A 132,700-nucleotide genomic window follows, 5' to 3' on the forward strand; every position below is an offset into this window, starting at 1 on the left:
AATATGGATAAATTATGGAAAAGGAATGAAAACAAAGTTGCTGGAAAAGACCAGCAAACCCATTCTGAGGAAGTGTCACCAGACCCGAAACAATAACTCTGTTTTCTCCTCCACAAACGCTGCCGGACCTTATGAGCTTTTCCAGCAACTTGGTTTTTGTTCCAGATTTACAGCATCTGCAGTTCTTTCGGTTTTTATCCTAAAACATTGCGGGAAGCTAGGGAAGAGATTGTGGGGTCCCTAGCAGAGATATTTGTATCATCAATAACCACTGGTAAGGTACTGGAAGACAGGCAGGTGGACAATGTTGTGCCATCGTTTAAGAAAGGCTGTAAGGAAAAGCCAGGGAACTATAGGCCGGTGAGCCTGACGTCAGTGCTGGGAAAAGTGTGGGAGGGGATTCTGAGGGACAAGATCTACAGGCATTTGGAAACGCAAGGACTGATTAGGGATAGTCAGCACGGCTTTGTGCGTGGGCAATTGTATCTCTCAAACTTGGTTGTGTTTTTTGAAGAAATGACCAAGAAGGCAGATAAAGACCAATCATTAGATGTTGTCCACATGAACTTTAGCAAGGCCTTTGACAAGGTGCTGCATGGTCGACTGGTTAGTAAGATTAGATCATGTGAGACCCAGGGAGGGATAGCCAACTGGATACAAAATTGGCCTAACGGTAGGTGACAGAGGGCGGTGTTGAAGGGTTGTTGTTCAGACTGGAGGCACATGACCAGCGGTGTGCCACAGGATCAGCACTGGGTCCACTGCTTTTCATCAGTTATAAAAATGACTTGGATGTGAACATAGAAGGCATGGTTACTAAGTTTGCAGACGACATCAAAATTGGTGATATAGTGGGCACTGAAGAAACCTGTCTAAGAGTACAACTGAGTCTTGATCAACTGGGTCAGTGGGCCAAGGACTAGCAGATGGAGTTTAATTTAGATCAGTGCAAGGTATTGCATTTTGGTAAGACTAATCAGAGCAGGACTTACATAGTTAATGGTTAGCCCTGGGGAGTATTGTCAAATAGAGGGACCCGGGCTGCAGGTACATAGTTCCTTGAAAGTGGCACCACAAGAAGACAGGATGGTGAAGAAGGCATTTGGCACTTTCCTTCATTGGTCAGCGTATCGAGTACAAGAGTTGGGATATCATGTTACAGCTGTACATGACACTGGTGAGGCCACATTTGGAGTACGGTATACAGTTCTGGTCACCCTGCTGTAGGATGGATGCTATTCAACTGGAAAGGGTGCAGAAAAGGTTTGCAGGGATGTTATTGGGGCTGGAGGGTTTGAGTTATGGGGAGGGGCTGGATAGGCTGGGATTTTCTTCACTGGAGCGTAGGAAGCTGAGAGGCGACTTTATAGAGGTTTATAAAACCATGAGGGGCATGGATAGGGTGAATAGCCAAAGACTTTTCCCCAGGGTGGGGGAGTCCAAAACTAGAGGGGCATTGGTTTAAAGTGAGAGGGGAAAGATTTGAACGGGACCTAAGGGGCAACTTTTTCACACAGAGGGTGGTGCGTGTATGGTATGAGCTGCCAGAGGAAGTGGTGGAGGCTGGTACAATTACAGCATTTGTAGACATTTAGACAGGGACGTAAACAGTAAATGTTTAGTGAGATATCAACCAAACGCAGGCAAATGGGACTAGTCATTTTCGGAAGCCTGGTTGGCACGGACAGGTTTCTGCTGAAGAGTCTATTTCTGTACTGTATGACTCTATGACTGTAGACTGCAGCAGTTCAAGAAGGCAACTGTCCGCTATCTTCTCCAGGACAACTAGGGACGGGCAATAAAAAGCTGGTCCAGCCATTCAATAAATAAATTTAAAAGCAACAACAATTTTGTTTTAATTAGTTCAACAATTCTACTCACTGGAATTGCCTGACAATTAATTTTCAATTCCCGGGAGACTCCAGGACATTCCTGGAGGAATGGCGATCTCTATGACAAGTCGCCAGATCAGTCGTTCACTCTGCATCGTACTTTAATGAAGGAGTGCAGTAAAAATGGCTGGTGTTTAGCTAAGGCACTAATAAAGTGAGCCGAGATCTCGCAGCGTCAATCACCTGTCAGAGAGTGACAATGAGGGACTGTGTGAGAAATGCGCCATTCATTCTGGCTGGAAATTCCCGGTGGGTCCACAGGATCACTTCAAACTCACCTGAAGCGGGCAAATTGTAATAGATTAGTGTTTGTAACACTCCGAGCAGGGTAATTAATCTGCAGTTTAGTTGCGTACTACCTATGTATTTCATGGCACATTTTACCCCATTTGCGTCAAACATCCCATTTTCTGTGGTTTTAACTGGTTACAATTTCAATTCTGAATCGAATGGCATGGGTCCAAATGTGCACTCCGCTGAACAGAGGCCTCGACCAAGGCTGGCTCTCACTGTGCTGAGGGACTGTGATGAAGCAGGGGGCATATTTAAGACAGAGATAAAGAGAATTTACTTCTCACAGAAGATCCTGATTCCTTGGAACTCTCTTCCCTAAAAGGCGGTGGAAACAAAGTTTTGTAGATTGTCAAGGCCCTGGTGGAAGGATGGTTGATAAACAAGGAGATGAAAGGTTATTGGTGAGTGGGGTGATGTTCTGTGCTATCCCTCTTGCAGAGAGGCATTACCACAGTGGTACCATTATTGGTTGCTTCATAAGCTTTAGGTAAACAGCTTTGAGCTTCCTCAGACTTATTTCAAATGAGACAAAAGAAGCATGAGTGTGTGGAGTCAGGCTCACACAGACCCAGGATTTTGGCTTTACTTTCAGTTGAGGTTTGGAGTTGGCTGTTGCAGCTGAGAGATACAGCTTTCTCTGTGCTACAGAAAATAGTCTAAGTCTCTCTCTATTGCTAGATTGTTTCTTTCAATGTTGCTTTTTCCTGAAGTGGAAAGGAGATGAAGGGTCTAGACCTGAAACGTCAGCTTTCCTGCTCCTATGATGCCGCTTGGCCTGCTGTGTTCATCCAGCTCCACACCTTGTTATCTCAGATTCTCCAGCATCTGCAGTTCCTACTTTCTCTAACTGCCTAAGTTAACTGCTTGGACTTACTGGATGTCACATGTGTAAGTTTCTGGCCATCAGGAGTGTGGCTATTTAACATTCCTTTAGAGCTCTGTTAGGGTGTGGCCTGTGAAGCTGGGAAATATCCTAATTAACTTTTTGATACTTTTCTGAGAAACCCTGTCAAGGATCCCATATGGGAACAGAGAACCCAAAGCAACTATTATTCCCGAAAGGTTTCCAGAACAGTTCCTCTTGACATTCTGAAGGAATTGCATCTGAAGAGGTCCCAAAGAATCAAACACAGCTGTCCAGCAACAATGATCTGTGTTTAGTGACCCATCTAAACATACATACATATGGATGTGTCAGTGCGAGGATGGGTGCGATTGTCTGGATGCATATCGGGGTTTTGTATGTGTGCAGGTGCGTGTGGTATGTGAGAATGTGTGTGGGTGTGTCAGTGTGTGGGTGTGTGTGATTGTCTGGATGTGTGTGGCGTATGTGTATGTGTATGAGTGTGTGTGTGCGTGTGGGTGTACGTGTATGCATGTGTGCGTGTGAGTGTGTGTGTGTGGGTGTGAGTGTGTGTGAGCGTGAGGATGAGTTGGTGTATGTGTATATGTGTGTGTGTGACTGTATGTTTATGCTGTTATCTGGAAGGGTAAATAAATTGTGTGTTAATCAGCTTTGCTTGTTTCTTGAATGAGTCTAGCTTCCAGATATTTTTAATCAACCCATTTAGAGATGCTAAGACACACCTCTGGAATTGTGGTTTTTGAACCTGAGCCTTCCAACTCTGAGAGAAGGACAGTACCACTGCACCACAAGAGCCCCTAAGTCTCTTCCCTATAATAAATCAATTAATTTGTTGTTTATTGAAGAAACTTAGTTGATGGGGCTTTTTATTCTGAATCTAAAAAGATGAAGTGCATTATTGGCCACATCAGTAACTGTACCAAACATGGAAATGCATCCCCATGACCAGCGAAGTGGTGAGATTAGAGAAGGAACCACTCCAGCCTCAGTAATGATAACGTTCAAAAGTAAGTTGATAAATACTTTAAAATCATGAATTTGCAGAAGAGGGACAAATAGGATCTCTCTTTCACTGGGTAATAGGAAAGGCAACTATAATGTTGGCCTGAAACAAAAACAGAAGTTGCTGGAAAAGTTCAGCAGGTCTGGCAGCATTTATGAAGAGAAAATCAGAGCTAAGATTTTAAATCCAGTGGTCCTTCCTCAGAATAGATTCTATTGTGAAAAAGATTGGCATTTTGTTTTAATGATGAATGGGATGAGGGTCTCACTGGCCAGGCCTGTATTTTTAACCATCCCTAATTGCCCAGGGGGTAGTTGCTGTGGGTCTGGAGTCACATGTAGGCCAGACCAGGTAAGAATGGCAGTTTCCTTCCCTAAAGGACATTCATGAGCCAGATGGGCTTCCCCAACAATGGATTCATGGTCATGATTAGAATCTTAATTCTAGATTTTTACTGAATACAAATTCCACCAACTGCCATGACAGGATTAGGTTCCCAGAGTCTCTGAATTAACAACCTAGTGATGATACTACTTGGCCACTGCCTCTCCTTGAAAGATGGGCTGAAGACAGTGAGGTGGGTGGAGATAGAACCCCAAGAGAGAAAACAACAGCGTTGTGGATAAATGAATGAATGATGGTGAGCAGGAGCAAAGAAACACTGCTCGTGGGAATCATTAGGTGAAAATCGATAGGCTGAGACAAAAACAGTCCATACGATGGATAAGGGTATAAGGTAAGGACGTGGAAGAAGGTATTCAGGCCCTAAAATTATGGAATTGACATTGAGTCCAGAGGGCTGTAGGGTCTCCGAGTGGAAAATGAGGTGCTGTTCTTCCAGCTTGCCCTGAGCTTCACTGGACGACTGTGGCAAGCCAGAGGCAGAGATGTTGGCCAGGGAACAGGGCAGCGCATTACAGTGACAGGCGATTGCAAGCTTGGGATCATTTTTGCGGACAGAACATAGGTGTTCTGCAAAGTGGTCATCCAATCTGTGTTTCGCCTCACCAGAGTAGGAGAGATGGTCGCTCAGCTGCGATACTGTGGATGGTTTTGGTTCACTTATCCAAAGAAAGATTTACTGGAATTGGTGGCAGTCCAGAGAAGCTTCACTAGGCTGACACCAGGTATGGACAGATTGTCTTATGAAGAGAGAGTAGGTTTGACGTGTATTGTTTGGAGTTTAGAAGAATGAGAGGCGACATTATTGAAACATAGCAAATTATTATTAGGCAGTTCGCAGGAGAGCCTAGAACGAGAGGGCATCACCTAAGAGGAAGGGGTCACACAGTGAGGACAGAATTGAGGAGAAATTTCTTCTCTGAGAGAGAAGGGAATCTTTAGAATTCTTTACTGCAGAGGGGTGTCAAGGCTGGGTTATCAAGGCTGAGATAGACAGATTTTTCATCAGGAAGGGAATCATGGGTATGGGGAAAAGGGCTGGAAAGTGGGAGTTGAGGATTATGGATCAGCCATGATCTCAGTGAATGGCAGTGCTGGCTTGATGGGCTGAATGGCTAATTTATGCTACTACATTTTATGGTCTTAACTTATTTCAAAGACCCAGAATAGATATGATGGTGTGAATGGCCTCCTTCTGTGCTGTGTGATTCCATTATTCATTTTTTCGCTGTAACCTTGTGGTCAGTTCTGAGCTCACAGCTACAGAAGAAGCCACTAGGAGTGGCTCACCTCACAATGCCAGGGACCTGGGTTCAATTCCACCTGTGGGTGGCAGCCTGTGTGGAGATATTGCATTCTCCCTGTGTCTGCGTGGGCTTTCTCTGGGAGCTATGCTTTCCTCTCTCAGTCAAGAAATGTGCAGGTCAGGGTGGATTGGCCATGCTAAATTTCCCCATGGTGTCCAGGGACATGCTAAGCTGGGTGGGTTAGCCATGGGAAATGCAGGGATAGGGTAGGGGGGTGGATCTGGGTGGGATGCTATTCGGTGGCGGGGGGGAGGTCAGTGTGGTTGCAATGGCCCAAATAGCCCTGCTTCCACACTGTAGGGATTCTACAGGAAGACCCAACAGGCGAACCCAAGATCCTATGAGATCATTGAAGCAATGAAGTCCCTGGGGCAACAGCAGTTTTGCAAGGAGTGAGAGGAAGGTGGGGGTGCCCCTGATTAGAAGAAGGAGGAAGTGTGTTTTGCATTGAGGGTAAGGAAATGAATAAATCTACTTGACTGTGAATGATCTTTATTCTGTTATATTTTATATAAAAGGAATTGCAAGTCAAATTAGCCCTGTTATTCAGGACAAGGCTTTGTTGACTGTGATGCCCCAACCAGTCAAACAGTTGCCAAAACGGGAATGATACTTGTTTGGTTGGGGGACGGTTACAAGATAGCATCCTGAACTTGCCCAGCTGGACATTAGTGACTGGATCAGGATGAAATAATCCAACTCTTACACTGAAGTGAAGGGTACGAGATTATTAAGATTGGATTCAGGTACAAAAGCAAGGCCTGCCAATTCTCCGCATTGCTTTAACAGGGAATACAGCAGAGGCTTATCAGGGATAAGGGACTTTAGTTATCTGGAGAAACAGCTCAAGCTGGTATTGTTGCTCAGGGGAAATGTCCAAATTCAGGAAAGTTATTGATCAGTAAATACCAAGAAACTCTGTCCAGTAGTATCAGGGTCAGTTACCAGAGGATTGAAGGGAATGGCATGGACCAGAATGGGAAAAATGATCCTGCTATAAACCAGGGAAACGGTGGAAGGAGATGTTGCAGTTTCTAAAGCAAATTACTGGAACTCATTGTGAGTTATGTTGGCACTGTTGCTTTGGTCAAGCAGAGGGGCAAGAGTCGAAGATGCAATGGCATCATGGGTCTGTATTAAAACAAACCAGAGACAGCCTGCTGATTGGTTGGTGCAGTTGTGGAGACCAGAAGACACCAGCATGACAACAACTTTCTGATTGGTTCCTTGGCAGGCAGGCAGGCAGAGAGAGTGTGAACAGTACAGAGGCCGAAATCTCCAGAGAATGGGTTTGACTCTCTCTCTCTCTCTCTCTCTGCAATGAAGTAACTAAACCTGGAAAATAGCTGAATATTCTATCCCAATGTTTGGTATAAGTTATTGCCTCTAACCAGCAATCGAAAGCCTGAACAGTTAACGAATCAAACATTCCTGTGTCTTCACAAAGAGCTGAAAGAATCTACAAATAAGGAGATCGCTGATCAGACGGGAAGGAAAGGGAACCTCTAATCAATTCCTATGAACTGGTGCTATTGAACTGTGATTCCCCAGCATAGTCATCCCTCCACCCATTATATCCTTGTTTGTTTGTTTGTTTGTCAGTTGCTGTTTACAGGTATGGGGTGGGTTTTAAGGAGGGGTTAGAGTTTCAGCAAGTACAGTTGTGTGTTGATAATTTATAGTATTGTTTTCCCCTGGTTAGAATTAATTCGCTGTAAGAATTATCAGGTTTCAGTTAAGCACAGAAACGTGGTCAATGTTTACCATAAGTTCATCAAACAGGCAAATTGGTAACATTGTGCAATTGGATTCAATCATTCATGCTTGTGAAGGACTGGGACTAGTGAGGCTCGAACCATTTTCCCAAGTGGTTTTATGATGGACCAAAGAACCAAATGGGAGATGAGGTAATTTTATTAACTCGGTGAGTCATTGTGAACTGGAATGTGCTGGCTAAAAGAGCAGGGGAAGCAGATTCCATCGTAACTTCTGAAAAGGAATTGGAGAAAAACTTGGAGGAAAAAACCCAAAGGCCTAAGGAATAAGAAGAGGAATGGGGCTGGGGATGGGGTAGATCAAAGAGCTAGGGAACCGATGGTGGACTGAACGGCTTCCATTCCATCAGCCTAGAAGTTGGCATCATCTGCGATTTGCAGAGTAGCTCAGAAGTCAGATTTACAGGGATGTTGCTGGGGTTGGAGGGTTTAATCTACAGGGAGAGGCTGGATAGTCTGGGGCTATTTTCCGTGGAGCGTGAAGGGTGACCTTATAGAGGGTTATAAAATCACGAGGGGCATGGATAGGGTGAACAGCCAAGGTCTTTTCCGCAGGGTAGGGGAGTCCAAAACTAGAGGAGCACAGTTTCAAGGTGAGAGGACAAAGATTTAAAAGTGATTTAAGGGCCAAAGTTTTCACACAAAGGGTGGTGCGTGTATGGAATGAGCTGCCAGAGGAAGTGGTGGAGCCTGGTACAATTACAGCATTTGAAAGGCATCTGGGTATATATGAATAGGAAGGGTTTAGAGGGATATGGGCCAAATGCTGGCAAATGGGATTGGATTGATTTTGGATATCTGGTCAGCATGGACAGGTTGGACCGAAGGGTCTGTTTCCACGCTGTACAGCTCTATGACTCCATGACTCTAAGCCAGTGAGGGCCTTTACGATGTGGGTGAGTGGGTCACTTGCCCTCCCCTGAGTGAGTAGGGTTTGGATTCAAGTGCCATCCACAAATCTGAGCCTAGTATCCAGGAGATACACTGATGCAGAACTGAGAGAGAAATATGTATGAACTATTGTTGTATTTGCGGAATAACACCAAGAAAGGTAGTTTCCATGGCGACAAGGCTTCAGGAGTTGCTGCGATCCTTTGTTTTTACATGATCTGAGTCTAGTAATGTTTAAGGAAGGCAAACTGGAGAATACTAAAAGGAGTGGTTCTCATTGCTGTCCCCCTTAGGGTGAATTCTCCCTGCCCCTGGGAGGCAGGGCACTGAAGAGAACAAGGAAAACATGTTGAGTCTGTGCCTGCTCCCATGGCATCTGAACGTAGCTCCTGGGAACTGGTGAGGAATGACCTAGCTGCATCGGGAGGCTGTTAATAAAGTGAATGGGAACTGGCGAGGAATGACCTAGCTGCATCGGGAGGCTGTTAATGAAGTAAATGGGCAGGTTGTTTCCCAAGCGATAGAATTGTATCCCCAGGAGGGGAGTCAGAATGAAAATTATGTGCGATCCACACATTACAGCATCGATTAGAGAGCCGGGGGCTATCATCAGGTGGTGGCCGAATGGTAATATCACCTGGACTAGTAATCCCAAAAGCCCAGGCGAATGTTCTAGGGCCATAGGTTCATATCCCCTCACTGTAGCTAGTGGAATTTCAACTCAATAAATATGTCTGGAATTGAAAACCAGCCAGCAGTAATGGTGTTCCTGATAACTGTTGTCCTAAAAATCCCTTTGATCCAACAGGGAAGGAAATCTGCCATCCTTATCTGGTCTGGCCTACATGTGACTCCAGACTCACAGCAATGTGGCTGTCTAGTAACTGCCCTCTGGCCCTGCTGGCCCCATACTCAAGGGCTGATATGGATGGGGAATAAACAATAGGCTTGCCTTTAAAGAATAACCAAAAAGAATCCACGCACAGAGATCATCTCGTGGACGCTGGTGCCATAGACAGTGGGGTATGATTGGCAGCCAACGTCTCTACCTGGGCCATTGCCCCTCCAATCACCATGGCACATGCACTCACTGGTGACACAATGAGGCTGTCAGCCAACATAAACTGAAGCACCCTCCAGTACAGCTCACCCTGCTCTATCTGCACAGTACGAGGAACGTCCTTCATTGGGCAGCTCTCGCTCTACCTGTTGCTATGGCAATGAGGTTCATGTGCCGAAATTGGTCCCACAGTGTGGGGATGCAAAAAGGAGTGAGACCCAGCCCCAGGTTTCGGGCTCTGGGGCCGGGACAGAATGTCTTGGGCAAGTTGTTGACCAACTTCCTCCCACCGCCGGGAACCCACCTGCCCCAGAACTTGATCTCATAAACCCCAAGCACATCAATTCCCAAACCAATCTCAACTCCCAACACCATCACCTTAACCCCCAATCTCAATATGACCAATTTTGAGCTTCACAAATGAATGATGTGCATCTGGACAAGCGAGAGCAGTCAGCATCTAATGCACCAGGGAGGGGAAAGGTCAGAGAAAGTTGGCAGCAAGCCATGTCGCTTGTTAAGAGAGAGAAAAAAAAATCTGAGAGCACTTTGCATGCTACACATGTATTTAATTTAAAAACAGTTGTTGGAATTCGAGCTCAGCGGCACTGCTAAAGGAATTATCTCATTTATAATGCATAGAACACTCTGCTTGTCAGGATTGTCAGGTTGTTCTGTATTCCCCCATTCCCCACACATCACCCCCACCCCCGGAACCTCTGCAACTCCCCACCACCCGAGTTGCAAGCTACAGATTTGGATATTCTTCACACACAGAAAGACAGGTTCTTCTTGAGAGCTGTTCCTGTTTGACTCATATATCCTCCCAGCCAGGGCTGTGCTCCCTCAGTGGCATGCATAACACAAAACTCATTACTGATAACAACCTGCACTGACATGGCACCTCTTACGCAGCGAAACAGACAAAGCTTTGGACGAATATCAGGAAAGTGGGACCAATCTGAAACAAGGAATTAAGAGGGCCAAAAGGGGTCATGAAATATCTTTAGCAAACAGGGTTAAGAAAAATCCCAAAGCCTTTTATTCATACATAAGGAGCAAGAGGGTAACTAGAGAAAAGGTTGGCCCACTCAAGGACAAAGGAGGGAAGTTATGCAAGGAGTCTGAGAAATGAGTGAGATTCTTAACGAGTACTTTGCATCAGTATTCACTGAGGAGAGGGACATGACAGATATTGAAGTTAGGGATTGATGTTTGATTACTCTAGGTCAAGTCAGCATAAGGAGTGAGGAGTTGTTGGGTATTCTAAAAGGCATTAGGGTGGACAAGTCCCCAGGTTACTGAGGGAAGCGAGAGAGGAAAAAGCTGGGGCCTTAACAGATATCTTTGCAGCATCCTTGAGCACGGGTGAGGTCCCAGAGGACTGGAGACTTGCTAGTGTTGTCCCCTTGTTTAAGAAGGGTAGCAAGGATAATCCAGGTAATCATCGAACGGTGAGCCTGACGTCAGTGGTGGGGAAGCTGCTGGAGAAGATACTGAGGGATAGGATCGATTCCCATTTGGAAGAAAATGGGCTTATTAGTGATAGGCAGCATGGTTTTGTGCGGGGAAGGTCATGTCTTACCAATTTGATAGAATTATTTGAGGAAGTGACAAAATTGAGAGATGAGGGAAGGGCTGTAGGTGTCATATACATGGACTTCAATAAGGCATTTGATAAAGTGCCCCATTGTAGGCTGATGGAGAAAGTGAAGTCGCATGGGGTCCAGGGTGTACTAGCTAGCTGGATAGAGAACTGGCTGGGCTACAGGAGACAGGGAGTTGTAGTGGAAGGGAGTTTCTCAAAATGGAGAACTGTTACCAATGGTGTCCCACAGGGATCCGTGTTGGGACCACTGTTGTTTGTTATATACATAAATGATATGGAGGAAGGTATAGATGATATGATTAGCAAGTTTTCAGAAGACACGAAGATTGGTGGAGTAGCAGATAGTAAAGGGGACAGTCAGTGAATGCAGCAGAATATAGGTAGATTGGAGAGTTGGGCAGATAAATGGCAGATGGAGTTCAATCCAGGCAAATGCGAGGTGATGCATTTGGAAGATCCAATTCAAGAGCGAACTATATGGTAAATGGAAAAGCCCTGGGGAAAATTGATGCAGAGGGATCTGGGTGTTCAGGTCCATTGTTCCCTGAAAGTGGCAACGCATGTGGATAGAGTGATCAAGAAGGCATATGGCATGCTTTCCTTCATCAGAAGGGGTATTGAGTACAAGAGTTGGCAGGTCATGTTGCAGTTGTATAGGACTTTGGTTTGACCACATTTGGAGTACTGCATACAGTTCTGGTCACCACATTGCCAAAAGGATGTGGATGCTTTGGAGACGGTGCAGAGGAAGTTCACCAGGATGTTGCCTGTTATGAAGGGCACTAGCTATGAAAAAAGGTTGCGTAGACCAGGATTATTTACATTAGAAAGATGGAGGTTGAGGGGGGACCTTATTGAGGTCTACAAAATCATGAGGTATAGACAGGGTGGTTAGCAAGAAGCTTTTTCCCAGAGTGGGGGACTCAATTACTAGGGGTCACGATTTCAAAGTGAGAGGAGGAAAGTTTAAGGGAGATGTGCATGGAAAGTTCTTTACACAGAGGGTGGTGGGTGCCTGGAACGCGTTGCCAGTGGAGGTGGTAAAGGCAGGCATGATAGCATTATTTAAGATGTATCAAGACAGATACATGAATGGGCAGGGAGCAGAGGGATGCAGATCCTTGGAAAATAGATGACAGGTTTAGACAGAGGATCTCAATTGGTACAGGCTTGGATGGCCGAAGGGCCTGTTCCTGTGCGTAATTTTCTTTGTTCTTTGAAACATCATGAGGTACTTCACATGGGCAATAAGCAGACAAAAAGAATTAACACTGAGTCTCAGGGGGAGATACTCAGACAAGTGAGAAGTATCTTGGTCATAGAGAAGGGTTCAGAGCCTCAAGTGGGGAGAAGTAGGCTTTCAGTGGGGCATTCCAGAACACCAGAAAGGTTGGTCACCATTGGTGGGCCAATAGAAATCAAGGACATTCAAGAGGCTAGAGTTGGAAAAACATGACTCAGGCGAGAATCATAGAATAACTTCATAAAATCTCTATAGTGTGGAAACAGGCCCGTCGGCCCAACAAATTCGTACCCACCCACACAGCATCCCACCCAGACTCACCCCCACTGACCCATCCAATCTACTCATCCCTAGACACTATGGGCAATTTCCCATGGCCAATCCACCTTAACCTGCACATCTTTGGACTGGTTTTATCCAGTCAGAAAAGACTGGCAATCAGCCCTTCTCGTGAACCTTACTTGCAATAATTACCATGAGCTGCTTGTTGAAGAACTGGTTGTATTCACTAAGCATCTTTCCGTCACAAATCATTGTCTTCCTAAACCTGGTGTTGTGTCGTTTGTGGTGAGTTAACAGGAGGTGGGACACAAAAATAACCCTTCCTTTTCCAATGCTGAGGTGTTATGTCTCATGGCCAGTATGTCGGTGTGCCTTTAAGAGATGGGCTCATGGGACCATAGCTCAGGATCCAAGGGCCTCCGTCTCCATCTCAATTGCAATCACTTGAAACATGTCACTTTACAGAAAATATTGTGCTTTGTTGTAATCGAATAGTCCAACATTAGCCCAGACACTTATGTACCTAAGGATTGCTTTTTCTTAATAGTTACCAGTCACTGTCTGTTGGATTCTTCAATCCCTTAGGATATGGGAGATAATGAAAGCGTTGCTGCATTAGACAAAACACATGGCAGGAGGCAAACTCACACCAAGTGACCATTCATTTCTGGGTTAGAAGATCATTAGTTCAAGACCCACTCCACGGACTCTGAGCCCACAGTCCAGGCTGACCCTCCCAGTGCAGTACTGGAGTAATACTGCTCTGCCAGAGAGGGCTGTTCTCAGCCCTTTCGGAAAACTTTAATTAGATCCCCAGGTATTACTAGGAGAAGTAAAGGAAAGTCTTCCCTAAGGGAGCTTTACAGTCTATCTAACCCTGTCCTGTCCCAGTCCTGACAGTGCTTGATGGGGGGCAGTGTAGAGGAAGCTTTTCTCTGGTGTCCTGGCTATATATATCTCTAACCTAACACCACCAAGATTATAAAATGTGAGGCTGGATGAACACAGCAGGCCCAGCAGCATCTCAGGAGGACAAAAGCTGACATTTCGGGACTAGACCCTTCGTCAGCTTTTGTGCTCCTGAGATGCTGCTGGGCCTGCTGTGTTCATCCAGCCTCACATTTTATTATCTTGGATTCTCCAGCATCTGCAGTTCCCATTATCACTGAAACAATTTTAACCTCACTGCGAAGCCTCTTCCAGGGATGCCTAACCTGAAGAAGTTACCCTCCTCCCTCTGGACCAACCTCAGGGAATCTCTCTCCCAATGCAACTTTCTTGTAATCTCTTCGGCCTTGAAACTGCTCGCCTCTCCACCCATCTTCTTTTCTCTCCATCTTCGGTCCGCCTCCCCCTCTCTCCCTATTTATTCCAGAATCCTCTCCCCATCCCCCTTTCTGATGAAGGGTCTAGGCCCGAAACGTCAGCTTTTGTGCTCTTGAGATGCTGCTGGGCCTGCTGTGTTCATCCAGCTCCACACTTTGTTATCTTTACCACCAAGATTATCTGGTCTTTGTCACACTGCTGTTGGTGGGATCTTACTGTTGCTAAGTTTCTTAGATTAGAAAAGTGACAATCCTTTAAAAGTACTTCACAAAAGGCACTTTGTACAAAACATCTGGATCCCCAATGAGCCACATGTGGTTTGAGCCAGTCTGTGGTGAATAAGAACAATGAAAGGCACAGGGAGGGAAACACGGATTCACAAGCTGCTCTGAGGTGTTCCAATGGTCACATTGAAACAATATCAACCATTCAATGTTTTCATTTATTCCCCTGGAGTTCCACTTGTTTTATAAAGGGAGTTCTTTCCAATCTTCATTCAGCCTGATCACTTCATCATTCCACCCCAAATGCATGGCACCTTAATCATAGAATCCCTGCAGTGTGGCTATTTGGCCCATTGAGTCCACACTAGCCCTTCAACAAGCATCACACCCAGAACCACCCCCTACCCTATCCCTGTAATCCTGCAGCTCCAGTGGCTAACCCAACAAGCTTGCAGATCCCTCGACTCAATGGGTAAGTTAGCACGGCCAGTCCACCCTAACCTGCACATCTTTGGACTGTGGAAGGAAACCCACACAGATATGGGGAGAATGTGCAAACTCCACACAGACAGTCGCCCACAGCTGGAATCGAACCCGGGTCCCTGGCACTGTGAGGCAGGGGTCCTAACCACTGAGCTACTGTGCCAATCCCTGCCTATACAAATGGGGCCCTCAGTCATACCCAGCAACAATCCAACAAGTCAAGGGCAGGGGAAGAGGACAGCCATTCTCCCATGTTGCTTTCTTTTTTGGGTGGCTGGGAGTGGCAAACTCATCGGCATTGTTACCCTTTGCCACGACAGAATGAGATCTTCCATTCACTCACAGGATGAGGGTGTTGCTTGCGAGGCCAGCATTTATTGTCCATGCATACAGGAACACACACCCTGGGGACCAGGGAGTGGATACAATCAGGCAGATACTGAGCACAGTTGGTCAGAGTTCAAACTCAGTCTGTGATGTGACCTCTTGTTTGGGAGTGCAACAAGTATTTCAACAGTCTCGGGGGTAAGCGTGGAACAAAAACGCACAGACACATCTCAAACTTACCACTTTACAATCAATTCAGTCATTGACTAGGTATCATGGAGCTCAGAGAATAAGCCTTTGTCTCTGTTCTAATTTTTCCAATTAGTTTGATTCCTCTGCACTTTGTCCATTACTCCACAAATTAATTTTCTTTTTAGAGCTTTTTAGCGGGAGGTATATTGGTCATATCACTGGACTGGTGTCCAAAACCTCAAACTAATGTTCTGGGGTTGTGGGTTGGAATTTGTAGCAAATAGTGACATTTAAATTCAATAAAAATCTAGAATTTTTGTTAAAAAAGTTAGCCTAGCGGTGGCCATGTACCCACTGTCAGTTGTCATAAAAACCCATCTGGTTCACTAACATCCTTTAGAGAATTTATAAGACCATAAAACATAGGACTGAAAGTAAGGCCATTCAGCCCACCAAGTCCACTCCGCCATTTAAAACATGGCTGATGTGCATTCCAACTCCACTTCCCTGCACTCTCCCCATAGCCCTTGATTCCTTGTGAGATCAAGAATTTATAAGACATAGAAGGAAATCTGCCATCCTTACCCGGTCTGGTCTACATGTGACTCCAGGCCCACAGCAATTGATTGGTTCTTACCTGCCCTATGGGTAATTAGGGATGAGCAATAAATGTTGGTCCAGCCAGCAACATCCATGAACAGAGGTTTTTAAAAATGCACTCATCTTTTGACAGTTCCTGCTGAAACTGCCTCCACTGCTCCCCTTTTTCAGGCATTGTGTTCCAGATCACTGTGGGAACTAAAAGATTTTCACACGTCCTCCAACCCCCTTTGTTTTGGGCAAATAATTTTAATTTTCTGTCCCTGTGCTTATCTAACCATCTTGCCACTAGCAACAGATTCTCCAAGGTAACCGTACCAAATCAATTCATCATGTTGAACATCCCAATTAAATCTCTTTGGAATTCTCCCTACTCAGAGAAGAACAACCTTGACTTAGATCCACAGGGTCTTAGAGGTGTACAGCACGGAAACAGGCCCTTCAGTCCAACATATCCATGCCCCATTCACCAGCATTTGGCCCATTTCCCTCTAAACCCTTCCTATTCATGTACCCATCCAGAGTAATTAAGTGTTGTAATTGTACCAGCCTCCACCACTTCCTTTTGTCCAATGTCATCCCAGGACTAAAGTCCTTTATCCGTGGCACCTTCTCCAAGGCCTTGACCTCCTTCCTAAAGAGTGGGGCTCAGAATTGGTCACAATTCTCCAGCTGAGGCCTATAGCCAGTGCTCGATAGAAGCTTGGTTAGGCTGTTTGTTCCTTTTTATTTTAAAATCACCTCATTCAGAGATGTTATTACACACCTCTGGAGCAGGTGGGACATCACTCCAAGCCTCCTGGCTCAGAGGTAGGGACATTACCTGAAATAACTCAGTACCCCACCATGAAGGAACCCTTTACATAGAACATAGAACAGTACAGGCCTTCAGACAACAATGCTGTGCCAACCTATTATCCCACTAGAACCAATCTACCCCGCATACCCTACATTCTACTATGCCCCATGCACCTATCCAAGAGTCATTTAAAAGTCTCTAAAGCATCTGACTTTAGTTCCTCTTGACCACAGTCCCGCCTCATGCAGAGTAAAATCCCAAAGTGTCAGTATCCCACACACACAACCTTTCTATTTCAGCCAGGGCTCCCTGATTGGCCCAGGTTAACAGCCTCGATATGAGGTCCAGCTGGCTGAACTTGTTACAACCTGTGCACTACCACTGGACCAAAATAGTCCCTTCGGTCTGCTTTTTAAAAATTTTTTATATCCAGAAATACCATCACACACAAATGAACATTTTTCCTGCCACTACATCTCCATTTTTGTTTGTTTTTTTTATCACTAACCATTACCAGAACTACCTGCATAGCCAATCAAATATTTACAAGCAGGGCCCCTTACGGGGAACATGACCCATCAAAAGAGAAAGCAGAGGGGATAAGGGAGAGTGTGAAGGGATTATATCAAAATGGAGTTGGAGAGGAAGAAGCTTGGTTCATTTTTCTCTTTTATCCTATTTTTCTAATCGACCTGTTTTGGAGGTATTATTACACATCTCTGCAGAAGATGGGACTTGAACCCTGGCCTCCTAGCCCAAATTAGGGACACCATCACTGCATCTCATGAAAGCAGAAGCTTGGCTGGTGAGGTAACTGATCAATTGGAAACACAGTTGATTTCCTGGTGGTGGTTACTAGCCAAAGGTGTTTTGGTGATGGAGAAAGTTGTTTGCTTTGTGTGTGAGAGAGCAATGGAATAGGAGAGATAAGGAAGCCTGTTTCATAATGGAGAGAAATCGCTTAGAGCTTCTCAGAAATGCAGTGAGGAGAAAAAGGGGCGTTAGATAACAATTATCTCAACAGTGAAGCACAGCAGCATCAGTGGGTCAGCCGAAAGGCTCCTCATATCTCGCACAGTCACATTTAAAAATAACTTTTGCAAAAAAATTATTCTTGTGAAAAACCAGGACACAACAGGGTGAAATCAAGGTGAGTTCGCAATGGCAAGAAACAGTACAAAAACCAGGATTCTGTTCTTCACATCTGTACCGAATATTTATCAGTTGTCCTATTGATTTTCCGGGTTAATTGCAGACCCATATCCTTGAGCAAACCCCCTCCACTTCCCTGTCTCCCTCAGGCTAATATCCACTGTTACTCCACAGACAGCACATTCAGGCATCTGGCCCACACAGAGAGCGGGTGTTCTTGTAGCTTTGTGTAACCCTGCATGAGTTTACTTAAGCAGTGTCAGTCTACATGGGAAAAAAATAAAATGTGTGTCAGTCTCACTCAGAAAGCCACAGTGCGACCCTTGTGCTAAGTACAACAATGTCAGACAGGTGGGGAAGGTGAACACATATTGGGACAGTGTAGAGGAAGCTTTACTCTGTATCTAACCCTGCGCTGTCCCTGTCCTGGGAGTGTTTGATGGGGACAGTGTAGAGAGAGCTTTACTCTGTATCTAACCCCATGCTGTCCCTGTCTCTGGGAGTGTTTCACGGGGGATAGTGTAGAGGAATGTTTACTCTGTATCTAACCCCCGTGCTGTCCCTGTCTCTGGGAGTGTTTCATGGAGGATAGTGTAGAGGAATGTTTACTCTGTATCTAACCCTGTGCTGTCCCAGTCCCTGGGAGTGATGGATGGGGACAGTGTAGAGAGAGCTTTACTCTGTATCTAACCCCGTGCTGCCCCTGTTCTAGGAGTGTTTGATGGAGACAGTGTAGAGTGAGCTTTACTCTGTATCTAACCCTGTGCTGCCCCTGTTCTAGGAGTGTTTGATGGAGACAGTGTAGAGTGAGCTTTACTCTGTACCTAACCCTGTGCTGCCCCTGTTCTAGGAGTGTTTGATGGAGACAGTGTAGAGTGAGCTTTACCCTGTACCTTACCCTGTGCTGCCCCTGTTCTAGGAGTGTTTGATGGAGACAGTGTAGAGTGAGCTTTACCCTGTATCTAACCCTGTGCTGCCCCTGTTCTAGGAGTGTTTGATGGGGACAGTGTAGAGTGAGCTTTACCCTGTATCTAACCCTGTGCTGCCCCTGTTCTAGGAGTGTTTGATGGGTTGAGCATTTCCATTTAAAGTAAGGAACAAGGGATGTGTGCACCTTCATGCTCCGTGACTGTGCCCTGCTGCCCACGCACGGTAGTTTGGAGGCCCGTGTTTTTACTGAAGCTCCTGTGTGTGTTTGGGTGCCGCTGCGTTCAATTTTGCCTCCGCGTTGCCCTTGCGCTCACCCAGAGAGTAAAGCATGCTCTTTGCTGCCATCTGGAGGCCAGCCTCAAAAGTCCGTGTCTATCAGCGATTGAGAGCCAGAACAGTTTGCTGGTCTCCCCGCTGGCACGAGTGAAGGTGCTGCCCCAGTACAGGGGCACTGTCCCGCATACATGGCAAAGGCCGGCCACTTACCTGAGTTAGCTGCCATCTGCATGGCAACCCATCAGCAGGTAATAACCACCTGGGAGGAACACAAGGAAAATTAACAATGGAGTTATCACCCAACATTCCCCAATCCTGCCAGTTACCTTGGCAGCTCGGTGTCTTCCCATTCCTGCTGCAGACTATGGAAGCTCACTGAACCTGGGGTTACAGGGAAAAGGCAGGATAGCTGAGCTGAGGATTATCGGATCAGCTACGATCTCATTGAGCAGCCGAGCAAGCTCAATGCACTGAATGGCCCGTTTCTGCTCCTATGCTTTATGGATCGTGGTCTAATTCAGGTCAGGGATTGCATCTTATTATCTCTGTGCCTCCGAGGGTAGTGTGGATGTCGGGAAATCTGTACATCCCAGGTTCCCCCAGCCTTTACTGTTATTTTCCGGGAGAACAGGGTTTCCTTCAGCTTCCAACAAAAATGTCACTTTTGTATGTTCACTTCCTACATACGACAGTCCTGCAGGTTTATCCTTTTTTTCGTATTTATTTCACGATCCTCCATGGTGTTAACTGAATTCTCCAACTTACTATCAGCCTCAAATTATATTCCTGATTCCTGTTCAAAAGCAATGAACAACAGTGATCCCGAGGACTGACACCTCCACTTGCCACCACTTGATAAAGAATAATTGCACAGTATTTGTTCCATTTGCCTCATATTAAGCTGTCAGCATCTTTCTTTTCCCTTTTCTCACCCTGCATTTACCTACCTTTGTTTCATAAACATCCAAGGTTTTTGCCCCACCTATTTTGACTAGGAGGCATATTTTTAAAGGGAGGGGAGAGAAATTTAAAGAAGACATGAGGGGAAGTTTCTTTACACAGAGGGTGGCTCGTGTGTGGAATGAACTTCCGGAGGAAGTGGTGGATGTGGGGACATTTACAACATTTGAAAGACATTTGGGTAAGTACGTGAAGAGGAAAGGTTTGGAGGGCTATGGGCCAGGAGCAGGCAGGTGGGACTAGTTTTGTTTGGGACTATGTTCAGCATCAAATTCTTGGACAAAAGGGTCTATTTCCTTGCTGTATGATTCTAACAAATGCCTGATGAATTTTTTTTATTACTTTCCTCTTGGGTTTGTTAGTAATGCCTGTTTACGGCTCCTTGATTTGGATTCTCAATCTACCCAGTTCAACATATTCATCATTTTAAGGATTTCAATCGGGTGTTTGAATCTCCAAGTTTCTCATTTACTAAAGTCAAAAGTCCCACTTATTCATGCTTTCTGACAGTTGTAAGCTCTCACTTTAAACCTGATCCTGGTGGTGTCCTTATGTTTTCAGGAGTGTTTCTATATTCATTCTCCAGTCTGACTACAACTGTTCAGGACACCCCAGGAACACCTGACCAGGGACTTAACACAAGTGCATGGTTTTTTAATGTTATACGGAGGGGAGCTAGTGGCTTGGAAGGCTATGCTAATGTTGAGAACATGGATTCAAATCCTAACATGGCAGATGATGAAATTTGAATTCAATAAAGAGCTAGCCTAATGACAACCATGTAACCATTGTCGATTGTTGTAAAAACCCATCTCGTTCACCATTATCCTTTAAAGAAGGAAATCTGCCATCCATTTCTGGTCTGGCCTACATGTGACTCCAGACCCACAGCTATGGGAATGACTCTTAACTGCCCTCTGGAATAGACTGAGGAAGCTATTCTGATCAAAGGGCAACAACGGGCAATAAAAACTGGGCCATTGATTTCCACGTCTTGTGAATGAACAAAATATAAATGTACATGTTTATATAAGTCCCAGTGCTTTATATGCATTTTTAATTGTTTTGCAAAGTTGGAAAGAATTTTTTTGTTTTGAAAGGTTGAATCTGCCAGCTTTCATCAACCGTTTACCCACGAACAGTGATTACCACGCAGCAAATTACAGAGTGCTCAGAGTACAGTCTATTCAAAACTTCAAATCCAATACGCTGCACACGTGTTCCCATCCCTCAAGGCTGAGCCGACTTAGAAGTAGGTTACCAACATGCCCCCACCCCCCAGCTAAATTTCTGAAGGAGGGTTACCAGGCCCAGAAATTTGACTCTGCTTTCATTCCACAGATACTGCTAGATTCTGCCAAGTTTCATTCTTTTGGTTCCCCCCCCCACCGCCAATAGTTGCTTTACTGTACCTAGTTTGCATGTCCCAATGTACCAAATCATTCTTTTTGCACAGTATCCACACATCGTACATTACAGGAAAAGATTTCAATGCACTGCAGGTTGTGTCCAATTGACTGTGCAGTCCCTCATGAGCCCAGGTTAGCACAGCCATTGCTGGTTAATCTTCCACACACTCAAAGGGAGGAACCAAACACAGTCAGCAGCACCAAAGAGAGAGAGAGAGAGAGAGAGAAGGGGAAGGCCATAAGTTGAGATAGTAAATCATCCAAACTGACCATTCTGAGAAAAATCAAAGTGTGGAGTAGCAGAAAAAAATCGGTAATCGATCAGTACAAAGTGTTTTTGTCACTCATTTCACACTGGCATAATTTGTAAGGTTTCTTGATGGCAAAGCTTAGTAGAACGCTGGGTGAGTATTTGCTGTTTATTTTAATTATATTTTATTCTATTTATTTTCGTCCTTGCTAATGAGTCACTGAAAGTTAACATCTTGTTATATAAACATAGCATAATGTTGGGGAGGCAACGGCCCAGTGGTATTATTGCTGGATTATTAATCCATAAATTTACAACATAGTGGGGACCAGGTGAAGGTGGAATTTGAATTCAATAAAAATCTAACATCTCATGACCATGAATCCATTGTTGATTGTTAGAAAAAACCCATCTGGTTCACTAATGCCCTTCAGGGAAGGAAACTGCCATCCTTACCTGGTCTGGCCTACACGTGACTCCAGACCCACAGCAATGTGGCTGACTCTGAATTGTCCTCTGGGCAATTTCAGATGGGCTAGCCAGCCACACCCACATCCCAGGAGTACTTTTTTTTAAATGCAGGTACAACAGATAATTGGAAAGGCTCATATTGTATGTTGATCTTTATTGCAAGAGAATTCAAGTACAGGAATAAAGCATCTGGCTGCAATTGTATAGCATCTTGGTGAGATCATAGCCCACATCATGTGTACAGTTTTAAATTTCCTTTCTTTTTTCCTCATTCACTTGTGAGATGCAGGCAGGTCCAGTATTTATTACCTTGTCCCTAGTTGCCCTTTGAGAAGGTGGTGGGGAGCTTCATGACTCACTGAGGGTCCACCTGCTGTAGGGCGACTCACAGTGCCCTTAGGGAGGGAATTCCAAGACTTTGACCCAGCGACAGAAAGGGAATACTGATATATTTCCAAGTCAGGATTGTGAGTGGCTTGGCAGAGAATTTGCAGGAGGTGGTGTTCCCATGTATCTGCTGCCCTTGTGCTCCTCGATGGAAGTGGGGTCATGGGTTTGGCAGGTGCTGCATGAAGATCTTGTAGGTAGTACACAGCGCTGCTACTGAGCTTTGGTGATGGACGGAGTGGATGTGGTGCCAATCTCATGGCTGTTTTGTCCTGGATGATGTCAAGCTTCTGACTATTGTTATGAGGAGGGATATACCTGACATAGAGGAAGCGCAATGGAGGTCCACCTCTCTGATTCCTAGAACAGCTGACTTCCCCATGAAGAGAAATTGGGGAGACTCACCCCAAATTCTCTAGGATGTAGAAGAATGTGAGCTGATCTCTTCAAAACACTTTTTTAAGATGGGGCTTGTTGGGATTGATATGGGATGTTTACCCCAGGTGTTGGAATTGAGAACCAAGAAACAAAGTCTCAGAATAATGAGGAGAAATTTCTTCATGTATTCACATAGAGGGGAGTGCACTGTTGGAATTCCCTACTTCAGAGGACTGTGCTGACTTAGCCCTTGAGAACGTTCAATATTGAGGTCAACAGATTTCTAAATATTAAAGAAAGCAAGGGAAATGGGATCATGCAGGAAAACAGCACTGAGGTCAATGAGCCATGATCTAATTAAATATTGAAGAGTGAAAGGGTCCAAATAGCCTACTGCTGCTCATATTTCCTATTCGTCACGGGAGAGTCTAAACAGCACAGTAAGTCATTCATTTCTGATAGCTTTCACAGCTGAACCTGATCCTGTTACTCCCATATGGACCACTCAGCAGGGATCACTGGACAGTGATCAGGAACAGGAACCCTAACTAAAAATCTGTCTCAGCCTTGAATATACTTAATGACTCAGCCTCAAAAGCCCTCTGTGGTAAAGAATTCCACAAGTTTCCTACCGTCTCAGAGAAGAAATTCCTCATATTTGTCTTAAATCTGTAGTCCTTTTCTCTGAAAGCTCTCCAGCCTTAGACTCTCCCTCAAAGGCAAACAACCTCCCCACATCTACCCTGTTAAATCTTCTTTGAATCTTAAATATTTCCATGAAATCATCTCTCACTCTCCTAAACTGCGTACAGGCCCAACCTCTTCAACCTTTCCTCATAAGAAGAGCCCTCCTTACCTGGGATCAACATTTCTCTGGACTGTGTCCAATGCTAGTATATGGGAATTGATTTTTTTTTAAACCCAGCTGCCTCATCACTTACAAGAGATGAAATTTTGGTGTAATCTCAAAACTAGATAATAAAACAGAACAGCGGGTTGTACAGGAATGAGCTTCTTTACTTTGACATGAGTGACAGGTCTGATTCCCAGTGCGCAGTCCTATGTTTAGACTGGCAAGATTTCCACTCAACACTATTGATTTTAAATATCTTAATCTGCACATCAACATGATCGATAAAGTATCCTGACAGAAAGGGGTCCAGCTATGTTTTAATTTCCCTAAAGTTGTAATTATTTAGCTTGCTGGAAGAGCAGTGTGCTCCAACTGGCTGCTACTCTCTTTACTGCTTTCACCAGTCATTGCAGCTTTAGCCAGACTCTAGTTGGACAGAATGTGCATTCCGCACTCTAAGAACCAAAGCCCAGAGTCTTACATTCCACACAATCTAAACTAACCTCTCCGAGCATGGCTGCAGTCATTAAATACAACAATGTCCAGCAGCTTACTGCGGGGATGTTTTAACCCTCACTTTGTCAGTGCAGCATTCCCCATTAGCTTCAGAGAACACTGAATCTGGTCAACAGCAGAATGTACAAGATCCCCACAGCACCATTTCAAAGAGGAGTTGGGGAGATCTTCCCAGCATCTTGTCCAATATATATCCCTGAGCAAATGTCAAAGCAGTTTATTGGCTTAAAAACATACCTTGATGTTGTGAGGTGGTTATCAAAATGCTTTTCTAAAACAGAAATTGTGTTGTTTACAAAAAATAAAGAAATCTTACAGTGCAGCAAGTGTCGTGCAGTGGATTTTTTTTTAATAAAAACTGTTCTGTAAAAGTAAAAATACTCCATAAAACCAAGTCGGGAGCTTGAAAACTAATAACAAAGGAACATCTAATGGAAATGGGCCTCTCCCTCCACTCTGAGTCAGAATCTCAGGAATCAGAAGCTTGTTGCCTGCCAACCTAAACATATGTATTGACCAAGGTATGCAGGTGGAATAGCAGTCACATCAGCTCAGTTACTTTACAGGAAACCATTCCCCAGTGGTAACAAGAACCCCACACACCTCTTCACAAACTCCACCCCAACAGTTCCTATCTGAAGTGAAGCTTGAAGCTTTTACAGGTCCCTAACTGCTGCTTAAAATGCAGCACCTTGTATCCAGTGCTGCAGTGAATCACACAGCACCTCTTCCAGAGGGATCGTCTGTTTGACATACAGCGTGTGTACAGAGAGAGAGGGCATGAGAGAGAGTGTGAGGGGCAGAGACAGAGATATTATGAAGCCAGGCTAATTTCACCTCTCTCTTACCCAGGGGGGAGTTACTGTGCAGAGATTAGAAGCAAAACAGACAGACAAACACATGGAAAGAGACAGTTTTAAAGAGGCAGAGGCTCAGGCCAGGATGCGTCATGGGAGAAACAGAAAACACAGAATGCTGCACTCTGGGGTGGGCAACAAATGCTATGCCTTCACATATGAAACTGTTGGGCGGGGGGGGGGGGGGGGGGGGGGGGGGGGGGAGAAGAGGAGGGATTTTTTAGGTATAATGTCAAGCCTCTGCAAGGCCTGCCTGTGGGGGGGGAAAAAGGGTCAGATGATGGATTGGATATGTTCTAGTTTCTCTTCGTACATGCAGTGAAACGCTTTGGCAAGACTCTGAAAGGGAGCATCACAGTTCTCCATCTCTTTCTGTAAAAGACAGAACAAAAACTGATGCAGCCAAATTGCAACAAGAAGCCGAATCAAATCACCCACTGTCACCAAATACCTATAATCCAATCATCAATTTCCCCATTAACAATTTCTCTCATTCTGTTTCAAATCCCTGTCTCAGGGACTCGCAATTCAGGTAATTGAGCACAAAGTGTAAACTGACCCTCCAAGGTCAATGCCCAGGGAATACCACACACATTTTGTCGGCTGTAAAATGTTTCCTAGATGGAGAAAGGTGCTCCACAGTCTTGTTGATAGTGAGCACTGACCGCCCTTGTTTGGCTACAAAGGCCTGAGCACATCGTCCACATGACCGACGCAAGTCTCCCCAAGCCGGTGCTCTACTCCCTGCTTCAAAATAGCAGGGGAGCCCCAGTGGACAAAGGGAGTGCTTCAGTGATACCCTCAAGGTCTCACAAGCGAAGTACAGCATTCCCACACACACCTGGGAATTGCTGGCCCAAGACTATCCAAAATGGAAGATGACACTCTGGGAAGGCATCAGGCACCACAAGGCTAGTGTTCAGGGAAAAAAAAAGGAAGCCAGGTAAAAACAGTGACAGGAGTACACTGTCACACCAATGCCCCACCTACTCCTTCCCGTGACCAGCATCTGCCCCAAGAGTAACAGAGCCAGCAGTAGCCATATCAGTCTGTACAGCCACCTATGGACTCACCCCGGGAGTGGAAGAGAGTCATAGGAGGGACTGCTGATGATGATAGTCAGACTGGCAAAGGGTGAGCTGCTAGCTGTTTCTCAGGGTGCAGAACAACAGTTTGCTGCAATGGTGAGAAGGTGAGGAGAAACAGAAGGTCAGGATTGTCTCCTTCACTTACCGCAGAGGTCTCAAAGTACTCCATGCCCTGGCCCGCTGCCCATTCCAGAGCCTGGCTGTACTCTACAGCACGCCTACCTGCTAAGTCAGTCTTATTGCCCACAAGAACTCCTACAAAACAATCAAAGGCATTGACAGTTTGAGGTACCAGGTTCACTGTGCAACTTTCCTACATTATATAGTGGCATTCTCAGAGACAGGGAGACACCGACCTGCCAGCTGGCCACTGGGAGCCTGTGCTCGGGCCCTTTCCAGCCACTTTGTGCAACTGTTGAAGGACGCCTCACTGGTGATGTCGTACACAAGACAAACAGCAGCCACAAGCTCCCACTGTTTAAAAGAAGGAAACACAAAGTTTAAAAGGACAGGGGAGCGCACTGCAGAGATTCACAAAGACAGGCCTGACTGACTAAAAGATACAGTCTTCATTTCGATACTCCAATTTAGAGAGGTTGACAGCAAATTCCAACTTCACCACAAGCACACTGACATATTGAGCAATAAAACCTGAAGCACAGCTTTCGTCTTTCTGAACTAATAATCCGCACACAATGAGTGAGTTAATTGCTGACTCTTCAAAAAATCTGTAAAAGTCACAAAAAACTTTTAATATTGTAAAAAGGAAGATAAGCTGCCTACAGCAATATAACTTACACACTTAACTTCTGCAGCTAGGTAAACCCAGCGATATCGGATCAGAGGTCCATTTAGCTTCTCAGCTGAAGGCAGGTTGGTAGCCGTCTGGAGTCAGATATGGGCCCACCAGGACATATTAGCAGATTTCCTTTCTTGAAGTGATTCCACTGAATGGTTAACAACTTAGAGATAACTCTTACTTATTGCTGTATACTCGCATTTAACAAGTCACACTGCCACAGTAGGATCTGAACTCACTTTCTCCGTGTTACTAGTTCAGTAATGTCCTTTTGGGCAGCCCCTCGGGATTTGAGGATAACTTGTTTCCACAGGGGGTTAGTGGGTCTCAAGGTGCTGATAAGTCTGTGTACAATGTACAAGGGTTGACTAGATGAGATGTCTGTGCTCTCTCTGAGGCCTCAACCTCCCCTCCATGTGTTCCCGTTCAGTATTTTAGCATTTTTTTTTACAAAGGCTAGCCATCAGTTTTAGAGTGGCATTAGCAGAGACCTGATAATGAATGGTCTACCTGCCCATGTAGGCACAGGCAGTGGGCATGTCCTGCCAGGAAGGGGACTAAAGGATCAAATACTTTCAAGAAACCCACTAACTGAACTCAGTACCTGGCTTTCCACCATATCGTAGAAGATTTCTTTTCCTGAAGAATCAAATAAGAAGAGTTCCTGGACACAGGCAGGGCAAACAAAAACAAAAAAGATCAACATCCGTTCACTGAAAACATCTCAGAATCCTCATTCAGCAGAATAGCTACGTTTTAAATACTCACCACACAGTCAGAAGTGTCTGGGATGGGAACCGAATTAACAAAGACCTCCACTCCAGTTGTCTAGACAAGATAAGAGCATTGTTATCATTCTTAGACCAAGGCGCACCGTTTGGTAACCTCAGCAAGGAGGCATCCATAACTAAACCTCACACTCGTAAGATTCAAACTGGGCCAAATTATCAAAATATAGAGGTAACAAGGTGTAGAGCTGGGTGAACACAGCGGGCCAAGCAGCAGAGGAGCAGGAAGGCTTCAAAAGAAGGGTCTAGGCCAAAACGTCAGCCTTCCTGCACCTCTGACACCGCTTGGCCTGCTGTGTTCATCCAGCTCTACACCTCCAAAATCTGCAGTTCCTGCTATTACCAAAATATGGAGTTCTGTATAGGGCAATCAAACAGTGAAATGTAAAAACATCAGAGCTGATCATGTTACTGTGCTGGGAAATTTGTGGCCTGTCCCCTGACTGGTGGCAGAACACATTTTCAAACATACCTAACACAAATAAAAATCTATACATCTTCATCCTGTAAGCCTCAACTGACCTTCAGCATCCACACCCACTTTGGGAATGGGGTTTAGGGAAGGGGAAATTCTTCCAAATTTCCACCACCCTTTGTGTGAAACTGAACTCCTTCATTTCAATCTTAAATATTCTGCTTCTGTAAGATTATGGTCATTTAGTATCCTTCCATCTGGAGAGAGATGATTGACACAGCCACTGATCGGCATTCCTATTTCCCCTTGTTGCCAGCCAGTACCTCCCACATGGGGATTGGTGATGTTTAGGGCCTGCCTTCCAGACTGGCAAGTATCCTTGAAGCCCACTGGTCATCTGATTTGGACAACCTCATGACGAGGTTTCAAGATTTAAGAATTTTAAGACTGTACCTCCTTGTTCTGAGATCCCCCTAAGAAATAATTACTCCCTGTCTAGCAAATCTCTTTGTCACTTTAAAGTCCTTGAAGAGAACACACCTTAAAACTTTTAAACACAAGGGGAACACAAGCCAAGTTCATACAGGTTGTCTTCTAAATGTAACCCTTAAACATTGGTAACAAATTTATTAGAGCTCTTAAATTAAAATTGCTTGCAAGACAGGTCAGTCCTAGATTTTTCGTCATAATTCTCATACTAAACAGTACATAGTAACTTGCAGGCAGTTTTTGAAAATCAGAATTAGGGAAATGTTTGGAAAATCAGATAAATAAATGAGCCAGATTAACAACATGCTTGGGACCTCGCAACTAAAACACAGGGCACAGTCCCAATTATATCTTGATGGTTCTGGCTTCAACACTGACGAAAAGAAAGATGAACCTCCTGGATTCTCAGTCATTCCCCTTGAAGGGGTTGTGACAATATGCAGAATGGTGAAAGCATTTCTGCTCCTCCACTACTCCATTCCATGCCCTGATCATTTCACATGAAAAACACTTGGCTGTGTTCACCCATCAGCGCCAGTACTTTCTGGTTATTAGCTGCCTGTCCTCCCATGACTCAATTCTAAATTTATCATCCTTGCTTTCAAACCTCACCAAGCGTCATCCTCTCCCCATCTATGTATCCTCCTCCAGCTTCTGAATTCATTACAGTCGTCCAATTCTGAACTTCTTGCGCATCTCTGATTTCAATCCGTCTGCTGTCAGTCTTTAACTGCCTGGACATTAACGTTCCTCTAACATTCCACTTCTCACTGCTCCTTTAAAGCTCCCTCTTCGATCTAGCATTTTCTTGTATTTCCTGCCTACCTGATATAGCATTGTGGCAAACACTGCTTTGACACACCTTGGGGAAATTTTACTATGTTAAAGGCACTACATAAATGCAAGTTGTTGCTGTAAAGTTGCATTCCTTTAATCCATCGCCAGAATGTCGACATTTTTAATCAACGTTGACATTCACTGTCCATTTACTTTGATTTTTACTGCTTTATGTATCTCTGTGAGAATTATAAACCTGTACATTGCCTGCTTTCAAAACTAGATCATTGCTGAATAGACTGACATACCAGGGTATAATTTTTCAGAAAGTGAGCACTTTCACTGCGAAACGCATGCACCAGTGCACTCTTCCCAACAGTGGAGTCACCTGGAAAACAAGAACACATTCAAACAGTAACACCAAGAAGCACAAAGACACCACAGCACACTGTGTACATATGCTGGTGATACGGTGTGACTAGACTGATCTACAGGATTTCCTTTAACAACCTAGTTATGAACGAGAATTCAAATTTTATCCTATTTGAGCTTTTGAATTTTCCTTTATATGTCAGGGAATACAAATTTGCTTTCATGAAAGTATCACCGTGCTGTAAAATTTTATGCGATTCTGCACAGCACAAGGTAACATTTTTGTTTCTACTTCCGTTCCTTAAGTTGACGCACAGTTTGGATCCATAGGTAGGTTCAAGCAGCCAATCTCACTGTGTTGGCATCCTACTCTTCACAAACTGTTGGCAGAAAAGGCCAGCAGGAACCTTCCAGGGGGATGCAAGTTAACGAGTAAAAAATGTCCCTCAGAAAGTTCTTAGAAAGCAGAACTCAATGTGCCAATTCAGGTCTATCCAGAGTGTTAGCCAATGGCAAAACGTGTGGAATGGTGAGGTAAAAACAAAAGACATTCTAGGATCAAAAAGACACTTGCACACTCAGCGTCTTCTCTTAACCATTTTATGCACAAAAAGAAACAAGGTTTTATTTGACACAGGTCAGCATGCAAACTCAACTACGAAGATCATATAACCAAGAGTGTCTGTTACTCATTTATTATTTACAGATTAGAAACACAATTAGCCAAATCTGAATTCTAATTAGCTACCAGGTTTGAAGATTAACATTGAAGGTTTGAGGGTACAGCTGGAGAAACCATGTATTGTATTTGATACTGGGGCTCAGGAGGGCTGAAGTTACAAGTGAGGATGAAGAAATCTAAAGGACTTTTACTAACTTTCCATCTGTTCAGAGGGTTTAGTAATCACCATTTCTGTTCGTCAGAAAAAAACCATTTTCCAAAGGAGAGAATGTAGATATTCAGCCATTGATCAGTGGGAAACATTCCCACCTCGGAGTCAATCTCATCGACATTTATTGGTCAATCAGCATAAATGAAAAGCTAATTGATTATCCAGTTATTATCCTATTTCTGGCTGGTTCCTGCACTACTCTACAATGAAAAGTCAAACGAATGTCACGGCGGAAAGGTATCCCAGGCAATCCTGAAGACCTGAGAGGTACTGTAGGAACACAGATCTTTCCGTCAGATGGTCATAGGTTCAAGACAAACAAAGACTTGAAAAGTGAATTCAAACACTGCCAGTATGAACAGTGAAGAAGAACCAATCTGTTGTTGGAAGGGCAGGGTTAGAGCCAAGGAAGGGAGCGCCGCACTGACGGAGGGTCGGCGCCGAGGGAGCGCCGCACTGACGGAGGGTCGGCGCCGAGGGAGCGCCGCACTGACGGAGGGTCGGCGCCGAGGGAGCGCCGCACTGACGGAGGGTCGGCGCCGAGGGAGCGCCGCACTGACGGAGGGTCGGCGCCGAGGGAGCGCCGCACTGACGGAGGGTCGGCGCCGAGGGAGCGCCGCACTGACGGAGGGTCGGCGCCGAGGGAGCGCCGCACTGACGGAGGGTCGGCGCCGAGGGAGCGCCGCACTGACGGAGGGTCGGCGCCGAGGGAGCGCCGCACTGACGGAGGGTCGGCGCCGAGGGAGCGCCGCACTGACGGAGGGTCGGCGCCGAGGGAGCGCCGCACTGACGGAGGGTCGGCGCCGAGGGAGCGCCGCACTGACGGAGGGTCAGTGCCGAGGGAGCGGGCGCTGCCGGAGGGTCAGTGCTCAGGGAGCGGGCGCTGTCGGAGGGTCAGTGCTGAGGGAGCAGGCGCTGTCGGAGGGTCAGTGCTGAGGGAGCGCCGCACTGTTGGAGGGTCAGTGCTGAGGGAGCGCCGCACTGTCGGAGGGTCAGTGCTGAGGGAGCGCCGCACTGTCGGAGGGTCAGTGCTGAGGGAGCGCCGCACTGTCGGAGGGTCAGTGCTGAGGGAGCGCCGCACTGTCGGAGGGTCAGTGCTGAGGGAGCGGGCCCTGTCGGAGGGTCAGTGCTGAGGGAGTGGGCACTGACAGAGGGTCAGTGCTGAGGGAGCGCCGCACTGTCGGAGGGTCAGTGCTGAGGGAGCGGGCCCTGTCGGAGGGTCAGTGCTGAGGGAGCGGGCCCTGTCGGAGGGTCAGTGCTGAGGGAGTGGGCACTGTCGGAGGGTCAGTTCTGAGGGAGTGGGCACTGTCGGAGGGTCAGTCCTGAGGGAGTGGGCACTGTCGGAGGGTAAGTGCTGAGGGAGTGGGCACTGTCGGAGGGTCAGTGCTGAGGGAGTGGGCACTGTCGGAGGGTCAGTTCTGAGGGAGTGGGCACTGTCGGAGGGTCAGTGCTGAGGGAGTGAGCACTGTCGGAGGGTCAGTGCTGAGGGAGTGGGCACTGTCGGAGGGTCAGTCCTGAGGGAGTGGGCACTGTCGGAGGGTCAGTGCTGAGGGAGTGAGCACTGTCGGAGGGTCAGTCCTGAGGGAGTGGGCACTGTCGGAGGGTCAGTGCTGAGGGAGTGGGCACTGTCGGAGGGTCAGTACTGAGGGAGTGGGCACTGTCGGAGGGTCAGTACTGAGGGAGTGGGCACTGTCGGAGGGTCAGTCCTGAGGGAGTGGGCACTGTCGGAGGGTCAGTGCTGAGGGCACGGTCACCGTCGGAGGGTCAGTGCTGAGGGAGCGCCGCACTGTCGGAGGGTCAGTCCTGAGGGAGTGGGCACTGTCGGAGGGTCAGTGCTGAGGGAGCGCCGCACTGTCGGAGGGTCAGTGCAGAGGGGGCGCCGCACTGTCGGAGGGTCAGTGCTGAGGGAGTGGGCACTGTCGGAGGGTCAGTGCTGAGGGAGCGCCGCACTGTCGGAGGGTCAGTGCTGAGGGAGCGCCGCACTGTCGGAGGGTCAGTGCTGAGGGAGCGGGCCCTGTCGGAGGGTCAGTGCTGAGGGAGTGGGCACTGACAGAGGGTCAGTGCTGAGGGAGCGCCGCACTGTCGGAGGGTCAGTGCTGAGGGAGCGGGCCCTGTCGGAGGGTCAGTGCTGAGGGAGCGCCGCACTGTCGGAGGGTCAGTGCTGAGGGAGCGGGCCCTGTCGGAGGGTCAGTGCTGAGGGAGCGGGCCCTGTCGGAGGGTCAGTGCTGAGGGAGTGGGCACTGTCGGAGGGTCAGTCCTGAGGGAGTGGGCACTGGCGGAGGGTCAGTGCTGAGGGAGTGGGCACTGTCGGAGGGTCAGTGCTGAGGGAGTGGGCACTGTCGGAGGGTCAGTCCTGAGGGAGTGGGCACTGTCGGAGGGTCAGTGCTGAGGGAGTGAGCACTGTCGGAGGGTCAGTGCTGAGGGAGTGGGCACTGTCGGAGGGTCAGTACTGAGGGAGCGGGCACTGTCGGAGGGTCAGTCCTGAGGGAGCGGGCACCGTCGGAGGGTCAGTGCTGAGGGAGCGCCGCACTGTCGGAGGGTCAGTCCTGAGGGAGTGGGCACTGTCGGAGGGTCAGTGCTGAGGGAGCGGGCACTGTCGGAGGGTCAGTGCTGAGGGAGCGCCGCACTGTCGGAGGGTCAGTGCTGAGGGGGCGCCGCACTGTCGGAGGGTCAGTGCTGAGGGAGTGGGCACTGTCGGAGGGTCAGTGCTGAGGGAGCGCCGCACTGTCGGAGGGTCAGTGCTGAGGGAGTGGGCACTGACAGAGGGTCAGTGCTGAGGGAGTGGGCCCAGTCGGAGGGTCAGTGCTGAGGGAGTGGGCACTGTCGGAGGGTCAGTCCTGAGGGAGTGGGCACTGTCGGAGGGTCAGTCCTGAGGGAGTGGGCACTGTCGGAGGGTCAGTGCTGAGGGAGTGGGCACTGTCGGAGGGTCAGTGCTGAGGGAGTGGGCACTGTCGGAGGGTCAGTCCTGAGGGAGTGGGCACTGTCGGAGGGTCAGTGCTGAGGGAGTGAGCACTGTCGGAGGGTCAGTCCTGAGGGAGTGGGCACTGTCGGAGGGTCAGTGCTGAGGGAGTGGGCACTGTCGGAGGGTCAGTACTGAGGGAGTGGGCACTGTCGGAGGGTCAGTCCTGAGGGAGTGGGCACTGTCGGAGGGTCAGTGCTGAGGGAGCGGTCACCGTCGGAGGGTCAGTGCTGAGGGAGCGCCGCACTGTCGGAGGGTCAGTCCTGAGGGAGTGGGCACTGTCGGAGGGTCAGTGCTGAGGGAGCGCCGCACTGTCGGAGGGTCAGTCCTGAGGGAGTGGGCACTGACAGAGGGTCAGTGCTGAGGGAGCGGGCACTGTCGGAGGGTCAGTGCTGAGGGAGCGCCGCACTGTCGGAGGGTCAGTGCTGAGGGGGCGCCGCACTGTCGGAGGGTCAGTGCTGAGGGAGTGGGCACTGTCGGAGGGTCAGTGCTGAGGGAGCGCCGCACTGTCGGAGGGTCAGTGCTGAGGGAGTGGGCACTGACAGAGGGTCAGTGCTGAGGGAGTGGGCCCAGTCGGAGGGTCAGTGCTGAGGGAGTGGGCACTGTCGGAGGGTCAGTCCTGAGGGAGTGGGCACTGTCGGAGGGTCAGTCCTGAGGGAGTGGGCACTGTCGGAGGGTCAGTGCTGAGGGAGTGGGCACTGTCGGAGGGTCAGTGCTGAGGGAGTGGGCACTGTCGGAGGGTCAGTGCTGAGGGAGTGGGCACTGTCGGAGGGTCAGTGCTGAGGGAGTGAGCACTGTCGGAGGGTCAGTCCTGAGGGAGTGGGCACTGTCGGAGGGTCAGTGCTGAGGGAGTGGGCACTGTCGGAGGGTCAGTGCTGAGGGAGTGGGCACTGTCGGAGGGTCAGTCCTGAGGGAGTGGGCACTGTCGGAGGGTCAGTGCTGAGGGAGCGGTCACCGTCGGAGGGTCAGTGCTGAGGGAGCGCCGCACTGTCGGAGGGTCAGTCCTGAGGGAGTGGGCACTGTCGGAGGGTCAGTGCTGAGGGAGCGCCGCACTGTCGGAGGGTCAGTGCTGAGGGGGCGCCGCACTGTCAGAGGGTCAGTGCTGAGCGAGTGGGCACATCCAGAGAGTCAGTGCTGAGGGAGTGGGCACTGTCGGAGGGTCAGTGCTGAGGGAGTGGGCACTGTCGGAGGGTCAGTGCTGAGGGAGCACCGCAGTGTCAGAGGGTCAGTGCTGAGCGAGTGGGCACATCCAGAGAGTCAGTGCTGAGGGAGTGGGCACTGTCGGAGGGTCAGTGCTGAGGGAGTGGGCACTGTCGGAGGATCAGTGCTGAGGGGGCGCCGCACTGTCGGAGGGTCAGTGCTGAGGGAGCGGGCACTGTCGGAGGGTCAGTGCTGAGGGAGTGGGCACTGTCGGAGGGTCAGTGCTGAGGGAGTGGGCTCTGTCGGAGGGTCAGTGCTGAGGGGGCGCCGCACTGTCGGAGGGTCAGTGCTGAGGGAGCGGGCACTGTCGGAGGGTCAGTGCTGAGGGAGCGGGCACTGACAGAGGGTCAGTGCTGAGGGAGTGGGCACTGACAGAGGGTCAGTGCTGAGGGAGTGGGCACTGACAGAGGGTCAGTGCTGAGGGAGTGGGCACTGTCGGAGGGTCAGTGCTGAGGGAGCGCCGCACTGTCGGAGGGTCAGTGCTGAGGGAGTGGGCACTGTCGGAGGGTCAGTGCTGAGGGAGTGGGCACTGACGGAGGGTCAGTGCTGAGGGAGCGCCGCACTGTCGGAGGGTCAGTGCTGAGGGAGCGGGCTCTGTCGGAGGGTCAGTGCTGAGGGAGCGGGCCTTGTCGGAGGGTCAGTGCTGAGGGAGCGGGCCCTGTCGGAGGGTCAGTGCTGAGGGAGCGGGCCCTGTCGGAGGGTCAGTGCTGAGGGAGCGGGCACTGTCGGAGGGTCAGTGCTGAGGGAGCGGGCACTGTCGGAGGGTCAGTGCTGAGGGAGTGGGCACTGACAGAGGGTCAGTGCTGAGGGAGTGGGCACTGACAGAGGGTCAGTGCTGAGGGAGTGGGCACTGTCGGAGGGTCAGTGCTGAGGGAGCGCCGCACTGTCGGAGGGTCAGTGCTGAGGGAGTGGGCACTGTCGGAGGGTCAGTGCTGAGGGAGTGGGCACTGACGGAGGGTCAGTGCTGAGGGAGCGCCGCACTGTCGGAGGGTCAGTGCTGAGGGAGTGGGCTCTGTCGGAGGGTCAGTGCTGAGGGAGCGGGCCTTGTCGGAGGGTCAGTGCTGAGGGAGCGGGCCCTGTCGGAGGGTCAGTGCTGAGGGAGCGGGCCCTGTCGGAGGGTCAGTGCTGAGGGAGCGGGCACTGTCGGAGGGTCAGTGCTGAGGGAGCGGGCACTGTCGGAGGGTCAGTGCTGAGGGAGTGGGCACTGTCGGAGGGTCAGTGCTGAGGGAGCGCCGCACTGTCGGAGGGTCAGTGCTGAGGGAGTGGGCACTGTCGGAGGGTCAGTGCTGAGGGAGTGGGCACTGTCGGAGGGTCAGTGCTGAGGGAGCGCCGCACTGTCGGAGGGTCAGTGCTGAGGGAGTGGGCTCTGTCGGAGGGTCAGTGCCGAGGGAGCCGGCCCTGTCGGAGGGTCAGTGCTGAGGGAGCGGGCACTGTCGGAGGGTCAGTGCTGAGGGAGTGGGCACTGTCGGAGGGTCAGTGCTGAGGGAGCGCCGCACTGTCGGAGGGTCAGTGCTGAGGGAGCGCCGCACTGTCGGAGGGTCAGTACTGAGGGAGTGGGCACTGTCGGAGGGTCAGCCCTGAGGGAGTGGGCACTGTCGGAGGGTCAGTGCTGAGGGAGAGGGCACTGTCGGAGGGTCAGTCCTGAGGGAGAGGGCACTGTCGGAGGGTCAGTCCTGAGGGAGAGGGCACTGTCGGAGGGTCAGTGCTGAGGGAGCGGGCCTTGTCGGAGGGTCAGTGCTGAGGGAGCGGGCCCTGTCGGAGGGTCAGTGCTGAGGGAGCGGGCACTGTCGGAGGGTCAGTGCTGAGGGAGTGGGCACTGTCGGAGGGTCAGTGCTGAGGGAGTGGGCACTGTCGGAGGGTCAGTGCTGAGGGAGTGGGCACTGTCGGAGGGTCAGTGCTGAGGGAGTGGGCACTGTCGGAGGGTCAGTGCTGAGGGAGCGCCGCACTGTCGGAGGGTCAGTGCTGAGGGAGTGGGCACTGTCGGAGGGTCAGTGCTGAGGGAGTGGGCACTGTCGGAGGGTCAGTGCTGAGGGAGCGCCGCACTGTCGGAGGGTCAGTGCTGAGGGAGTGGGCTCTGTCGGAGGGTCAGTGCCGAGGGAGCCGGCCCTGTCGGAGGGTCAGTGCTGAGGGAGCGGGCACTGTCGGAGGGTCAGTGCTGAGGGAGCGGGCACTGTCGGAGGGTCAGTGCTGAGGGAGTGGGCTCTGTCGGAGGGTCAGTGCTGAGGGGGCGCCGCACTGTCGGAGGGTCAGTGCTGAGGGAGCGGGCACTGTCGGAGGGTCAGTGCTGAGGGAGCGCCGCACTGTCGGAGGGTCAGTGCTGAGGGAGTGGGCACTGTCGGAGGGTCAGTGCTGAGGGAGTGGGCACTGTCGGAGGGTCAGTGCTGAGGGAGTGGGCACTGTCGGAGGGTCAGTGCTGAGGGAGCGCCGCACTGTCGGAGGGTCAGTGCTGAGGGAGTGGGCACTGTCGGAGGGTCAGTGCTGAGGGAGTGGGCACTGTCGGAGGGTCAGTGCTGAGGGAGCGCCGCACTGTCGGAGGGTAAGTGCTGAGGGAGTGGGCTCTGTCGGAGGGTCAGTGCCGAGGGAGCCGGCCCTGTCGGAGGGTCAGTGCCGAGGGAGCGGGCACTGTCGGAGGGTCAGTGCTGAGGGAGTGGGCACTGTCGGAGGGTCAGTGCTGAGGGAGTGGGCTCTGTCGGAGGGTCAGTGCTGAGGGGGCGCCGCACTGTCGGAGGGTCAGTCCTGAGGGAGTGGGCACTGTCCGAGGGTCATTGCTGAGGGAGCGGGCACTGTCGGAGGGTCAGTGCTGAGGGAGCGGGCACTGTCGGAGGGTCAGTGCTGAGGGAGTGGGCACTGTCGGAGGGTCAGTGCTGAGGGAGCGCCGCACTGTCGGAGGGTAAGTGCTGAGGGAGTGGGCTCTGTCGGAGGGTCAGTGCCGAGGGAGCCGGCCCTGTCGGAGGGTCAGTGCCGAGGGAGCGGGCACTGTCGGAGGGTCAGTGCTGAGGGAGTGGGCACTGTCGGAGGGTCAGTGCTGAGGGAGTGGGCTCTGTCGGAGGGTCAGTGCTGAGGGGGCGCCGCACTGTCGGAGGGTAAGTGCTGAGGGAGTGGGCTCTGTCGGAGGGTCAGTGCCGAGGGAGCCGGCCCTGTCGGAGGGTCAGTGCCGAGGGAGCGGGCACTGTCGGAGGGTCAGTGCTGAGGGAGTGGGCACTGTCGGAGGGTCAGTGCTGAGGGAGTGGGCTCTGTCGGAGGGTCAGTGCTGAGGGGGCGCCGCACTGTCGGAGGGTCAGTCCTGAGGGAGTGGGCACTGTCCGAGGGTCATTGCTGAGGGAGCGGGCACTGTCGGAGGGTCAGTGCTGAGGGAGCGGGCACTGTCGGAGGGTCAGTGCTGAGGGAGCGGGCACTGTCGGAGGGTCAGTGCTGAGGGAGCGGGCACTGTCGGAGGGTCAGTGCTGAGGGAGCGGGCACTGTCGGAGGGTCAGTGCTGAGGGAGCGGGCACTGTCGGAGGGTCAGTGCTGAGGGAGCGGGGCACTGTCGGAGGGTCAGTGCTGAGGGAGCGGGCACTGTCGGAGGGTCAGTGCTGAGGGAGCGCCGCACTGTCGGAGGGTCAGTGCTGAGGGAGCGGGCACTGTCGGAGGGTCAGTCCTGAGGGAGTGGGCACTGTCGGAGGGTCAGTCCTGAGGGAGTGGGCACTGTCGGGGGGTCAGTGCTGAGGGAGCGGTCACCGGAGGGTCAGTGCTGAGGGAGCGCCGCACTGTCGGAGGGTCAGTGCTGAGGGGGCGCCGCACTGTCGGAGGGTCAGTGCTGAGGGAGTGGGCACTGTCGGAGGGTCAGCCCTGAGGGAGTGGGCACTGTCGGAGGGTCAGTGCTGAGGGAGAGGGCACTGTCGGAGGGTCTGTCCTGAGGGAGTGGGCACTGTCGGAGGGTCAGTGCTGAGGGAGTGGGCACTGTCGGAGGGTCAGTGCTGAGGTTTTGGGCACTGTCGGAGGGTCAGTGCTGAGGGAGCGGGCACTGTCGGAGGGTCAGTGCTGAGGGAGCGGGCACTGTCGGAGGGTCAGTGCTGAGGGAGCGGGCACTGTCGGAGGGTCAGTCCTGAGGGAGTGGGCACTGTCGGAGGGTCAGTCCTGAGGGAGTGGGCACTGTCGGGGGGTCAGTGCTGAGGGAGCGGTCACCGGAGGGTCAGTGCTGAGGGAGCGCCGCACTGTCGGAGGGTCAGTGCTGAGGGGGCGCCGCACTGTCGGAGGGTCAGTGCTGAGGGGGCGCCGCACTGTCGGAGGGTCAGTGCTGAGGGGGGCGCCGCACTGTCGGAGGGTCAGTGCTGAGGGGGGCGCCGCACTGTCGGAGGGTCAGTGCTGAGGGGGCGCCGCACTGTCGGAGGGTCAGTGCTGAGGGGGCGCCGCACTGTCGGAGGGTCAGTGCTGAGGGAGCGGGCCCTGTCGGAGGGTCAGTGCTGAGGGAGCGGGCCCTGTCGGAGGGTCAGTGCTGAGGGAGCGCCGCACTGTCGGAGGGTCAGTGCTGAGGGAGTGGGCACTGTCGGAGGGTCAGCCCTGAGGGAGTGGGCACTGTCGGAGGGTCAGTGCTGAGGGAGAGGGCACTGTCGGAGGGTCTGTCCTGAGGGAGTGGGCACTGTCGGAGGGTCAGTGCTGAGGGAGTGGGCACTGTCGGAGGGTCAGTGCTGAGGTTTTGGGCACTGTCGGAGGGTCAGTGCTGAGGGAGCGGGCACTGTCGGAGGGTCAGTGCTGAGGGAGCGGGCACTGTCGGAGGGTCAGTGCTGAGGGAGCGGGCACTGTCGGAGGGTCAGTGCTGAGGGAGCGGGCACTGTCGGAGGGTCAGTGCTGAGGGAGCGGGCACTGTCGGAGGGTCAGTGCTGAGGGAGCGGGCACTGTCGGAGGGTCAGTGCTGAGGGAGCGGGCACTGACGGAGGGTCAGTGCTGAGGGAGGGCCGCACTGTCGGAGGGTCAGTGCTGAGGGAGCGCCGCACTGTCGGAGGGTCAGTCCTGAGGGAGTGGGCACTGTCGGAGGGTCAGTGCTGAGGGAGTGGGCTCTGTCGGAGGGTCAGTGCTGAGGGGGCGCCGCACTGTCGGAGGGTCAGTCCTGAGGGAGCGGGCACTGTCGGAGGGTCAGTGCTGAGGGAGCGGGCCCTGTCGGAGGGTCAGTGCTGAGGGAGTGGGCACTGTCGGAGGATCAGTGCTGAGGGAGTGCCGCACTGTCGGAGGGTCAGTGCTGAGGGGGCGCCGCACTGTCGGAGGGTCAGTGCTGAGGGGGCACCGCACTGTCGGAGGGTCAGTGCTGAGGGAGCGGGCCCTGTCGGAGGGTCAGTGCTGAGGGAGCGGGCTCTGTCGGAGGGTCAGTGCTGAGGGAGCGGGCCCTGTCGGAGGGTCAGTCCTGAGGGAGTGGGCACTGACAGAGGGTCAGTGCTGAGGGAGTGGGCACTGTCGGAGGGTCAGTGCTGAGGGAGTGGGCACTGTCGGAGGGTCAGTGCTGAGGGAGCGCCGCACTGTCGGAGGGTCAGTACTGAGGGAGTGGGCACTGTCGGAGGGTCAGCCCTGAGGGAGTGGGCACTGTCGGAGGGTCAGTGCTGAGGGAGAGGGCACTGTCGGAGGGTCAGTCCTGAGGGAGAGGGCACTGTCGGAGGGTCAGTGCTGAGGGAGTGGGCACTGTCGGAGGGTCAGTGCTGAGGGAGTGGGCACTGTCGGAGGGTCAGTGCTGAGGGAGTGGGCTCTGTCGGAGGGTCAGTGCTGAGGGGGCGCCGCACTGTCGGAGGGTCAGTCCTGAGGGAGTGGGCACTGTCCGAGGGTCAGGGCTGAGGGAGCGGGCACTGTCGGAGGGTCAGTGCTGAGGGAGCGGGCACTGTCGGAGGGTCAGTGCTGAGGGAGCGGGCACTGTCGGAGGGTCAGTGCTGAGGGAGCGCCGCACTGTCGGAGGGTCAGTGCTGAGGGAGTGGGCACTGTCGGAGGGTCAGTGCTGAGGGAGTGGGCACTGACGGAGGGTCAGTGCTGAGGGAGCGCCGCACTGTCGGAGGGTCAGTGCTGAGGGAGTGGGCTCTGTCGGAGGGTCAGTGCTGAGGGAGCGGGCCTTGTCGGAGGGTCAGTGCTGAGGGAGCGGGCCCTGTCGGAGGGTCAGTGCTGAGGGAGCGGGCCCTGTCGGAGGGTCAGTGCTGAGGGAGCGGGCACTGTCGGAGGGTCAGTGCTGAGGGAGTGGGCACTGTCGGAGGGTCAGTGCTGAGGGAGTGGGCACTGTCGGAGGGTCAGTGCTGAGGGAGTGGGCACTGTCGGAGGGTCAGTGCTGAGGGAGCGCCGCACTGTCGGAGGGTCAGTGCTGAGGGAGTGGGCACTGTCGGAGGGTCAGTGCTGAGGGAGTGGGCACTGTCGGAGGGTCAGTGCTGAGGGAGCGCCGCACTGTCGGAGGGTCAGTGCTGAGGGAGAGGGCACTGTCGGAGGGTCAGTGCTGAGGGAGCGCCGCACTGTCGGAGGGTCAGTACTGAGGGAGTGGGCACTGTCGGAGGGTCAGCCCTGAGGGAGTGGGCACTGTCGGAGGGTCAGTGCTGAGGGAGAGGGCACTGTCGGAGGGTCAGTCCTGAGGGAGAGGGCACTGTCGGAGGGTCAGTGCTGAGGGAGTGGGCACTGTCGGAGGGTCAGTGCTGAGGGAGTGGGCACTGTCGGAGGGTCAGTGCTGAGGGAGTGGGCTCTGTCGGAGGGTCAGTGCTGAGGGGGGCGCCGCACTGTCGGAGGGTCAGTCCTGAGGGAGTGGGCACTGTCCGAGGGTCAGGGCTGAGGGAGCGGGCACTGTCGGAGGGTCAGTGCTGAGGGAGCGGGCACTGTCGGAGGGTCAGTGCTGAGGGAGCGGGCACTGTCGGAGGGTCAGTGCTGAGGGAGCGCCGCACTGTCGGAGGGTCAGTGCTGAGGGAGTGGGCACTGTCGGAGGGTCAGTGCTGAGGGAGTGGGCACTGACGGAGGGTCAGTGCTGAGGGAGCGCCGCACTGTCGGAGGGTCAGTGCTGAGGGAGTGGGCTCTGTCGGAGGGTCAGTGCTGAGGGAGCGGGCCTTGTCGGAGGGTCAGTGCTGAGGGAGCGGGCCCTGTCGGAGGGTCAGTGCTGAGGGAGCGGGCCCTGTCGGAGGGTCAGTGCTGAGGGAGCGGGCACTGTCGGAGGGTCAGTGCTGAGGGAGTGGGCACTGTCGGAGGGTCAGTGCTGAGGGAGTGGGCTCTGTCGGAGGGTCAGTGCTGAGGGGGCGCCGCACTGTCGGAGGGTCAGTCCTGAGGGAGTGGGCACTGTCCGAGGGTCAGTGCTGAGGGAGCGGGCACTGTCCGAGGTTCAGTGCTGAGGGAGTGGGCACTGTCGGAGGGTCAGTGCTGAGGGAGCGCCGCACTGTCGGAGGGTCAGTGCTGAGGGAGTGGGCTCTGTCGGAGGGTCAGTGCCGAGGGAGCCGGCCCTGTCGGAGGGTCAGTGCTGAGGGAGCGGGCACTGTCGGAGGGTCAGTGCTGAGGGAGTGGGCACTGTCCGAGGGTCAGTGCTGAGGGAGCGGGCACTGTCCGAGGTTCAGTGCTGAGGGAGTGGGCACTGTCGGAGGGTCAGTGCTGAGGGAGCGCCGCACTGTCGGAGGGTCAGTGCTGAGGGAGTGGGCTCTGTCGGAGGGTCAGTGCCGAGGGAGCCGGCCCTGTCGGAGGGTCAGTGCTGAGGGAGCGGGCACTGTCGGAGGGTCAGTGCTGAGGGAGTGGGCACTGTCGGAGGGTCAGTGCTGAGGGAGTGGGCTCTGTCGGAGGGTCAGTGCTGAGGGGGCGCCGCACTGTCGGAGGGTCAGTCCTGAGGGAGTGGGCACTGTCCGAGGGTCAGTGCTGAGGGAGCGGGCACTGTCGGAGGGTCAGTGCTGAGGGAGCGGGCACTGTCGGAGGGTCAGTGCTGAGGGAGCGGGCACTGTCGGAGGGTCAGTGCTGAGGGGGCGCCGCACTGTCGGAGGGTCAGTCCTGAGGGAGTGGGCACTGTCCGAGGGTCAGTGCTGAGGGAGCGGGCACTGTCGGAGGGTCAGTGCTGAGGGAGCGGGCACTGTCGGAGGGTCAGTGCTGAGGGAGCGGGCACTGTCGGAGGGTCAGTGCTGAGGGAGCGGGCACTGTCGGAGGGTCAGTGCTGAGGGAGCGGGCACTGTCGGAGGGTCAGTGCTGAGGGAGCGGGCACTGTCGGAGGGTCAGTGCTGAGGGAGCGGGCACTGTCGGAGGGTCAGTGCTGAGGGAGCGGGCACTGTCGGAGGGTCAGTGCTGAGGGAGCGGGCACTGTCGGAGGGTCAGTGCTGAGGGAGCGGGCACTGTCGGAGGGTCAGTGCTGAGGGAGCGGGCACTGTCGGAGGGTCAGTGCTGAGGGAGCGGGCACTGTCGGAGGGTCAGTGCTGAGGGAGCGCCGCACTGTCGGAGGGTCAGTGCTGAGGGAGCGGGCACTGTCGGAGGGTCAGTCCTGAGGGAGTGGGCACTGTCGGAGGGTCAGTGCTGAGGGAGTGCCGCACTGTCGGAGGGTCAGTGCTGAGGGGGCGCCGCACTGTCGGAGGGTCAGTGCTGAGGGGGCGCCGCACTGTCGGAGGGTCAGTGCTGAGGGGGGCGCCGCACTGTCGGAGGGTCAGTGCTGAGGGGGCGCCGCACTGTCGGAGGGTCAGTGCTGAGGGGGCGCCGCACTGTCGGAGGGTCAGTGCTGAGGGAGCGCCGCACTGTCGGAGGGTCAGTGCTGAGGGAGCGCCGCACTGTCGGAGGGTCAGTGCTGATGGAGCGCCGCACTGTCGGAGGGTCAGTGCTGAGGGAGCGGGCCCTGTCGGAGGGTCAGTGCTGAGGGAGCGCCGCACTGTCGGAGGGTCAGTGCTGAGGGAGTGGGCACTGTCGGAGGGTCAGCCCTGAGGGAGTGGGCACTGTCGGAGGGTCAGTGCTGAGGGAGAGGGCACTGTCGGAGGGTCAGTCCTGAGGGAGTGGGCACTGTCGGAGGGTCAGTGCTGAGGGAGTGGGCACTGTCGGAGGGTCAGTACTGAGGTTTTGGGCACTGTCGGAGGGTCAGTGCTGAGGGAGCGGGCACTGTCGGAGGGTCAGTGCTGAGGGAGCGGGCACTGTCGGAGGGTCAGTGCTGAGGGAGCGGGCACTGTCGGAGGGTCAGTGCTGAGGGAGCGGGCACTGTCGGAGGGTCAGTGCTGAGGGAGCGGGCACTGTCGGAGGGTCAGTGCTGAGGGAGCGGGCACTGTCGGATGGTCAGTGCTGAGGGAGCGGGCACTGGCGGAGGGTCAGTGCTGAGGGAGGGCCGCACTGTCGGAGGGTCAGTGCTGAGGGAGCGCCGCACTGTCGGAGGGTCAGTCCTGAGGGAGTGGGCACTGTCGGAGGGTCAGTGCTGAGGGAGTGGGCTCTGTCGGAGGGTCAGTGCTGAGGGGGCGCCGCACTGTCGGAGGGTCAGTCCTGAGGGAGCGGGCACTGTCGGAGGGTCAGTGCTGAGGGAGCGGGCCCTGTCGGAGGGTCAGTGCTGAGGGAGCGGGCCCTGTCGGAGGGTCAGTGCTGAGGGAGCGGGCACTGTCGGAGGGTCAGTGCTGAGGGAGCGGGCACTGTCGGAGGGTCAGTGCTGAGGGAGTGGGCACTGACGGAGGGTCAGTGCTGAGGGAGCGCCGCACTGTCGGAGGGTCAGTGCTGAGGGAGTGGGCTCTGTCGGAGGGTAAGTGCTGAGGGAGCGGGCCCTTTCGGAGGGTCAGTGCTGAGGGAGCGGGCACTGTCGGAGGGTCAGAGCTGAGGGAGCGGGCACTGTCGGAGGGTCAGTGCTGACGGAGCGGGCTCTGTCGGAGGGTCAGTGCTGAGGGGGCGCCGCACTGTCGGAGGGTCAGTCCTGAGGGAGTGGGCACTGTCGGAGGGTCAGTGCTGAGCGAGTGGGCACATCCAGAGAGTCAGTGCTGAGGGAGTGGGCACTGTCGGAGGGTCAGTGCTGAGGGAGTGGGCACTGTCGGAGGGTCAGTGCTGAGGGAGCGGGCACTGTCGGAGGGTCAGTGCTGAGGGAGCGGGCACTGTCGGAGGGTCAGTGCTGAGGGAGCGGGCACTGTCGGAGGGTCAGTGCTGAGGGAGCGGGCACTGTCGGAGGGTCAGTGCTGAGGGAGCGCCGCACTGTCGGAGGGTCAGTGCTGAGGGAGCGCCGCACTGTCGGAGGGTCAGTGCTGAGGGAGCGCCGCACTGTCGGAGGGTCAGTGCTGAGGGAGTGGGCACTGTCGGAGGGTCAGTGCTGAGGGAGCGCCGCACTGTCGAAGGGTCAGTGCTGAGGGGGCGCCGCACTGTCGGAGGGTCAGTGCTGAGGGGGCGCCGCACTGTCGGAGGGTCAGTGCTGAGGGGGCGCCGCACTGTCGGAGGGTCAGTGCTGAGGGGGCGCCGCACTGTCGGAGGGTCAGTGCTGAGGGGGCGCCGCACTGTCGGAGGGTCAGTGCTGAGGGGCGCCGCACTGTCGGAGGGTCAGTGCTGAGGGAGCGCCGCACTGTCGGAGGGTCAGTGCTGAGGGGGCGCCGCACTGTCGGAGGGTCAGTGCTGAGGGAGCGGGCCCTGTCGGAGGGTCAGTGCTGATGGAGCGCCGCACTGTCGGAGGGTCAGTGCTGAGGGAGCGGGCCCTGTCGGAGGGTCAGTGCTGAGGGAGCGCCACACTGTTGGAGGGTCAGTGCTGAGGGAGCGGGCCCTGTCGGAGGGTCAGTGCTGAGGGAGCGGTCACCGTCGGAGGGTCAGTGCTGAGGGAGTGGGCACTGTCGGAGGGTCAGTGCTGAGGGAGTGGGCACTGTCGGAGGGTCAGTGCTGAGGGAGCGCCGCACTGTCGGAGGGTCAGTCCTGAGGGAGTGGGCACTGTCGGACGGTCAGTCCTGAAGGAGTGGGCACTGTCGGAGGGTCAGTCCTGAGGGAGTGGGCACTGTCGGAGGGTCAGTCCTGAGGGAGTGGGCACTGTCGGAGGGTCAGTGCTGAGGGAGCGGGCCCTGTGGGAGGGTCAGTGCTGAGGGAGCGGTCACCGTCGGAGGGTCAGTGCTGAGGGAGCGCCGCACTGTCGGAGGGTCAGTGCTGAGGGAGCGCCGCACTGTCGGAGGGTCAGTGCTGAGGGAGCGCCGCACTGTCGGAGGGTCAGTGCTGAGGGGGCGCCGCACTGTCGGAGGGTCAGTGCTGAGGGGGCGCCGCACTGTCGGAGGGTCAGTGCTGAGGGAGCGCCGCACTGTCGGAGGGTCAGTGCTGAGGGAGCGCCGCACTGTCGGAGGGTCAGTGCTGAGGGGGTGCCGCACTGTCGGAGGGTCAGTGCTGAGGGAGCGCCGCACTGTCGGAGGGTCAGTCCTGAGGGAGTGGGCACTGTCGGAGGGTCAGTGCTGAGGGAGTGGGCTCTGTCGGAGGGTCAGTGCTGAGGGGGCGCCGCACTGTCGGAGGGTCAGTCCTGAGGGAGCGGGCACTGTCGGAGGGTCAGTGCTGAGGGAGCGGGCCCTGTCGGAGGGTCAGTGCTGAGGGAGCGGGCCCTGTCGGAGGGTCAGTGCTGAGGGAGCGGGCACTGTCGGAGGGTCAGTGCTGAGGGAGCGGGCACTGTCGGAGGGTCAGTGCTGAGGGAGTGGGCACTGACGGAGGGTCAGTGCTGAGGGAGCGCCGCACTGTCGGAGGGTCAGTGCTGAGGGAGTGGGCTCTGTCGGAGGGTAAGTGCTGAGGGAGCGGGCCCTTTCGGAGGGTCAGTGCTGAGGGAGCGGGCACTGTCGGAGGGTCAGAGCTGAGGGAGCGGGCACTGTCGGAGGGTCAGTGCTGACGGAGCGGGCTCTGTCGGAGGGTCAGTGCTGAGGGGGCGCCGCACTGTCGGAGGGTCAGTCCTGAGGGAGTGGGCACTGTCGGAGGGTCAGTGCTGAGCGAGTGGGCACATCCAGAGAGTCAGTGCTGAGGGAGTGGGCACTGTCGGAGGGTCAGTGCTGAGGGAGTGGGCACTGTCGGAGGGTCAGTGCTGAGGGAGTGGGCACTGTCGGAGGATCAGTGCTGAGGGAGTGCCGCACTGTCGGAGGGTCAGTGCTGAGGGGGCGCCGCACTGTCGGAGGGTCAGTGCTGAGGGGGCGCCGCACTGTCGGAGGGTCAGTGCTGAGGGGGCGGGCCCTGTCGGAGGGTCAGTGCTGAGGGAGCGGGCTCTGTCGGAGGGTCAGTGCTGAGGGAGCGGGCACTGACGGAGGGTCAGTGCTGAGGGAGCGGGCACTGTCGGAGGGTCAGTCTGAGGGAGCGGGCACTGTCGGAGGGTCAGTGCTGAGGGAGCGGGCACTGTCGGAGGGTCAAGTGCTGAGGGAGCGGGCACTGTCGGAGGGTCAGTGCTGAGGGAGCGGGCACTGTCCGGAGGGTCAGTGCTGAGGGAGCGGGCCCTGTCGGAGGAGGTCAGTGCTGAGGAGCGCCGCACTGTCGGAGGGTCAGTGCTGAGGGGGCGCCGCACTGTCGGAGGGTCAGTGCTGAGGAGCGCCGCACTGTCGAGGGTCAGTGCTGAGGGAGCGCCGCACTGTCGAAGGTTCAGTGCTGAGGGGGCGCCGCACTGTCGGAGGGTCAGTGCTGAGGGAGCGGGCCCTGTCGGAGGGTCAGTGCTGATGGAGCGCCGCACTGTCGGAGGGTCAGTGCTGAGGAGCGGGCCCTGTCGGAGGGTCAGTGCTGAGGGAGCGCCGCACTGTTGGAGGGTCAGTGCTGAGGGAGTGGGCACTGTCGGAGGGTCAGTGCTGAGGGAGTGGGCACTGACGGAGGGTCAGTGCTGAGGGGAGCGCCGCACTGTCGGAGGGTCAGTGCTGAGGGAGCGGGCTCTGTCGGAGGGTCAGTGCTGAGGGAGCGGGCCCTGTCGGAGGGTCAGTGCTGAGGGAGCGGGCACTGTCGGAGGGTCAGTGCTGAGGGAGCGGGCTCTGTCGGAGGGTCAGTGCTGAGGGGGCGCCGCACTGTCGGAGGGTCAGTCCTGAGGGAGCGGGCACTGTCGGAGGGTCAGTGCTGAGGGAGCGGGCACTGTCGGAGGGTCAGTGCTGAAGGAGCGGGCACTGTCGGAGGGTCAGTGCTGAGGGAGCGGGCACTGTCGGAGGGTCAGTGCTGAGGGAGCGGGCACTGTCGGAGGGTCAGTGCTGAGGGAGCGGGCACTGTCGGAGGGTCAGTGCTGAGGGAGCGGGCACTGTCGGAGGGTCAGTGCTGAGGGAGCGGGCACTGTCGGAGGGTCAGTGCTGAGGGAGCGGGCACTGTCGGAGGGTCAGTGCTGAGGGAGCGGGCACTGTCGGAGGTCAGTGCTGAGGGAGCGGGCACGTCGGAGGGTCAGTGCTGAGGGAGCGGGCACTGTCGGAGGGTCAGTGCTGAGGGAGCGGGCACTGTCGGAGGGTCAGTGCTGAGGGAGGCGGCACTGTCGGAGGGTCAGTGCTGAGGGAGCGGGCACTGTCGGAGGGTCAGTGCTGAGGGAGCGGGCACTGTCGGAGGGTCAGTGCTGAGGGAGCGGGCACTGTCGGAGGGTCAGTGCTGAGGAGCGGGCACTGTCGGAGGGTCAGTGCTGAGGGAGCGCCGCACTGTCGGAGGGTCAGTGCTGAGGGAGCGCCGCACTGTCGGAGGGTCAGTGCTGAGGGAGCGCCGCACTGTCGGAGGGTCAGTGCTGAGGGAGTGGGGCACTGTCGAAGGGTCAGTGCTGAGGGGGCGCCGCACTGTCGAAGGGTCAGTGCTGAGGGGGCGCCGCACTGTCGGAGGGTCAGTGCTGAGGGGGCGCCGCACTGTCGGAGGGTCAGTGCTGAGGGGGCGCCGCACTGTCGGAGGGTCAGTGCTGAGGGGGCGCCGCACTGTCGGAGGGTCAGTGCTGAGGGGGGCGCCGCTACTGTCGGAGGGTCAGTGCTGAGGGAGCGCCGCACTGTCGGAGGGTCAGTGCTGAGGGGGCGCCGCACTGTCGGAGGGTCAGTGCTGAGGGAGCGGGGCCCTGTCGGAGGGTCAGTGCTGATGGAGCGCCGCACTGTCGGAGGGTCAGTGCTGAGGGAGCGGGCCCTGTCGGAGGGTCAGTGCTGAGGGAGCGCCACACTGTTGGAGGGTCAGTGCTGAGGGAGCGGGCCCTGTCGGAGGGTCAGTGCTGAGGGAGCGGTCACCGTCGGAGGGTCAGTGCTGAGGGAGTGGGCACTGTCGGAGGGTCAGTGCTGAGGGAGTGGGCACTGTCGGAGGGTCAGTGCTGAGGGAGCGCCGCACTGTCGGAGGGTCAGTCCTGAGGGAGTGGGCACTGTCGGACGGTCAGTCCTGAAGGAGTGGGCACTGTCGGAGGGTCAGTCCTGAGGGAGTGGCACTGTCGGAGGGTCAGTCCTGAGGGAGTGGGCACTGTCGGAGGGTCAGTGCTGAGGGAGCGGGCCCTGTGGGAGGGTCAGTGCTGAGGGAGCGGGTCACCGTCGGAGGGTCAGTGCTGAGGGAGCGCCGCACTGTCGGAGGGTCAGTGCTGAGGGAGCGCCGCACTGTCGGAGGGTCAGTGCTGAGGGAGCCGCCGCACTGTCGGAGGGTCAGTGCTGAGGGGGCGCCGCACTGTCGGAGGGTCAGTGCTGAGGGGGCGCCGCACTGTCGGAGGGTCAGTGCTGAGGGAGCGCCGCACTGTCGGAGGGTCAGTGCTGAGGGAGCGCCGCACTGTCGGAGGGTCAGTGCTGAGGGGGTGCCGCACTGTCGGAGGGTCAGTGCTGAGGGAGCGGGCCCTGTCGGAGGGTCAGTGCTGATGGAGCGCCGCACTGTCGGAGGGTCCATTGCTGAGGGAGCGGGCCCTGTCGGAGGGTCAGTGCTGAGGAGCGCCACACTGTTGGAGGGTCAGTGCTGAGGGAGCGGGCCCTGTCGGAGGGTCAGTGCTGAGGAGCGGTCACCGTCGGAGGTCAGTGCTGAGGGAGTGGGCAACCGTCGGAGGGTCAGTGCTGAGGGAGTGGGCACTGTCGGAGGGTCAGTGCTGAGGGAGCGCCGCACTGTCGGAGGGTCAGTCCTGAGGGAGTGGGCACTGTCGGAGGGTCAGTCCTGAAGGAGTGGGCACTGATCGGAGGGTCAGTCCTGAGGGAGTGGGCACTGTCGGAGGGTCAGTCCTGAGGGAGTGGGCACTGTCGGAGGGTCAGTCCTGAGGGAGCGGGGCCACTGTCGGAGGGTCAGTGCTGAGGGAGCGGGCACTGTCGGAGGGTCAGTGCTGAGGGAGCGGTCACCGTCGGAGGGTCAGTGCTGAGGGAGCGCCGCTCTGTCGGAGGTCAGTGCTGAGGGAGCGCCGCACTGTCGGAGGGTCAGTGCTGAGGGAGCGCCGCACTGTCGGAGGGTCAGTGCTGAGGGGGGCGCCGCACTGTCGGAGGGTCAGTGCTGAGGTGCGCCGCACTGTCGGAGGGTCAGTGCTGAGGGAGCGCCGCACTGTCGGAGGGTCAGTGCTGAGGGAGCGCCGCACTGTCGGAGGGTCAGTGCTGAGGGGGTGCCGCACTGTCGGAGGGTCAGTGCTGAGGGAGCGGGCCCTGTCGGAGGGTCAGTGCTGATGGAGCGCCGCACTGTCGGAGGGTCATTGCTGAGGGAGCGGGCCCTGTCGGAGGGTCAGTGCTGAGGGAGCGCCGGCACTGTCGGAGGGTCAGTGCTGAGGGAGCGGGCCCCGTCGGAGGGTCAGTGCTGAGGGAGCGGTCACCGTCGGAGGGTCAGTGCTGAGGGAGTGGGCACTGTCGGAGGGTCAGTCTGAAGGAGTGGGCACTGTCGGAGGGTCAGTCCTGAGGAGTGGGCACTGTCGGAGGGTCAGTGCTGAGGGAGTGGCACTGTCGGAGGGTCAGTGCTGAGGGAGTGGGCACTGTCGGAGGGTCAGTCCTGAGGGAGTGGGCACTGTCGGAGGGTCAGTGCTGAGGAGCGGGCCCTGTGGGAGGGTCAGTGCTGAGGGAGCGGGCCCTGTGGGAGGGTCAGTGCTGAGGGAGCGCCGCACTGTCGGAGGGTCAGTCCTGAGGGAGCGGGCACTGTCGGAGGGTCAGTCCTGAGGGAGTGGGCACTGTCGGAGGGTCAGTGCTGAGGGAGTGGACACTGTCGGAGGGTCAGTGCTGAGGGGAGTGGGCACTGTCGGAGGGTCAGTGCTGAGGGAGTGGCACTGTCGGAGGGTCAGTGCTGAGGGGGTGGGCACTGTCGGAGGGTCAGTGCTGAGGGGGCGCCGCACTGTCGGAGGGTCAGTGCTGAGGGAGTGGGCACTGTCGGAGGGTCAGTCCTGAGGGAGCGGGCACTGTCGGAGGGTCAGTCCTGAGGGAGTGGGCACTGTCGGAGGGTCAGTGCTGAGGGAGTGGACACTGTCGGAGGGTCAGTGCTGAGGGAGTGGGCACTGTCGGAGGGTCAGTGCTGAGGGAGTGGGCACTGTCGGAGGGTCAGTGCTGAGGGAGCGGGCACTGTCGGAGGGTCAGTGCTGAGGGAGCGCCGCACTGTCGGAGGGTCAGTGCTGAGGGGGCGCCGCACTGTCGGAGGGTCAGTGCTGAGGGGGCGCCGCACTGTCGGAGGGTCAGTGCTGAGGGAGCGCCGCACTGTCGGAGGGTCAGTGCTGAGGGAGCGGCGCACTGTCGGAGGGTCAGTGCTGAGGGGGTGCCGCACTGTCGGAGGGTCAGTGCTGAGGGAGCGGGCCCTGTCGGAGGGTCAGTGCTGATGGAGCGCCGCACTGTCGGAGGGTCATTGCTGAGGGAGCGGGCCCTGTCGGAGGGTCAGTGCTGAGGGAGCGCCGCACTGTCGGAGGGTCAGTGCTGAGGGAGCGGGCCCCGTCGGAGGGTCAGTGCTGAGGGAGCGGTCACCGTCGGAGGGTCAGTGCTGAGGGAGTGGGCACCGTCGGAGGGTCAGTCCTGAAGGAGTGGGCACTGTCGGAGGGTCAGTCCTGAGGGAGTGGGCACTGTCGGAGGGTCAGTGCTGAGGGAGTGGGCACTGTCGGAGGGTCAGTGCTGAGGGAGTGGGCACTGTCGGAGGGTCAGTCCTGAGGGAGTGGGCACTGTCGGAGGGTCAGTGCTGAGGGAGCGGGCCCTGTGGGAGGGTCAGTGCTGAGGGAGCGCCGCACTGTCGGAGGGTCAGTGCTGAGGGAGCGGGCACTGTCGGAGGGTCAGTCCTGAGGGAGCGGGCACTGTCGGAGGGTCAGTCCTGAGGGAGTGGGCACTGTCGGAGGGTCAGTGCTGAGGGAGTGGACACTGTCGGAGGGTCAGTGCTGAGGGAGTGGGCACTGTCGGAGGGTCAGTGCTGAGGGAGTGGGCACTGTCGGAGGGTCAGTGCTGAGGGGGCGCCGCACTGTCGGAGGGTCAGTGCTGAGGGAGAGGGCCCTGTCGGAGGGTCAGTGCTGAGGGAGCGCCGCACTGTCGGAGGGTCAGTGCTGAGGGGGCGCCGCACTGTCGGAGGGTCAGTGCTGAGGGAGCGCCGCACTGTCGGAGGGTCAGTGCTGAGGGAGTGGGCACTGTCGGAGGGTCAGTGCTGAGGGAGTGGGCACTGTCGGAGGGTCAGTCCTGAGGGAGTGGGCACTGTCGGAGGGTCAGTCCTGAGGGAGTGGGCACTGTCGGAGGGTCAGTGCTGAGGGAGTGGACACTGTCGGAGGGTCAGTGCTGAGGGAGTGGGCACTGTCGGAGGGTCAGTGCTGAGGGAGTGGGCACTGTCGGAGGGTCAGTGCTGAGGGAGTGGGCACTGTCGGAGGGTCAGTGCTGAGGGAGTGGGCACTGTCGGAGGGTCAGTGCTGAGGGGGCGCCGCACTGTCGGAGGGTCAGTGCTGAGGGAGAGGGCCCTGTCGGAGGGTCAGTGCTGAGGGAGCGCCGCACTGTCGGAGGGTCAGTCCTGAGGGAGTGGGCACTGTCGGAGGGTCAGTCCTGAGGGGGCGCCGCACTGTCGGAGGGTCAGTGCTGAGGGAGAGGGCCCTGTCGGAGGGTCAGTGCTGAGGGAGCGCCGCACTGTCGGAGGGTCAGTCCTGAGGGAGTGGGCACTGTCGGAGGGTCAGTCCTGAGGGAGTGGGCTCTGTCGGAGGGTCAGTCCTGAGGGAGTGGGCTCTGTCGGAGGGTCAGTCCTGAGGGAGTGGGCACTGTCGGAGGGTCAGTGCTGAGGGAGTGGGCACTGTCGGAGGGTCAGTCCTGAGGGAGTGGGCACTGTCGGAGGGTCAGTGCTGAGGGAGTGGGCACTGTCGGAGGGTCAGTGCTGAGGGAGTGGGCACTGTCGGAGGGTCAGTGCTGAGGGAGTGGGCACTGTCGGAGGGTCAGTGCTGAGGGAGTGGGCACTGTCGGAGGGTCAGTGCTGAGGGAGTGGGCACTGTCGGAGGGTCAGTGCTGAGGGAGTGGGCACTGTCGGAGGGTCAGTCCTGAGGGAGTGGGCACTGTCGGAGGGTCAGTCCTGAGGGAGTGGGCACTGTCGGAGGGTCAGTGCTGAGGGAGTGGGCACTGTCGGAGGGTCAGTGCTGAGGGAGTGGGCACTGTCGGAGGGTCAGTGCTGAGGGAGTGGGCACTGTCGGAGGGTCAGTGCTGAGGGGGCGCCGCACTGTCGGAGGGTCAGTGCTGAGGGAGAGGGCCCTGTCGGAGGGTCAGTGCTGAGGGAGCGCCGCACTGTCGGAGGGTCAGTCCTGAGGGAGCGGGCACTGTCGGAGGGTCAGTCCTGAGGGAGTGGGCTCTGTCGGAGGGTCAGTCCTGAGGGAGTGGGCACTGTCGGAGGGTCAGTCCTGAGGGAGTGGGCACTGTCGGAGGGTCAGTGCTGAGGGAGTGGGCACTGTCGGAGGGTCAGTCCTGAGGGAGTGGGCACTGTCGGAGGGTCAGTGCTGAGGGAGTGGGCACTGTCGGAGGGTCAGTGCTGAGGGAGTGGGCACTGTCGGAGGGTCAGTGCTGAGGGAGTGGGCACTGTCGGAGGGTCAGTACTGAGGGAGTGGGCACTGTCGGAGGGTCAGTACTGAGGTTTTGGGCACTGTCGGAGGGTCAGTCCTGAGGGAGTGGGCACTGTCGGAGGGTCAGTGCTGAGGGAGTGCGCACTGTCGGAGGGTCAGTGCTGAGGGAGCGGGCACTGTCGGAGGGTCAGTGCTGAGGGAGCGGGCACTGTCGGAGGGTCAGTGCTGAGGGAGCGGGCACTGTCGGAGGGTCAATCCTGAGGGAGCGGGCACTGTCGGAGGGTCAGTGCTGAGGGAGCGCCGCACTGTCGGAGGGTCAGTGCTGAGGGAGCGCCGCACTGTCGGAGGGTCAGTGCTGAGGGAGCGCCGCACTGTCGGAGGGTCAGTGCTGAGGGAGCGCCGCACTGTCGGAGGGTCAGTGCTGAGGGAGCGCCGCACTGTCGGAGGGTCAGTGCTGAGGGAGCGCCGCACTGTCGGAGGGTCAGTGCTGAGGGAGCGCCGCACTGTCGGAGGGTCAGTGCTGAGGGAGCGCCGCACTGTCGGAGGGTCAGTGCTGAGGGAGCGCCGCACTGTCGGAGGGTCAGTGCTGAGGGAGCGCCGCACTGTCGGAGGGTCAGTGCTGAGGGAGCGCCGCACTGACGGAGGGTCAGTGCTGAGGGAGCGCCGCACTGACGGAGGGTCAGTGCTGAGGGAGCGCCGCACTGTCGGAGGGTCAGTGCTGAGGGAGCGCCGCACTGTCGGAGGGTCAGTGCTGAGGGAGCGCCGCACTGTCGGAGGGTCAGTGCTGAGGGAGCGCCGCACTGTCGGAGGGTCAGTGCTGAGGGAGCGCCGCACTGTCGGAGGGTCAGTGCTGAGGGGAGCGCCGCACTGTCGGAGGGTCAGTGCTGAGGGAGCGCCGCACTGTCGGAGGGTCAGTGCTGAGGGAGCGCCGCACTGTCGGAGGGTCAGTGCTGAGGGAGCGCCGCACTGTCGGAGGGTCAGTGCTGAGGGAGCGCCGCACTGTCGGAGGGTCAGTGCTGAGGGAGCGCCGCACTGTCGGAGGGTCAGTGCTGAGGGAGCGCCGCACTGTCGGAGGGTCAGTGCTGAGGGAGCGCCGCACTGTCGGAGGGTCAGTGCTGAGGGAGCGCCGCACTGTCGGAGGGTCAGTGCTGAGGGAGCGCCGCACTGTCGGAGGGTCAGTGCTGAGGGAGCGCCGCACTGTCGGAGGGTCAGTGCTGAGGGAGCGCCGCACTGTCGGAGGGTCAGTGCTGAGGGAGCGCCGCACTGTCGGAGGGTCAGTGCTGAGGGAGCGCCGCACTGTCGGAGGGTCAGTGCTGAGGGAGCGCCGCACTGTCGGAGGGTCAGTGCTGAGGGAGCGCCGCACTGTCGGAGGGTCAGTGCTGAGGGAGCGCCGCACTGTCGGAGGGTCAGTGCTGAGGGAGCGCCGCACTGTCGGAGGGTCAGTGCTGAGGGAGCGCCGCACTGTCGGAGGGTCAGTGCTGAGGGAGCGCCGCACTGTCGGAGGGTCAGTGCTGAGGGAGCGCCGCACTGTCGGAGGGTCAGTGCTGAGGGAGCGCCGCACTGTCGGAGGGTCAGTGCTGAGGGAGTGGGCTCTGTCGGAGGGTCAGTGCTGACGGAGCGGGCCCTGTCGGAGGGTCAGTCCTGAGGGAGTGGGCACTGTCGGAGGGACAGTCCTGAGGGAGTGGGCACTGTCGGAGGGCCAGTGCTGAGGGAGTAGGCCCTGTCGGAGGGTCAGTGCTGAGGGAGCGCCGCACTGTCGGAGGGTCAGTCCTGAGGGAGTGGGCACTGTCGGAGGGTCAGTGCTGATGGGGCGCCGCACTGTCGGAGGGTCAGTGCTGAGGGGGCGCCGCACTGTCGGAGGGTCAGTGCTGAGGAAGCGGGCCCTGTCGGAGGGTCAGTGCTGAGGGAGTGGGCCCTGTCGGAGGGTCAGTGCTGAGGGAGCGCCGCACTGTCGGAGGGTCAGTCCTGAGGGAGTGGGCACTGTCGGAGGGTCAGTGCTGAGGGGGCGCCGCACTGTCGGAGGGTCAGTGCTGAGGGGGCGCCGCACTGTCGGAGGGTCAGTGCTGAGGGAGCGGGCCCTGTCGGAGGGTCAGTGCTGAGGGAGTGGGCCCTGTCGGAGGGTCAGTGCTGAGGGAGCCGGCCCTGTCGGAGGGTCAGTCCTGAGGGAGACGGCACTGTCGGAGGGTCAGTCCTGAGGGAGTGGGCACTGTCGGAGGGTCAGTCCTGAGGGAGTGGGCACTGTCGGAGGGTCAGTGCTGAGGGAGTGGGCACTGTCGGAGGGTCAGTGCTGAGGGAGTGGGCACTGTCGGAGGGTCGGTGCTGAGGGAGTGGGCCCTGTCGGAGGGTCGGTGCTGAGGGAGTGGGCACTGTCGGAGGGTCGGTGCTGAGGGAGTGGGCACTGTCGGAGGGACAGTCCTGAGGGAGTGCGCACTGTCGGAGGGTCAGTGCTGAGGGAGTGCGCACTGTCGGAGGGTCAGTACTGAGGTTTTGGGCACTGTCGGAGGGTCAGTCCTGAGGGAGTGGGCACTGTCGGAGGGTCAGTGCTGAGGGAGTGCGCACTGTCGGAGGGTCAGTGCTGAGGGAGTGGGCACTGTCGGAGGGTCAGTCCTGAGGGAGCGGGCACTGTCGGACGGTCAGTGCTGAGGGAGCGGGCATTGTCGGAGGGTCAGTGCTGAGGGAGCGCCGCACTGTCGGAGGGTCAGTCCTGAGGGAGTGGGCACTGTCGGAGGGTCAGTGCTGAGGGGGCGCCGCACTGTCGGAGGGTCAGTGCTGAGGGAGTGGGCACTGTCGGAGGGTCAGTGCTCAGGGAGTGGGCACTGTCGGAGGGTCAGTGCTGAGGGAGCGGGCACTGTCGGAGGGTCAGTCCTGAGGGAGCCGGCACTGTCGGAGGGTCAGTCCTGAGGGAGTGGGCACTGTCGGAGGGTCAGTCCTGAGGGAGTGGGCACTGTCGGAGGGTCAGTGCTGAGGGAGTGGGCACTGTCGGAGGGTCAGTGCTGAGGGAGTGGGCCCTGTCGGAGGGTCAGTGCTGAGGGAGTGGGCCCTGTCGGAGGGTCAGTGCTGAGGGAGCGCCGCACTGTCGGAGGGTCAGTCCTGAGGGAGTGGGCACTGTCGGAGGGTCAGTCCTGAGGGAGTGGGCACTGTCGGAGGGTCAGTGCTGAGGGGGCGCCGCACTGTCGGAGGGTCAGTGCTGAGGGAGTGGGCACTGTCGGAGGGTCAGTGCTGAGGGAGCGCCGCACTGTCGGAGGGTCAGTCCTGAGGGAGCGGGCACTGTCGGAGGGTCAGTCCTGAGGGAGCGGGCACTGTCGGAGGGTCAGTGCTGAGGGAGCGGGCACTGTCGGAGGGTCAGTGCTGAGGGAGCGGGCACTGTCGGAGGGTCAGTGCTGAGGGAGCGGGCACTGTCGGAGGGTCAGTGCTGAGGGAGCGGGCACTGTCGGAGGGTCAGTACTGAGCGAGTGGGCACTGTCGGAGGGTCAGTCCTGAGCGAGTGGGCACTGTCGGAGGGTCAGTCCTGAGGGAGTGGGCACTGTCGGAGGGTCAGTGCTGAGGGAGTGGGCACTGTCGGAGGGTCAGTGCTGAGGGAGTGGGCCCTGTCGGAGGGTCAGTGCTGAGGGAGTGGGCCCTGTCGGAGGGTCAGTGCTGAGGGAGCGCCGCACTGTCGGAGGGTCAGTCCTGAGGGAGTGGGCACTGTCGGAGGGTCAGTCCTGAGGGAGTGGGCACTGTCGGAGGGTCAGTGCTGAGGGGGCGCCGCACTGTCGGAGGGTCAGTGCTGAGGGAGTGGGCACTGTCGGAGGGTCAGTGCTGAGGGAGCGCCGCACTGTCGGAGGGTCAGTCCTGAGGGAGCGGGCACTGTCGGAGGGTCAGTCCTGAGGGAGCGGGCACTGTCGGAGGGTCAGTGCTGAGGGAGCGGGCACTGTCGGAGGGTCAGTGCTGAGGGAGCGGGCACTGTCGGAGGGTCAGTGCTGAGGGAGCGGGCACTGTCGGAGGGTCAGTCCTGAGGGAGCGGGCACTGTCGGAGGGTCAGTACTGAGCGAGTGGGCACTGTCGGAGGGTCAGTCCTGAGCGAGTGGGCACTGTCGGAGGGTCAGTCCTGAGCGAGTGGGCACTGTCGGAGGGTCAGTCCTGAGGGAGTGGGCACTGTCGGAGGGTCAGTCCTGATGGAGTGGGCACTGTCGGAGGGTCAGTGCTGAGGGAGTGGGCACTGTCGGAGGGTCAGTCCTGAGGGAGTGGGCACTGTCGGAGGGTCAGTCCTGAGGGAGTGGGCACTGTCGGAGGGTCAGTACTGAGGGAGTGGGCACTGTCGGAGGGTCAGTCCTGAGGGAGTGGGCACTGTCGGAGGGTCAGTCCTGAGGGAGTGGGCACTGTCGGAGGGTCAGTCCTGAGGGAGTGGGCACTGTCGGAGGGTCAGTCCTGAGGGAGTGGGCACTGTCGGAGGGTCAGTGCTGAGGGAGCGGGCACTGTCGGAGGGTCAGTGCTGAGGGAGCGGGCCCTGTCGGAGGGTCAGTGCTGATGGAGCGCCGCACTGTCGGAGGGTCAGTGCTGAGGGAGCGGGCCCTGTCGGAGGGTCAGTGCTGAGGGAGCGGGCCCTGTCGGAGGGTCAGTGCTGAGGGAGCGCCGCACTGTCGGAGGGTCAGTCCTGAGGGAGTGGGCACTGTCGGAGGGTCAGTCCTGAGGGAGTGGGCACTGTCGGAGGGTCAGTGCTGAGGGAGTGGGCACTGTCGGAGGGTCAGTGCTGAGGGAGTGGGCACTGTCGGAGGGTCAGTCCTGAGGGAGTGGGCACTGTCGGAGGGTCAGTGCTGAGGGAGTGGGCACTGTCGGAGGGTCAGTGCTGAGGGAGTGGGCACTGTCGGAGGGTCAGTGCTGAGGGAGTGGGCCCTGTCGGAGGGTCAGTGCTGAGGGAGCGCCGCACTGTCGGAGGGTCAGTGCTGAGGGAGTGGGCACTGTCGGAGGGTCAGTCCTGAGGGAGTGGGCACTGTCGGAGGGTCAGTCCTGAGGGAGTGGGCACTGTCGGAAGGTCAGTGCTGAGGGAGTGAGCACTGTCGGAGGGTCAGTCCTGAGGGAGTGGGCACTGTCGGAGGGTCAGTGCTGAGGGAGTGGGCACTGTCGGAGGGTCAGTCCTGAGGGAGTGGGCACTGTCGGAGGGTCAGTGCTGAGGGGGCGCCGCACTGTCAGAGGGTCAGTGCTGAGGGGGCGCCACACTGTCGGAGGGTCAGTGCTGAGGGAGCGGGCCCTGTCGGAGGGTCAGTGCTGAGGGGGCGCCGCACTGTCGGAGGGTCAGTGCTGAGGGAGTGGGCACTGTCGGAGGGTCAGTGCTGAGGGAGTGGGCACTGTCGGAGGGTCAGTGCTGAGGGAGTGGGCACTGTCGGAGGGTCAGTCCTGAGGGAGTGGGCACTGTCGGAGGGTCAGTCCTGAGGGAGTGGGCACTGTCGGAGGGTCAGTCCTGAGGGAGTGGGCACTGTCGGAGGGTCAGTGCTGAGGGAGCGGGCACTGTCGGAGGGTCAGTGCTGAGGGAGCGGGCCCTGTCGGAGGGTCAGTGCTGATGGAGCGCCGCACTGTCGGAGGGTCAGTGCTGAGGGAGCGGGCCCTGTCGGAGGGTCAGTGCTGAGGGAGCGGGCCCTGTCGGAGGGTCAGTGCTGAGGGAGCGCCGCACTGTCGGAGGGTCAGTCCTGAGGGAGTGGGCACTGTCGGAGGGTCAGTCCTGAGGGAGTGGGCACTGTCGGAGGGTCAGTGCTGAGGGAGTGGGCACTGTCGGAGGGTCAGTGCTGAGGGAGTGGGCACTGTCGGAGGGTCAGTCCTGAGGGAGTGGGCACTGTCGGAGGGTCAGTGCTGAGGGAGTGGGCACTGTCGGAGGGTCAGTGCTGAGGGAGTGGGCACTGTCGGAGGGTCAGTGCTGAGGGAGTGGGCCCTGTCGGAGGGTCAGTGCTGAGGGAGCGCCGCACTGTCGGAGGGTCAGTGCTGAGGGAGTGGGCACTGTCGGAGGGTCAGTCCTGAGGGAGTGGGCACTGTCGGAGGGTCAGTCCTGAGGGAGTGGGCACTGTCGGAAGGTCAGTGCTGAGGGAGTGAGCACTGTCGGAGGGTCAGTCCTGAGGGAGTGGGCACTGTCGGAGGGTCAGTGCTGAGGGAGTGGGCACTGTCGGAGGGTCAGTCCTGAGGGAGTGGGCACTGTCGGAGGGTCAGTGCTGAGGGGGCGCCGCACTGTCAGAGGGTCAGTGCTGAGGGGGCGCCACACTGTCGGAGGGTCAGTGCTGAGGGAGCGGGCCCTGTCGGAGGGTCAGTGCTGAGGGGGCGCCGCACTGTCGGAGGGTCAGTGCTGAGGGAGTGGGCACTGTCGGAGGGTCAGTGCTGAGGGAGTGGGCACTGTCGGAGGGTCAGTGCTGAGGGAGTGGGCACTGTCGGAGGGTCAGTCCTGAGGGAGTGCGCACTGTCGGAGGGTCAGTCCTGAGGGAGTGGGCACTGTCGGAGGGTCAGTGCTGAGGGAGTGGGCACTGTCGGAGGGTCAGTGCTGAGGGAGTGGGCACTGTCGGAGGGTCAGTCCTGAGGGAGTGGGCACTGTCGGAGGGTCAGTCCTGAGGGAGTGGGCACTGTCGGAAGGTCAGTGCTGAGGGAGTGAGCACTGTCGGAGGGTCAGTCCTGAGGGAGTGGGCACTGTCGGAGGGTCAGTGCTGAGGGAGTGGGCACTGTCGGAGGGTCAGTCCTGAGGGAGAGGGCACTGTCGGAGGGTCAGTGCTGAGGGAGCGCCGCACTGTCGGAGGGTCAGTGCTGAGGGAGCGCCGCACTGTCGGAGGGTCAGTGCTGAGGGAGCGCCGCACTGTCGGAGGGTCAGTGCTGAGGGAGCGCCGCACTGTCGGAGGGTCAGTGCTGAGGGAGCGCCGCACTGTCGGAGGGTCAGTGGTGAGGGAGCGGGCCCTGTCGGAGGGTCAGTGCTGATGGAGCGCCGCACTGTCGGAGGGTCAGTGCTGAGGGAGCGGGCCCTGTCGGAGGGTCAGTGCTGAGGGAGCGCCGCACTGTCGGAGGGTCAGTCCTGAGGGAGTGGGCACTGTCGGAGGGTCAGTCCTGAGGGAGTGGGCACTGTCGGAGGGTCAGTGCTGAGGGAGTGGGCACTGTCGGAGGGTCAGTGCTGAGGGAGTGGGCACTGTCGGAGGGTCAGTCCTGAGGGAGTGGGCACTGTCGGAGGGTCAGTGCTGAGGGAGTGGGCACTGTCGGAGGGTCAGTGCTGAGGGAGTGGGCACTGTCGGAGGGTCAGTCCTGAGGGAGTGGGCACTGTCGGAGGGTCAGTCCTGAGGGAGTGGGCACTGTCGGAGGGTCAGTGCTGAGGGAGTGGGCACTGTCGGAGGGTCAGTGCTGAGGGAGTGGGCACTGTCGGAGGGTCAGTGCTGAGGGAGTGGGCACTGTCGGAGGGTCAGTGCTGAGGGAGTGGGCACTGTCGGAGGGTCAGTGCTGAGGGAGTGGGCACTGTAGGAGGGTCAGTGCTGAGGGAGTGGGCACTGTCGGAGGGTCAGTCCTGAGCGAGTGGGCACTGTCGGAGGGTCAGTGCTGAGGGAGTGGGCACTGTCGGAGGGTCAGACCTGAGGGAGTGGGCACTGTCGGAGGGTCAGTGCTGAGGGAGTGGGCACTGTCGGAGGGTCAGTCCTGAGGGAGTGGGCACTGTCGGAGGGTCAGTGCTGAGGGATGGGGCACTGTCGGAGGGTCAGTGCTGAGGGAGTGGGCACTGTCGGAGGGTCAGTGCTGAGGGAGTGGGCACTGTCGGAGGGTGAGTGCTGAGGGAGTGGGCACTGTCGGAGGGTGAGTGCTGAGGGAGTGGGCACTGTCGGAGGGTCAGTCCTGAGGGAGTGGGCACTGTCGGTGGGTCAGTAGTGAGGGAGTGGGCACTGTCGGAGGGTCAGTGCTGAGGGAGTGGGCACTGTCGGAGGGTCAGTGCTGAGGGAGTGGGCACTGTCGGAAGGTCAGTCCTGAGGGACTGGGCACTGTCGGAGGGTCAGTGCTGAGGGAGTGCGCACTGTCGGAGGGTCAGTCCTGAGGGAGTGCGCACTGTCGGAGGGTCAGTCCTGAGGGAGTGGGCACTGTCGGAGGGTCAGTCCTGAGGGAGTGGGCACTGTCGGAGGGTCAGTGCTGACGGAGTGGGCACTGTCGGAGGGTCAGTGCTGACGGAGTGGGCACTGTCGGAGGGTCAGTGCTGAGGGAGTTTGCACTGTCGGAGGGTCAGTACTGAGGGAGTGGGCACTGTCGGAGGGTCAGTACTGAGGGAGTGGGCACTGTCGGAGGGTCAGTCCTGAGCGAGTGGGCACTGTCGGAGGGTCAGTGCTGAGGGAGTGGGCACTGTCGGAGGGTCAGTGCTGAGGGAGTGGGCACTGTCGGAGGGTCAGACCTGAGGGAGTGGGCACTGTCGGAGGGTCAGTGCTGAGGGAGTGGGCACTGTCGGAGGGTCAGTCCTGAGGGAGTGGGCACTGTCGGAGGGTCAGTGCTGAGGGATGGGGCACTGTCGGAGGGTCAGTGCTGAGGGAGTGGGCACTGTCGGAGGGTCAGTGCTGAGGGAGTGGGCACTGTCGGAGGGTGAGTGCTGAGGGAGTGGGCACTGTCGGAGGGTCAGTCCTGAGGGAGTGGGCACTGTCGGTGGGTCAGTAGTGAGGGAGTGGGCACTGTCGGAGGGTCAGTGCTGAGGGAGTGGGCACTGTCGGAGGGTCAGTGCTGAGGGAGTGGGCACTGTCGGAAGGTCAGTCCTGAGGGACTGGGCACTGTCGGAGGGTCAGTGCTGAGGGAGTGCGCACTGTCGGAGGGTCAGTCCTGAGGGAGTGCGCACTGTCGGAGGGTCAGTCCTGAGGGAGTGGGCACTGTCGGAGGGTCAGTCCTGAGGGAGTGGGCACTGTCGGAGGGTCAGTGCTGACGGAGTGGGCACTGTCGGAGGGTCAGTGCTGACGGAGTGGGCACTGTCGGAGGGTCAGTGCTGAGGGAGTTTGCACTGTCGGAGGGTCAGTACTGAGGGAGTGGGCACTGTCGGAGGGTCAGTCCTGAGCGAGTGGGCACTGTCGGAGGGTCAGTGCTGAGGGAGTGGGCACTGTCGGAGGGTCAGTGCTGAGGGAGTGGGCACTGTCGGAGGGTCAGACCTGAGGGAGTGGGCACTGTCGGAGGGTCAGTGCTGAGGGAGTGGGCACTGTCGGAGGGTCAGTGCTGAGGGAGTGGGCACTGTCGGAGGGTCAGTCCTGAGGGAGTGGGCACTGTAGGAGGGTCAGTACTGAGGGAGTGGGCACTGTCGGAGGGTCAGTCCTGAGCGAGTGGGCACTGTCGGAGGGTCAGTGCTGAGGGAGTGGGCACTGTCGGAGGGTCAGTGCTGAGGGAGTGGGCACTGTCGGAGGGTCAGACCTGAGGGAGTGGGCACTGTCGGAGGGTCAGACCTGAGGGAGTGGGCACTGTCGGAGGGTCAGTCCTGAGGGAGTGGGCACTGTCGGAGGGTCAGTGCTGAGGGATGGGGCACTGTCGGAGGGTCAGTGCTGAGGGAGTGGGCACTGTCGGAGGGTCAGTGCTGAGGGAGTGGGCACTGTCGGAGGGTCAGTCCTGAGGGAGTGGGCACTGTCGGAGGGTCAGTGCTGAGGGAGTGGGCACTGTCGGAGGGTGAGTGCTGAGGGAGTGGGCACTGTCGGAGGGTCAGTCCTGAGGGAGTGGGCACTGTCGGTGGGTCAGTAGTGAGGGAGTGGGCACTGTCGGAGGGTCAGTGCTGAGGGAGTGGGCACTGTCGGAGGGTCAGTGCTGAGGGAGTGGGCACTGTCGGAAGGTCAGTCCTGAGGGACTGGGCACTGTCGGAGGGTCAATGCTGAGGGAGTGCGCACTGTCGGAGGGTCAGTGCTGAGGGAGTGCGCACTGTCGGAGGGTCATTGCTGAGGGAGTGCGCACTGTCGGAGGGTCAGTCCTGAGGGAGTGGGCACTGTCGGAGGGTCAGTCCTGAGGGAGTGGGCACTGTCGGAGGGTCAGTGCTGACGGAGTGGGCACTGTCGGAGGGTCAGTGCTGACGGAGTGGGCACTGTCGGAGGGTCAGTGCTGACGGAGTGGGCACTGTCGGAGGGTCAGTGCTGAGGGAGTGGGCACTGTCGGAGGGTCAGTACTGAGGGAGTGGGCACTGTCGGAGGGTCAGTCCTGAGCGAGTGGGCACTGTCGGAGGGTCAGTGCTGAGGGAGTGGGCACTGTCGGAGGGTCAGTGCTGAGGGAGTGGGCACTGTCGGAGGGTCAGACCTGAGGGAGTGGGCACTGTCGGAGGGTCAGTGCTGAGGGAGTGGGCACTGTCGGAGGGTCAGTCCTGAGGGAGTGGGCACTGTCGGAGGGTCAGTGCTGAGGGATTGGGCACTGTCGGAGGGTCAGTGCTGAGGGAGTGGGCACTGTCGGAGGGTCAGTGCTGAGGGAGTGGGCACTGTCGGAGGGTCAGTCCTGAGGGAGTGGGCACTGTCGGTGGGTCAGTAGTGAGGGAGTGGGCACTGTCGGAGGGTCAGTGCTGAGGGAGTGGGCACTGTCGGAGGGTCAGTGCTGAGGGAGTGGGCACTGTCGGAAGGTCAGTCCTGAGGGACTGGGCACTGTCGGAGGGTCAGTGCTGAGGGAGTGGGCACTGTCGGAGGGTCAGTCCTGAGCGAGTGGGCACTGTCGGAGGGTCAGTACTGAGGGAGTGGGCACTGTCGGAGGGTCAGTCCTGAGGGAGTGGGCACTGTCGGAGGGTCAGTCCTGAGGGAGTGGGCACTGTCGGAGGGTCAGTGCTGAGGGAGTGGGCACTGTCGGAGGGTCAGTGCTGAGGGAGTGGGCACTGTCGGAGGGTCAGTCCTGAGGGAGCGCCGCACTGTCGGAAGGTCAGTGCTGAGGGAGTGAGCACTGTCGGAGGGTCAGTCCTGAGGGAGCGCCGCACTGTCGGAAGGTCAGTGCTGAGGGAGTGAGCACTGTCGGAGGGTCAGTCCTGAGGGAGTGAGCACTGTCGGAGGGTCAGTGCTGAGGGAGTGGGCACTGTCGGAGGGTCAGTCCTGAGGGAGTGGGCACTGTCGGAGGGTCAGTGCTGAGGGAGCGCCGCACTGTCGGAGGGTCAGTGCTGAGGGAGCGCCGCACTGTCGGAGGGTCAGTGCTGAGGGAGCGCCGCACTGTCGGAGGGTCAGTGCTGAGGGGGCGCCGCACTGTCGGAGGGTCAGTGCTGAGGGGGCGCCGCACTGTCGGAGGGTCAGTGCTGAGGGGGCGCCGCACTGTCGGAGGGTCAGTGCTGAGGGGGCGCCGCACTGTCGGAGGGTCAGTGCTGAGGGGGCGCCGCACTGTCGGAGGGTCAGTGCTGAGGGGGCGCCGCACTGTCGGAGGGTCAGTGCTGAGGGGGCGCCGCACTGTCGGAGGGTCAGTGCTGAGGGGGCGCCGCACTGTCGGAGGGTCAGTGCTGAGGGAGCTGGCCCTGTCGGAGGCTCAGTGCTGAGGGAGCGCCGCACTGTCGGAGGGTCAGTGCTGAGGGAGTGGGCCCTGTCGGAGGGTCAGTGCTGAGGGAGCGCCGCACTGTCGGAGGGTCAGTCCTGAGGGAGTGGGCCCTGTCGGAGGGTCAGTGCTGAGCGAGCGCCGCACTGTCGGAGGGTCAGTCCTGAGGGAGTGGGCACTGTCGGAGGGTCAGTGCTGAGGGAGTGGGCCCTGTCGGAGGGTCAGTGCTGAGGGAGTGGGCACTGTCGGAGGGTCAGTCCTGAGGGAGTGGGCACTGTCGGAGGGTCAGTGCTGAGGGAGCGCCGCACTGTCGGAGGGTCAGTGCTGAGGGAGCGCCGCACTGTCGGAGGGTCAGTGCTGAGGGAGCGCCGCACTGTCGGAGGGTCAGTGCTGAGGGAGCGCCGCACTGTCGGAGGGTCAGTGCTGAGGGAGCGCCGCACTGTCGGAGGGTCAGTGCTGAGGGAGCGCCGCACTGTCGGAGGGTCAGTGCTGAGGGAGCGCCGCACTGTCGGAGGGTCAGTGCTGAGGGGGCGCCGCACTGTCGGAGGGTCAGTGCTGAGGGGGCGCCGCACTGTCGGAGGGTCAGTGCTGAGGGAGCGCCGCACTGTCGGAGGGTCAGTGCTGAGGGAGCGCCGCACTGTCAGAGGGTCAGTGCTGAGGGAGTGGGCCCTGTCGGAGGGTCAGTGCTGAGGGAGCGCCGCACTGTCGGAGGGTCAGTCCTGAGGGAGTGGGCCCTGTCGGAGGGTCAGTGCTGAGGGAGCGCCGCACTGTCGGAGGGTCAGTCCTGAGGGAGTGGGCACTGTCGGAGGGTCAGTGCTGAGGGAGTGGGCACTGTCGGAGGGTCAGTCCTGAGGGAGTGGGCACTGTCGGAGGGTCAGTGCTGAGGGAGTGGGCACTGTCGGAGGGTCAGTCCTGAGGGAGTGGGCACTGTCGGAGGGTCAGTGCTGAGGGAGTGGGCACTGTCGGAGGGTCAGACCTGAGGGAGTGGGCACTGTCGGAGGGTCAGTGCTGAGGGAGTGGGCACTGTCGGAGGGTCAGTGCTGAGGGAGTGGGCACTGTCGGAGGGACAGTCCTGAGCGAGTGGGCACTGTCGGAGGGTCAGTGCTGAGGGAGCGCCGCACTGTCGGAGGGTCAGTGCTGAGGGAGCGCCGCACTGTCGGAGGGTCAGTGCTGAGGGAGCGCCGCACTGTCGGAGGGTCAGTGCTGAGGGAGCGGGCACTGTCGGAGGGTCAGTGCTGAGGGAGCGGGCACTGTCGGAGGGTCAGTGCTGAGGGAGCGGGTACTGTCGGAGGGTCAGTGCTGAGGGAGCGGGCAGTGTCGGAGGGTCAGTGCTGAGGGAGTGGGCACTGTCGGAGGGTCAGTGCTGAGGGAGTGGGCACTGTCGGAGGGTCAGTGCTGAGGGAGTGGGCACTGTCGGAGGGTCAGTGCTGAGGGAGCGCCGCACTGTCGGAGGGTCAGTGCTGAGGGAGTGGGCTCTGTCGGAGGGTCAGTGCTGAGGGAGCGGGCCCTGTCGGAGGGTCAGTGCTGAGGGAGCGGGCACTGTCGGAGGGTCAGTGCTGAGGGAGCGGGCACTGTCGGAGGGTCAGTGCTGAGGGAGTGGGCACTGTCGGAGGGTCAGTGCTGAGGGAGTGGGCACTGTCGGAGGGTCAGTGCTGAGGGAGCGCCGCACTGTCGGAGGGTCAGTGCTGAGGGAGTGGGCACTGTCGGAGGGTCAGTCCTGAGGGAGCAGGCCCTGTTGGAGGGTCAGTGCTGAGGGAGCGGGCACTGTCGGAGGGTCAGTGCTGACGGAGTGGGCACTGTCGCAGGGTCAGTGCTGAGGGAGTGGGCTCTGTCGGAGGGTCAGTGCTGAGGGGGCGCCGCACTGTCGGAGGGTCAGTCCTGAGGGAGTGGGCACTGTCGGAGGGTCAGTGCTGAGGGAGCGGGCCCTGTCGGAGGGTCAGTGCTGAGGGAGCGGGCACTGTCGGAGGGTCAGTGCTGAGGGAGTGGGCACTGTCGGAGGGTCAGTGCTGAGGGAGCGGGCTCTGTCGGAGGGTCAGTGCTGAGGGAGTGGGCACTGTCGGAGGGTCAGTGCTGAGGGAGCGCCGCACTGTCGGAGGGTCAGTGCTGAGGGAGTGGGCTCTGTCGGAGGGTCAGTGCTGAGGGAGCGGGCCCTGTCGGAGGGTCAGTGCTGAGGGAGCGGGCACTGTCGGAGGGTCAGTGCTGAGGGAGTGGGCACTGTCGGAGGGTCAGTGCTGAGGGAGTGGGCACTGTCGGAGGGTCAGTGCTGAGGGAGTGGGCACTGTCGGAGGGTCAGTGCTGAGGGAGCGCCGCACTGTCGGAGGGTCAGTGCTGAGGGAGTGGGCACTGTCGGAGGGTCAGTCCTGAGGGAGCAGGCCCTGTTGGAGGGTCAGTGCTGAGGGAGCGGGCACTGTCGGAGGGTCAGTGCTGAGGGAGTGGGCACCGTCGCAGGGTCAGTGCTGAGGGAGTGGGCTCTGTCGGAGGGTCAGTGCTGAGGGGGCGCCGCACTGTCGGAGGGTCAGTCCTGAGGGAGTGGGCACTGTCGGAGGGTCAGTGCTGAGGGAGCGGGCCCTGTCGGAGGGTCAGTGCTGAGGGAGCGGGCACTGTCGGAGGGTCAGTGCTGAGGGAGTGGGCACTGTCGGAGGGTCAGTGCTGAGGGAGCGGGCTCTGTCGGAGGGTCAGTGCTGAGGGAGCGGGCCCTGTCGGAGGGTCAGTGCTGAGGGAGCGGGCACTGTCGGAGGGTCAGTGCTGAGGGAGCGGGCACTGTCGGAGGGTCAGTGCTGAGGGAGCGGGCTCTGTCGGAGGGTCAGTGCTGAGGGGGCGCCGCACTGTCGGAGGGTCAGTCCTGAGGGAGTGGGCACTGTCGGAGGGTCAGTGCTGAGGGAGCGGGCCCTGTCGGAGGGTCAGTGCTGAGGGAGCGGGCACTGTCGGAGGGTCAGTGCTGAGGGAGTGGGCACTGTCGGAGGGTCAGTGCTGAGGGAGTGGGCACTGTCGGAGGGTCAGTGCTGAGGGAGCGCCGCACTGTCGGAGGGTCAGTGCTGAGGGAGTGGGCTCTGTCGAAGGGTCAGTGCTGAGGGAGCGGGCCCTGTCGGAGGGTCAGTGCTGAGGGAGCGGGCACTGTCGGAGGGTCAGTGCTGAGGGAGCGGGCACTGTCGGAGGGTCAGTGCTGAGGGAGCGGGCACTGTCGGAGGGTCAGTGCTGAGGGAGCGGGCCCTGTCGGAGGGTCAGTGCTGAGGGAGCGGGCTCTGTCGGAGGGTCAGTGCTGAGGGAGCGCCGCACTGTCGGAGGGTCAGTGCTGAGGGAGTGGGCTCTGTCGGAGGGTCAGTCCTGAGGGAGCGGGCCCTGTCGGAGGGTCAGTGCTGAGGGAGCGGGCACTGTCGGAGGGTCAGTGCTGAGGGAGCGGGCACTGTCGGAGGGTCAGTGCTGAGGGAGCGGGCACTGTCGGAGGGTCAGTGCTGAGGTTGCGCCGCACTGTCGGAGGGTCAGTCCTGAGGGAGTGGGCACTGTCGGAGGGTCAGTGCTGAGGGAGCGCCGCACTGTCGGAGGGTCAGTCCTGAGGGAGTGGGCTCTGTCGGAGGGTCAGTGCTGAGGGAGCGGGCCCTGTCGGAGGGTCAGTGCTGAGGGAGCGGGCACTGTCGGAGGGTCAGTGCTGAGGGAGCGGGCTCTGTCGGAGGGTCAGTGCTGAGGGAGCGCCGCACTGTCGGAGGGTCAGTGCTGAGGGAGTGGGCTCTGTCGGAGCGTCAGTCCTGAGGGAGCGGGCCCTGTCGGAGGGTCAGTGCTGAGGGAGCGGGCACTGTCGGAGGGTCAGTGCTGAGGGAGCGGGCACTGTCGGAGGGTCAGTGCTGAGGGAGTGGGCACTGTCGGAGGGTCAGTGCTGAGGTTGCGCCGCACTGTCGGAGGGTCAGTCCTGAGGGAGTGGGCACTGTCGGAGGGTCAGTGCTGAGGGAGCGCCGCACTGTCGGAGGGTCAGTGCTGAGGGAGTGGGCTCTGTCGGAGGGTCAGTCCTGAGGGAGCGGGCCCTGTCGGAGGGTCAGTCCTGAGGGAGCGGGCCCTGTCGGAGGGTCAGTGCTGAGGGAGCGGGCACTGTCGGAGGGTCAGTGCTGAGGAAGTGGGCACTGTCGGAGGGTCAGTGCTGAGGGAGTGGGCACTGTCGGAGGGTCAGTGCTGAGGGGGCGCCGCACTGTCGGAGGGTCAGTCCTGAGGGAGTGGGCACTGTCGGAGGGTCAGTGCTGAGGGAGCGGGCACTGTCGGAGGGTCAGTGCTGAGGGAGCGGGCACTGTCGGAGGGACAATGCTGAGGGAGCGGGCACTGTCGGAGGGTCAGTGCTGAGGGAGCGGGAACTGTCGGAGGGTCAGTGCTGAGGGAGCGGGCACTGTCGGAGGGTCAGTGCTGAGGGAGCGGGCACTGTCGGAGGGTCAGTGCTGAGGGAGCGCCGCACTGTCGGAGGGTCAGTGCTGAGGGAGCGGGCCCTGTCGGAGGGTCAGTGCTGAGGGAGCCGGCCCTATCGGAGGGTCAGTCCTGAGGGAGTGGGCACTGTCGGAGGGTCAGTCCTGAGGGAGTGGGCACTGTCGGAAGGTCAGTGCTGAGGGAGTGGGCACTGTCGGAGGGTCAGTCCTGAGGGAGTGGGCACTGTCGGAGGGTCAGTGCTGAGGGAGTGGGCACTGTCGGAGGGTCAGTCCTGAGGGAGAGGGCACTGTCGGAGGGTCAGTGCTGAGGGAGCGCCGCACTGTCGGAGGGCCAGTGCTGAGGGAGCGCCGCACTGTCGGAGGGTCAGTGCTGAGGGAGCGCCGCACTGTCGGAGGGTCAGTGCTGAGGGAGCGCCGCACTGTCGGAGGGTCAGTGCTGAGGGAGCGGGCCCTGTCGGAGGGTCAGTGCTGAGGGAGCGCCGCACTGTCGGAGGGTCAGTCCTGAGGGAGTGGGCACTGTCGGAGGGTCAGTGCTGAGGGAGCGGGCCCTGTCGGAGGGTCAGTGCTGATGGAGCGCCGCACTGTCGGAGGGTCAGTGCTGAGGGAGCGGGCCCTGTCGGAGGGTCAGTGCTCAGGGAGCGCCGCACTGTCGGAGGGTCAGTCCTGAGGGAGTGGGCACTGTCGGAGGGTCAGTCCTGAGGGAGTGGGCACTGTCGGAGGGTCAGTGCTGAGGGAGCGCCGCACTGTCGGAGGGTCAGTGCTGAGGGAGCGGGCTCTGTCGGAGGGTCAGTCCTGAGGGAGCGGGCCCTGTCGGAGGGTCAGTGCTGAGGGAGCGGGCACTGTCGGAGGGTCAGTGCTGAGGAAGCGGGCACTGTCGGAGGGTCAGTGCTGAGGGAGTGGGCACTGTCGGAGGGTCAGTGCTGAGGGAGTGGGCACTGTCGGAGGGTCAGTGCTGAGGGAGTGCGCACTGTCGGAGGGTCAGTCCTGAGGGAGTGGGCACTGTCGGAGGGTCAGTCCTGAGGGAGTGAGCACTGTCGGAGGGTCAGTGCTGAGGGAGTGGGCACTGTCGGAGGGTCAGTCCTGAGGGAGTGGGCACTGTCGGAGGGTCAGTCCTGAGGGAGTGGGCACTGTCGGAAGGTCAGTGCTGAGGGAGTGAGCACTGTCGGAGGGTCAGTCCTGAGGGAGTGGGCACTGTCGGAGGGTCAGTGCTGAGGGAGTGGGCACTGTCGGAGGGTCAGTCCTGAGGGAGAGGGCACTGTCGGAGGGTCAGTGCTGAGGGAGCGCCGCACTGTCGGAGGGTCAGTGCTGAGGGAGCGCCGCACTGTCGGAGGGTCAGTGCTGAGGGAGCGCCGCACTGTCGGAGGGTCAGTGCTGAGGGAGCGCCGCACTGTCGGAGGGTCAGTGCTGAGGGAGCGCCGCACTGTCGGAGGGTCAGTGCTGAGGGAGCGGGCCCTGTCGGAGGGTCAGTGCTGATGGAGCGCCGCACTGTCGGAGGGTCAGTGCTGAGGGAGCGGGCCCTGTCGGAGGGTCAGTGCTGAGGGAGCGCCGCACTGTCGGAGGGTCAGTCCTGAGGGAGTGGGCACTGTCGGAGGGTCACTGCTGAGGGAGCGGGCCCTGTCGGAGGGTCAGTGCTGATGGAGCGCCGCACTGTCGGAGGGTCAGTGCTGAGGGAGCCGGCCCTGTCGGAGGGTCAGTGCTGAGGGAGCGCCGCATGGTCGGAGGGTCAGTCCTGAGGGAGTGGGCACTGTCGGAGGGTCAGTCCTGAGGGAGTGGGCACTGTCGGAGGGTCAGTGCTGAGGGAGTGGGCACTGTCGGAGGGTCAGTGCTGAGGGAGCGGGCACTGTCGGAGGGTCAGTGCTGAGGGAGCGGGCACTGTCGGAGGGTCAGTGCTGAGGGAGCGGGCACTGTCGGAGGGTCAGTGCTGAGGGAGCGCCGCACTGTCGGAGGGTCAGTGCTGAGGGAGCCGGCCCTGTCGGAGGGTCAGTGCTGAGGGAGCCGGCCCTGTCGGAGGGTCAGTGCTGAGCGAGTGGGCACTGTCGGAGGGTCAGTCCTGAGGGAGCGGGCACTGTCGGAGGGTCAGTGCTGAGGGAGCGGGCACTGTCGGAGGGTCAGTGCTGAGGGAGCGGGCACTGTCGGAGGGTCAGTGCTGAGGGAGCGGGCACTGTCGGAGGGTCAGTGCTGAGGGAGCGGGCACTGTCGGAGGGTCAGTGCTGAGGGAGCGGGCACTGTCGGAGGGTCAGTGCTGAGGGAGTGCGCACTGTCGGAGGGTCAGTGCTGAGGGAGTGCGCACTGTCGGAGGGTCAGTGCTGAGGGAGTGCGCACTGTCGGAGGGTCAGTGCTGAGGGAGTGAGCACTGTCGGAGGGTCAGTGCTGAGGGAGTGCGCACTGTCGGAGGGTCAGTCCTGAGGGAGTGGGCACTGTCGGAGGGTCAGTCCTGAGGGAGTGAGCACTGTCGGAGGGTCAGTGCTGAGGGAGTGGGCACTGTCGGAGGGTCAGTCCTGAGGGAGTGGGCACTGTCGGAGGGTCAGTCCTGAGGGAGTGGGCACTGTCGGAAGGTCAGTGCTGAGGGAGTGAGCACTGTCGGAGGGTCAGTCCTGAGGGAGTGGGCACTGTCGGAGGGTCAGTGCTGAGGGAGTGGGCACTGTCGGAGGGTCAGTCCTGAGGGAGAGGGCACTGTCGGAGGGTCAGTGCTGAGGGAGCGCCGCACTGTCGGAGGGTCAGTGCTGAGGGAGCGCCGCACTGTCGGAGGGTCAGTGCTGAGGGAGCGCCGCACTGTCGGAGGGTCAGTGCTGAGGGAGCGCCGCACTGTCGGAGGGTCAGTGCTGAGGGAGCGCCGCACTGTCGGAGGGTCAGTGCTGAGGGAGCGCCGCACTGTCGGAGGGTCAGTGCTGAGGGAGCGGGCCCTGTCGGAGGGTCAGTGCTGATGGAGCGCCGCACTGTCGGAGGGTCAGTGCTGAGGGAGCGGGCCCTGTCGGAGGGTCAGTGCTGAGGGAGCGCCGCACTGTCGGAGGGTCAGTCCTGAGGGAGTGGGCACTGTCGGAGGGTCACTGCTGAGGGAGCGGGCCCTGTCGGAGGGTCAGTGCTGATGGAGCGCCGCACTGTCGGAGGGTCAGTGCTGAGGGAGCCGGCCCTGTCGGAGGGTCAGTGCTGAGGGAGCGCCGCATGGTCGGAGGGTCAGTCCTGAGGGAGTGGGCACTGTCGGAGGGTCAGTCCTGAGGGAGTGGGCACTGTCGGAGGGTCAGTGCTGAGGGAGTGAGCACTGTCGGAGGGTCAGTGCTGAGGGAGCGCCGCACTGTCGGAGGGTCAGTGCTGAGGGAGCGGGCCCTGTCGGAGGGTCAGTGCTGATGGAGCGCCGCACTGTCGGAGGGTCAGTGCTGAGGGAGCGGGCCCTGTCGGAGGGTCAGTGCTGAGGGAGCGCCGCACTGTCGGAGGGTCAGTCCTGAGGGAGTGGGCACTGTCGGAGGGTCACTGCTGAGGGAGCGGGCCCTGTCGGAGGGTCAGTGCTGATGGAGCGCCGCACTGTCGGAGGGTCAGTGCTGAGGGAGCCGGCCCTGTCGGAGGGTCAGTGCTGAGGGAGCGCCGCATGGTCGGAGGGTCAGTCCTGAGGGAGTGGGCACTGTCGGAGGGTCAGTCCTGAGGGAGTGGGCACTGTCGGAGGGTCAGTGCTGAGGGAGTGGGCACTGTCGGAGGGTCAGTGCTGAGGGAGTGGGCACTGTCGGAGGGTCAGTGCTGAGGGAGTGGGCACTGTCGGAGGGTCAGTGCTGAGGGAGTGGGCACTGTCGGAGGGTCAGTCCTGAGGGAGTGGGCACTGTCGGAGGGTCAGTCCTGAGGGAGTGGGCACTGTCGGAGGGTCAGTGCTGAGGGAGTGGGCACTGTCGGAGGGTCAGTGCTGAGGGAGTGGGCACTGTCGGAGGGTCAGTGCTGAGGGAGTGGGCACTGTCGGAGGGTCAGTGCTGAGGGAGTGGGCACTGTCGGAGGGTCAGTGCTGACGGGGTGGGCACTGTCGGAGGGTCAGTGCTGACGGGGTGGGCACTGTCGGAGGGTCAGTCCTGAGGGAGAGGGCACTGTTGGAGGGTCAGTGCTGAGGGAGCGCCGCACTGTCGGAGGGTCAGTGCTGAGGGAGCGCCGCACTGTCGGAGGGTCAGTGCTGAGGGAGCGCCGCACTGTCGGAGGGTCAGTGCTGAGGGAGCGCCGCACTGTCGGAGGGTCAGTGCTGAGGGAGCGCCGCACTGTCGGAGGGTCAGTGCTGAGGGAGCAGGCCCTGTCGGAGGGTCAGTGCTGATGGAGCGCCGCACTGTCGGAGGGTCAGTGCTGAGGGAGCGGGCCCTGTCGGAGGGTCAGTGCTGAGGGAGCGCCGCACTGTCGGAGGGTCAGTGCTGAGGGAGTGGGCTCTGTCGGAGGGTCAGTGCTGAGGGAGTGGGCTCTGTCGGAGGGTCAGTGCTGAGGGGGCGCCGCACTGTCGGAGGGTCAGTGCTGAGGGAGCGGGCACTGTCGGAGGGTCAGTGCTGAGGGAGCGGGCACTGTCGGAGGGTCAGTGCTGAGGGAGCGGGCACTGTCGGAGGGTCAGTGCTGAGGGAGCGGGCACTGTCGGAGGGTCAGTGCTGAGGGAGCGGGCACTGTCAGAGGGTCAGTGCTGAGGGAGCGGGCACTGTCGGAGGGTCAGTGCTGAGGGAGCGCCGCACTGTCGGAGGGTCAGTGCTGAGGGAGTGGGCTCTGTCGGAGGGTCAGTGCTGAGGGGGCGCCGCACTGTCCGAGGGTCAGTCCTGAGGGAGTGGGCACTGTCGGAGGGTCAGTGCTGAGGGAGCGGGCACTGTCGGAGGGTCAGTGCTGAGGGAGCGGGCACTGTCGGAGGGTCAGTGCTGAGGGAGCGGGCACTGTCGGAGGGTCAATGCTGAGGGAGCGGGCACTGTCGGAGGGTCAATGCTGAGGGAGTGGGCACTGTCGGAGGGTCAATGCTGAGGGAGCGCCGCACTGTCGGAGGGTCAGTGCTGAGGGAGTGGGCACTGACAGAGGGTCAGTGCTGAGGGAGGGGGCACTGTCGGAGGGTCAGTGCTGAGGGAGCGTGCACTGTCGGAGAGTCAGTGCTGAGGGAGTGGGCACTGTCGGAGAGTCAATGCTGAGGGAGCGCCGCACTGTCGGAGGGTCAGTGCTGAGGGAGTGGGCACTGACAGAGGTTCAGTGCTGAGGGAGGGGGCACTGTCGGAGGGTCAGTGCTGAGGGAGTGGGCACTGTCGGAGGGTCAGTGCTGAGGAAGTGGGCTCTGTCGGAGGGTCAGTGCTGAGGGGGCGCCGCACTGTCCGAGGGTCAGTGCTGAGGGAGCGGGCACTGTCGGAGGGTCAGTGCTGAGGGAGCGTGCACTGTCGGAGGGTCAGTGCTGAGGGAGCGGGCACTGTCGGAGGGTCAGTGCTGAGGGAGCGGGCACTGTCGGAGGGTCAGTGCTGAGGGAGCGGGCACTGTCGGAGGGTCAGTGCTGAGGGAGCGGGCACTGTCGGAGGGTCAGTGCTGAGGGAGCGGGCACTGTCGGAGGGTCAGTGCTGAGGGAGCGGGCACTGTCGGAGGGTCAGTGCTGAGGGAGTGGGCACTGTCGGAGGGTCAGTCCTGAGGGAGTGGGCACTGTCGGAAGGTCAGTGCTGAGGGAGTGAGCACTGTCGGAGGGTCAGTCCTGAGGGAGTGGGCACTGTCGGAGGGTCAGTGCTGAGGGAGTGGGCACTGTCGGAGGGTCAGTCCTGAGGGAGAGGGCACTGTCGGAGGGTCAGTGCTGAGGGAGCGCCGCACTGTCGGAGGGTCAGTGCTGAGGGAGCGCCGCACTGTCGGAGGGTCAGTGCTGAGGGAGCGCCGCACTGTCGGAGGGTCAGTGCTGAAGGAGCGCCGCACTGTCGGAGGGTCAGTGCTGAGGGAGCGCCGCACTGTCGGAGGGTCAGTGCTGAGGGAGCGGGCCCTGTCGGAGGGTCAGTGCTGATGGAGCGCCGCACTGTCGGAGGGTCAGTGCTGAGGGAGCGGGCCCTGTCGGAGGGTCAGTGCTGAGGGAGCGCCGCACTGTCGGAGGGTCAGTCCTGAGGGAGTGGGCACTGTCGGAGGGTCACTGCTGAGGGAGCGGGCCCTGTCGGAGGGTCAGTGCTGATGGAGCGCCGCACTGTCGGAGGGTCAGTGCTGAGGGAGCCGGCCCTGTCGGAGGGTCAGTGCTGAGGGAGCGCCGCATGGTCGGAGGGTCAGTCCTGAGGGAGTGGGCACTGTCGGAGGGTCAGTCCTGAGGGAGTGGGCACTGTCGGAGGGTCAGTGCTGAGGGAGTGGGCACTGTCGGAGGGTCAGTGCTGAGGGAGCGGGCACTGTCGGAGGGTCAGTGCTGAGGGAGCGGGCACTGTCGGAGGGTCAGTGCTGAGGGAGCGGGCACTGTCGGAGGGTCAGTGCTGAGGGAGCGCCGCACTGTCGGAGGGTCAGTGCTGAGGGAGCCGGCCCTGTCGGAGGGTCAGTGCTGAGGGAGCCGGCCCTGTCGGAGGGTCAGTGCTGAGCGAGTGGGCACTGTCGGAGGGTCAGTCCTGAGGGAGCGGGCACTGTCGGAGGGTCAGTGCTGAGGGAGCGGGCACTGTCGGAGGGTCAGTGCTGAGGGAGCGGGCACTGTCGGAGGGTCAGTGCTGAGGGAGCGGGCACTGTCGGAGGGTCAGTGCTGAGGGAGCGGGCACTGTCGGAGGGTCAGTGCTGAGGGAGCGGGCACTGTCGGAGGGTCAGTGCTGAGGGAGTGCGCACTGTCGGAGGGTCAGTGCTGAGGGAGTGCGCACTGTCGGAGGGTCAGTGCTGAGGGAGTGCGCACTGTCGGAGGGTCAGTGCTGAGGGAGTGAGCACTGTCGGAGGGTCAGTGCTGAGGGAGTGCGCACTGTCGGAGGGTCAGTCCTGAGGGAGTGGGCACTGTCGGAGGGTCAGTCCTGAGGGAGTGAGCACTGTCGGAGGGTCAGTGCTGAGGGAGTGGGCACTGTCGGAGGGTCAGTCCTGAGGGAGTGGGCACTGTCGGAGGGTCAGTCCTGAGGGAGTGGGCACTGTCGGAAGGTCAGTGCTGAGGGAGTGAGCACTGTCGGAGGGTCAGTCCTGAGGGAGTGGGCACTGTCGGAGGGTCAGTGCTGAGGGAGTGGGCACTGTCGGAGGGTCAGTCCTGAGGGAGAGGGCACTGTCGGAGGGTCAGTGCTGAGGGAGCGCCGCACTGTCGGAGGGTCAGTGCTGAGGGAGCGCCGCACTGTCGGAGGGTCAGTGCTGAGGGAGCGCCGCACTGTCGGAGGGTCAGTGCTGAGGGAGCGCCGCACTGTCGGAGGGTCAGTGCTGAGGGAGCGCCGCACTGTCGGAGGGTCAGTGCTGAGGGAGCGCCGCACTGTCGGAGGGTCAGTGCTGAGGGAGCGGGCCCTGTCGGAGGGTCAGTGCTGATGGAGCGCCGCACTGTCGGAGGGTCAGTGCTGAGGGAGCGGGCCCTGTCGGAGGGTCAGTGCTGAGGGAGCGCCGCACTGTCGGAGGGTCAGTCCTGAGGGAGTGGGCACTGTCGGAGGGTCACTGCTGAGGGAGCGGGCCCTGTCGGAGGGTCAGTGCTGATGGAGCGCCGCACTGTCGGAGGGTCAGTGCTGAGAGCGCCGCATGGTCGGAGGGTCAGTCCTGAGGGAGTGGGCACTGTCGGAGGGTCAGTCCTGAGGGAGTGGGCACTGTCGGAGGGTCAGTGCTGAGGGAGTGAGCACTGTCGGAGGGTCAGTGCTGAGGGAGCGCCGCACTGTCGGAGGGTCAGTGCTGAGGGAGCGGGCCCTGTCGGAGGGTCAGTGCTGATGGAGCGCCGCACTGTCGGAGGGTCAGTGCTGAGGGAGCGGGCCCTGTCGGAGGGTCAGTGCTGAGGGAGCGCCGCACTGTCGGAGGGTCAGTCCTGAGGGAGTGGGCACTGTCGGAGGGTCACTGCTGAGGGAGCGGGCCCTGTCGGAGGGTCAGTGCTGATGGAGCGCCGCACTGTCGGAGGGTCAGTGCTGAGGGAGCCGGCCCTGTCGGAGGGTCAGTGCTGAGGGAGCGCCGCATGGTCGGAGGGTCAGTCCTGAGGGAGTGGGCACTGTCGGAGGGTCAGTCCTGAGGGAGTGGGCACTGTCGGAGGGTCAGTGCTGAGGGAGTGGGCACTGTCGGAGGGTCAGTGCTGAGGGAGTGGGCACTGTCGGAGGGTCAGTGCTGAGGGAGTGGGCACTGTCGGAGGGTCAGTGCTGAGGGAGTGGGCACTGTCGGAGGGTCAGTGCTGAGGGAGTGGGCACTGTCGGAGGGTCAGTCCTGAGGGAGTGGGCACTGTCGGAGGGTCAGTCCTGAGGGAGTGGGCACTGTCGGAGGGTCAGTGCTGAGGGAGTGGGCACTGTCGGAGGGTCAGTGCTGAGGGAGTGGGCACTGTCGGAGGGTCAGTGCTGAGGGAGTGGGCACTGTCGGAGGGTCAGTGCTGAGGGAGTGGGCACTGTCGGAGGGTCAGTGCTGACGGGGTGGGCACTGTCGGAGGGTCAGTGCTGACGGGGTGGGCACTGTCGGAGGGTCAGTCCTGAGGGAGAGGGCACTGTTGGAGGGTCAGTGCTGAGGGAGCGCCGCACTGTCGGAGGGTCAGTGCTGAGGGAGCGCCGCACTGTCGGAGGGTCAGTGCTGAGGGAGCGCCGCACTGTCGGAGGGTCAGTGCTGAGGGAGCGCCGCACTGTCGGAGGGTCAGTGCTGAGGGAGCGCCGCACTGTCGGAGGGTCAGTGCTGAGGGAGCAGGCCCTGTCGGAGGGTCAGTGCTGATGGAGCGCCGCACTGTCGGAGGGTCAGTGCTGAGGGAGCGGGCCCTGTCGGAGGGTCAGTGCTGAGGGAGCGCCGCACTGTCGGAGGGTCAGTGCTGAGGGAGTGGGCTCTGTCGGAGGGTCAGTGCTGAGGGAGTGGGCTCTGTCGGAGGGTCAGTGCTGAGGGGGCGCCGCACTGTCGGAGGGTCAGTGCTGAGGGAGCGGGCACTGTCGGAGGGTCAGTGCTGAGGGAGCGGGCACTGTCGGAGGGTCAGTGCTGAGGGAGCGGGCACTGTCGGAGGGTCAGTGCTGAGGGAGCGGGCACTGTCGGAGGGTCAGTGCTGAGGGAGCGGGCACTGTCGGAGGGTCAGTGCTGAGGGAGCGGGCACTATCGGAGGGTCAGTGCTGAGGGAGCGCCGCACTGTCGGAGGGTCAGTGCTGAGGGAGTGGGCTCTGTCGGAGGGTCAGTGCTGAGGGGGCGCCGCACTGTCCGAGGGTCAGTCCTGAGGGAGTGGGCACTGTCGGAGGGTCAGTGCTGAGGGAGCGGGCACTGTCGGAGGGTCAGTGCTGAGGGAGCGGGCACTGTCGGAGGGTCAGTGCTGAGGGAGCGGGCACTGTCGGAGGGTCAATGCTGAGGGAGCGGGCACTGTCGGAGGGTCAATGCTGAGGGAGTGGGCACTGTCGGAGGGTCAATGCTGAGGGAGCGCCGCACTGTCGGAGGGTCAGTGCTGAGGGAGTGGGCACTGACAGAGGGTCAGTGCTGAGGGAGGGGGCACTGTCGGAGGGTCAGTGCTGAGGGAGCGTGCACTGTCGGAGAGTCAGTGCTGAGGGAGTGGGCACTGTCGGAGAGTCAATGCTGAGGGAGCGCCGCACTGTCGGAGGGTCAGTGCTGAGGGAGTGGGCACTGACAGAGGTTCAGTGCTGAGGGAGGGGGCACTGTCGGAGGGTCAGTGCTGAGGGAGTGGGCACTGTCGGAGGGTCAGTGCTGAGGAAGTGGGCTCTGTCGGAGGGTCAGTGCTGAGGGGGCGCCGCACTGTCCGAGGGTCAGTGCTGAGGGAGCGGGCACTGTCGGAGGGTCAGTGCTGAGGGAGCGTGCACTGTCGGAGGGTCAATGCTGAGGGAGCGGGCACTGTCGGAGGGTCAGTGCTGAGGGAGCGGGCACTGTCGGAGGGTCAGTGCTGAGGGAGCGGGCACTGTCGGAGGGTCAGTGCTGAGGGAGCGGGCACTGTCGGAGGGTCAGTGCTGAGGGAGCGGGCACTGTCGGAGGGTCAGTGCTGAGGGAGCGGGCACTGTCGGAGGGTCAGTGCTGAGGGAGCGCCGCACTGTCGGAGGGTCAGTGCTGAGGGAGTGGGCTCTGTCGGAGGGTCAGTGCTGAGGGGGCGCCGCACTGTCCGAGGGTCAGTCCTGAGGGAGTGGGCACTGTCGGAGGGTCAGTGCTGAGGGAGCGGGCACTGTCGGAGGGTCAGTGCTGAGGGAGCGGGCACTGTCGGAGGGTCAATGCTGAGGGAGCGGGCACTGTCGGAGGGTCAATGCTGAGGGAGTGGGCACTGTCGGAGGGTCAATGCTGAGGGAGCGCCGCACTGTCGGAGGGTCAGTGCTGAGGGAGTGGGCACTGACAGAGGGTCAGTGCTGAGGGAGGGGGCACTGTCGGAGGGTCAGTGCTGAGGGAGCGTGCACTGTCGGAGAGTCAGTGCTGAGGGAGCGGGCACTGTCGGAGAGTCAATGCTGAGGGAGCGCCGCACTGTCGGAGGGTCAGTGCTGAGGGAGTGGGCACTGACAGAGGTTCAGTGCTGAGGGAGGGGGCACTGTCGGAGGGTCAGTGCTGAGGGAGCGTGCACTGTCGGAGGGTCAGTGCTGAGGGAGCGGGCCCTGTCGGAGGGTCAGTGCTGAGGGAGCGGGCACTGTCGGAGGGTCAGTGCTGAGGGAGTGGGCACTGTCGGAGGGTCAGTGCTGACGGGGTGGGCACTGTCGGAGGGTCAGTCCTGAGGGAGAGGGCACTGTTGGAGGGTCAGTGCTGAGGGAGCGCCGCACTGTCGGAGGGTCAGTGCTGAGGGAGCGCCGCACTGTCGGAGGGTCAGTGCTGAGGGAGCGCCGCACTGTCGGAGGGTCAGTGCTGAGGGAGCGCCGCACTGTCGGAGGGTCAGTGCTGAGGGAGCGCCGCACTGTCGGAGGGTCAGTGCTGAGGGAGCAGGCCCTGTCGGAGGGTCAGTGCTGATGGAGCGCCGCACTGTCGGAGGGTCAGTGCTGAGGGAGCGGGCCCTGTCGGAGGGTCAGTGCTGAGGGAGCGGGCACTGTCGGAGGGTCAGTGCTGAGGGAGCGGGCACTGTCGGAGGGTCAGTGCTGAGGGAGCGGGCACTGTCGGAGGGTCAGTGCTGAGGGAGTGGGCACTGTCGGAGGGTCAGTCCTGAGGGAGTGGGCACTGTCGGAAGGTCAGTGCTGAGGGAGTGAGCACTGTCGGAGGGTCAGTCCTGAGGGAGTGGGCACTGTCGGAGGGTCAGTGCTGAGGGAGTGGGCACTGTCGGAGGGTCAGTCCTGAGGGAGAGGGCACTGTCGGAGGGTCAGTGCTGAGGGAGCGCCGCACTGTCGGAGGGTCAGTGCTGAGGGAGCGCCGCACTGTCGGAGGGTCAGTGCTGAGGGAGCGCCGCACTGTCGGAGGGTCAGTGCTGAGGGAGCGCCGCACTGTCGGAGGGTCAGTGCTGAGGGAGCGCCGCACTGTCGGAGGGTCAGTGCTGAGGGAGCGGGCCCTGTCGGAGGGTCAGTGCTGATGGAGCGCCGCACTGTCGGAGGGTCAGTGCTGAGGGAGCGGGCCCTGTCGGAGGGTCAGTGCTGAGGGAGCGCCGCACTGTCGGAGGGTCAGTCCTGAGGGAGTGGGCACTGTCGGAGGGTCACTGCTGAGGGAGCGGGCCCTGTCGGAGGGTCAGTGCTGATGGAGCGCCGCACTGTCGGAGGGTCAGTGCTGAGGGAGCCGGCCCTGTCGGAGGGTCAGTGCTGAGGGAGCGCCGCATGGTCGGAGGGTCAGTCCTGAGGGAGTGGGCACTGTCGGAGGGTCAGTCCTGAGGGAGTGGGCACTGTCGGAGGGTCAGTGCTGAGGGAGTGGGCACTGTCGGAGGGTCAGTGCTGAGGGAGCGGGCACTGTCGGAGGGTCAGTGCTGAGGGAGCGGGCACTGTCGGAGGGTCAGTGCTGAGGGAGCGGGCACTGTCGGAGGGTCAGTGCTGAGGGAGCGCCGCACTGTCGGAGGGTCAGTGCTGAGGGAGCCGGCCCTGTCGGAGGGTCAGTGCTGAGGGAGCCGGCCCTGTCGGAGGGTCAGTGCTGAGCGAGTGGGCACTGTCGGAGGGTCAGTCCTGAGGGAGCGGGCACTGTCGGAGGGTCAGTGCTGAGGGAGCGGGCACTGTCGGAGGGTCAGTGCTGAGGGAGCGGGCACTGTCGGAGGGTCAGTGCTGAGGGAGCGGGCACTGTCGGAGGGTCAGTGCTGAGGGAGCGGGCACTGTCGGAGGGTCAGTGCTGAGGGAGCGGGCACTGTCGGAGGGTCAGTGCTGAGGGAGTGCGCACTGTCGGAGGGTCAGTGCTGAGGGAGTGCGCACTGTCGGAGGGTCAGTGCTGAGGGAGTGCGCACTGTCGGAGGGTCAGTGCTGAGGGAGTGAGCACTGTCGGAGGGTCAGTGCTGAGGGAGTGCGCACTGTCGGAGGGTCAGTCCTGAGGGAGTGGGCACTGTCGGAGGGTCAGTCCTGAGGGAGTGAGCACTGTCGGAGGGTCAGTGCTGAGGGAGTGGGCACTGTCGGAGGGTCAGTCCTGAGGGAGTGGGCACTGTCGGAGGGTCAGTCCTGAGGGAGTGGGCACTGTCGGAAGGTCAGTGCTGAGGGAGTGAGCACTGTCGGAGGGTCAGTCCTGAGGGAGTGGGCACTGTCGGAGGGTCAGTGCTGAGGGAGTGGGCACTGTCGGAGGGTCAGTCCTGAGGGAGAGGGCACTGTCGGAGGGTCAGTGCTGAGGGAGCGCCGCACTGTCGGAGGGTCAGTGCTGAGGGAGCGCCGCACTGTCGGAGGGTCAGTGCTGAGGGAGCGCCGCACTGTCGGAGGGTCAGTGCTGAGGGAGCGCCGCACTGTCGGAGGGTCAGTGCTGAAGGAGCGCCGCACTGTCGGAGGGTCAGTGCTGAGGGAGCGCCGCACTGTCGGAGGGTCAGTGCTGAGGGAGCGGGCCCTGTCGGAGGGTCAGTGCTGATGGAGCGCCGCACTGTCGGAGGGTCAGTGCTGAGGGAGCGGGCCCTGTCGGAGGGTCAGTGCTGAGGGAGCGCCGCACTGTCGGAGGGTCAGTCCTGAGGGAGTGGGCACTGTCGGAGGGTCACTGCTGAGGGAGCGGGCCCTGTCGGAGGGTCAGTGCTGATGGAGCGCCGCACTGTCGGAGGGTCAGTGCTGAGGGAGCCGGCCCTGTCGGAGGGTCAGTGCTGAGGGAGCGCCGCATGGTCGGAGGGTCAGTCCTGAGGGAGTGGGCACTGTCGGAGGGTCAGTCCTGAGGGAGTGGGCACTGTCGGAGGGTCAGTGCTGAGGGAGTGAGCACTGTCGGAGGGTCAGTGCTGAGGGAGCGCCGCACTGTCGGAGGGTCAGTGCTGAGGGAGCGGGCCCTGTCGGAGGGTCAGTGCTGATGGAGCGCCGCACTGTCGGAGGGTCAGTGCTGAGGGAGCGGGCCCTGTCGGAGGGTCAGTGCTGAGGGAGCGCCGCACTGTCGGAGGGTCAGTCCTGAGGGAGTGGGCACTGTCGGAGGGTCACTGCTGAGGGAGCGGGCCCTGTCGGAGGGTCAGTGCTGATGGAGCGCCGCACTGTCGGAGGGTCAGTGCTGAGGGAGCCGGCCCTGTCGGAGGGTCAGTGCTGAGGGAGCGCCGCATGGTCGGAGGGTCAGTCCTGAGGGAGTGGGCACTGTCGGAGGGTCAGTCCTGAGGGAGTGGGCACTGTCGGAGGGTCAGTGCTGAGGGAGTGGGCACTGTCGGAGGGTCAGTGCTGAGGGAGTGGGCACTGTCGGAGGGTCAGTGCTGAGGGAGTGGGCACTGTCGGAGGGTCAGTGCTGAGGGAGTGGGCACTGTCGGAGGGTCAGTCCTGAGGGAGTGGGCACTGTCGGAGGGTCAGTCCTGAGGGAGTGGGCACTGTCGGAGGGTCAGTGCTGAGGGAGTGGGCACTGTCGGAGGGTCAGTGCTGAGGGAGTGGGCACTGTCGGAGGGTCAGTGCTGAGGGAGTGGGCACTGTCGGAGGGTCAGTGCTGAGGGAGTGGGCACTGTCGGAGGGTCAGTGCTGACGGGGTGGGCACTGTCGGAGGGTCAGTGCTGACGGGGTGGGCACTGTCGGAGGGTCAGTCCTGAGGGAGAGGGCACTGTTGGAGGGTCAGTGCTGAGGGAGCGCCGCACTGTCGGAGGGTCAGTGCTGAGGGAGCGCCGCACTGTCGGAGGGTCAGTGCTGAGGGAGCGCCGCACTGTCGGAGGGTCAGTGCTGAGGGAGCGCCGCACTGTCGGAGGGTCAGTGCTGAGGGAGCGCCGCACTGTCGGAGGGTCAGTGCTGAGGGAGCAGGCCCTGTCGGAGGGTCAGTGCTGATGGAGCGCCGCACTGTCGGAGGGTCAGTGCTGAGGGAGCGGGCCCTGTCGGAGGGTCAGTGCTGAGGGAGCGCCGCACTGTCGGAGGGTCAGTGCTGAGGGAGTGGGCTCTGTCGGAGGGTCAGTGCTGAGGGAGTGGGCTCTGTCGGAGGGTCAGTGCTGAGGGGGCGCCGCACTGTCGGAGGGTCAGTGCTGAGGGAGCGGGCACTGTCGGAGGGTCAGTGCTGAGGGAGCGGGCACTGTCGGAGGGTCAGTGCTGAGGGAGCGGGCACTGTCGGAGGGTCAGTGCTGAGGGAGCGGGCACTGTCGGAGGGTCAGTGCTGAGGGAGCGGGCACTGTCGGAGGGTCAGTGCTGAGGGAGCGGGCACTATCGGAGGGTCAGTGCTGAGGGAGCGCCGCACTGTCGGAGGGTCAGTGCTGAGGGAGTGGGCTCTGTCGGAGGGTCAGTGCTGAGGGGGCGCCGCACTGTCCGAGGGTCAGTCCTGAGGGAGTGGGCACTGTCGGAGGGTCAGTGCTGAGGGAGCGGGCACTGTCGGAGGGTCAGTGCTGAGGGAGCGGGCACTGTCGGAGGGTCAGTGCTGAGGGAGCGGGCACTGTCGGAGGGTCAATGCTGAGGGAGCGGGCACTGTCGGAGGGTCAATGCTGAGGGAGTGGGCACTGTCGGAGGGTCAATGCTGAGGGAGCGCCGCACTGTCGGAGGGTCAGTGCTGAGGGAGTGGGCACTGACAGAGGGTCAGTGCTGAGGGAGGGGGCACTGTCGGAGGGTCAGTGCTGAGGGAGCGTGCACTGTCGGAGAGTCAGTGCTGAGGGAGTGGGCACTGTCGGAGAGTCAATGCTGAGGGAGCGCCGCACTGTCGGAGGGTCAGTGCTGAGGGAGTGGGCACTGACAGAGGTTCAGTGCTGAGGGAGGGGGCACTGTCGGAGGGTCAGTGCTGAGGGAGTGGGCACTGTCGGAGGGTCAGTGCTGAGGAAGTGGGCTCTGTCGGAGGGTCAGTGCTGAGGGGGCGCCGCACTGTCCGAGGGTCAGTGCTGAGGGAGCGGGCACTGTCGGAGGGTCAGTGCTGAGGGAGCGTGCACTGTCGGAGGGTCAATGCTGAGGGAGCGGGCACTGTCGGAGGGTCAGTGCTGAGGGAGCGGGCACTGTCGGAGGGTCAGTGCTGAGGGAGCGGGCACTGTCGGAGGGTCAGTGCTGAGGGAGCGGGCACTGTCGGAGGGTCAGTGCTGAGGGAGCGGGCACTGTCGGAGGGTCAGTGCTGAGGGAGCGGGCACTGTCGGAGGGTCAGTGCTGAGGGAGCGCCGCACTGTCGGAGGGTCAGTGCTGAGGGAGTGGGCTCTGTCGGAGGGTCAGTGCTGAGGGGGCGCCGCACTGTCCGAGGGTCAGTCCTGAGGGAGTGGGCACTGTCGGAGGGTCAGTGCTGAGGGAGCGGGCACTGTCGGAGGGTCAGTGCTGAGGGAGCGGGCACTGTCGGAGGGTCAATGCTGAGGGAGCGGGCACTGTCGGAGGGTCAATGCTGAGGGAGTGGGCACTGTCGGAGGGTCAATGCTGAGGGAGCGCCGCACTGTCGGAGGGTCAGTGCTGAGGGAGTGGGCACTGACAGAGGGTCAGTGCTGAGGGAGGGGGCACTGTCGGAGGGTCAGTGCTGAGGGAGCGTGCACTGTCGGAGAGTCAGTGCTGAGGGAGCGGGCACTGTCGGAGAGTCAATGCTGAGGGAGCGCCGCACTGTCGGAGGGTCAGTGCTGAGGGAGTGGGCACTGACAGAGGTTCAGTGCTGAGGGAGGGGGCACTGTCGGAGGGTCAGTGCTGAGGGAGCGTGCACTGTCGGAGGGTCAGTGCTGAGGGAGCGGGCCCTGTCGGAGGGTCAGTGCTGAGGGAGCGGGCACTGTCGGAGGGTCAGTGCTGAGGGAGTGGGCACTGTCGGAGGGTCAGTGCTGAGGAAGTGGGCTCTGTCGGAGGGTCAGTGCTGAGGGGGCGCCGCACTGTCGGAGGGTCAGTCCTGAGGGAGTGGGCACTGTCGGAGGGTCAGTGCTGAGGGAGCGGGCACTGTCGGAGGGTCAGTGCTGAGGGAGCGGGCACTGTCGGAGGGTCAGTGCTGAGGGAGCGGGCACTGTCGGAGGGTCAATGCTGAGGGAGCGGGCACTGTCGGAGGGTCAGTGCTGAGGGAGCGGGCACTGTCGGAGGGTCAGTGCTGAGGGAGCGGGCACTGTCGGAGGGTCAGTGCTGAGGGAGCGGGCACTGTCGGAGGGTCAGTGCTCAGGGAGTGGGCACTGTCGGAGGGTCAGTGCTGAGGGAGTGGGCACTGTCGGAGGGTCAGTGCTGAGGGAGTGGGCACTGTCGGAGGGTCAGTGCTGAGGGAGTGGGCACTGTCGGAGGGTCATTACTGAGGGAGTGGGCACTGTCGGAGGGTCATTACTGAGGGAGTGGGCACTGTCGGAGGGTCAGTGCTGAGGGAGCGGGCACTGTCGGAGGGTCATTACTGAGGGAGCGGGCGCTGTCCGAGGGTCATTACTGAGGGAGCGGGCGCTGTCGGAGGGTCATTACTGAGGGAGCGGGCGCTGTCGGAGGGTCATTATTGAGGGAGCGGGCGCTGTCGGAGGGTCATTACTGAGGGAGCGGGCGCTGTCGGAGGGTCATTACTGAGGGAGCGGGCGCTGTCGGAGGGTCATTACTGAGGGAGCGGGCGCTGTCGGAGGGTCATTACTGAGGGAGCGGGCGCTGTCGGAGGGTCATTACTGAGGGAGCGGGCGCTGTCGGAGGGTCATTACTGAGGGAGCGGGCGCTGTCGGAGGGTCATTACTGAGGGAGCGGGCCCTGTCGGAGGGTCATTACTGAGGGAGCGGGCCCTGTCGGAGGGTCATTACTGAGGGAGCGGGCCCTGTCGGAGGGTCATTACTGAGGGAGCGGGCCCTGTCGGAGGGTCAGTGCTGAGGGGGCGCCGCACTGTCGGAGGGTCAGTGCTGAGGGGGCGCCGCACTGTCGGAGGGTCAGTGCTGAGGGAGCGCCGCACTGTCGGAGGGTCAGTGCTGAGGGAGCGCCGCACTGTCGGAGGGTCAGTGCTGAGGGAGCGGGCACTGTCGGAGGGTCAGTGCTGAGGGAGCGGGCACTGTCGGAGGGTCAGTCCTGAGGGAGTGGGCACTGTCGGAGGGTCAGTGCTGAGGGAGTGGGCACTGTCGGAGGGTCAGTGCTGAGGGAGTGGGCACTGTCGGAGGGACAGTCCTGAGCGAGTGGGCACTGTCGGAGGGTCAGTGCTGAGGGAGCGCCGCACTGTCGGAGGGTCAGTGCTGAGGGAGCGCCGCACTGTCGGAGGGTCAGTGCTGAGGGAGCGGGCACTGTCGGAGGGTCAGTGCTGAGGGAGCGGGCACTGTCGGAGGGTCAGTGCTGAGGGAGCGGGTACTGTCGGAGGGTCAGTGCTGAGGGAGCGGGCAGTGTCGGAGGGTCAGTGCTGAGGGAGTGGGCACTGTCGGAGGGTCAGTGCTGAGGGAGTGGGCACTGTCGGAGGGTCAGTGCTGAGGGAGTGGGCACTGTCGGAGGGTCAGTGCTGAGGGAGCGCCGCACTGTCGGAGGGTCAGTGCTGAGGGAGTGGGCTCTGTCGGAGGGTCAGTGCTGAGGGAGCGGGCCCTGTCGGAGGGTCAGTGCTGAGGGAGCCGGCCCTGTCGGAGGGTCAGTGCTGAGGGAGCCGGCACTGTCGGAGGGTCAGTGCTGAGGGAGTGGGCACTGTCGGAGGGTCAGTGCTGAGGGGGCGCCGCACTGTCGGAGTGTCAGTCCTGAGGGAGTGGGCACTGTCGGAGGGTCAGTGCTGAGGGAGCGGGCCCTGTCGGAGGGTCAGTGCTGAGGGAGCGGGCCCTGTCGGAGGGTCAGTGCTGAGGGAGTGGGCACTGTCGTAGGGTCAGTGCTGAGGGAGTGGGCACTGTCGGAGGGTCAGTGCTGAGGGAGCGCCGCACTGTCGGAGGGTCAGTGCTGAGGGAGTGGGCTCTGTCGGAGGGTCAGTGCTGAGGGAGCGGGCCCTGTCGGAGGGTCAGTGCTGAGGGAGCGGGCACTGTCGGAGGGTCAGTGCTGAGGGAGTGGGCACTGTCGGAGGGTCAGTGCTGAGGGAGTGGGCACTGTCGGAGGGTCAGTGCTGAGGGAGTGGGCACTGTCGGAGGGTCAGTGCTGAGGGAGCGCCGCACTGTCGGAGGGTCAGTGCTGAGGGAGTGGGCTCTGTCGGAGGGTCAGTGCTGAGGGAGCGGGCCCTGTCGGAGGGTCAGTGCTGAGGGAGCGGGCACTGTCGGAGGGTCAGTGCTGAGGGAGCGGGCACTGTCGGAGGGTCAGTGCTGAGGGAGTGGGCACTGTCGGAGGGTCAGTGCTGAGGGAGTGGGCTCTGTCGGAGGGTCAGTGCTGAGGGGGCGCCGCACTGTCGGAGGGTCAGTCCTGAGGGAGTGGGCACTGTCGGAGGGTCAGTGCTGAGGGAGCGGGCCCTGTCGGAGGGTCAGTGCTGAGGGAGCGGGCACTGTCGGAGGGTCAGTGCTGAGGGAGCGGGCACTGTCGGAGGGTCAGTGCTGAGGGAGCGGGCTCTGTCGGAGGGTCAGTGCTGAGGGAGCGGGCCCTGTCGGAGGGTCAGTGCTGAGGGAGCGGGCACTGTCGGAGGGTCAGTGCTGAGGGAGCGGGCACTGTCGGAGGGTCAGTGCTGAGGGAGCGGGCTCTGTCGGAGGGTCAGTGCTGAGGGGGCGCCGCACTGTCGGAGGGTCAGTCCTGAGGGAGTGGGCACTGTCGGAGGGTCAGTGCTGAGGGAGCGGGCCCTGTCGGAGGGTCAGTGCTGAGGGAGCGGGCACTGTCGGAGGGTCAGTGCTGAGGGAGCGGGCACTGTCGGAGGGTCAGTGCTGAGGGAGTGGGCTCTGTCGGAGGGTCAGTGCTGAGGGAGCGGGCCCTGTCGGAGGGTCAGTGCTGAGGGAGCGGGCACTGTCGGAGGGTCAGTGCTGAGGGAGCGGGCTCTGTCGGAGGGTCAGTGCTGAGGGAGCGCCGCACTGTCGGAGGGTCAGTGCTGAGGGAGTGGGCTCTGTCGGAGGGTCAGTCCTGAGGGAGCGGGCCCTGTCGGAGGGTCAGTGCTGAGGGAGCGGGCACTGTCGGAGGGTCAGTGCTGAGGGAGTGGGCACTGTCGGAGGGTCAGTGCTGAGGGAGTGGGCTCTGTCGGAGGGTCAGTGCTGAGGGGGCGCCGCACTGTCGGAGGGTCAGTCCTGAGGGAGTGGGCACTGTCGGAGGGTCAGTGCTGAGGGAGCGGGCCCTGTCGGAGGGTCAGTGCTGAGGGAGCGGGCACTGTCGGAGGGTCAGTGCTGAGGGAGTGGGCACTGTCGGAGGGTCAGTGCTGAGGGAGCGGGCTCTGTCGGAGGGTCAGTGCTGAGGGAGCGGGCCCTGTCGGAGGGTCAGTGCTGAGGGAGCGGGCACTGTCGGAGGGTCAGTGCTGAGGGAGCGGGCACTGTCGGAGGGTCAGTGCTGAGGGAGCGGGCTCTGTCGGAGGGTCAGTGCTGAGGGGGCGCCGCACTGTCGGAGGGTCAGTCCTGAGGGAGTGGGCACTGTCGGAGGGTCAGTGCTGAGGGAGCGGGCCCTGTCGGAGGGTCAGTGCTGAGGGAGCGGGCACTGTCGGAGGGTCAGTGCTGAGGGAGTGGGCACTGTCGGAGGGTCAGTGCTGAGGGAGTGGGCACTGTCGGAGGGTCAGTGCTGAGGGAGCGCCGCACTGTCGGAGGGTCAGTGCTGAGGGAGTGGGCTCTGTCGGAGGGTCAGTGCTGAGGGAGCGGGCCCTGTCGGAGGGTCAGTGCTGAGGGAGCGGGCCCTGTCGGAGGGTCAGTGCTGAGGGAGCGGGCACTGTCGGAGGGTCAGTGCTGAGGGAGTGGGCTCTGTCGGAGGGTCAGTGCTGAGGGAGCGGGCCCTGTCGGAGGGTCAGTGCTGAGGGAGCGGGCACTGTCGGAGGGTCAGTGCTGAGGGAGCGGGCTCTGTCGGAGGGTCAGTGCTGAGGGAGCGCCGCACTGTCGGAGGGTCAGTGCTGAGGGAGTGGGCTCTGTCGGAGGGTCAGTCCTGAGGGAGCGGGCCCTGTCGGAGGGTCAGTGCTGAGGGAGCGGGCACTGTCGGAGGGTCAGTGCTGAGGGAGCGGGCACTGTCGGAGGGTCAGTGCTGAGGGAGTGGGCACTGTCGGAGGGTCAGTGCTGAGGTTGCGCCGCACTGTCGGAGGGTCAGTCCTGAGGGAGTGGGCACTGTCGGAGGGTCAGTGCTGAGGGAGCGCCGCACTGTCGGAGGGTCAGTCCTGAGGGAGTGGGCTCTGTCGGAGGGTCAGTGCTGAGGGAGCGGGCCCTGTCGGAGGGTCAGTGCTGAGGGAGCGGGCACTGTCGGAGGGTCAGTGCTGAGGGAGCGGGCTCTGTCGGAGGGTCAGTGCTGAGGGAGCGCCGCACTGTCGGAGGGTCAGTGCTGAGGGAGTGGGCTCTGTCGGAGGGTCAGTCCTGAGGGAGCGGGCCCTGTCGGAGGGTCAGTGCTGAGGGAGCGGGCACTGTCGGAGGGTCAGTGCTGAGGGAGCGGGCACTGTCGGAGGGTCAGTGCTGAGGGAGTGGGCACTGTCGGAGGGGCAGTGCTGAGGTTGCGCCGCACTGTCGGAGGGTCAGTCCTGAGGGAGTGGGCACTGTCGGAGGGTCAGTGCTGAGGGAGCGCCGCACTGTCGGAGGGTCAGTGCTGAGGGAGTGGGCTCTGTCGGAGGGTCAGTCCTGAGGGAGCGGGCCCTGTCGGAGGGTCAGTCCTGAGGGAGCGGGCCCTGTCGGAGGGTCAGTGCTGAGGGAGCGGGCACTGTCGGAGGGTCAGTGCTGAGGGAGCGGGCACTGTCGGAGGGTCAGTGCTGAGGGAGTGGGCACTGTCGGAGGGTCAGTGCTGAGGGGGCGCCGCACTGTCGGAGGGTCAGTCCTGAGGGAGTGGGCACTGTCGGAGGGTCAGTGCTGAGGGAGCGGGCACTGTCGGAGGGTCAGTGCTGAGGGAGCGGGCACTGTCGGAGGGTCAGTGCTGAGGGAGTGGGCACTGTCGGAGGGTCAGTGCTGAGGGGGCGCCGCACTGTCGGAGGGTCAGTCCTGAGGGAGTGGGCACTGTCGGAGGGTCAGTGCTGAGGGAGCGGGCACTGTCGGAGGGTCAGTGCTGAGGGAGCGGGCACTGTCGGAGGGACAATGCTGAGGGAGCGGGCACTGTCGGAGGGTCAGTGCTGAGGGAGTGGGCACTGTCGGAGGGTCAGTGCTGAGGGAGCGGGCACTGTCGGAGGGTCAGTGCTGAGGGAGCGCCGCACTGTCGGAGGGTCAGTGCTGAGGGAGTGGGCTCTGTCGGAGGGTCAGTCCTGAGGGAGCGGGCCCTGTCGGAGGGTCAGTGCTGAGGGAGCGGGCACTGTCGGAGGGTCAGTGCGGAGGAAGCGGGCACTGTCGGAGGGTCAGTGCTGAGGGAGCGGGCACTGTCGGAGGGTCAGTGCTGAGGGAGCGGGCACTGTCGGAGGGTCAGTGCTGAGGGAGCGGGCACTGTCGGAGGGTCAGTGCTGAGGGAGCGGGCACTGTCGGAGGGTCAGTGCTGAGGGAGCGCCGCACTGTCGGAGGGTCAGTGCTGAGGGAGCCGGCCCTGTCGGAGGGTCAGTGCTGAGGGAGCCGGCCCTGTCGGAGGGTCAGTCCTGAGGGAGTGGGCACTGTCGGAGGGTCAGTCCTGAGGGAGTGGGCACTGTCGGAAGGTCAGTGCTGAGGGAGTGAGCACTGTCGGAGGGTCAGTCCTGAGGGAGTGGGCACTGTCGGAGGGTCAGTGCTGAGGGAGTGGGCACTGTCGGAGGGTCAGTCCTGAGGGAGAGGGCACTGTCGGAGGGTCAGTGCTGAGGGAGCGCCGCACTGTCGGAGGGCCAGTGCTGAGGGAGCGCCGCACTGTCGGAGGGTCAGTGCTGAGGGAGCGCCGCACTGTCGGAGGGTCAGTGCTGAGGGAGCGCCGCACTGTCGGAGGGTCAGTGCTGAGGGAGCGGGCCCTGTCGGAGGGTCAGTGCTGAGGGAGCGCCGCACTGTCGGAGGGTCAGTCCTGAGGGAGTGGGCACTGTCGGAGGGTCAGTGCTGAGGGAGCGGGCCCTGTCGGAGGGTCAGTGCTGATGGAGCGCCGCACTGTCGGAGGGTCAGTGCTGAGGGAGCGGGCCCTGTCGGAGGGTCAGTGCTGAGGGAGCGCCGCACTGTCGGAGGGTCAGTCCTGAGGGAGTGGGCACTGTCGGAGGGTCAGTCCTGAGGGAGTGGGCACTGTCGGAGGGTCAGTGCTGAGGGAGCGCCGCACTGTCGGAGGGTCAGTGCTGAGGGAGCGGGCTCTGTCGGAGGGTCAGTCCTGAGGTAGCGGGCCCTGTCGGAGGGTCAGTGCTGAGGGAGCGGGCACTGTCGGAGGGTCAGTGCTGAGGAAGCGGGCACTGTCGGAGGGTCAGTGCTGAGGGAGCGGGCACTGTCGGAGGGTCAGTGCTGAGGGAGCGGGCACTGTCGGAGGGTCAGTGCTGAGGGAGCGGGCACTGTCGGAGGGTCAGTGCTGAGGGACCGCCGCACTGTCGGAGGGTCAGTGCTGAGGGAGCCGGCCCTGTCGGAGGGTCAGTGCTGAGGGAGCCGGCCCTGTCGGAGGGTCAGTGCTGAGCGAGTGGGCACTGTCGGAGGGTCAGTCCTGAGGGAGTGGGCACTGTCGGAGGGTCAGTCCTGAGGGAGTGGGCACTGTCGGAGGGTCAGTGCTGAGGGAGCGGGCACTGTCGGAGGGTCAGTGCTGAGGGAGTGGGCACTGTCGGAGGGTCAGTGCTGAGGGAGTGGGCACTGTCGGAGGGTCAGTGCTGAGGGAGTGCGCACTGTCGGAGGGTCAGTGCTGAGGGAGTGCGCACTGTCGGAGGGTCAGTCCTGAGGGAGTGGGCACTGTCGGAGGGTCAGTCCTGAGGGAGTGAGCACTGTCGGAGGGTCAGTGCTGAGGGAGTGGGCACTGTCGGAGGGTCAGTCCTGAGGGAGTGGGCACTGTCGGAGGGTCAGTCCTGAGGGAGTGGGCACTGTCGGAAGGTCAGTGCTGAGGGAGTGAGCACTGTCGGAGGGTCAGTCCTGAGGGAGTGGGCACTGTCGGAGGGTCAGTGCTGAGGGAGTGGGCACTGTCGGAGGGTCAGTCCTGAGGGAGAGGGCACTGTCGGAGGGTCAGTGCTGAGGGAGCGCCGCACTGTCGGAGGGTCAGTGCTGAGGGAGCGCCGCACTGTCGGAGGGTCAGTGCTGAGGGAGCGCCGCACTGTCGGAGGGTCAGTGCTGAGGGAGCGCCGCACTGTCGGAGGGTCAGTGCTGAGGGAGCGCCGCACTGTCGGAGGGTCAGTGCTGAGGGAGCGCCGCACTGTCGGAGGGTCAGTGCTGAGGGAGCGGGCCCTGTCGGAGGGTCAGTGCTGAGGGAGCGCCGCACTGTCGGAGGGTCAGTGCTGAGGGAGCGGGCCCTGTCGGAGGGTCAGTGCTGAGGGAGCGCCGCACTGTCGGAGGGTCAGTCCTGAGGGAGTGGGCACTGTCGGAGGGTCACTGCTGAGGGAGCGGGCCCTGTCGGAGGGTCAGTGCTGATGGAGCGCCGCACTGTCGGAGGGTCAGTGCTGAGGGAGCCGGCCCTGTCGGAGGGTCAGTGCTGAGGGAGCGCCGCATGGTCGGAGGGTCAGTCCTGAGGGAGTGGGCACTGTCGGAGGGTCAGTCCTGAGGGAGTGGGCACTGTCGGAGGGTCAGTGCTGAGGGAGTGGGCACTGTCGGAGGGTCAGTGCTGAGGGAGTGGGCACTGTCGGAGGGTCAGTGCTGATGGAGCGCCGCACTGTCGGAGGGTCAGTGCTGAGGGAGCCGGCCCTGTCGGAGGGTCAGTGCTGAGGGAGCGCCGCATGGTCGGAGGGTCAGTCCTGAGGGAGTGGGCACTGTCGGAGGGTCAGTCCTGAGGGAGTGGGCACTGTCGGAGGGTCAGTCCTGAGGGAGTGGGCACTGTCGGAGGGTCAGTGCTGAGGGAGTGGGCACTGTCGGAGGGTCAGTCCTGAGGGAGTGGGCACTGTCGGAGGGTCAGTGCTGAGGGAGTGGGCACTGTCGGAGGGTCAGTGCTGAGGGAGTGGGCACTGTCGGAGGGTCAGTCCTGAGGGAGTGGGCACTGTCGGAGGGTCAGTCCTGAGGGAGTGGGCACTGTCGGAGGGTCAGTGCTGACGGAGTGGGCACTGTCGGAGGGTCAGTGCTGACGGAGTGGGCACTGTCGGAGGGTCAGTCCTGAGGGAGAGGGCACTGTCGGAGGGTCAGTGCTGAGGGAGCGCCGCACTGTCGGAGGGTCAGTGCTGAGGGAGCGCCGCACTGTCGGAGGGTCAGTGCTGAGGGAGCGCCGCACTGTCGGAGGGTCAGTGCTGAGGGAGCGCCGCACTGTCGGAGGGTCAGTGCTGAGGGAGCGCCGCACTGTCGGAGGGTCAGTGCTGAGGGAGCGGGCCCTGTCGGAGGGTCAGTGCTGATGGAGCGCCGCACTGTCGGAGGGTCAGTGCTGAGGGAGCGGGCCCTGTCGGAGGGTCAGTGCTGAGGGAGCGCCGCACTGTCGGAGGGTCAGTGCTGAGGGAGTGGGCTCTGTCGGAGGGTCAGTGCTGAGGGAGTGGGCTCTGTCGGAGGGTCAGTGCTGAGGGGGCGCCGCACTGTCGGAGGGTCAGTGCTGAGGGAGCGGGCACTGTCGGAGGGTCAGTGCTGAGGGAGCGTGCACTGTCGGAGGGTCAATGCTGAGGGAGCGGGCACTGTCGGAGGGTCAGTGCTGAGGGAGCGGGCACTGTCGGAGGGTCAGTGCTGAGGGAGCGGGCACTGTCGGAGGGTCAGTGCTGAGGGAGCGGGCACTGTCGGAGGGTCAGTGCTGAGGGAGCGGGCACTGTCGGAGGGTCAGTGCTGAGGGAGCGGGCACTGTCGGAGGGTCAGTGCTGAGGGAGCGGGCACTGTCGGAGGGTCAGTGCTGAGGGAGCGGGCACTGTCGGAGGGTCAGTGCTGAGGGAGCGCCGCACTGTCGGAGGGTCAGTGCTGAGGGAGCGGGGCTCTGTCGGAGGGTCAGTGCTGAGGGGGCGCCGCACTGTCCGAGGGTCAGTCCTGAGGGAGTGGGCACTGTCGGAGGGTCAGTGCTGAGGGAGCGGGCACTGTCGGAGGGTCAGTGCTGAGGGAGCGTGCACTGTCGGAGAGTCAGTGCTGAGGGAGTGGGCACTGTCGGAGAGTCAATGCTGAGGGAGCGCCGCACTGTCGGAGGGTCAGTGCTGAGGGAGTGGGCACTGACAGAGGTTCAGTGCTGAGGGAGGGGGCACTGTCGGAGGGTCAGTGCTGAGGGAGCGTGCACTGTCGGAGGGTCAGTGCTGAGGGAGCGGGCCCTGTCGGAGGGTCAGTGCTGAGGGAGCGGGCACTGTCGGAGGGTCAGTGCTGAGGGAGTGGGCACTGTCGGAGGGTCAGTGCTGAGGAAGTGGGCTCTGTCGGAGGGTCAGTGCTGAGGGGGCGCCGCACTGTACGAGGGTCAGTGCTGAGGGAGCGGGCACTGTCGGAGGGTCAGTGCTGAGGGAGCGGGCACTGTCGGAGGGTCAGTGCTGAGGGAGCGGGCACTGTCGGAGGGTCAGTGCTGAGGGAGCGGGCACTGTCGGAGGGTCAGTGCTGAGGGAGCGGGCACTGTCGGAGGGTCAGTGCTGAGGGAGCGGGCACTGTCGGAGGGTCAGTGCTGAGGGAGCGGGCACTGTCGGAGGGTCAGTGCTGAGGGAGCGCCGCACTGTCGGAGGGTCAGTGCTGAGGGAGTGGGCTCTGTCGGAGGGTCAGTGCTGAGGGGGCGCCGCACTGTCCGAGGGTCAGTCCTGAGGGAGTGGGCACTGTCGGAGGGTCAGTGCTGAGGGAGCGGGCACTGTCGGAGGGTCAGTGCTGAGGGAGCGGGCACTGTCGGAGGGTCAATGCTGAGGGAGCGGGCACTGTCGGAGGGTCAATGCTGAGGGAGCGGGCACTGTCGGAGGGTCAATGCTGAGGGAGCGCCGCACTGTCGGAGGGTCAGTGCTGAGGGAGTGGGCACTGACAGAGGGTCAGTGCTGAGGGAGGGGGCACTGTCGGAGGGTCAGTGCTGAGGGAGCGTGCACTGTCGGAGAGTCAGTGCTGAGGGAGTGGGCACTGTCGGAGAGTCAATGCTGAGGGAGCGCCGCACTGTCGGAGGGTCAGTGCTGAGGGAGTGGGCACTGACAGAGGTTCAGTGCTGAGGGAGGGGGCACTGTCGGAGGGTCAGTGCTGAGGGAGCGTGCACTGTCGGAGGGTCAGTGCTGAGGGAGCAGGCCCTGTCGGAGGGTCAGTGCTGAGGGAGCGGGCCCTGTCGGAGGGTCAGTGCTGAGGGAGTGGGCACTGTCGGAGGGTCAGTGCTGAGGAAGTGGGCTCTGTCGGAGGGTCAGTGCTGAGGGGGCGCCGCACTGTCGGAGGGTCAGTCCTGACGGAGTGGGCACTGTCGGAGGGTCAGTGCTGAGGGAGCGGGCACTGTCGGAGGGTCAGTGCTGAGGGAGCGGGCACTGTCGGAGGGTCAATGCTGAGGGAGCGGGCACTGTCGGAGGGTCAGTGCTGAGGGAGCGGGCACTGTCGGAGGGTCAGTGCTGAGGGAGCGGGCACTGTCGGAGGGTCAGTGCTCAGGGAGCGGGCACTGTCGGAGGGTCAGTGCTAAGGGAGCGGGCTCTGTCGGAGGGTCAGTGCTGAGGGAGCGGGCCCTGTCGGAGGGTCAGTGCTGAGGGAGCGGGCTCTGTCGGAGGGTCAGTGCTGAGGGAGCGGGCACTGTCGGAGGGTCAGTGCTGAGGGAGCGGGCACTGTCGGAGGGTCAGTGCTGAGGGAGTGGGCACTGTCGGAGGGTCAGTGCTGAGGGAGTGGGCACTGTCGGAGGGTCAGTGCTGAGGGAGCGCCGCACTGTCGGAGGGTCAGTGCTGAGGGAGTGGGCTCTGTCGGAGGGTCAGTCCTGAGGGAGCGGGCCCTGTCGGAGGGTCAGTCCTGAGGGAGCGGGCACTGTCGGAGGGTCAGTGCTGAGGGAGTGGGCTCTGTCGGAGGGTCAGTGCTGAGGGGGCGCCGCACTGTCGGAGGGTCAGTCCTGAGGGAGTGGGCACTGTCGGAGGGTCAGTGCTGAGGGAGCGGGCACTGTCGGAGGGTCAGTGCTGAGGGAGTGGGCACTGTCGGAGGGTCAATGCTGAAGGAGCGGGCACTGTCGGAGTATCAGTGCTGAGGGAGTGGGCACTGTCGGAGGGTCAATGCTGAGGGAGCGCCGCACTGTCGGAGGGTCAGTGCTGAGGGAGTGGGCACTGCGGGAGGGTCAGTGCTGAGGGAGCGTCGCACTGTCGGAGGGTCAGTGCTGAGGGAGCGCCGCACTGTCGGAGGGTCAGTGCTGAGGGAGCGTCGCACTGTCGGAGGGTCAGTGCTGAGGGAGTGTCGCACTGTCGGAGGGTCAGTGCTGAGGGAGTGTCGCACTGTCGGAGGGTCAGTGCTGAGGGAGCGGGCACTGTCGGAGGGTCAGTGCTGAGGGAGCGGGCACTGTCGGAGGGTCAGTGCTGAGGGAGCGGGCACTGTCGGAGGGTCAGTGCTGAGGGAGCGGGCACTGTCGGAGGGTCAGTGCTGAGGGAGCGCCGCACTGTCGGAGGGTCAGTGCTGAGGGAGTGGGCACTGTCGGAGGGTCAGTGCTGAGGGAGCGGGCACTGTCGGAGGGTCAATGCTGAGGGAGCGCCGCACTGTCGGAGGGTCAATGCTGAGGGAGCGCCGCACTGTCGGAGGGTCAGTCCTGAGGGAGTGGGCACTGTCGGAGGGTCAGTGCTGAGGGAGCGGGCACTGTCGGAGGGTCAGTGCTGAGGGAGTGGGCACTGTCGGAGGGTCAATGCTGAAGGAGCGGGCACTGTCGGAGTATCAGTGCTGAGGGAGTGGGCACTGTCGGAGGGTCAATGCTGAGGGAGCGCCGCACTGTCGGAGGGTCAGTGCTGAGGGAGTGGGCACTGCGGGAGGGTCAGTGCTGAGGGAGTGTCGCACTGTCGGAGGGTCAGTGCTGAGGGAGCGCCGCACTGTCGGAGGGTCAGTGCTGAGGGAGCGTCGCACTGTCGGAGGGTCAGTGCTGAGGGAGTGTCGCACTGTCGGAGGGTCAGTGCTGAGGGAGTGTCGCACTGTCGGAGGGTCAGTGCTGAGGGAGCGGGCACTGTCGGAGGGTCAGTGCTGAGGGAGCGGGCACTGTCGGAGGGTCAGTGCTGAGGGAGCGGGCACTGTCGGAGGGTCAGTGCTGAGGGAGCGCCGCACTGTCGGAGGGTCAGTGCTGAGGGAGTGGGCACTGTCGGAGGGTCAGTGCTGAGGGAGCGGGCACTGTCGGAGGGTCAATGCTGAGGGAGCGCCGCACTGTCGGAGGGTCAATGCTGAGGGAGCGCCGCACTGTCGGAGGGTCAGTGCTGAGGGAGTGGGCACTGTCGGAGGGTCAATGCTGAGGGAGCGGGCACTGTCGGAGGGTCAGTGCTGAGGGAGTGGGCACTGACAGAGGGTCAGTGCTGAGGGAGTGTCGCACTGTCGGAGGGTCAGTGCTGAGGGAGCGGGCACTGTCGGAGGGTCAGTGCTGAGGGAGCGGGCACTGTCGGAGGGTCAGTGCTGAGGGAGCGGGCACTGTCGGAGGGTCAGTGCTGAGGGAGCGCCGCACTGTCGGAGGGTCAGTGCTGAGGGAGTGGGCACTGTCGGAGGGTCAGTGCTGAGGGAGCGGGCACTGTCGGAGGGTCAATGCTGAGGGAGCGCCGCACTGTCGGAGGGTCAATGCTGAGGGAGCGCCGCACTGTCGGAGGGTCAGTGCTGAGGGAGTGGGCACTGTCGGAGGGTCAATGCTGAGGGAGCGGGCACTGTCGGAGGGTCAGTGCTGAGGGAGTGGGCACTGACAGAGGGTCAGTGCTGAGGGAGGGGGCACTGTCGGAGGGTCAGTGCTGAGGGAGGGGGCACTGTCGGAGGGTCAGTGCTGAGGGAGCGTGCACTGTCGGAGGGTCAGTGCTGAGGGAGCGTGCACTGTCGGAGGGTCAGTGCTGAGGGAGCGGGCACTGTCGGAGGGTCAGTGCTGAGGGAGCGGGCACTGTCGGAGGGTCAGTGCTGAGGGAGCGGGCACTGTCGGAGGGTCAGTGCTGAGGGAGTGTCGCACTGTCGGAGGGTCAGTGCTGAGGGAGTGTCGCACTGTCGGAGGGTCAGTGCTGACGGAGTGGGCACTGTCGGAGGGTCAGTGCTGAGGGAGCGGGCACTGTCGGAGGGTCAGTGCTGAGGGGGCGCCGCACTGTCGGAGGGTCAGTCCTGAGGGAGTGGGCACTGTCGGAGGGTCAGTGCTGAGGGAGCGGGCACTGTCGGAGGGTCAGTGCTGAGGGAGTGGGCACTGTCGGAGGGTCAGTGCTGAGGGAGCGGGCCCTGTCGGAGGGTCAGTGCTGAGGGAGCGGGCCCTGTCGGAGGGTCAGTGCTGAGGGAGCGGGCACTGTCGGAGGGTCAGTGCTGAGGGAGTGGGCACTGTCAGAGGGTCAGTGCTGAGGGAGTGGGCACTGTCGGAGGGTCAGTGCTGAGGGAGCGCCGCACTGTCGGAGGGTCAGTGCTGAGGGAGTGGGCTCTGTCGGAGGGTCAGTCCTGAGGGAGCGGGCCCTGTCGGAGGGTCAGTGCTGAGGGAGCGGGCACTGTCGGAGGGTCAGTGCTGAGGGAGTGGGCACTGTCGGAGGGTCAGTGCTGAGGGAGTGGGCACTGTCGGAGGGTCAGTGCTGAGGGAGCGGGCACTGTCGGAGGGTCAGTCCTGAGGGAGCGGGCACTGTCGAAGGGTCAGTGCTGAGGGAGTGGGCACTGTCGGAGGGTCAATGCTGAGGGAGCGCCGCACTGTCGGAGGGTCAGTGCTGAGGGAGCGCCGCACTGTCGGAGGGTCAGTGCTGAGGGAGTGGGCACTGACAGAGGGTCAGTGCTGAGGGAGGGGCCACTGTCGAAGGGTCAGTGCTGAGGGAGGGGGCACTGTCGGAGAGTCAGTGCTGAGGGAGGGGGCACTGTCGGAGAGTCAGTGCTGAGGGAGCGCCGCACTGTCGGAGGGTCAGTGCTGAGGGAGTGTCGCACTGTCAGAGGGTCAGTGCTGAGGGAGTGTCGCACTGTCAGAGGGTCAGTGCTGAGGTAGCGGGCACTGTCGGAGGGTCAGTGCTGAGGGAGCGGGCACTGTCGGAGGGTCAGTGCTGAGGGAGTGGGCACTGTCGGAGAGTCAGTGCTGAGGGAGCGCCGCACTGTCGGAGGGTCAGTGCTGAGGGAGTGTCGCACTGTCGGAGGGTCAGTGCTGAGGGACTGTCGCACTGTCGGAGGGTCAGTGCTGAGGGAGTGTCGCACTGTCGGAGGGTCAGTGCTGACGGAGTGGGCACTGTCGGAGGGTCAGTGCTGAGGGAGCGGGCACTGTCGGAGGGTCAGTGCTGAGGGAGCGCCGCACTGTCAGAGGGTCACTGCTGAGCGAGTGGGCACATCCAGAGAGTCAGTGCTGAGGGAGTGGGCACTGTCGGAGGGTTAGTGCTGAGGGAGTGGGCACTGTCGAAGGGTCAGTGCTGAGGGAGTGGGCTCTGTCCGAGGGTCAGTGCTGAGGGGGCGCCGCACTGTCGGAGGGTCAGTCCTGAGGGAGCGGGCACTGTCGGAGGGTCAGTGCTGAGGGAGCGGGCCCTGTCGGAGGGTCAGTGCTGAGGGAGCGGGCACTGTCGGAGGGTCAGTGCTGAGGGAGTGGGCACTGTCGGAGGGTCAGTGCTGAGGGAGTGGTCTCTGTCGGAGGGTCAGTGCTGAGGGTCGCCGCACTGTCGGAGGGTCAGTCCTGAGGGAGTGGGCACTGTCGGAGGGTCAGTGCTGAGGGAGCGGGCACTGTCGGAGGGTCAGTGCTGAGGGAGCGCCGCACTGTCGGAGGGTCAGTGCTGAGGGAGCGCCGCACTGTCGGAGGGTCAGTGCTGAGGGAGTGGGCACTGACAGAGGGTCAGTGCTGAGGGAGGGGCCACTGTCGAAGGGTCAGTGCTGAGGGAGGGGGCACTGTCGGAGAGTCAGTGCTGAGGGAGGGGGCACTGTCGGAGAGTCAGTGCTGAGGGAGCGCCGCACTGTCGGAGGGTCAGTGCTGAGGGAGTGTCGCACTGTCAGAGGGTCAGTGCTGAGGGAGTGTCGCACTGTCAGAGGGTCAGTGCTGAGGTAGCGGGCACTGTCGGAGGGTCAGTGCTGAGGGAGCGGGCACTGTCGGAGGGTCAGTGCTGAGGGAGTGGGCACTGTCGGAGAGTCAGTGCTGAGGGAGCGCCGCACTGTCGGAGGGTCAGTGCTGAGGGAGTGTCGCACTGTCGGAGGGTCAGTGCTGAGGGACTGTCGCACTGTCGGAGGGTCAGTGCTGAGGGAGTGTCGCACTGTCGGAGGGTCAGTGCTGACGGAGTGGGCACTGTCGGAGGGTCAGTGCTGAGGGAGCGGGCACTGTCGGAGGGTCAGTGCTGAGGGAGCGCCGCACTGTCAGAGGGTCACTGCTGAGCGAGTGGGCACATCCAGAGAGTCAGTGCTGAGGGAGTGGGCACTGTCGGAGGGTTAGTGCTGAGGGAGTGGGCACTGTCGAAGGGTCAGTGCTGAGGGAGTGGGCTCTGTCGGAGGGTCAGTGCTGAGGGGGCGCCGCACTGTCGGAGGGTCAGTCCTGAGGGAGCGGGCACTGTCGGAGGGTCAGTGCTGAGGGAGCGGGCCCTGTCGGAGGGTCAGTGCTGAGGGAGCGGGCACTGTCGGAGGGTCAGTGCTGAGGGAGTGGGCACTGTCGGAGGGTCAGTGCTGAGGGAGTGGTCTCTGTCGGAGGGTCAGTGCTGAGGGTCGCCGCACTGTCGGAGGGTCAGTCCTGAGGGAGTGGGCACTGTCGGAGGGTCAGTGCTGAGGGAGCGGGCACTGTCGGAGGGTCAGTGCTGAGGGAGTGGGCACTGTCGGAGGGTCAGTGCTGAGGGAGCGCCGCACTGTCGGAGGGTCAGTGCTGAGGGAGCGGGCCCTGTCCGAGGGTCAGTGCTGAGGGAGCGGGCACTGTCGGAGGGTCAGTGCTGAGGGAGCGGGCACTGTCGGAGGGTCAGTGCTGAGGGAGCGGGCACTGTCGGAGGGTCAGTGCTGAGGGAGCGGGCCCTGTCGGAGGGTCAGTGCTGAGGGAGCGGGCTCTGTCGGAGGGTCAGTGCGGAGGGAGCGGGCCCTGTCGGAGGGTCAGTGCTGAGGGAGCGGGCACTGTCGGAGGGTCAGTGCTGAGGGAGTGGGCACTGTCGGAGGGTCAGTGCTGAGGGAGTGGGCACTGTCGGAGGGTCAGTGCTGAGGGAGCGCCGCACTGTCGGAGGGTCAGTGCTGAGGGAGCGGGCCCTGTCGGAGGGTCAGTGCTGAGGGAGTGGGCACTGTCGGAGGGTCAGTGCTGAGGGAGTGGGCACTGTCGGAGGGTCAGTGCTGAGGGAGCGCCGCACTGTCGGAGGGTCAGTGCTGAGGGAGCGCCGCACTGTCGGAGGGTCAGTGCTGAGGGAGTGGGCACTGTCGGAGGGTCAGTGCTGAGGGAGTGCCGCACTGTCGGAGGGTCAGTGCTGAGGGAGTGGGCACTGTCGGAGGGTCAGTGCTGAGGGAGTGGGCACTGTCGGAGGGTCAGTGCTGAGGGAGTGGGCACTGTCGGAGGGTCAGTGCTGAGGGAGTGGGCGCTGTCGGAGGGTCAGTGCTGAGGGAGCGGGCGCTGTCGGAGGGTCAGTGCTGAGGGAGTGGGCACTGTCGGAGGGTCAGTGCTGAGGGAGTGCCGCACTGTCGGAGGGTCAGTGCTGAGGGAGTGCCGCACTGTGGGAGGGTCAGTGCTGAGGGAGTGCCGCACTGTCGGAGGGTCAGTGCTGAGGGAGTGGGCACTGTCGGAGGGTCAGTGCTGAGGGAGTGGGCACTGTCGGAGGGTCAGTGCTGAGGGAGTGGGCACTGTCGGAGGGTCAGTGCTGAGGGAGTGGGCACTGTCGGAGGGTCAGTGCTGAGGGTGTGGGCACTGTCAGAGGGTCAGTGCTGAGGGAGTGCCACACTGTCGGAGGGTCAGTGCTGAGGGAGTGGGCTCTGTCGGAGGGTCAGCCCTGAGGGAGCGGGCCCTGTCGGAGGGTCAGTGCTGAGGGAGCGGGCACTGTCGGAGGGTCAGTGCTGAGGGAGTGGGCACTGTCGGAGGGTCAGTGCTGAGGGAGCGGGCACTGTCGGAGGGTCAGTGCTGAGGGAGCGGGCACTGTCGGAGGGTCAGTGCTGAGGGAGTGCCGCACTGTCGGAGGGTCAGTGCTGAGGGAGTGCCGCACTGTGGGAGGGTCAGTGCTGAGGGAGTGCCGCACTGTCGGAGGGTCAGTGCTGAGGGAGTGGGCACTGTCGGAGGGTCAGTGCTGAGGGAGTGGGCACTGTCGGAGGGTCAGTGCTGAGGGAGTGGGCACTGTCGGAGGGTCAGTGCTGAGGGAGTGGGCACTGTCGGAGGGTCAGTGCTGAGGGTGTGGGCACTGTCAGAGGGTCAGTGCTGAGGGAGTGCCACACTGTCGGAGGGTCAGTGCTGAGGGAGTGGGCTCTGTCGGAGGGTCAGTCCTGAGGGAGCGGGCCCTGTCGGAGGGTCAGTGCTGAGGGAGCGGGCACTGTCGGAGGGTCAGTCCTGAGGGAGTGGGCACTGTCGGAGGGTCAGTGCTGAGGGAGCGGGCACTGTCGGAGGGTCAGTGCTGAGGGAGCGGGCACTGTCGGAGGGTCAGTGCTGAGGGAGTGCCGCACTGTCGGAGGGTCAGTGCTGAGGGAGTGCCGCACTGTGGGAGGGTCAGTGCTGAGGGAGTGCCGCACTGTGGGAGGGTCAGTGCTGAGGGAGCGGGCACTGTCGGAGGGTCAGTGCTGAAGGAGCGGGCACTGTCGGAGGGTCAGTGCTGAGGGAGTGGGCACTGTCGGAGGGTCAGTGCTGAGGGAGTGGGCACTGTCGGAGGGTCAGTGCTGAGGGAGTGGGCACTGTCGGAGGGTCAGTGCTGAGGGAGTGGGCACTGTCGGAGGGTCATTACTGAGGGAGTGGGCACTGTCGGAGGGTCAGTGCTGAGGGAGTGGGCACTGTCGGAGGGTCATTACTGAGGGAGCGGGCGCTGTCGGAGGGTCAGTGCTGAGGGAGTGGGCGCTGTCGGAGGGTCAGTGCTGAGGGTGTGGGCACTGTCAGAGGGTCAGTGCTGAGGGAGTGCCACACTGTCGGAGGGTCAGTGCTGAGGGAGTGGGCTCTGTCGGAGGGTCAGTCCTGAGGGAGCGGGCCCTGTCGGAGGGTCAGTGCTGAGGGAGCGGGCACTGTCGGAGGGTCAGTCCTGAGGGAGTGGGCACTGTCGGAGGGTCAGTGCTGAGGGAGCGGGCACTGTCGGAGGGTCAGTGCTGAGGGAGTGGGCACTGTCGGAGGGTCAATGCTGAAGGAGCGGGCACTGTCGGAGTATCAGTGCTGAGGGAGTGGGCACTGTCGGAGGGTCAGTGCTGAGGGAGAGGGCACTGTCGGAGGGTCAGTGCTGAGGGAGAGGGCACTGTCGGAGGGTCAGTGCTGAGGGAGTGGGCACTGTCGGAGGGTCAGTGCTGAGGGAGTGGGCACTGTCGGAGGGTCAGTGCTGAGGGAGTGGGCACTGTCGGAGGGTCAGTGCTGAGGGAGCGCCGCACTGTCGGAGGGTCAGTGCTGAGGGAGTGGGCACTGTCGGAGGGTCAGTGCTGAGGGAGTGCCGCACTGTCGGAGGGTCAGTGCTGAGGGAGTGGGCACTGTCGGAGGGTCAGTGCTGAGGGAGTGGGCACTGTCGGAGGGTCAGTGCTGAGGGAGTGGGCACTGTCGGAGGGTCATTACTGAGGGAGTGGGCACTGTCGGAGGGTCAGTGCTGAGGGAGTGGGCACTGTCGGAGGGTCATTACTGAGGGAGCGGGCGCTGTCGGAGGGTCAGTGCTGAGGGAGCGGGCACTGTCGGAGGGTCAGTGCTGAGGGTGTGGGCACTGTCAGAGGGTCAGTGCTGAGGGAGTGCCACACTGTCGGAGGGTCAGTGCTGAGGGAGCGGGCCCTGTCGGAGGGTCAGTCCTGAGGGAGCGGGCCCTGTCGGAGGGTCAGTGCTGAGGGAGCGGGCCCTGTCGGAGGGTCAGTCCTGAGGGAGCGGGCACTGTCGGAGGGTCAGTGCTGAGGGAGCGGGCACTGTCGGAGGGTCAGTGCTGAGGGAGCGGGCACTGTCGGAGGGTCAGTGCTGAGGGAGTGGGCACTGTCGGAGGGTCAATGCTGAAGGAGCGGGCACTGTCGGAGTATCAGTGCTGAGGGAGCGGGCACTGTCGGAGGGTCAGTGCTGAGGGAGTGGGCACTGTCGGAGGGTCAGTGCTGAGGGAGTGGGCACTGTCGGAGGGTCAGTGCTGAGGGAGTGGGCACTGTCGGAGGGTCAGTGCTGAGGGAGCGGGCACTGTCGGAGGGTCAGTGCTGAGGGAGTGGGCACTGTCGGAGGGTCAATGCTGAAGGAGCGGGCACTGTCGGAGTATCAGTGCTGAGGGAGCGGGCACTGTCGGAGGGTCAGTGCTGAGGGAGTGGGCACTGTCGGAGGGTCAGTGCTGAGGGAGTGGGCACTGTCGGAGGGTCAGTGCTGAGGGAGTGGGCACTGTCGGAGGGTCAGTGCTGAGGGAGTGGGCACTGTCGGAGGGTCAGTGCTGAGGGAGTGGGCACTGTCGGAGTGTCAGTGCTGAGGGAGCGCCGCACTGTCGGAGGGTCAGTGCTGAGGGAGTGGGCACTGTCGGAGGGTCAGTGCTGAGGGAGTGCCGCACTGTCGGAGGGTCAGTGCTGAGGGAGTGGGCACTGTCGGAGGGTCAGTGCTGAGGGAGCGGGCACTGTCGGAGGGTCATTACTGAGGGAGTGGGCACTGTCGGAGGGTCAGTGCTGAGGGAGCGGGCACTGTCGGAGGGTCAGTGCTGAGGGAGCGGGCACTGTCGGAGGGTCAGTGCTGAGGGAGCGGGCACTGTCGGAGGGTCAGTGCTGAGGGAGCGGGCACTGTCGGAGGGTCAGTGCTGAGGGAGCGGGCACTGTCGGAGGGTCAGTGCTGAGGGAGCGGGCACTGTCGGAGGGTCATTACTGAGGGAGCGGGCCCTGTCGGAGGGTCATTACTGAGGGAGCGGGCCCTGTCGGAGGGTCATTACTGAGGGAGCGGGCCCTGTCGGAGGGTCATTACTGAGGGAGTGGGCCCTGTCGGAGGGTCATTACTGAGGGAGTGGGCCCTGTCGGAGGGTCATTACTGAGGGAGTGGGCCCTGTCGGAGGGTCATTACTGAGGGAGTGGGCCCTGTCGGAGGGTCATTACTGAGGGAGTGGGCCCTGTCGGAGGGTCATTACTGAGGGAGTGGGCCCTGTCGGAGGGTCATTACTGAGGGAGTGGGCCCTGTCGGAGGGTCATTACTGAGGGAGTGGGCCCTGTCGGAGGGTCATTACTGAGGGAGTGGGCCCTGTCGGAGGGTCATTACTGAGGGAGCGGGCGCTGTCGGAGGGTCATTACTGAGGGAGTGGGCCCTGTCGGAGGGTCATTACTGAGGGAGTGGGCCCTGTCGGAGGGTCATTACTGAGGGAGTGGGCCCTGTCGGAGGGTCATTACTGAGGGAGTGGGCCCTGTCGGAGTGTCATTACTGAGGGAGTGGGCCCTGTCGGAGGGTCAGTGCTGAGGGAGCGGGCACTGTCGGAGGGTCATTACTGAGGGAGTGGGCCCTGTCGGAGGGTCAGTGCTGAGGGAGTGGGCCCTGTCGGAGGGTCAGTGCTGAGGGAGTGGGCCCTGTCGGAGGGTCATTACTGAGGGAGCGGGCGCTGTCGGAGGGTCATTACTGAGGGAGTGGGCCCTGTCGGAGGGTCATTACTGAGGGAGTGGGCCCTGTCGGAGGGTCATTACTGAGGGAGTGGGCCCTGTCGGAGTGTCATTACTGAGGGAGTGGGCCCTGTCGGAGGGTCAGTGCTGAGGGAGCGGGCACTGTCGGAGGGTCATTACTGAGGGAGTGGGCCCTGTCGGAGGGTCATTACTGAGGGAGCGGGCACTGTCGGAGGGTCATTACTGAGGGAGTGGGCACTGTCGGAGGGTCAGTCCTGAGGGAGTGGGCACTGTCGGAGGGTCAGTGCTGAGGGAGTGGGCACTGTCGGAGGGTCATTACTGAGGGAGCGCTGATATCACACACAGGCCAAGTTGTGATTTTGTTGTTCGCTGTTTAACCGCTGCCCTGGGATTAACACAATTTGTGACTAATCGCTCGCTCTGGCACCGGAGCCACTCAGGGACGGGGTCGGCGCTTCTAAAATGTAATGTCCTGCCAGCACCCTTCACTCACCTGCGAGCACACATTTAGCTCGTAGTTTCACCATGTCTCCTCCTGCTCGGTTCGGAAGCCCATGAACCGGTTCATTCCATCGACAATAAACCTGGAGGCTCCTACTCCAGGCCTCACTTTAGGCCGCAAACCGCCATCAGGCCTCCTTGGTTACACCGCCCTAGCAACTTCCTCTCGCCTCCTCTCATTGGTCCCGGCCCCGTGGGCGGTGTACCCGATATTAATTGGCCAACTCGCCGTCCGTCGCAACCCTCTGCTACATGATTGAGCGTCTGGGATGCCAATCAGGTGTCCTCACGCTGTAATTGGTCTAGAGGCCGTCCGTCATACTGCCGTCCAAAGTGATTGGATATCTGTGACGTTAAGCGAGGAGCTCAGCATATCCACGTGTTTACAGTATCTTGAGGTTGTGATAACAATGCCAGGTTTTAAAAACTTTTTTTGGGAAACGGATAAATAGGTGAACCTACGAGAATATTCTTTTCTCAGATAGCAAAAAAAAACTTAAGTATATAAAACAGAAGTATGGATGCTGTGAAACAAAAACAAAGTTCTGGAGAATGTGTTCAGAGATAATAGGAACTGCAGCTGCTGGTGTGGAGCTGGACGAACACAGCAGGCCAAGCTGCATCTTAGAAGCCTCTCTGATGAAGGGTCTAGGCCCCAAACGTCAGCTTTTGTGCTCCTGAGATGCTGCTTGGCCTGCTGTGTTCATCCAGCCTCACATTTTATGCTGGAGAACGTATGGCAGCATCAGTGAGGGGAAGGACAGTTGCCAGTCTAGAGCCCAGCAATTTATTTTTTATTACTTTCAGATATTTTATAGCTTCCATGCTGGGAAGTTCTAAATCTCTGTTGGAGTAAAATACTCCTGCAATAATTACAAATTGAGAACTCAGAGCAGACCTAGGCTCTCAGTCCCAGGCCTGCACTGTGATCACCGCTGGTCTATCTTGACTCCATTTCCCCCGACCTGTCAACCCATTACCAAAGTATTTCATCAAATTTACTCAATATCTCAGTATTCACCACTCTTCAAAAGAGATATCATTTCTCATGTTTTAAAAATCAGCTATGTGCTTCATCCTACAATTACTCATGTCCAAGTATGATTCACCTGGATAGCATGCAAAACAAGTTTTCACCGTTTAGGCAGGTTCTTTACACAGAGAGTTGTGAGAGCATGGAATGTGTTGCCAGCAGCAGTTGTGGAAGCAAGGTCATTGGGGTCATTTAAGAGACTGCTGGACATGTATATGGTCACAGAAATTTGAGGGTGCATACATGAGGATCAATGGTCGGCACAACATTGTGGGCTGAAGGGCCTGTTCTGTGCTGTACTGTTCTATGTTCTATGTTCTAATAACAAATCTAGTGAATTCCCCAAACCCCAAGTTCACCTTGTGACAGATAATAGGAACTGCCAATGCTGAAGAATCTGAGATAACACTGAAGCTGGATGAACACAGCAGGCCAAGCAGCAGAGGTGCAGAAAAGCTTGATGTTTCGGGTCGGGACTGAAGGAGGGTCCCAACCCAAAACGTCAAGCTTTCCTGCTCCTCTGATGCTGCTTGGCCTGCTGTGTTCAGCCAGCTCCAGTGTTATCTCAACTTGTGACAAATGCATTATGTAACATTTACATAGTACTTTGGGATGTTTAGTTAGCTAACAGAACTACAAACAAAAATGACCATGACATAAGCTTCGGGTGACCTGTCAAAGATGTAGATTTTAAAAAAGGTCTTCATAGTATCACAAGGCATCATAACACCAACATTGTTCACATTTGATTTGAATCACAAAAAGCTGGCATGTAGGGAAAGCAAAGAGAATGCCCATTTATTTTTAAAAGGAAAAAAGGTATCTAGTTAAACTACACCAAGGGCAATGATCAGACCACAGGTGACAAATTTTAGTCCCTTTATCCAATGTATACCAGGCATTGGAGACAGTCCAGAAAAGGTTCACTTTGTTGATTCCAGGTATGGAGAGACTTGTCTGGAGGGGCAAGTTGAGCACGTACCAATATCATGAGAATGAAGTGATCTTACTGCTGAAAGGCTTGTTTCTTAAAGATACTTGACCAAGTAGATACAGAAAGGTTATTTCACCAGTGAGAAGCAAAGATCAGGACGTGACACCCAAAGACCAGAGGATGATTTTCTCTGCCCATCCCACCTGAAGGGTATTTAGTTTGGAGACCCCTTTACTGCAGAGGGCTCAAGGCTATGTTGGCAACAATGTTGAAGGATGAGGTGGGCAGATTTCTAAACATTAAGTGAATGAAAGGTTATGGGGATAGGTCAGGAAATGGGACAGTTATCAGATCAGCCATGATCAAGTTGAATGGCAGAGTCAACGGGCCAAGTGGCTTATTTTGGCTCATGCATCCTGTCTCAGTGAGCTAGTAGCAGATGGCATTGTTTGGGCAAAGATCCCATATACCAACTTATGGTATCATTGGCCTGTGCTGGCTTTGTGTCAAGCAATGCCCTGATTAGAAGTTACTTCAAGGCCTCAACTTAGGGTTTAAACCCTGCACCCTACCTTGCCAATATCTCTACTATCCAGATGACCCCTTTCCTTTCCATTGGCAGTGCCTCAGCCCCGTAGTCTGCAAAGCTAATAAAGCCTACATGCAGGTAAAGGATAACAGAAGCAAACTCTCAGCTTGTACGCTGTGCGCTTTTAGACATATGAACATAGAATGCAAAGCAGGTCCAAGGGACTAAGTTCACAGCTGATTACAATCTCAAACCTTCATTCCTGCTGAACCTCTCACTGCCTTGCTTGAAGAATTACTTCTGCCTCAAAATATTCGATGAACTCTAGTTCCATCACATCTTCAGGGAGAGTTCAAAATACACAACCCTCAAGATAGATACTGCCTCACCTTTTTAAACTGGCAAACCCCTAGTTCTAGATCTTTCCCAGAGAGAAAAAACCCATTGCCACATCAACTCCATCAAGGGATGTCAGGATTGTTTCAAATCCAGTCACTTTATTAAACACCCCACAGGTAATCCAACCATGCCTCAACACAACCCACCGAGTCAAGGTATTAGTCTGATAACTATGGGAAGGGAAACAGAAGCCACAGCAGTAGTGTCAATAAAGTAGCACAGAATTTAACCAAATCACATCCTGACTGCCATACAGGACTGTAGGAACACAGAACACCAAAATGGTCTTTTCTTTAAAAAAGGTATTTATTGAACACTGGAACAATGTTATAATTGGTCCATGGTTTATGCAGCCTCTTCCTTGGCAATGCGATCCTTCTTCAGTGGTCCCTGAAAACAAAACAATACCAATATCAAAAAGAGCTGGGCAAGGCAGTTTCAAACAAAAACCCCAACATGTGTTCATTGCAACTACAAAACAGTTCTTAAGTCTTGTGCAAGTCAATTTACAAAATCTGAAGGCACACCACAGGAAAGTTGCACTGATTAATTTATCACTCACCATAAATGCCTTCTTCTCCTCAAGGGTCTGGAAGCGGCCATGACCAAATTTGGAAGAGGTATCAATAAACTTCAGGTCGATCTTCTCCACAGCACGGCGGTTTGTCTGCACCAATAGGGACTGCAGGGTTGAACATTACAGTTTAATATTCTGTACCACAACCAGCTTAAAACTATGGGTGGGGTGGGTGGAGGAGACAGAAACATGGGCTGTCTGCACACCAACTTAGAACAGGAATAGCATCTCACCTGGAGACCAGAGATGGATATACATTAGCCATGCCTTTGTCACAATCATGCATCTACAGAGCATCTTGATCAGAGACTGAATGGCAGTATGCACACTATTACCTAGGAACAAGCCACTATGGGCCTAGTAGTGTTGCTTTTACCTGCAGAGCTACTCAGCATCCCAGGGGTACCACTAAATTATATTCAATGGCAAGTTTGTTTTGTCTCTGACAACCAAAAGGATATGGAGAGTTGGCAGAAAGGTGCAGTCAAATCTAAAGATCAACATTTGTCAGTGAACTCTACAGTAGATTTGACAGGTGTATTCCTACTCCCATTTCTCATGGTAAGTTAATGATGCAGAGTATTGGCCATCTATGGGGAAAGCTGAAAATGCTCAAGGGCAGCTACAATCTTTAACCGAGGGGGGAAGATTGACTATGTATTCATATTAAGATAACAAGTAGTTACCTTACGCAGCGTAAGCACACGTTTCTTGGTACCAACAACACAGCCCTTCACCATTACAAAATCATTGGTAACTTCACCATAGTGAGGAAATCCTCCCTGATGAGATTGAAAACAGCAGTTAGCACAACAGTCTTAGAATGACATGAACTACAATTTGGAATGTCATTTATAGCTTGCTAAAAACGCACTAGTGGGTTGATGCTCTTGTCTGTCAAGTCATACTCTGTAGCAGCATTGTTCTTCACCAGCTTGCCATCCTTGGTCTGGTAACCAGATCCAATCCTGTAGATCTAAAAAGGTAAAGAATTGAGTTTTAGTTCACATTTTAAGGAAACCTGGTAAAACGCATTCAGAGACAAGGTGTGAGAATTTCTATTTCAGGCAAAGCAATTTTGAGAATGTACTGTAATTAAGGATTGAGAGGTCAGTCATTCTGACCAAAAAAAAAAACAGCACCATTTGCAAAGAAACCTGGAACCCCAGCTTTGGCTCTTGCTCAGGATTCTCTTCAGGTTAAGAGACAGGTTCAGCTGGCAGTTAGGAAGGTAAAAGCAGTGTTATCATTCATTTACAGTGGCCTAGAATACAACAGCATGTATGTACGCCTGACATTGAAGGCAGCTCTGGCCAGACCACATTTGGAACACTGAGTAGTTTTAGGCCCCATATCCAAAGGAAGGATGTGCTGACCTTGGAGTGGGTCCATGATCTAAGGAATGAAGGGCTTGTCATGAGGAACAATTGAGAACACTGGGTTTGTACTTGGGAGTTTACAAGGATGAGGGGGAGTCTGATTGAAACAAACAGAATACCAGGCCTGGATAGAGTGGATATGGCAATGTTTTCACTAGTAGGAGACTAGGACCCAGGGGCACAACCTTAAGCGTGAAGGCAACTCTTGAGAACTAAGACAGAGGAATCTTGGGGTTCAAGTCCCTAGCTCGCTGGAAGTGACCACACAAGTAAAATAGGGTGGTAAAGGCATATGGCATGCTTGCCTTTACTAGCCAGGAAACTTGAGTACCAGTTAGAATGCCATGTTACAGCTTTATAGTAAGTGTCACTGAACCAAAAATGTTATTGCATTCAATTCTCACCACATGACAATAGCGACGTTGAAGCTTTGGCACGGTTTCAGAAGGTTTGCCAGGTTACTGCCTGGATTGGAGGGTTTGAACTACAAGGAGGCTAGAAAAACTGAAGGGAGACTTGACAGAAGTCTATAAAATTATGAGATGCAGAGATAGGGTTGATTGTCAGTACGTACCATTTTCCCTCGCAAGACTTCAAAATGTCTAATGCTAGAGCCAATGCCCCTCTTGCCTTTTAAATGCAAAGTTCAAAAAGAGATGACAGGTATGTTGTCTTTTAAAAAGACAGACAAGAGTGGTATGAGTGTGGAATGTACTGCCAGGGATGGTGGTGGAGGCAGATATGATAGGGTCATTTAAGAAACTCTTAAGATAAATACATGAAAATGAAAGGAACAGAGAGTTACAGGACCAAGAGCAGGGAAAAGGCACTTGTTTAATTTGGCATGTTTGGCACAACATTGAGAGTTGAAGGACCCATTCTTGTGCTGTGCTATTTTAGGTTCTGAGGAGAGGAGGAACTTATTCAGATGCAGGATATTTCATCTGTGGAGCTCATTGCTGCAGAGGGCTATGAAGACCAAGTCATTGAGTGTCTTTAAAAGGCAGATAGATAGGTTATTGATTACTAAGTGGATCAAGGTTACAGGGAGAAGGCAGGAAAGTGGGACTGAGTAACATATCAGCCATGATCAAATGGTAGAGCTGACTCAAAACAGCCCAATTCTGCTCCTGTACATTGTGAATTCAGAAATGCACATTAAGAATAAACTTGGACTGGAGACCCAGCTAGCATCCTTTAGGGAGGGGCAACAGCCATTCTGATCCAATCTAGACAATTGTGATTCCACACCCACTGACTTTAAAGTGCTTACCTTCTTGTTGATCTCTGTACGGTGATGGTATCCCTTCTGACCTGCACGAGCAACAGAGAAAGCTACACGGGCAGGATGCCAAGCTCCAATACAGGCAACTTTACGCAGCCCCTTGTGAGTTTTCCTTGGCAGTTTCTTTGTGTGCCAACGACTGGTGACCCCTGGGGAGGCAGAGAACAGACCAATTAGTGAATACCCAAGATGTTGACAATTCTTCATTTACTCCTGAAACAGAGATCTCAGAAGGAAGGCAGCATGGAATGGCTCCTCATCAGAGTCAGATGCTGTTACCAACATATATTCCATGTTATCATCACAGAATGCTCCAACAGTGAAGTGTGACAATGGTCAACAAAAGTGTCATTAAAAAGGCATATTACCTATGCACATAAACAAAATACAATCATTTGAGACCCATCCAACTAAGCAGCTGATTCACAGATTCCATACCTTTGAAGCCATGGCCTTTAGTAACACCAATGACATCTATCATCTCATCCTGACCAAACACCAGGTTAACAGAAACCTGCTGTTCCAGTTTCTCTCTTGCCCAATCAACTTTCTCAGCAATTGTCCCACCGTTCAGCTGGATCTCCATGATGTGGGACTTCTTCTGACGCAAGGGAAGCAGGCGCATCTGTGGAGATGAAGCATTCCAATGAACAAATCAGAACAAGCCAACATGAGTGGGATATTTCCCTCTGTTAATCAAGTCAATTTGCTCCACCACTACCAGCACATCTTTGCTTGCCTAAAATAAACTGACGGCCTTCAAAATCACCTCCACTCACCCTAATATTTCTTTAGGAATGGCTTGGTGTCAAATACGTTTACAGGAGACTTCTGTGAAGCAGGTTGGAATGTTTCACTATAACCATTCCTATGAATAGATATGCAACTCTCCCAGAATTAGAGGGCTGAAACAACACTCTACACCATCCACAAAACCTGACACAAACTTATGGTCTTGGCTTGTCCCCTGAAGACATGACATGGGGATTAAATTTTTTTAAAAAAACACTAAATCAAGTGGCCTTATTATTAAGATTTTGTGAAACAAAAGTTTGAGTATCCCGAAGTAATTTAACAGGTATTAAAATCCAAAACAAACAAAAAGGTAGCAAGCCAGAAATCGCAAACAGAAGCTTCCGTACCCAAGCCTCCTTTCAAATTCAGCTTTGGTGCTTACCTGTGTGTGAGCAATGATGCGAATAACTTGGCAGTATTTCTTCATGCTGTTGAAGTCCTTCTCCAATTGTTTCTTGCCATCTTCATCCTGCCATTTCTTGCAGTACTTGGTGAAAGCCTTCTTCTTGGATTTGTACCTTTTATATAGAGAGAAGAGAACATTGGCGCAACCCTTCATCACACAATTGTGAGCGGAAGGAATCAGCACCAAGCAGGTCGGCTCATTGTTGGGATCAAAAGGACACTTTCCTCCAACATTCAGAGCCTGGAGCTCATCGACCTATGTTGCCATAGTCGAGCGGAGCTGCTGATTATTCAATCCAGATTAACACCTTTCCGCATCATCTTTATGAACTGTAAGATTTGGGAATTATGTGACATATTTACCAATTCTTGTAGAATCGACGCTTGCATTCATCACTGATGTGCTCAGCAAAGACGGTCTTAAAGGTTCGGAGACCACGGGGAGTCTCAATGTAGCCAACAAGACCAACAATTACCATTGGAGGAGTTTCAATTACAGTGACTGCTTCGACCACCTCCTTCTTGTTCACCTCTAGGAAATTCAGAAAAAAATTAACATTCTGACAAAAAACCCATGAACCCAACATATTGAGAATTTCTCTATGCAAATGCTGTCAGAGCAGAGTAGTGCCAGCATTTTGCTTTAATATAATACAATTAGCACAGCATGGCTGGTTTAACCAGGTACCCAAGCTAGAGAAAATTTGAACAGATAGACCGAGCGTACCCACTGGGAGAGACTTTCAACATGCAAACAGTAGCTTCATGTTTTGGTGTAGGGACAAAAACAATTAGCAAGCTTGTTTGAGGGCATCATTTGAGGAACAATTATATTCAAGAAGTGTACCCATTTCATTGCACTACAGTCAGCATACTCGACATTCAGCAAAAGCACCACAGGTGACTGAATTATGACCGCCCGTCGAGTTTATCATCATGTGTAGTTATTCTATTTGGTCTCTCAAAACTAAAGCAGGGAGTTATGAAACATCAAACGCTTCTCCCCAAACTAAGCACCACTTTTAATCATTAAATAGTTTTGCATTTTTGAATGCAAGCCTTTAGTATTCTGCTCGAAGGAGCAAACCCAGTTCTAATGAAGGGTTGCTGATCTTTAAATATTAACACCAAGATGAATTGGTGCTTGGGTAAGAAATTAAATATTTAAAAAAGTGTTTCAGAGACAGTAGGAACTGCAGATGCTAGGCCCAAAACGTCAGCCTTCCAGCTCCTCTGATGCTGCTTGGCCTGCTGTGTTCATCCAGCTCTAACACCTTGTTATCTCAACTATTTAAAGTGTTAGGTTCATCCACTCCTTAGTGGAAGGTCATACATCAAGTCCAAAAAAACACCAAAAATTTTCACAACTTTTAAGATCAACGCTTTTCACAAGAAATCTTTCCAAAGAAAAAGGTGGAAGTGAATAAGTACCATGAACAAAAGTGCTGCCAAGACATTTAGGGCATAAGCTTTAGGTACTTATAATCAAAGTAAAGCTAGTTACCTGCAAACTGTAATCAGCTTAGCCCCAAGGCAGTTTTTGATTAGAAGGGCATTGAAGGTTTGGGGGGGGGGGGGGAGGGGGGGGGGGGTCAGGTGGAAAATTGTGGTCATTATTAACTCCAATCACAGCCATCCTACTGAATGACAGATCAGACGCAGGAGGTCCAAATAACCTGTTCCTCTCTCATGCTGCCAAACACACTATGCATCCAAATGACACTGGAGATATTCTTGCCTTCAAACAGCTGCCAATTTTTGGGGACCAGTACTGTAGGGGCAAAGCTTGATTTCAAACCAAAAACACAACAAGCACAGTGGCTCAGTGGTTAGCACTGCTGCCTCACATCAGCAGGGACCCAGGCTCAATCCCAGGCTGGGGTGATTGTGCACAGTTGGCACATTCTCCTTGCTAAAGGAAGGTCCCAACCCAATCCTGCTCCTCTGATACGGCTTAGCCTGCTGTGTTCCTTCAGCTCCCCAATTTTCTGACTCCAGCATCTGCAGTTTTCCCACCTCCCCATGTCAGTGTCTATGTGGGTTTCGCCTGGGGACTCTGGTTTCTTCCCCCAGTCCAAAGATGTGCAGATTAGATGAACTGGCCATGCTAAATTGCCATGCGGCATCCAGGGATGTGCAAGTGGATTAGCCACAAGAAGTGTGGCGTTTATGGGGATTTTAGGCAGGGTGGGGGTTGGGGATCAAGTCTGGATAGGATGCTGTTCAGGGGGTCAGTACAAACTTGAAAGGCCATTTTATCCACTGTAAAGATTCTACAAATTCACAAACACAGCCTGTAACAGCTTCATAAACTTGGGGCTCCTTACCCCACAAGCAAACCCTGCAGAGTTTGGCATGTACAGGACGAATATGCAGTGATCACACAATTAAAAAGAGACTATACTTAAAGTTTGCACTTACACACTATGAAACATTAGAATATTACTGTACTTACTTGAACCAGGCCTGTCAACATCACGAACAATGTGAGTCATGCCAGCCTTGTAACCCAAAAAGGCAGTCAGATGGAGAGGTTTGGAAGAATCATCTTTGGGAAAGCTCTTCACTTTTCCCCTGTGCCTTCGGCTCCTTTTTCGGGGCAGGAAGCCCAAAGACCCATGTCTGGGGGCCGAGAACTTGCGGTGAGACTGTACACAGGAAAAAGAATTTAAAGTTGAGGAAGATCATCCCAAATGTTGCAAACTGGAAATAAAGAGAAACTTGTTTCCCCCAAGGACCATTCCTTAAAAACTTTATAGAAGGTACACTTCAAAGATAAACCTATGATACAGCATCACAATGACCTTTATTCATACATCCTGAATCAGCCTCTATTAAATTCCTATGTTGCTACAAAATTAGGCTGCTATTAGGATTAGCACCATCAGAAACATTGCTATTTTTCCTATGGGCATGAGCTCTTGGGTTCACACCCTCATCAGGATTTGACCCATTTCTCTAGTAAGTGGGGCTCAACATTGGGGGGGGGGGGGGGAGGCAGCTTTAAACACACCATACTAACCCCATCGTGAGCATCTGATCCAAATACAAAAACCAGGAAATAACAGCACAAAGTTGAAACTAGCCGCACACGACGAAGATATAGTCGGTTATCGCGGCTCATGTGAGCAGGATGGCTCGGACTGAACTCGGATTGCATTCTCTGAACCACAGTCAACCGCCGCCATTTTATGGGCAATCGGGTCGGAATTAAAACGTGTTAAAACACTTTCCTTAACATCATCGTCAAAAAAAAATTCCATCAATACCATACTGGCTGTGTTATTAAGAATCGTGTATACGTGCATTTGTTCGAATTAAGGTTCGACATGCTCGGATGGCTATGATATTGATCAGATTAAAAAACACCAAACTCACCATTTCTCAGAGTAACCTGAAAGAGCGAGCGATGGCTGCGCCTTCCCTTTTATACCCCGGTTACACATCACTTCCTGCCAACGACGCCACTCTTTTACTTTCACAATTTATAACAAAATACAAATTGCAATCTTTAATTTACAATTATTTTGTATGCATTTTAAAATGGGGCTTTTCGATTTTTCTTGGTTGATTTATTTTCCAGCTCAACAATTAAACTATGTCACTGCCTTTAACACTTTATTGACCAAAACCCTACTTTTAGGTCTTATTATTTTCTTTTTAATTTTGCAAGTATGGTTCTTCTCAATTATGTTAACCCTTGAGATTAAACTACCATTGTTGTTTTGTCAATTTTGCTTCTCCTTAAGGGGCACATTTCCCCTTAGCACCCACCACCTCAAAAATATCTATCTATATAAAGCAATACTACAATCATAAATAACGTTAATATCTTTATGTAACACCTTTCACAACCACCATTAACTTCAAATCACTTCATGACCAGTTAAATGCTTTTGAAGTGTAGTCATTGTCATAACGTAGGAAACACAACAGCCGATTTGTGCACAGCATGATCCCACAAAAAGTGATCATGACTAGAAAATCTGCTTTGGTAATGTTGGTTGAGAAATAAATATTAACCAGGACATAGGGGATAATTCCTCTACTCTTCTTCAAAATAGTGTCATGGGAGTTTTACATCTAGCCAAGTTGGCAGACCTCTGTTTAAATACCTCATCTGTAAGAAGGCATCTCTGACAGGTCAGCCTTGAGTTGTAGGCCCACATGCTGGGAATGGCACAAGCCTGGTACCTTGAGGAAAAGTGGTATCCACTGCATCACAGTCAGCATGGCTAATCCAGACAAATATTTCAGACTGGAGAGTACAACATAAACAATTTTATTAGGGTGACCGGAAATACCAGTTTTGCCAGGATACATTTGCAATAAATATATTGATGTCCTGACGATTTCCTAAAATTAGTTCTAAAGCACTGACTTTCACCTCTTCCCTTTTTGTCAGATACAAAATGGATCAAGGTGGAGAAATTTGAGTGAACTGTCACCTTTCCTCCTGTATCCATTGTAATATATTGTAGTCGGCTGATCTGATAACCCACCCCTTTGACTTCTCCAAGAAAACTACCACAACCTTTTTTGGCTCCATTGCCAATGACACCATTTAGAAAATGATTTGAGTAACCTTGCCATCTTTGGCTGACCATTCCGTTGAAGTCATCACATGAATTCCCAATCTCAACTGACCTCCCTCAGGTTACTGCATTGGCTACCTGACATGCCAATCATCATGGAGGCCCCACCTTCCCATTTGCTGCCTTTCCACTTTATGTCCGGGGTTTACTTCCGAAAATCTGGTCATCCTGCATTTCAGCTAAACCCAACTTTACCCTCCTCCAAAGTGCTAACTCAAAGGTGGAGGCGCTGAGGAGAGACAATGGAAACACTTATCTAAGCTTAGGCAACTGTTTTATTTTGAAATATACTTTATTCAAGAGCATTTTAAACAAACTTACAAAAACATTTTGATAAATATGACAGCATGGTCAATAAAGCTCAACTTGTAATAGACTTAATATTTACAAAGCCTGTTCCATATCCGACTTACAGCCTGAGTGCAAAACATTTCAAATTTGAAATTTCAGAAAGTACAGTAGATATGGAAAAATAAATCTGTATAGAATATGTTTCACCTCAATACATTTGCAATGCATGTAATCCCAAAGTGCACTCTTTATAAGGCACATAGTCTGTTAAGTTCTATAGTTTCCAGCCTCTCTGTGCTACCAATGAGAAACCTTAGACTGGGACCTCTCCCCCTTGGGCTTTGGAATCTTTCTGCGTCATACTTGGTCGAACATAACTCCTTTCTCTAGAGAACCAGTAAGTTTCAAATAGACAAAAAGCATTGTTCATGGATCTCCAGCTGAGGCTGATGTCTGTCCCAGGTACAGCTCATGGAGCTCAGTGTTACCAAGTGGCAGAGGATGAACTTTGATAAAAAAAACCACTGCATCTTTCTCTATTTCTTCCTTGAAAAGGTATGTTGTGTGAGGAGATTGACATCAGTGTCTTCCTCAACACAGCCGCCTCAACGGGCAACAACAGAGGTGGTGAGACCTCCCGAACTGTAAGAAGAATCTAATGGGAAAGGCCTTCCTCACTGCCAGCCAAGCCACATCTTGGGTCCTTGTTGAAAAGCTCCACAAAATGACTGTCTGCTCAGGGAACCATCTGGCCAGAATGATCTTCTCCTTTCTCAGCAGGGCCTTAAGGATGATAAGTGCTGATCTTTGCCTGATGGGCATGTGCTCTAAGTATCCATGAGGCTCAATAGGCAATCTGATTCCAGAATTTCAAGGCAACGACACCAGAGCCATATTTGGCAGCACTGGGAGCAGGTAGAGCCTTAGCACGTAGTAATTCTTGGTGTGTGCACGCTGAGGTTAAGTCTCCCAACCTTGGAGGGCTAGGCAACTTCCTCACCACCAGGTGACAAGGTGCACGCATGCATGCATTAACATCCTAGTAATCATCGCTCCCACTTGAATTCTCTTCTCAAGTAAGCTCTGTCCAATTGAAATGCTGGATGTGTCAGACACTCATGGCATTAATCAAGTGTGTACCAGTCAACTTTGCTCTTTGACCTCAAGTCTGGGTGAACCATGGCATTGGGAAACAGTGATGCCAAGTTGTCAGACATAATTCAGAGGTTTTTGAGAGTCTGTTCATGGCGTCATTGGTCATCAGTCTCCCCAAGATTCAACTGTTATGCCTTGAGTGTAATCCCAACATCACGGTGTGTATCTCCCCAGCAATGAAGCCATTTCCGGTCATCCATTCTGCTGCTTTACGGGAGAGGCTTCATGGTGTGAGTTTTGTTACAAAGAAGTGGTCGACAGCTCTCTGATAATTAAAACTGAAACACCCAGAGAAGCTCACCTTGCTTCGTAATCTGTTAAAGGAAGTGTGAAAATTGATATAATCTGCCTCTCACCCCCAGTCTGTTACAAAGGCCTGGTTAATTAAAAGAAATCCCTGATACTCACTTTATAGGCAACGAGTAACAATTTATTTATCTAACTCTGACAGTGAACACATTAACAGAACTACTAACAAACCGAACAAATCCCCCCTTAACTACTAACTATTCCTGAATAAAACAAAAATTTGAATGGTTTGCTGTTCCAATAGCTTTCAATCCCATTATTATAAACAAAATTAATCTCTTGAAATTAAAGCCAGAATAAGTCTTCTGGAATGTTCTTTGCCTTTTCTGCTGTACTCCAATCAGGAACACCTTCCTCCACCGAATGCTTGTGTCAGGAATATTAGCTAAGAGTGCCATAGTACTTTTATTTAGACAGTGCTTAGTCAGAGAGTTTAGAGATTTCGTGAGAGCCGGTGAGTTTCTCTTCAGACGGCAGTTCATCGTCACACCGATTTTCAAATGTCCTCTTCTTTTACACCATTGATCACCTATTAATTTCTTATAAAAGGATCGGTTGTACATTGTCAAAACCTAAAAATTTAAATTTAATTGGGTTTGGTGTCTAATTTAAATTAATTGGCTAAATTCAAAAGCCTGTTGTCTTGGTAAAAATGCTGCTAAAGTATAGCCATTCTGATCGTGTTTCAATTTCAAGAACTCTGTGTGTCTGCTGTTGCCTGCAGATGTTTTAAAAATCTGCACGCCTAGAAAAAAATGTTATTTTTAAAAGGGACCAAACACCCCTTCCCCCATCACTTTACAAACACCAAATACTCTACCCAACTTCACAACAGAGTGAAGCGCTCTGCATGCTTTGACTGGTTGAGGATGCTCCACATCTTTCACTTTGGAGAACATTCTCTTGTCCTGTCGTGAGAAGACTACAGCAGATATTAGGAAAGTTCAATGGGATGTATATTTTCAAACGTGTAGATTATGTACAATAATTGAACACCCCTGAGCCCAGTGTATCCTCAGAAGTGTTTTTTCCCCCCTTTTCCCTCTGTCTAGAGGATGTCTGGATATCTGAGGCTGCTGTGGAGGGAGGTCCGCTGACTGGTTGTCCCTGAGGACTACCCTCCTTCCCCTGAGGAGGGGGTGTCCATCCAGCTGACTCCTGTACAGGTTCAGATGCATCTTTGGTGTCAGCTGCTGGAGGCCATGGCAGTGGGAAGCAGCGGGCCAGGGATCCTTTGAAGTGACCTGAGGAAAGGTTCCTGGAGTGATGCATTGCTCTTCCTCCCTGTGGGGACCTGCTATTGGCACCCCATCTTCTTCAGAAGAAGGGGCCCCTCGGTGAGGTGGAGTTGCCTCAGCTGCTGCCATCTAGTCAGTGAGGCTCAGTGAGAGAGTATAAGCTGGCCTAGTGACCACCAAGTGTTCTGCTGGGCTTGGATCTCCAAGGTGGCCACTACCCCTTTCCATGGAGACAGCACATCAGTGTCACCAGAGGAGGAAGAACATTGGAGGGATATCTCCATCTTTCAGTCTAGGCTGCTGGGTCCTCAGGCAGGTACTTGATATCCCTGCACTTGTGTCTGTAGCTTCACAACGTCCCTTATGGCTGAGTACAGAGACATTCCTTCTACAATGGGCCGAGCCTGGCCCCTGTCAAACCCTCCAGAGTCAGAGAGTTAGGTGCTACATCTCAGAGCAGACACGTATCAGTGACACACTCTCCAAGTCCAATTTATATCAGTACCTGCAATAGGGTAAGAGTTAGAGTTAGGGCAAGGGCTAGGGTTAGGGTTAGAGATAAGGTTAGGGTTAGGATTAGGGTTACGGTTAGGGTTAGGGTTAGGTTTGGAGTTAGAGTTATTATTATGGTTAGGGTTAAGGTTAGGATTTGGGTTAGGATTAGGGTTAGAGTTAGGATTAAGGTTAGGGTTAGGATTAGGTTCAGGCCAATCCTAGCTCTCACTGCTGAGGTCATAGTCCCTATTCTGACCAAGCTAAATGCCCACCCCTGCATCCACTGAGCCATCACAGGGTTTCACCCCAGAGGTTGGTCTGGCTCAGAGGAGCTGAAGCTGAGGTCTCTTCCACTGGGATCACCCTTGGGCACCTCTGGTGTCCACAGAAGAGGACAGAAAGAATTAATCAGTGAAGATGTGGAAGAGCTGATGCAGAACAATGTGATTGCCTCTGTGCTCACCTGACCAGGGCAGATTGCCAATGATTCTCACCATGCTCCTATGCCAGTCTTCCCTTTCTCAGGGCATTTTGGATCTACTTACTGCATATGGATCGCAAAGTTCAAGAAAGCAGTTCACCACCACCTTCTCAAGGGGCAACCAGGGATGGGCAATAATTGCTGGCCCCATCAGTGATGCCCATGCCCACAAGCGAACTGATAAGAAGCTTGCTCCCCTATAATGTGGATGAGCAGCACAGACCCATTCTGACATCTGGCCCCAGTCTGTATGGGCATGATGGAATGAACCTCTGGGTGCCACTTCCTGAGAACAGGGTGGAGACTTTCTTCGTGACTGCAGTCGGAGAGCAGTGCCAGTGAATCCAGGAGCTAGCTCAGACTTCTGTGGCTGGCATTTTGTGGCCAGAGCTATCCAGCTTGACTTTAACTATGGCAACAGAACATTTGACCCAAGACCTCCTCACAATGAGGAGAGCCTCACTGACTTGTGCAAACCGTGTTCTTACATTAGCCCCCTACATTTCAATATCACCAGCAAATCTGTGTCACACCCAGCCTAAAACTAATATATTTGCCCCCGAGCTCCAGGGACAAGAATTGAAATGAGTTCTAGGGAAGTGATGGATATGAAACGTTAGCAATTTCTTTCTTGAATTACAGTCTTATTCCTTTCCTGGTGTGCAATGGCATTCAGGAATCATTAAGGCTGATAAAGCAAGACACATAAATTAAGGGACACACCATTGGAATGACAAAATCGGTGAAGCGGTGCAGATTAATGGTCAGTTCTGCAGATTTTTAATATAACTCTCACAGCTTCTTGAAATGCTTCCAGACAATTCTTCTGATGATGTCATTGGTGCGATGGTTTCAAATGGAAATATGAAATCAACCAAAGCAGAGAAAAAAAGTGTTCATGGGGATTGTTACTGGTACTTTTATTTTGGAAAAAATATTGTTTCCTTGACAGGATCTTCTTATTAATTCCAGGTGACAACTTTCCATACTCCATGTGTATTCATAGTAATTCAATGCAAACTATCAGCAGGCAGAATGAAATGCAGTTACTGTAGGGACGCAAATGCAGCCAAGCAGATCTACATGGTTTGTACTCTTTAGTGACAAAATTCTGCTTTAACAGAAAACATCCAGCAGGTGGTAAAGAAGGCAGATGGGTATGTTGGCCTTCACGCTGAGAGGTTTCGAGTACAGGAGCAGGGATGTGTTGTTGCAGTTATACAGGGCCTTGGTGAGACCACACCCAGAATATTGTGTACAGTTTTGGTCTCCTTTTCTGAGGAAGGATGCTCTTGCTCTCGAGGGACTGCAGCAAAGATTTACCAGGCTGATTCCAGGGATTGCAGGACTAACATATGAAGAGAGTTTGGCTAGGTTAGGATTGTTTTCGCTGGAGTTCAGATGAATGAGAGGGCATCCCATGTAGACTTATAAAATTCTAACAGGACCTGACAGGGTAGGTACAGGGAGGATGTTTCAGGTGTGTTCCAGAATGAGGGATCACAGTCTGAGGATTCGGGATAGACCATTTAGGGTGGAGATAAGGAGACCATTCTTCTACCAAAGAGTGGTGAGTCTATGGGATTCATTACCACGGGAAGTAGTTGATGCCAAAACATTGAATGTATTAAAGAGGTGGTTAGATATAGCATTTGGAGTGAATGGAATCAAAGGTTATGGGGAGAAAGCAGGGTTAGGTTATTGAGTTGGGCTATCAGCCATGATCGTGAAGAATGGCAGAACAGGCTCTAAGAGCTGAATGGCCTCCTCCTGCTCCTATCTTCTACCTTTCTATCAGTTGGTTTTATTCACTCTTTTGTGGGAGTCACTGGTAATGCCAGTGTTTATTGACCCTGTCAAATTTTCTTTGAAGGTATAGTGATTGAGCAGCCTTCTTGAAAGGGGGCATTTCAGAGGGCAGGTAAAAATCAACTGAAGCCAAAATACACAGACCACTCAGGCCAAAGACAAGAGATTTCCTAATCTAAAAGACTTTGGTGAACTAGGTGGATTTAGTTCATTGTTACCACTAATTGTTAACTGTGAGAACTCAATATTTTCTGCAAGACACTGAAGACATGTTTAGAAAACAATTAAACCAAGATCTCACATTTCGATAGTGCCTTTCATCATTGAAGTAATTTCAAAATGAAGGCACTTTGTTCATGTAGGAAAATTCGGCAATTCAGCACACAGCAAGCTCACCAAAATAATGTAATAATGACTGGATGATTTTTTGGTGGCACATGTTTTAGTTCTGAAGATGAGCTATTTTCATCTTGAAATTTTAAGCGGTCTAGAGAATGTTGATGAGGCTGTTCCGAGGTGTGGAGAGATTGACCTATGAGGAAAGGTTGAGTAGGTTGGGCCTGTACCCATTGGAGTTTAGAAGAATGAGAGGTGAGAAGATTTGTAGCTCAGGTTGAGGTTCTGGATGTGAGTTTGCTCGCTGAGCTGGAAGGTTCATTTTCAGACATTTCGTCACCATTCTAGGCAACATCATCAGTGAGCCTCCGACAAAGCGCTGGTGTTATGTCCCGCTTTCTATTTATCAGTTTAGGTTTCCTTGGGTTGGATGTCATTTCCTGCATTGGTGATGTCATTTCCTGTTCTTTTTCTCAGGGGATGGTAGATTGGCTCCAAATCGATGTGTTTGTTTATGGAGTTCCGATTGGAATGCCATGCTTCTAGGAATTCTCGTGCATGTCTCTGTTTGGCTTGTCCTAGGATGGATGTGTTGTCCCAATCAAAGTGGTGTCCTTCCTCATCTGTATGTAAGGATATGAGTGATAGTGGGTCATGTCGTTTTGTGGCTAGTTGATGTTCATGTATCCTGGTGGCTAGCTTTCTGCCAGTTTGTCCAATGTAGTGTTTGTCATAGTTCTTGCAAGGTATTTTGTAGATGACGTTCGTTTTATTTGTTGTCTGTATAAGGTCTTTTAAATTCATTAGCTGCTGTTTTAGTGTGTTGGTGGGTTAATGAGGCTGTTCCGAGGTGTGGAGAGATTGACCTATGAGGAAAGGTTGAGTAGGTTGGGCCTGTACCCATTGGAGTTTAGAAGAATGAGAGGTGAGAAGATTTGTAGCTCAGGTTGAGGTTCTGGATAGTTCACACTAAAACAGCAGCTAATGAACTTAAAAGAACCTATACAGACAACAAATAAAACGAACGTCATCTACAAAATACCTTGCAAGAACTGTGACAAATACTACATTGGACAAACTGGCAGGAAGCTAGCCACCAGGATGCATGAACATCAAGTAGCCACAAAACGACATGACCCACTATCACTCGTATCCTTACATACAGATGAGGAAGGACGCCACTTTGATTGGAACAACACATCCATCCTAGGACAAGCCAAACAGAGACATGCATGAGAATTCCTAGGAGCATGGCATTCCAACCGGAACTCCATCAACAAACACATTGATTTGGAGCCAATCTACCATCCCCTGAGAAAAAGAACAGGAAATGGCATCACCAATGCAGGAAATGACATCACCAACCCAAGGAAACCTAACCAGATAAATAAAAAGCGGGACATAACACCAGCGCTTCGTCGGAGGCTTACTGATGATGTGGCCTAGAATGGTGACGAAATGTCTGAAAACGAACCTTCCAGCTCAGCGAGCAAACACATCCAGAATGAGAGGTGACTTCACTGAAATAAACACAATTCTTAAGGGGACTTCACAGGTCAGATGGAGGAAGGTTGATTCCCCTTGTGAGCATCTGGGACCAGATGGTATAGAACAAACGACATACAAGATGGAACAATACAACGCAGAACAGGCCCTTCGGCCCTCGATGTTGTGCCAGCCTGTGAACTAATCTAAGCCGCTCCCCCTACACTATCCCATCATCATCCATATGCTTATCCAAGGACTGTTTAAATGCCCCTAATGTGGCTGAGTTAACTACTTTGGCAGACAGGGCGTTCCACGCCCTTACCAGTCTCTGAGTAAAGAACCTGCCTCTGACATCTGTCTTAACTCTATCACCCCTCAATATGTAGCTATGCCCCCTCATAAAGCTGACGTCATCATCCTCGGAAAAAGACTCTCACTGTCCACCCTATCTAATCCTCTGATCATCTTGAATGTCTCTATTAAATCCCCTCTTAGCCTTCTTCTCTCCAATGAGACCCAAGTCCCTCAGCCTTTCTTCATAAGGCCTTCGCTCCAGACAGGCAACATCCTGGTAAATCTCCTCTGAACCTTTTCCAATGCTTCCACATCCTTCTGGGGCAACCAGAACTACACGCAATATTCCAAGTGAGGCCGCACTAGCGTTTTGTACAGTTGCAGTATGACATCACGTCTCCGGAACTCAATCCCTCTACCAATAAAACCTAACACACCGTAAGCCTTTTTAACAGCACTATCAACCTGGGTGGCACTTTCAGGGATCTATGTACATGGACGCCAAGATCCCTCTGCACATCCACACTACCAAGAATCTTTCCATTGACCCAGTATTCTGCCTTCCTATTATTCTTCCCAAAGTGAATAACCTCACATTTATCCGCATTGAACTCCATTTGCCACCTTTCAGCCCAATTCTGCAGTTTATCCAAGTCTCCCTGCAACCTGCAACATTCTTCCACACTGTCCACCACTCTACCGACTTTAGTGTCATCTGCAAACTTACTAACCCATCCACCAATGCCTGCATCCAAGTCATTTATAAAAATGACAAACATCAGTGGTTCCAAAACAGATCCTTGAGGCACACCACTAGTAACCGAACTCCAGGCTGAACATTTTCCATCAACAACAACACGTTGCCTTCTTACATCGTATCATGCCTTCGTATCATCCCAGAATAAAGGGTTGCACATTTAAGACCCAAGATGGGGAGGAATTTCTTCCATCAGAGGGTAGCGAGGCTGTGGAATTCTATACTGTAGGGGGCTATACATTCTGGGTAGTTCAAAACTGAGGTAGATTTTTAATGAAGTAAAAGTAAAGTCTTACCAGATCTTACAGTGGCTCCCTCATTCGAGAGAGATGACCATTTGTGATTTAACCCAAAGATCACTACACCTCAGGTAACCTCAGCCACACTTGTCAGTGTCATGCTGCATTACAAATCAGCTGTCCAACCTCCTGTGCTAAACCAACTGCCAGAAAGCTGATGGGTCCCAAGCCCACATTCCTTGGCTTAGAAGGCCATTGCCTTATCCAAGAAGGGGATCAGAGTTATTTCGAAAAGGCAGGGAAGTATTTTCAGGATTATCAGATCATCCACAATCTCATTGAATGACAGAGCAGAGTTAAAGTCATAGAGTCACAGAGATGTGCAGCATGGAAACAGTCCCTTCAGTCCAACTCATCCATGCTGGTCAGATGTTCTAAACTAATCTAGTCCCATTTGTCAGCATTTGGCTCAGTTCCCTCTAAATCTCTGTTCATGTACTCATCCAGATGCCTTTTAAGTGTTGTAATTGTATCTGCCTCCACCACTTCCTCTGGCAGCTCATCCCATATACACACCACTCTCAGCATGAAAACATTGCCCCTCAGGTTCCTTTAAAACTTTTCCCCTCTCACCTTAAACGTATGACCTCTAGTTTTGGACTCCTCTACTCTGTGAAAAAGATCTTGGCTACTCGCCCAATCCATGCCCCCATGATTTTATAAACTGAGGGCCATGGGACTCGATGGGCTGAATGGCTTATTTCTGCCCCTATGTCTAATGATTAACTCTACTCCATGCCCTACAGATGCTACTGGAGCTACTGATATCTCCAAAACATCTTGTTTTTTTTTGTTAATGTTTTGCAATGTTGACTGAGGCATAAATATTAATCCAGGACATTTGAGCAACTGCTCAGGAGGGGCTGATGGGTGATGGAAGAAGGATCATTTTAAGGTGAAGGTGGTTGGAGAACAAGTGAATTTTAGCGAGATACAGTGTTGCATAAGGCTTCAAACTTGATCCACTTCAATTGTGTTAGACACACGAGTACACATACACTGCTGACCAACAAATTCCCTCTGCAATGCATTATAATTAAATCTTAATTTCCATATTAATTTAGAAGGTCACATTGTTTTAATGAGATTGCACGCTCACTCTGTGATGTGCCTGAAATATCCCTGAAAAACCAAGCTCACAGTTCACTGTGGGAATCTCTTAACCTTCACATGTTTCTTGTTTTATTAATGAGGAAATTTGATCAGATCAATTATGGATTGAAATAAAATGCAACAAATGATTGGCAACTAAAGGGACACTTTCATCGTCAAGATAAGATTACAAATTGTGCACTAAAGGTGACTCCCAGTGCCAAGGGTGTGTCCAAATCCCTTTGCCGTCTTGTCAGTGCTCCAAGGAGCAGTGCTACGAAAACTTGTGCTTTGAAATAAACCTGTTGGACTATAACTTGGTGTTGTGTGATTTCTGATCTTGGCCACTAGGTATACAATTTAAATTTATCGCATGATTCATCAACCTGTCAACAGCTGGTGCTGGGAACTCTACCTTTCTGATTTGAGAATTCATCCACCAATAAGGCAATTGTGCTCATTCCAGCTCTTACCTGGAGCCCTCAAATATCAAATCAGATGAAGCAACAAAGAGTATAACCACTATGTCAGCTCACCGGCTGCTGAAACCCTCACCCATGCCCTTGCTTCCTGGAACATTGTGCATTATTTCAGCGCAATCCAGGCCAGCCCACACCTTCTGTAAATGTGAGCTCATTCAATACCCAATTGCCCCATGAACCTACTTGCTCAGTTCTACCCAACGATGATCCTTGTGCTTGCTGATCTGCATTGGCTAATGGTTCAACGAGTTCTCAATATTAAAATTCTCATCCTTGCTCTGAAATGACACTATTGACTCCACTACCTCCCTATCACCGTAATCACCCATAACCCAATATTTTTGGGAGCCAGAGATGTGGACATTAAGAACATAATGTTCATTTCCTTTGGAATAGAGGTTCAACCACTCTTTTATCCTTTACACAGTGATTATAGATACCTTCAACAAGGTCTCCATTAAAAAAATGTGCATTTTGTAGATGTTTGAGCAACAACATTAATGTCATGTCCTGGTTTTGGAGGTTACCTCGATCAGGGCCCAATATTGGATCAGTCAGTTCACATCTAGTTCAGTTTTACCTGATGGTTCTGTCTGACACTGAGAGCTGAAATTTCTCCATCCCTTTGGGGCAGTTTGAAGATCATTCATTGATGGCTATATTAGCTGTACTGGCTGAATGATTTTCTGATAATTAACTACAGTGTTCTCCCCTGCTCCTCAGGTGCTTTTTCTCTGTCACTGTTCATATTAATTACCACAACCTAAGTGTTCGCCCTCCATGGCCAAAGGGATGGAGTCACCAGAATATGCGGCCAAGGGCTTCAAACAATGAACAACAGGAGAACACTCAGTCCCTTGAATCTGCTCTGCCATTCAATTAAATAATGGCCAAACTGTCCCGACCCTATTTATCTGCCGTTCCTCCACACCCTTTGATACTCTTTTCCAACAAAAATCTTTCAATTTTGGAGGGACATGACAGCATAATGGGATTAATAGAGTGTTTTCCATCACATTCCTGACTTGTACCTTGTTCCTGTTGGCTTTGGGAAGTCAGGAAGTGAGTTACTTTCCACAGTGTCACCAGCCTCTGACTGCTCTTGTAACCATTGTGTTTATGTGGTGTGACTAGTCAATGGTGATGGGACTTGGTTCAAACCCAACCAGGGCAGCTGGTGGAATTTAAATTACAATGATTGATCTGGAATTGGGAATTACACTAACAGCGATGTTGTAAAATCCCACTTGGTTCACTGATGTCCCTTTAAGGAAGGAAACATACCATCCTTTCCTGGTCCAGACTACATGTGACTCCAGACCTGCAGCAACTTAGTTAAGTCTTAACTGCCCTCTGAAATGGCCCAGCCATTCATTCATCTCAAGGACAATTAGGGAGGAGCAACAAATGTCAGATGCCCAGTGGATGAAACAGCTCTGGTTGCTGGGGTAACCGGATCAGGAATGTGTCAAGTGGCAGGGTTGGCTGTCACCAGCAGATAATTGATGTCCACCTCCCAGCCAATGCCTTCCATAGCCTCGATACTGTGGCGCTTGGCCCTGATGGAACTAGACGTCTTGAGGTGGCTCAGGTTTCTTTTTATTTACTCGTGAGATGTAGGTGTCACTGGCTGGGCCGGCATTTATTTCCTCTCCTTAGTTGTCCCCTTGAGAAGGTGGTGGTGAGCTGCCTTCTTGCACTGCTGCAGTCCTTGTGCTGTAGGTTGACCCACAATTGCTTGGAAGGGAATTCCGGGATTTTGACCCAGCAACACTGAAGGCACAGTGATATATTTCCAAGTCAGGACGATGAGTGGCTCGGAGGGGAACTTGCAGGGGGTGGTGTTCCCATGTATCTGCTGCCCTTGTCCTTCTAGATGGAAATGGTTGTGGGTCTGAAGGTACTTTCTGAGGATCTTTGGTGAGTTTCTGCAGAGCATCTTGTAGATGGTACTCACTGCTACTACTGAGTGTCGGTGGTGGAGGGAGTGGATGTTGGTGGATGAGGTGCTAATCAAGCGGGCCCTGCTTTGTCCTGGATGGTGTCAAGCTTCTTGAGTGTTGCAGGAGCTGTACCCATCCAGGAAAGTGGGGAGTACTCCATCACACTCCTGACTTTACCTTGTACTCTCTGCAGTATTACTAGCCTCTGACTGCTCTTGTAGCCACTGTGTTTATGTGGTGAGTGTAGTTGAGTTTCTGGTCAATGGTAAGCCCCAGGATGTTGATAATGAGGGAGTCAGTGAGGGTAATACCATTGAGGGATGATGGTTAGATTGTCTCTTATTTAAAATAGTCATTGCCTGTCATAAGAGATTATCTTACTGATGTCGATCAAGCACGAGGTGAACTCCCAGCTGAGTGTAACCCGTACTCAGATGGAACTCCACCTTGGCCTCATGACCCCACCCTGTGAGCTATTTTGTGAGATTTCCTCCATGTTCCACACAGACACAGACACAGAGCTGCTACTGCACACAATCACTTCCATTGCTTTGTCCATTGTTCTAATGCACCTTAGTGTTCAGCTTTGCTGTCTGATGGTGGCATATATCCTTAGGGCTTCCTACACAGGAATCCCCCCACTTACTATCAGTGATCAGGTATAGAGCGTAATGTAGCAGCAATCCCCTACAATCACTAGGACAGAATATTTACGGACTCCCGGTCAGCCCATGTTTTCAATGCCCTTGAGGAGTCTATATTTCATATTCACACCGAGCGTGTGAGGCCCCAGTTCCTGTTCCATTTTCTCAGCGCACTTGCTTCTGATATTTTGTTTGCACTTCGGCCCCATCTTATTGGTCGTCCAGACATCCTGAGCACAGAGGGAAAGGGATGGGCACATCAGAGGATCTCGTTATGGATCAGCTCCAGCTTGTGCTGTAAATGGCCATTGACAGGCCCAGCTCCCAGCCAATGCTATTGGCCGAGGATGTGAGCAGTAGAGGGGGTTATAAAAACAAAAAGCACTGGAGATCACAGAAGGTCAGGCAGAATTCATGGAGAGAAAACAAGCTAATGTTTTGAGTCTAGATGACTCTTCATCAGAGCTGAAGTGAAATGTGGAGGTTGCATCATTTATACAATAGTGAGGGTGAAAGGGGCGGTTGGAGTACTGGGGGAGAAAGGATAATTGATAGTTCAGATTAAATTTCTTTAACTCCTTCAGATCTAACTTCAATCTGAACTATCAATATCTCTGCTTCAGATCTTTCTATCTGTGCGGTGTTTGCACATTCTCCCTGTCTTTGTGTGGGTTTCCTCCGGGTGCTCTGGTTTCCTCCCACA

General features: G+C 57.5%; 2 protein-coding genes and 1 non-coding gene across 3 annotated transcripts; all 3 read right to left on the reverse strand.

Moving 5' to 3' along the window:
- Positions 1-20,847: 20,847 nt before the first annotated feature.
- Positions 20,848-107,100, reverse strand: ift27 (intraflagellar transport 27 homolog (Chlamydomonas)). Its single transcript, XM_048521383.2, has 7 exons — positions 106,946-107,100; positions 29,678-29,757; positions 27,669-27,728; positions 27,505-27,564; positions 26,458-26,575; positions 26,247-26,356; positions 20,848-25,385 (listed from the first exon to the last, which is right to left on the reverse strand). Exons 1-7 carry the CDS (start codon positions 106,977-106,979, stop codon positions 25,287-25,289), a joined length of 561 nt encoding a protein of 186 aa, XP_048377340.1. The 5' UTR covers positions 106,980-107,100; the 3' UTR covers positions 20,848-25,286.
- A 3,035-nt stretch (positions 107,101-110,135) lies between these two features.
- Positions 110,136-117,691, reverse strand: LOC132206418 (large ribosomal subunit protein uL3). Its single transcript, XM_059640537.1, has 10 exons — positions 117,668-117,691; positions 116,745-116,937; positions 114,653-114,821; positions 114,267-114,402; positions 113,528-113,714; positions 113,078-113,238; positions 111,300-111,401; positions 111,112-111,207; positions 110,411-110,530; positions 110,136-110,238 (listed from the first exon to the last, which is right to left on the reverse strand). The coding sequence occupies exons 1-10, from the start codon at positions 117,668-117,670 to the stop codon at positions 110,194-110,196; spliced, it is 1,212 nt and encodes a 403-aa protein (XP_059496520.1). The 5' UTR covers positions 117,671-117,691; the 3' UTR covers positions 110,136-110,193.
- Positions 113,310-113,402, reverse strand: LOC125447338 (small nucleolar RNA U83B). The gene has a single exon (XR_007246545.1). It is a non-coding gene; the product is annotated as a small nucleolar RNA U83B (small nucleolar RNA).
- Positions 117,692-132,700: the final 15,009 nt, after the last annotated feature.

Source organism: Stegostoma tigrinum, chromosome 38 (assembly GCF_030684315.1).
Source record: "Stegostoma tigrinum isolate sSteTig4 chromosome 38, sSteTig4.hap1, whole genome shotgun sequence".
In the NCBI taxonomy this organism is placed as follows: Eukaryota; Metazoa; Chordata; class Chondrichthyes; order Orectolobiformes; family Stegostomatidae; genus Stegostoma; species Stegostoma tigrinum.

Coding starts and splice junctions, on each gene's coding strand:
- LOC132206418 (XM_059640537.1), bottom strand. Junction 114,403..114,652: donor CGTCGATTCTACAAGAATTG/GTAAATATGTCA, acceptor TCTATATAAAAG/GTACAAATCCAAGAAGAAGG. Junction 110,531..111,111: donor GTGTGCTTACGCTGCGTAAG/GTAACTACTTGT, acceptor TCAACCCTGCAG/TCCCTATTGGTGCAGACAAA.
- ift27 (XM_048521383.2), bottom strand. CDS start 106,979: ATGGTGAAACTACGAGCTAAATGTGTGCTCGCAG. Junction 27,729..29,677: donor TTCTGAAAAATTATACCCTG/GTATGTCAGTCT, acceptor TATCTTGTCTAG/ACAACTGGAGTGGAGGTCTT. Junction 25,386..26,246: donor AGTACTTTGAGACCTCTGCG/GTAAGTGAAGGA, acceptor TGTCTTTTACAG/AAAGAGATGGAGAACTGTGA.